The following is a 144179-nucleotide window of genomic DNA, read 5'->3' as shown; positions in this document are numbered from 1 at the left end:
CAACTCCATGCAGCACCCCAACCTCCTGAATCAACTAATTTCTATCAATGGTACCCAAAACATGGTTTACATATGAGAATAACGTTTAGGTGTAGCAAAGCTGTTATCAAGGAATTGGGCAGTCAGAAATATAGAGATCATGAGACCCTCTCAGGACAGAGCTCAGAGGTCAATGAATGAGTGTTCATTCTCTGTTGGTGACATGCTGAAATTTCAGTTTCGAGGGAGTGGAACCCAATACAAATACTCGAAAAAGAGCCAACCAGTCCATGGATTGGAAATTATAGTACTGGCATGACTCACTGTTAGATATTGGAAAGAATTCCTGAATAACGTATTTTTTTATCATTTACCCCCAAATTTTCAAAAGATGATGCCAATTAACAAATTCAGTTCCGTGATACTTGAATCTTAATTTTTTAAAACATAGATGCATTAGACATGTTTATGATGCTTCAGCCCTCTTGAAAGAAATGGACCCACTCACAGACCTTCATTCAGCAGGTGATTCACCCTTCTTTGGACACGTCTGATTGGTGTAGGGATAGCACCAGACCAAAGAACAGCCAATCCCGGAGTCTGGAGGACAACAATGACCTGAAGCTGAGTGCAGAAAGGTGATGGGAGCTGATCACATTCTCTGTCTTCCGAGAGCTAGACGAGGAAACACGGGAGGAACGAGCCCATAGCGACAAGAGTAAAAAGTTTAAGGGTGCCCTAAGGGAGGGTCAGGGACGTGGCAGGCAGAAGCCATGAGCAAGCCAGAGGTAAGAAAGCTGAGAAACGTCTAACAAGCCAAGACAGCCAGTTAGAAAAGAGGAGAACTTAGCAGAAGCGTGAAGAGAAGCAGGAAGCCGTGAGAAAGAGATGGCGAGAGTGGGGGGTCCCTGGAGCTGACCAGTTCCTCAGATCGCCTCAATCTTTGGAGCTATCTCAGTTCCTATAAAAATCCCCTGTTTCAAGCTAACTTACATCAATATTCCTTATAAACAGAACCAAACCTAAACAGTAGGAAAGCAGTGAGATATTTCATTACCAGGAATGCACATTTTATTCCACAAGTCACAAACCAACAGGCCCCTGAGGATTATTTCTTTTCAGTGAGACACAAGGTGCAGGGTTAGATTACCTTAAAGGATGGAGCAAGGTTTTCTCTGAGCACCAGCTGCAGGGAGCCTCTTATTACACACTTCTGAGGGCAGCCACCACAGTCTGACACTTTCAGAACACTTCCATCAGCTTTGAGGACTCAGACTATCCCTGGTAGGCGATGCCAGGGTGACTTGGGAAAGAGAACCCTCTTTTGCTATAAGATATGCAGAACTGTGTTCTGTGATTCGTGATACTGACTAGTCCTGTGACCCCAAGAAAATCACCTCATCTGAGACTCAGCTTTCTTCCTTGTGATAGATGATTGCTAAATTGACTTTTGAAATTAATAATGTATGAATCTTCTAAGTAAATTTCTTCTTTCAGTTAGATCAGGAGAGGAGGCAACCTAGAAGAAAAAGACCGTGGACATCAGGAAACCTGCGTTTCAGCTCTGCCACTCACTGCATGGGCAAGCTGGGACAGCACCTCTCTGGGTATCACTCATAAAAGGAGGGAGTCGGTTTGTGTCTCAGGAAAAGGGCATTTTCACTCCAAATTCAAAATTCTAAGAATTTTGAACATCCCAATCCATGATTCCAGTGACTCCTTCAGTTCAGTTCAGTCGCTGAGTCGTGTCCGACTCTTTGCGACCCCATGAATTGCAGCACGCCAGGCCTCCCTGTCCATCACCAACTCCCGGAGTTCTCTCAGACTCACGTCCATTGAGTCGGTGATGCCATCCAGCCATCTCATCCTCTGTTGTCCCCTTCTCCTCCTGCCCTCAATACCTCCCAGCATCAGTCTTTTCCAATGAGTCAACTCTTCGCATGAGGTGGCCAAAGTACTGGAGCTTCAGCTTCAGCATCATTCCTTCCAAAGAAATCCAAGGGCTGATCTCCTTCAGAATGGACTGGTTGGATCTCCTTGCAGTCCAAGGGACTCTCAAGAGTCTTCTCCAACACCACAGTTCAAAAGCATCAATTCTTCGGCTCTCAGCTTTCTTCACAGTCCAACTCTCACATCCATACATGACCACAGGAAAAACCATAGCCTTGACTAGACGGACCTCAGTCGGCAAAGTAATGTCTCTGCTTTTGAATATACTATCTAGGTTGGTCATAACTTTTCTTCCAAGGAGTAAGCGTCTTTTAATTTCATGGCTGCAGTCACCATCTGCAGTGATTTGGGACACCTGTATTTAAAATTCCTTATCTTGTTGTTCTTTTCCACCCTAGTGATCCAGAAAGCAATCTACCACAATTTCCAGGAGAATTTATCTCTCTCAGTTTGTCTAGCTAGAGACTAGCATGACACCTGTTGGGGACAAGTGTTGCAGTCCAAAGCCAGTTGGAGCAGTCACGTGGACTAATTTGGACTCCTGGTGGCACAAGTTCCCCCGGTTGCTGATAGAGAACTGTGAAGTCTAAATTGGAAGACAGGCATATCCAAAAGAAAATCTATGTCTCTTTCCCAGAATACCATAAAGCCATAAATAGAAAATGACGATGTAGAGCCTAAAGCATTCCTCAAGGCCCTTTTAAGTGTCTCTTTTTAAAATGATGAAATTGAATGGTGGAAATTAGGAGTTTTAGGGTCCATGGATTAAGGAGGTACAGGCCAAGAGAAAAAGGGCAGGAGCAAATATGGCTTGCTACAAAAGAAAATTAATTCTCTAAGTCTTCCCTGTGGCTCAGACGGGAAAGAATCCGCCTGCAATGCGGGAGACCCGAATTCAATCCCTGGGTTGGGAAGATCCCCTAGAGCAGAGAATGGCAACCCACTCCAGCATTCTCCCACGGGAGAATCCCATGGACAGAGGAGCCTGGTGGGCTACAGTCCATAGGGTTGCAAATAGTCGGACACGACTGAGCGACTGAAAGAAAATGGTGCCCTGCGATTTCAGTAAAAACTGAAAGGCACAAATGACTCCAAGGCCCTAAAGGTCACGGATTTTCACTGTTTCACCAACACAGCAAATGCTCCAGGTAAATGAAGTCACAAAAGTCTACAGTAACATGCTTATTAGTCCACAGGGGCAGGTGACTTAAAGTAACCAGAAACAAAAGGCAAAACCAGTAACTGACAGAATAAATACCTATAAGGCAAGGAAGATACGGAAAGGAGTTCAACCTCAATAATAATTAAAATAGAATGTTAAATGAGCTATTTCTTTTTGCCTATCAGGTTGGCAAACAATAAATGAACAGCATTCAGTGCTGCTACAGATGAAGAGAAATAGCCAATCCTGAAAACAGTAGGTCATGCAAAATTTTAAATATGCATGGTCATTGACCTAGCAATATAGCCCTCAGAAATTCTTCCATGGGTATTTCCTAAGTGCTCATTTACGCTCTTAACAGCCAAATCTGGGAACTACTCACACCAATACTGATTTAGTTAAACAAACTTTGTACACCCAAAAAACAGAGTAGTACTCCATAGCTGTTTTTAAAACGATGAGCAATAGCTAAATGTAGTGATGTGGGAAGATTTTCCGGTGAAAAAGCAAGTTTTGGAAGAGAATACATGGTATGATCCAGTTTTGTTAAAGGTGCACAAATGCGTAGGTGTGCATGGGGGCACACACATACACAACACTCAAAATCCGTGCCTGCCTCCACCCCTCACATCTCACCACGCCAGCCTCACATGCTGTGTTTTAGCACCAAACTGAGTCGCCAGTTTCTGTAACATCTATTAAGAACACAGGTCTCAGCCCTGGGCCCGCTACCCAATGTCTGGCTAAACCCTAACCTTCATCCTATGTTAGTACGGAAACCTGGAAGAATATACATCAAAGTGTTAACATGGCTATTTCTGAGACGGAGATGACATGGTGTTTACCATTTCTGTATCAAACTTTTCTGCATTGTTTGCATTTCTAATAATGATAATAATGTTTTACTGTTTTGTAATTAAGAAAAAACAACACTGTAAATGTAAAGAATAAAACTGAAAAAATATAGTGATCAGATTGTATTGCTTGTTCCACAACGACTGCTACACTCTGCTCCCTATGAATTTTTCCAGTTCTAGTTATATATCTCGCATCTGTTCTATAAAAAGCTCCAAACAAAGCATCCCAGGATAGAGGGGGTAAGACAGAAATAAAGGAGACTTCCCAGTGACTTAGAGAGATGGCGCTTACTTCCAAATTTCAGGTTAGGAGACTGAAGGATTTTTAGCCCTATGGAATGAAAGTTGAAGCTTTGGTTTATGTTCAACTTCTCAGAGAACTTAAACCGAGAAATAACTTTAGTAGGAACTAGATATGATGATTTAATTTTGTATTATCAGGCCCCCTAGGCACCCCCCAAAAGTCAAAGAATTGTTAATTGTAAAATCAAACAAAAAAGCACCACCACTTAATAGATCTTATACCAATCAAAGTATATTTGAAAATTCTGAAGTATCAGAGCGTCCGGGTTATAACTTGAGTTGGACAGTGGTGTGTGGTGCTCATATTAGGGCATCCCACTCAAAACCTGGAAAGTTCACGTTTAAGCTCTTTCTTTCCACCGCCTGCTGACTTCCCCGTCCCCCACCAGGGGGGCGCCAAGGCTCTGTCAGCCCCTGGCCCTGGGGCCTCTCCAATCCACCCCTGCCTCCGCTCCGCCCTAGCTCTGCACTCCCCTTCGTCTGGACTGCAGCTGTGAGGCCAGTCTCCTTGGTCCTAGCAGTCTGTTCTCCACACTAGAGCTGGACTGATCTGTTACTGTTCAAATGTGACCACTTCCTTTCTCTGCTTGAACCCCTTTGGTGCCCCCACTGCTCATAAGACAAAGTCCAGACCGAGTCAAGGGAGAGGCTTGAGGCAGCTTTCCTACTAGGCGCTGCCTTGGTTAAAGCAGTGATTCTCAACTCTATGAGACTTGGCCAAAGAAATCTTTAATCCTGATACATTTTGAAAATTCATCCCAGGTGACTCTACCCTCAGTGGTCAGATGCTCGCCCTTAGAGGAACACTGATGAGGGACAGGAGCAAGGACGGTCAGAGGCCCAAACGGGGCTGCAGCCTGGAGTTCAGTATTAACCCAAGGGGGCTTAAGTGCAGGTTAAGCCTCTGTTCTCGAATCTACACCAAAGAAGACTCATTTCATCTCATCCCCTCACCAGGGAGGAAGGTTCTGGTGACATGCTCCAGCCAGGGGCTCTTTAAAAAAACAATATTGAATACTGAATCTTCCTTTAAATATTGAATCTTCCCGTTTATCAATAATGCACCTATTTATTTATAAAAAGCAAATATTTAACAAGCAGGGCAATTTTAATTCGGAATTAAATATTTTTACAAAATCCAGGAGAGAATTCCACAAAGGGAAGGCCAATTCATACAAATACTGACTCTCCTTCACCTTCCCAGACTTTCTGGCGGGCCACGTGCTCAAATACATGTTGGGTCAGGGGCAGGGGCAGGGAGGATGCTCCGTATGCTCGTTTAATCCCACAGTTTATCATTGAGTTTATTATCTCTTTGCCTTCACACAGGACTGAGAAATGACTCCAAGCAGGACCTATCTACTGAATGCTTAAACAAGAACTTGCGGCAAGTGTCTCTTTTAGATAACTGCATTCTAATTTCTAAGTCTTATTACAAGGGCACTTTTATTCTTATTTTTATACCAATTATCTCCTCCTGTTATTGTTATTACCCCTCAAGCTAGCCTAGCCTGGGGTTGAATACCATTGCTCTGAGCTACTAGTTGGCTAACTCTGGTCAGTTCACTTACACTCCTCAAGGGTGTTCTCTGGTTATTCTTCCTTACAGAAAGCATGAAAGATGCCGTACAACAAGGAAGGTGTCCTATGAATGTTAATTGCCCTCCTTTCCCTTCTCCCCCTGCCCCATCACACATCACAGCATTACCTCCAGGTTGCAGTCATGCACTTGAGAATCTCCTTTTAGCCTAGAACTGAAATTTATCTTCTTGCAGTCAGGCGCTCTGTAATAATGTCACTTCAAAGGAAACATTGTTTGGTCTCACGTGGTCCAGCACAGCATCCTCTAAGAAGGCTGCTGGTTGGTTGTCAAGGGAACTTTGAAGGTGGTGTTTATCCTATGGGGATTCACCATGATCCAGGGCCTCATATTCAGCCTTCCAGACATGGGACTTGATTGGTCCAATATGCTGGTGAAGGGAGGGTCTCTCCTCTCTGGGAAGCTGTGTGTTGACCAGGGTCACAGAGACTGGTACATACAAACCAGAATGCTGATTCTTTATTTCACAGTGAAAAATACACCACTGGTGGTAATCGTGGTGGTGGTGAAGGAAAGACAGGTTACTAGAGGAACAAAACAAGAAAAACTCGCTCCATGATGTCACTGACAAGGAGACCCCGGCAGCTCTCTCTCCCTCTTTCAGAGACAGAGCTTGCTAAAGGAACTGCATCCAGCCCCAGCTTCTCACATTCTAGATCCCATTTTCTGTGTTCTAGTCTATGCTTTTCTGCTCACGCATCTTTCTCCAACTAAAGTACCAAATGTCTCAGTCCCACCACCTGGAGTTCTCTTGGGCTGGTGTCCTGGGTGCCCCCAGCTCTGGAGTTGCCCTGTTACACTGCTGTGGCTTCCTCCTGCTAAGTGGGAATCCTTTCCCTCTGGCTGGCATTTCCCTCTGTGACAGAAGACTGATGAAAACAATAGCCTGGACTCCCCCTTTCACTCAGTCTCTCCTTCTTGATTCCCTAGGAAGACAGCGTGGCTTCTCTACTTGCAAATTGGGGGGAAATAAATGGGATGCTCAAGAGCAACTTCTTCCCCCCACTGCCACACTTTGACAGCTGACCTGCTCACAGAGAATGGGATTTCTCTGCTCCCCGAGTCATGTTTCCCATGAGAAAAGGTCCAGCAAGGTCCAGGCTAGGAGGGAAAGGCTACCTTACTCTGGGGTTCAATATCAAGGGAGCCCCTTCAGTAGATAAAAGCCTTGTTCTGATCTATCTGTATCAGTGAAAAGGGTGGCTATTCTGATCCTTATTTGCATTTCCTATTTCATTGCTCATTGTTCAGGAGATGAGTGGGGATAAATAACACCCTTTCTTAGCCCTGGCAAGCTTCCTGCAGCTGGCAGATGCTCACCAAAGCCCTCTCCACTTCTTCTAGCACCACGGGGAGCAGCCACCCTGGTTTGTCTGGGGCTGAGGGGTCTCCTGGAATGCAGTCCCTTCTTGAAGGCAGGGGCCATATCTATCCCTCTGAAAAGCTGTGGTAGAAGCTCAATAAATTCATGTCAATTCAATTGATTAGTTAAGGGGAGTCACAACAGGCCCCAGTCTTAAATAGCCTCCTCTATTTTGTCAGTGGCAACAATCATGGCTGCCTTGTTTCAAAATCATGGAACTATGTAGTCAGTGTAAAATATGTCTTACAATAGCTTCATGCTTAATTTTCTACATTTTAAATCCAAGTTCCCAGAACCAAACAATAATTCTTACCTGTGACTTTGACTAAATTTTCACAAATATATAAATTCCTTTCTTGTTAACAACAAAAGAAATTAAAACTCTGGTTGTTTTAATACTTTGATTTGTGTGAAGACATACAGGAAATCATATTGACCAGGCACAGGAATGGAAGGAGGCATTGATTGACACAGGGAGTTTTAAAATAGGATTAAAATATTTTCTTCACTATTTTTCAGTACAGACGCACCAAGGATCCTGGAACTCCCATTGTTTCAAATAAAGTAATGAAGTCATTGTGAAAAGATTTTATTTGGGAAAGCTGAGTCATGCTTCTGTATTCTGTCTCATCAAAACTTCTCCCTGATCTTTACCTCATCATAAAACTTTTGTAGCACCCCCCACAGTGATGAAAAGTGAACCTTTGCAATACCTTGCCTCAAAGCTGGCTGTCTTCTGTATCCTACTTCCTTTAAGCTGTGGCGAAAGCTTTACTTATGTATTTCAACTGGAAAAGAGTTAACAGGTTAGACTAATGTTGACAAATTGTTCAATAAAATAAAATTGATGATGTTTAGCAAGAACTTTAAGGCAAATTTTGCTAGTGATGACTCATGCTGATAATATGGTAGGAGTTTGTAACCTGTGTTGCCCTAAAGGAAAAAAATTCAAAGACACTAACTAAAGATGGAAAGACAGACTTTCAGGACCAGCATGATAGGGATAGGAGTCACTGTATCAGGTCTTACAGTGGGGAAGAGAGATTGGGCTCAACTCTGAATACAGTGTAGGCACCTGGGAATTTATAGCCAAAGAGCAGAGGGGAGGCCAGAACATGGAAGATTACTTAAGAGGAAACATGAGGAGTAAGGGGTCTTTGACTTAATCAACCAGATAGAATTTTTAACTGAAGACAGGCCAGGGTGATTAGATATCAACTGAGAGCCAATGGAGGATGAAGAGCTTGATTAGATGTTGAGGGTGGTCAGATTTTAAGGGTGGAAAGTTCTAATTAAATTTGACTTAGCAGGGTTCTTGTTAAACAGGATTTTACAGGGACATGAGCCTGCCCAAAGTCTGCAAGGCAGAGAATCTTTGTCAGCTCCCCAGAACTCTGTGGGCTTTGGCAGGTCCCTGAACATTGAGAATGCCAGCTCTAATGGTCCATCTCCACAAGGATTTTTCCACCCACTGAAGGAGGAAGACAATAAATGAGTAAATATAGAGGATAATAAGTATTAAAAGGAACTAACAGGGGGCTTCCCTGGTGGCTCAGTGGTAAAGAACCCACCTGCCAACGCAGCAGACACAGATGTGATCGCTGGCCCAGGAAGGCCGCACATGCTGCAGAGCTGCTAAGCCTGTGCGCCACGACCACTGGGCCTGTGCTCCAGAGCCCGGGAACCCATGTGCCCGCCCAAGCAGCTACGGCAACCCATGTGCCTAGAGCCTGTGCTCTGCGACAAGAGAAGCCCCCGCAATGAGAAGACCATGCACTGCAACCAGAGGAAAGCCTGCATAGGAACAAAGACCCAGCACAGCCAATCAATCAATCAACCGATCAAGAGGACAAAAAGTTCAGCTCCAGCATTGTTGTTCAGTTGCGCATTCGTTGCAACCCCAAGGACTTAAGCCCGCTGGGCTCCTCTATCCATGGGATTCTCCAGGCAAGAATACTGGAGTGGTTGCTAATTCTTCACCAGGGGATCTTCCAGACCCGGGGATCAAGCCCAGGTCTCCTGCATTGCAGGCAGACTCTACCGTCTGAGCCACCTGAGAAGTCCAAAAGAAACTGCTAGGAAGCTGTAAAGGAGAATTGAGAGAGGCCACTTTTGCAAATCAGGGATGGCGCCTGGAGCAGTGCAGAGCGCTCAGGCTGGGTTGGGGGGAGGGCATAGAGGGGGAAGCCTGGTGTGCTCTCAGGAGGAGGCTGGAGTGCTAGGGGACAACGTCCAAGGCCAAGGTGGAGAGGGAGTGGGGCCAGGACATGCAAAGGAGGGTGGGTTTCATCGGATGTACAGTGGTTACATCAGTGAGGGGTTGGAAACCATGGTAGAGTCTGGGCCTGACTTGCATTTTAAAACAACAGTTCTGCACTGTTTGGAGAGAAGGAGTGGGGTGGGGGGGGGGGGGGTGGCCAGAGGGAAGCAGAGAGCGCTGTCAGGAGGTGGTGTGGCAGGCAGAGAGAGATGACAGGGAGGAAAGATGGTGTCAGTCTGAAAATACGTAAGTAGATACATACATAAAGCTATTTCAGAGTTAGTTTTTTAAAATAATGAGTGCTTTAATGCTGATATTGTCCTCCAGAAATGCGCTAACACGATGGAACACATCATCCCCAATCTCCACATAAATGCACAGGATTAACATGGAATTTTCACTGAACTTTTATGCCTAGCAGAAGAAGCTTATATCAGCCATAAAGCATAGGAACTCGGAGACAATGATTGATCCTCCTGCCAAAAAAATCTCTTGCTCTCTGTGATTAGCAGAGGCTGAGTCATACAGGCAATGGGCCTGTTTACGTACAGCTGTCTTCAAATAGCCTGGATGGCAGAATGAGAGAAGGAGGAGGAAATCACACTTGTAAATATTACTGATCTTCTTCGTGGGGCCTTGGGTGCAGGGAGGGATCTACTACCAAAGATGTGTCCTGGGAGGATATTACGAATGAAGAGTGTGTGCACACGTGTGTAACTCACTGTGTTAATCACCCGTGCACTGCTGTAACCAGTTATAAACAAAACAAGTTCATAGGAATTCCATTATCAAAAAGGTTCGGAGAGAAATGACTTCATCTGGTGACATAAGAAAAAATTCCACCAAAATAAACTTCATGTGACGTCTAAATTGGTTGACATGAAATATGACAAGTTTAAAATAAGTAACTCGGTAAAAATCACTCTTTAGAAGCTACAGTCTATGAGGCAGAAACTGGGCCTGTTTGCTGGGTAATGAATTTCTCAAATAAAACTGCATTCTTTGAGTTGAACCCAGGAAGGGAAAGGAAAACTCAGTACCTTTGCTTCACCTCAGCCTCTAGGCCCATTTTCTGTCTCAAGACAACCTTGCTGACTAGGGTGATTGAGATGTTTGAGGTGAGGAACAGTCAGAAGACCATAAGGAGGGACCTAACAGTCAGCTCAGCTCTCACTCTCCACAGGCCAAAACAGTCAAATAATCTGTTCAATTTCTTTTTTTTAGAATGAATGACATTTTGTGAATGGCGATGAGAGCAAAATGCTATTATAATATCATTCATTTCATAAAGTTTTAAACATCAATAAATCCAGGATATAGAAGATGCTCACCCCCAATTATTCAAATTTGGTTTGTTGGAGAAACATTGGTAAAAATTTCAAACACTTCAGAAGTATAGAGGGAAAAACTTAAAATTCTCCTCCTCACTTCCTACACTTTCTCCTCCCCTGATAGCAACCACTGTTACATGTGGTCTGAATCCTTTCACATAGCATAGAACATATCAATAGGTTCTTTAAAAACAGGGATTCTACTAGATGTCTTTTTCTACAAATTGCTTTCCTTACTCTCTAGACACTATACACAGTCACCTCATATTAAAATATAAATGCATCATTATTTTACAAGTACCCTATTGGTGAATACTTAGAAAGTGAATTTCAAAGAAGTTTTTTTCATGTAACTGTAGGATTCTTTCAGAGTAAGGATAGAATGTACCTATGCTGTGAGAGGATTTTTATCCAAATGGTTTAAACCAAGTATGGATATGAACTGAGAGCTATTTGAATTTACAGAAAACTAAGGCCCTGAGACACTGAGGAAATTCTCCAGGGTTGTAAGACCTTGAGCCATCTGCCTGCTTCTCAGCCTGGGGTCCTCCCTTTTGAGTTAGTGAATGTCACTGTCCCCTCGGGACTGGAAGGGTGCTAAGAGGGGGAAGAAGCTCTTAGTGGAGAAAATAATGCAAGGAAAGGAGACAGGAAAATGACACAGCAGGTGAGGGAAGAAGGAAGAACAACGGGAGCTGGCGACCTTGCTGGGGGCCCAGAGGAGAAGAGGGGGGCCAGGGCAGGGACTGAGAGACTGTGTGGAGATCCCTGGAATACAGGAGGTCCTGGAGCCATTTTTTTCCAAAGGATATTTTGATGCCAAAATAAAATGTAAGGGAGAAGCCAGAAACTATTCACATAGGAAGGACATTGTGAAACTTTGATTAAATTCTGGCAGATGACTCAAAGAACACTGCCATGACTCAGACTGGAATAAAAAGCATGGTGCAAACCTTAGGAAGGGAGTGATTTTTCACGTAGTTCTTTTGGGGCTAAGCATGCCAAAGATGAAAGTTAGAGACAAAATTACAAAGGAGATCTGGGTGAATTTCCCCCTTCTCAGCTGTCTTCTACCTTGCAGGGTGTCCCTCCCTCCCTCATGCCCTGAGTCACAGCGGCAGCTCCAGAGTTTCTATAGTGGTGGAACCGAGGGGCAGCAATCTGAGTAGAAGGAGGAGGCAGAGGACTACTCTTGAGGTTGCAACTACAGGGCCAGCAAACCATTATTTGCATAGAGTCTGTGATGAAGCAAAACAAATGGCAAAGTTTCTAAAACATGCTCTTATTCACATTCTTCATAATTATAAGAGAAAGTTAATTATTCACTTTAAACAATGTTTCTCTTATTTCCTATTGGGTGGCTTGGGAGATTGGAGGAAAGGAACCCTTCCCCAGGTCAGACACTCACTCCTTTGTACCGCTGGCCTGTTCTTGTGTTCTCTTTGCTTTCTTCTCATCAACATTTGCTCCCAGGACAGGTGAGGATGAGCTCAAATAAGGCACTTCTGGATCACAGGCTCAACTATCACAATGACTGAGTTATCTGTATGCTGTCGGGAACAAAACCTAAGCCTAAGAATTAGTCTCTTTGGGGTACAGTGTTAGTTGGTGGAATGAGGATTCTGGAGAGGAAATTGCTCCTAAAGTTTTTCTACCTCTCTGCCTGCTCCTAGTTCAGTTCAGTTCAGTTCAGTCCAGTCGCTCAGTCGTGTCCGACTCTTTGCGACCCCATGAGTTGCAGCACGCCAGGCCTCCCTGTCCATCACCAACTCCCGGAGTTCACTCAAACTCATGTCCATCGAGTCGGTGATGCCATCCAGCCATCTCATCTTCGACGTCCCCTTCTCCTCCTGCCCCCAATCCCTCCCAGCATCAGTCTTTTCCAATGAGTCAACTCTTCGCATGAGGTGGCCAAAGTACTGGAGTTTCAGCTTTAGCATCAGTCCTTCCAATGAACACCCAGGACTGATCTCCTTTAGAATGGACTGGTTGGATCTCCTTGCAGTCCAAGGGACTCTCAAGAGTCTTCTCCAACACCACAGTTCAAAAGCATCAATTCTTCGGCACTCAGCTTTCTTCACAGTCCAACTCTCACATCCACACATGACTACTGGAGAAACCATAGCCTTGACTAGACGGACCTTTGTTGGCAAAGTAATGTCTCTGCTTTTCAATATGCTATCTAGGTTGGTCATAACTTTCCTTCCAAGGAGTAAGTGTCTTTTAATTTCATGGCTGCAATCACCATCTGCAGTGATTTTGGAGCCCCAAAAAATAAAGTCTGACACTGTTCCCACTGTTTCTCCATCTATTTCCCATGAAGTGATGGGACCAGATGCCATGATCTCAGTTTTCTGAATCTTGAGCTTTAAGCCAACTTTTTCACTCTCCTCTTTCACTTTCATCAAGAGGCTTTTTAGTTCCTCTTCACTTTCTGCCACAAGGGTGGTGTCATCTGCATATCTGAGGTTGCTGATATTTCTCCCAGCAATCTTGATTCCAGCTTGTGCTTCTTCCAGTCCAGCGTTTCTCATGATGTACTCTGCACAGAAGTTAAATAAGCAGGGTGACAATATACAGCCTTGACGTACTCCTTTTCCTATTTGGAACCAGTCTGTTGTTCCATGTCCAGTTCTAACTGTTGCTTCCTGAACTGCCTGCTCCTAAGGCAAGGCCAAATAAGAGTCAAGAGGTTTAGTTGTTGCCTTCAGGTAGGGGAAAAATTACACTGTTATCAGTCAAATAAATAAAACACTGGATATATCCTTGAGTATAAAAAGACACATAAATGAAGATATTATCTTCATTGTGAATGAAGTGCTAGAGGACTCAGCATTAGGACTGCCCTCAGGAGGTTTATAGGGCTTCCTTCATGGTTCAGCTGGTAAAGAATCTGCCTGCAATGTAGGAGACCTGGGTTCAATCCCTGGGTTGGGAAGATCCCCTGGAGAAGGGAAAGGCCACCCAACTCCAGTATTCCTGCCTGGAGAATTCCATGGACTGTGTAGCCTACGGGGTTGCAAAGAGTTGGACACGACTGAGCGACCTGCACTCCACTTTCACAGGAGGTTTATAAGAGGATTAAAATGGAAGCTTCCACCTGGTTGTTGATGGGCCAGTGAATTCCATTCCCGATTCCCTTCCCAAGGGGAGGGATCAGTCGCAGGAAACAGAAACCACTTGAGATATTTTAATCAGAAGGAGGTTGATTTCAAGGAATTTGGTACTCAGAACATTTTAGAAGGGCTGGAGGAATAGACTTCAGACCAGGCTTACAGAAATGACTCTCAGAACAGGACCACTGAACGGACCCCGGGGGAGATGCCCCTCTGGCACCATCCAGAGGTGAGGAGTCAAGAGGCCAATGCGAACCGCTGGCATCAGCGGAACCATTCTAGAACCACTGGGCTCAAGATCACACCACCAGAGCAGCAACCCAGAGATGAGGAAATCTCTGTCAACACTTCTTAGCTGCAACTACTTCTTAATGTCCATGAAGATAGTGGTTGACCCTGCAGCACAGATACAGATAAGTTCTGTCTCCATCTCCGTGGCCTTGGGGGCAGCGGAAGACCCCTTGCCCCCTTCCCCTTCTCCATTCTGCCTTGCAAATCTTATTCAAGTGTCATCAATTTCAGAATCTAATTTGCCTCCAGAACCATAACCGCAATAGGGTGAGAAAAGAACAGAACAGAACCTGAAAATGATGGCTTTCAACTGTGCAGTAGAAGAAAGCGCAGAAAAAAGACTGGACTTGATGCTAAGGACCAATTCACTATATTGGCTATAGAAGGGAGGACCTGGGGTATGTGTCAGGGGTGGTTTCCCTTTCCTTCAGGTCAAGAGAGAAGGGCTTCAGGGACACAGCTCAGAAGGTGAGAGATGTGTCCTCTGCAGTTTAGGAGGGAGGAGGGGGATGCAATCTCACCCTGCCTGGGGGATCTAAAAATGAGAGATGCCCTGATCGCAGGAGCAAAGGTGATTTGGGGGCTGAACTGTGTCTGGCTATCCTCCCAGAGTTTGGGATTCAAAACAAAGAAAGTAAAAGGAAACATGAGGGTTTCCAATGGACGTAAGGGCCCACACTTGAGAGGGAGCTGGTGTGGAACTGATTCACGTCTGTGCAAGTGGGTCCTCTGAGAGGGAGAAATGGACTTCGGGAGGAAGACGCTGGAAGTCAGCCCTGGAATTCTTAGGGATTGAGGAAACAGCTGTAAGCATGGAGCAGGAGAGTGAGGCAACCATATCAAGAAGGCCTCCTAAGAAGTAAAAATATTCTTCCCAAGAGAAGGAGTCACATGTACACTTTACCAGGCCTGGGGAACATGATGAAGGCTCACACCAGCTTCAGACAAGTATAAACGGTCCTGCTTCCTTAAATCTCCTCTCCCCTCATATTCATGGACCAGAAACTAGGGATGAGAAGGGAAGGAGGAGGACAGGCCAGGTGATGAAAGGACTCCTATGGACTGAACTGTGCCCTTTCCCCCAGTTCATATATTGAAGCGTGAACACCTAGTGTAGCTGAATTTGAGATGGGGTCTTTAAGGAAGTAACTGAGGTTAAACAAGGCCTTAAATGCGGAGCCTGATCCAATCAGATTAGTGCCTTTTAAGAAAAGACACCAGAGAGATCTCTCATTTCACTCTGTGAGGACATAATGAGAAAGTAATGGTCTGTCAGCCAGGAAGACAGTCCTCACCAGGAACTGAATCGACCAGCACCTTGATCATGGACTTCCCAGCCTCCAGAACTGTGAGATACATTTCTGTTGTTCAAACCATCAAGTCTATGGTATACTGTCCTGGTAGCCTGAGCCGACTCACACAGTGAGAAACCAACCCAACCCCTTCTCTGACTCATTATAACTCGCAAGCTGAAGGGAGGGCTGCACCCATTGGCTGACACAAGTTTTCTGGATGACTTGACAATTCACGGTAGTTCATGGGCTCGTGTTTTAGTTTGTGTATATCGGTCCCTATGAGCTTGGTTAATGTGAGTCTGCCTCTGAGAGAGAAGTCCATTCTCAGTGCCCGCCAAACATCAGTCAATCAGGTAAGCTATCGATTGATAAGAATTCTAATTTTAAGACTGACACCCAAGTCCCAGTAAATGATCAAGGGAAATACTTCATTGTGTCTCCTGGCAACTAGCTGTTGGCATCGGAAGCTACACTTCTGGAGACACGCATAATCAGATGCCTTTCCATTTCCAAAAGTGCCAATGGCCTATATGAACACAGGCAGAATTCAAGTTTCTGAGCCCTTCAAGGAATCCATGCAGATCATGGTACTTAAGTTGGAGCTCTTTAATGAATCACAACCCAATTTCCTCCACTGTTCAAAGCTATTTTGTTGTTGCTGAAAATGCTTGCCAAGCAAAGGATCATACAACTTCTTACTTCAACATGTTAAAACATATTTGGTGTATGATGTCTCAGGCAGGCAGCGCAGAGCCCAATTATAATCTATGTGGAAATAACAATTGTGTAAATAATCTGACAAGGAAATGTAACTTCATTCCAGTGACTGGAAGCCAAAGCGAGGAGATTCTGTCTGTTAGCCCCGCCGGTTTGCTTTCTTCAGACACTCTGGCCCTTTTCCCAAGCAGGATAAGTCTGAATAGCACAGCTTTAAAGCAGGCCACTCACATGATATTTGAATGGGATGAGGACACATGGCAAACATTCTTGACCTTCTACCAACAAGAAACCAGAATAGGTTAATGCCCTGTTTGTAGGAAGAAGCCTAATCTAATAGGTAACAGACAACCCAGATTTTGATGACAAATTTGACCTTGATAAAGGCAAAATATGTTGCTTCTTTTTACCACTAGTCTTTAAATTTTTTAATTAACTTAAAATTTAAGTTTAACTTTAATTAACTTTAATTAAACTTTAATTAACTTAAAATTTTTAATTAACTTAGGTCTAAATGTCAGCCTTAATTTTTAATTAACTTAGGTCTAAAAGTCAGCCTTTCAAATGTATCTGTTCATCCAATGTTGGATTTTGAAGATATTGACTAACATTGTCAAAATTTGATAACTCAGGAAAAGAAATCAACATGACTTTAAAGTTTATTGTAGTTTATGTTGTTCAAAGGCCAAGCAAGGGCAAGTAATACCAAGGGGCAGTGTAATGTGTTTGGACCCTCGCTCCTCCATAATGCTAGAGTTTTCTCAGAAATGAAAAATGCCAAGCAAAACAAGGTGGGTTAACAGGTTAAAAAGTCAAGAAAGTTAAGAAACTTAGCAAAGTTTAAATAAAAAACCATTTTCTAATTTATATACCATATACTTTACCTATTATAAATGTTTAAATTATTTCTAAACAATTGGCAGTTATATAATCATAATTACACCCAGTTTTAGAACTTTCCCACTGTTTCAAACAGTGTCTTATGTCTATGTACACTCTATCCTCAGCTTCAGAAACTAATTTCTGACTCGATAGATTTTATATAAATGGAATACAATATGTACCTTTGTGTATATCTGGCTTCTTTCAGTTGGCCTGAATTTGGCTTTTATAAATAACACTGTGATGAACATTCTGTACAGGTGTTTGTGTGGATGTTTGATTTTATGTCTCTTAGCTGAGTACTTCAGAGTGGCATTGTTTGGTGACATAGTAAGTTTATGCTTAACTTTTTAAGAAACTACAAAATTATTTTCCAAAGTGGCTCTACCATTTTACATCCTCATCAGCAATGTATGGCAGTTCCTATTTCTCCACATCCTCTATCTCTTGTTATTGCCTGTCATGAGTTTAGTCATTAAAATGAGTATGAAAAGGTAACTCGTTGTTTTACTTTGCATTTCGCTGATGAGTAATGACACGAACACCTTTTCATATGCTTATTAAAAATCTCTATTTTAATTTTTTCCTCATTTTTCAATTGGGTTATCTTTTTATTATTGAGTTGTGCAGGTTCTTATATATTCTGGATATAAATCTTTCGTTAGATACATGATTTGCAAATATTTTCTCAGTCAAGAGATTTGGTTTTCTTCGTGGGGTCTTTTAAAGCACAAAAGGTTTAACTTTAATCAAGCCCAGTTTATCATATTTTTATTTTATGGGTCATGTTTTGCTGTGACAGCATTTTTTGGAGGGAGGGGGGTGGGTCCACCATAAACTGGTCCATGGGAACGTGTATCTCCTCTGTCCCCTTCGCTGTATCTTCAAAGCTGCCCCAAAGTATCCAAGTGTTCAGCGGAAGCAAACAGCGACAGGGGCAGAGTTTACAGATAGGCATAACCTCTAAGAGACTACTTTGAGAGTGGAGCAAACTGAGCTTGCAATGAATAAAGGTAGAAAGTAGCCTAAAACACAACCTGAAAGTTCCTATTAGAGAAATGTTGCAGTAAACCTAGCATTAAGTTACTGTGAACAGGAGGGCGGAAGAGCAAGAAAGAGCAAGGGGTCAGAAATTAGTGCTATTGATTCTTTCCAGGGATTATAAAAGAAAAAACAGAGGGTTTGGAGGGACTCCGATGCTAGGTGGACCATGGGAGGGATGGTGGTGTTTTCCTCTCTGTGATTCTCTTATCTCTTTTCTGGTTACATGAACTGCTGAGGCGTGAGCAGAGTGTGAAAGAGAGGAGGAAAACAGAGCTCTTAGTCAGCAACACAGAGAAGAGCGCCGTGGAAGTGCTGCAGCCAGCACGCCGAGGTTTGTATCCCTGCTCTGCCCCCAGCCAGCTAAGCTGCCTCAGATGGGACATTTGATCACCATGATTTGCTTCTTCCCCTTTAAAATGGGAGCAGTAATTCTGCTTCACGATTCCACGCTGTGAGGACCAAGTGTGTGTGTGTTGGGTGGAAAGTGATTGTGAAGATGCCCACTGCATGGTAGGAACGCCATCGACTCAACCACAGGATCCAGAAAAGTTCTGGAGCCAAGTGTGTCTAGGCGTGGCAGAAGCGTGCTAGCACCATGTGCCGGAACCTGAAGACCGAAACAACTACTCATAGCAAAAGTCTACATCCCGACCAGAAAACCTCCTAGACACTAAGAGGAGGAATTCCAATGTCAGCAGCAACCTGATTCGGGGAGTGGAATACAGGAAAAGTTCTCTGGGAGAAAGAAACTCCATAGTTTTTATCTTAGGTTATTTGAGATGTAGGAGATCTTAGGGGCATCCCTGGTGGCTCAGCAGTAAAACATCTGCCTGAAATGCAGGAAAGCATCTACAGTGCAGGAGATGCAGGTTCGATCCCTGGGTCAGAAAGATCCTCTCGAGAAGGAAACGGCAACCCACTCCAGTTTTCTTGCCGGGAAAATCTCACAGACAGAGAGACTGGCTGGCTACAGTCCATGGGGTCACGAGAGTCAGACACGACTCAGAGACTAAACCACCACCACCACCAGGAGATCTTTGACCTTGGTTGAAAGATAAATGATAATGGAGAATAAATGAGAGAGGGAGAGATGCGTTGAAATCTAAATGCTGTCATTAAAAAAGGACAAAGCAGGAAGGATTTTTCCTCGTCAGTCAGATGAAGGGGTTGGTGTACATATCCGCAGAGACTGTTGCTTATGATTCTACCACGAGGAAAAGTATTTTGTAGAAGGAAGACTGTACTTGCCAGAGGATGGCTTCCAGAGAGATTTTAATTCGGTTGGTAACAGAGAATGTTGCTCAAAAGCTTCCCTTAAGAGGGAAGGTATTTTAATGAAGTGAGAAGGCAGACATAAACAATTCTTACCTTAAGACATATGCCAGTGCTTAAAAACTGATGCATGGAAAACACTGAGGACATATTTAATTCGGTAGATAGAATCCTCTTTATTTGGGAATTTAGAAAAAGTCAGTATTTTGGAGCAGGATGCTGCGAGTGGTAACTTTCAGATTATAGTATTAGAGTAAGGACAATGGGAAATGCCTGGAGAGTTGCAAACAGATTTTGAGAAGCAAAACGGCAACTGAAACACAGATTAGGTTAAGGGCCTGGACCTACACTGGGGCTTCAAGGAATACTGCAACCTACAAATGTTACAATTAAATAGATTGTCATTTATACTTTTATATATTTCTACTTCTATGTATGTATATAAGCAGAAATACTTTTCAAGAGTATTTCTAGAGACTGGTAGTTTCCTTCTAATTCTCTAGGCCTGCAACCCTGGTTGCCAGCACGCTGAAGCTTAGCTCCACCAGGCAGGTTTATTTGTGGCAGATGGCTGTGAATGGGTTTTAAAATATGTTCTTTGATACCTGGATATGATGTTCTATAAGAGTCTTTCCACTCTTCCCTCTTCCTCCCACTCCCTTCTCCACCTGTCACTGTTTTGTTCTGGGTCCTGAAGGCTGCCCTGTTTGGTTTGCATCAGCAGAGCTCTTTATCCTCTAAATACCTGCTGGGACTCTGGAAAATACCATAGCTAGTGCTAGGTATTAGGAAAAAACCTGATTAAATTTCTCAGTCTCAGGAGAATAGGAGTTTTTTGGGGTGTGAGAGTATGTGCATGTGTGTGTTTCACGACACAGCAACGTGTACTAATTTTGAAAAAATTTTATAAGACCATGTAGAGGAAAAATTAAGAGATATCTTGCCCTTTTGGATCAGAAGTTGATAACAGGACATCAGACTAACTTACATAGCTTTATTTCATAATTATCTGAACTCTCCCTGTGGTCAGCCTTCATAGTGTGATGCTCACAGAACTTGGTCACGTGCCCTCAGCCGGAACGCAAGTACAGGGAAGGCTGACTCTGAACAAAGTTCTCTTCCCAAGGTTCACAGTCTCCCCCTGTCTCTGTTCACCTCTTCTTTTCTATGAATAACACTTTGGTCATGACAATCTTGGTGATTATATTATCAGAGGAGCTTAAATACTTAAGGTAGAAATTCTTTCCCTTTCTGAACAATGTAAAGACATTTTTGAATAAAAGAAATTAGTTTTTGCAGCAAAGCAATACCATATTATCATAAAAACTTTTAAGTGAAAATAGTAAAAATCAAATGTAAAGTTGCCCCATTTCACTCCCAATCATTACCTCAAAACTGTTCCAATTTCACATTTGGGGGTAACCACTGCTTAAATGTATTTTTAAAAAACTGAATAGAATGGTTACTGTTGGTGGGAATGTAAACTTGTACAGCCACTATGGAGAACAGTATGGAAGTTCCTTAAAAACTAAAAATAGAGTTACCATATGATTTAGCAATCCCACTCCTGAGCACATATCTGGAAAAGACAAACTCTCTAATTCAACACTATTTACAATAACAAGAGTCAGACATGACTGAGCAACTAACACTTTTCACTTTTCACTTTTCATATATATACAGTATTGTTGAGTTGCTAAGTCATGTCCTACTCTTGGCAACACCATGGCCTGCAGCCCTCCAGGTTTCTCTGTCCATGGGATTTCCCAGGCAAGAATACTTGAGTGGGTTGCTATTTCCTTCTCCAGGGGATCTTCCCAACCTAGGCATTGAACCCAGGTCTCCTGTATTGGCAGGTGGATTCTTTACTGCTGAACCACCATTACTCAGCCATAAAAAAAAACAATGAAACATTGTCATTTGCAGCAACATGAATGGACTTAGAGACTACCATACTAAGTGAAGTAGGCAGAAGACAAATACCACGTGATGTCACTTAAATGTAGAATCTGAAAAGTAATACAAATATCCATTTGTATTTCCAAATACAAAACAGAAACAGACTCACAGAAAATACACTTAAGGTTACCAAAGGGGAAAGGGAATCAGGAAGGGATAAATTAGGGGTATGGAATTAACGGAGTCACACTACTATATATAAAATAGATTAGCAACGAAGATTCACTATATAGCACAGGAATTATATTCAATAACTTGTAATAACCTGTAGTGGAAAATAATCTGAAAAAATATATATTCAACTGAATCACTTTGATGTATCCCTGAAACATACAGTATTGTAAATCTTACACTTAAAATAAAAAAAAAAAAAAAAGAGGAATGAAATAAACAGAACACATTTTCTTCAGATTCTTTTTAAGGTAAGAAAAAATCTTTTGGAGAAAGAGAATCAGCCTATATTCTGCCTGTTTTTAAATGAGGAGAAAGGGATAACACCAACACAAAACTGATTCAAAGTGAAGAAGAGGCTTACAAAGCAGGCAGCAAAAAGGTAAGAGACAAGGTTAAAAAACCAGCAGAAGTTTTGCGGAGCAGAAGATCTATTTAAACCTCCGATTAAAGATAAAACACCTGAAAAATTGATGGTAATAAAACACAATGGAAATGTTCCAGTGGAAATATGGAAATAAGATCACCTTTTAGAGTAGACTGCTGAAATTAGAGCAATGAGATACCACTACACACTTATCGGAAAGGTCAAATACAAAAATCTGACAAAGCATTTACCGGCAAAGATGAGGGACAATAGGAACTCTCATTTGTTGTTAGCAGGATTACAAAATGGCAGAGTCACTTTGGAAGCAATCTCCTACAGAGCTAAATATTGTCATACCACATGAGCTGACAATTACCCTCCGAGTTAGTTCACCAAATGATTTGATAGCTAATGCCCACATAAAAACATGCACGTGAATTTCATAACAGCTTAATTCATATTCTCTCTCACACACACAAACACACACAAACTGGAAGCAAACAAAGAGTCCTTTAATAGACGTATGGATAAACAAACAATGGTACACCAACATGATGGAATATTATTCAAGAATAAAAAGAAACAAGCTATTAGAAAAAAAGAAACATTCCGAGAGGAAAGTGTACCCCTAGAGAGGAATTCAATTTGTTGGGGGGAAATTAAGAAGAGATTCAATTTTAGCAAGTTTTCAGAATCGAAACTTCCAGAGAGAAGTAGAGATAGAGTGTGGTTCACACACCATGGGAAATGGCTCACTCAGGAGGTTGTGGAGGGCTTCAGCAGAATGGGGACAGTCTCCCAGGGAAACAAAGGAGAGGGCTGGCCACGCCTGATGGTTGGATGCTTAATTTCAAGCCTTCGGGCACAACCCATTTGGCACAAAGGCAAAGGAACGGTGGGATGGACTGAAAACAGTTGGTAATAAGAATATACTAAGCAGACAATAGAAAGCTTGATGTGAGAGAAGAGGAACATTAATGACCCCAATGGTACACTGCTGTTGTGGTTTTTTTAAAACAGTTTAAGATGATGGTTATAATTAGTATGGTTAAGAAAATAAAGACCAAGGATATTTATCAAGTAAGCAGAGGTAAAAATCTTTCTGATTTTGTTGGTGGCTATAACTGTTTGCAGGGCCTATTACTGATTTGTGACCAGACTTCTTGGAATTTATTTTTTTTCTTTCAAAAATAACGACCATATGTTTAGATCATTGCGTTGGGATTAGAGTTTTAAAACCATCTTGCAATGAGAAACCGTTTAGAAAGTAAGATGCTGCACAAGCTTTCATGGGACAAATTATGGGCTTGAGCCCATTTAGGAAAGAGAGAAAAATCTTCCTTAAGGGGAAGTGAGAAGGAAAATGAGGAACAAAACTGTAAGAAAGAGGTAGGTTAGAAATGTTTATGCTCAGTAACTTTGTGTTATCGGTTTCTGAGTGTGGTGTGAAAAAAAGTAATAGACGATGATTGAGTAGGAAGTGGTAAAATGGAGAGAAAAAGAAAATCTTCCAAAATAGGGTTAAGCTATTTTTGTTATTATGGTTGTTAGTTATTAGTCACTGAACTGGGTTTTTTTTTTAAGTATAGGAATTATGAAGTTAAAAGAATTGTTATGGGGAGATATAACACTTGTTATTTTTTCAACCTTCCTTTGTAGCACTTTTCCTACTAGAGTGTGTTGATCATTAAGTTGAAATTTGACTTTGAAAAGTTAGCAACCAGTATTTCCCCTAATTATTCCATTGACGGAAGCTCAGTGTAGAGCCTAAAGATTAGAAGAAGACTTTTGAGTAACCATTTCTTCAAGTGGGCGGACTGAAGCCAGTAAACAGCAGAAACAGTGTTTAATAGAAAGTGGTATAAATAAAGTAGCAAAACCATTTCCACCTCCAGTCTTCATATTCTTTTATACATGCTTACTGGTCATATGCTAAACAAACAAAAACCAAATAACACCTACCTGCATTTTGGTCTATTGAATATCAAGAACCCCTGCCATGGTTAGAATTCCTTTGATTGTAAGAAGCAATGCAGCCCACATGCTAAAGCAGGAAAAAGACACTTGCTGATGCCCCTGGGCATCTGACCGCCAGGCCAGGAACTGGGTCTGCAACTGACGTCCAGAATTTTCTAATGCGAATCGGTACAGGTCTAGCACTAAGTAAAATTGTACTGAAACTGAACACAAAGGACCCTGAGCCAAGTCTTGGACTCCATGACTAAGGAATCCCTGGGCAAAGCAGCAGCACACCTGCAGGACGGCTCAAGATGAGCAGCTCTGTCCACATCCATGAGACAAGGCCCCCTCTGGATACCACAGGACTGAGCCAGTTGGTACTCCTCTTAAAAGCGTCCATTCCCAAATGCAGAAATTCATAGTCTGTAAAGAAAATAATGGCTTGTGATGTATATTTTTGTGATCTTAAGAATATTTCCAGGAGGCAATTATGTGTTCATCCTCTCACCAGGCTCATAAATTCTTGTTCTGGGTCTTAAGCTAGATTGCAGAAATTGGTTTTAATGTTTCTGATTTGATATCATGATCATCTGTGAACACTATAAATTAGCCATGTCTGTGATGTAAAAAATAGTCTATTCGAAAATTACCGGTTCTTCCAAGAGTCCATTAGTACCCACTTAAATCTGGGCTCATGCTCACCTGTAAAAAGAGGGTAAAAAAGTGGGTTTGAACTCTGAAGAATCTCATAGTTCAGCATAGGTAACCCTACTCAAGCTCTTTTCCATAAGCACCAGATCTAATCTCTGAGTTACAGGTATCATATTCCCAGTGGGGCTAACTGTGAATTCTTGGGATATCAACATCAAGAAAAATCATGTTCTGTTTCTAATTGGAGACAGAAGGAGGATAAACTACATTTCTTTGATGAGAAAATGGGATTTTCCTCCAAAAGCTCATGGGGAAATTTTTGGCTTATATGATTTTGCTGCCATAACCACAGAGATAGAATGTCCTTAAGTATAAGAAATCAATTTCTAGTTGTCAGACTCTGTACCAATCCGGGGGTCACTTTCTTTTTTGGCTAGTTTTGCTGTTATTGTTTATTCACTAAGTCACGTCCGATTCCTTTGCGACCCCATAGACTGTAGCCCACCAAGCTCCTCTGTCCATGGAGTCTTCAGGCAAGAATACTGGAGTGGGTTGCCATTTCCTCCTGCAGGGGATCTTCCTGACCCAGGGATTGAACCCGTGTCTCCTGCATTGCAGGTGGATTCCTTACCACTGAACCACATGGGAAACCCTGCCTTTGTCCACAGATAATGTCTCTCTCTTGAGCATCCTTTACTCAAATAAGTAACAGAAAAATCTCCATGATAGCCTGAGGGGCATTCCTTATACTTGAGTACAAGAGGAGTTTCCAAAAAGCAGATGAAGTTCTGGGATGGGAAGGTCAGAGAAAATCAAGTCAATTTTTTTTGTTTGTTTGGCAAGGAGGGGCCAGAAATAATGACTTTATTTGGAAGCCAGAGGATGGAGAAGATGGTGGACTAGTGTCCCAAAGGGCCGCCTTGCCCAGGTTTGGTTGCTAGTTTTTGTTTTCGTTTTTAAATAGAACAGAGAGGGGGAGGTGAGGAGGTCAAGTAAAAAAGATATAAGTTGTTGCAGAAAATCAAGTCAATCTTGATTTAAAATGGCCACTTAAAACAGTGGGGCTCTAATATAGATAACTGCATGGAATTTCACTTCTGTTACAAGAAGCCATGTGGTTGCCTACTAAATATTTTGTTTCATTAAGTTCAACTCTGACTTTTGGTTTCTGGGACATTTTGAACTAGGCAGAAGCTTACAAGGAAATAATTTCCTTTTGCAGTATAAATAACCTAACGGGTGTGTTGGCTTATGGCCATACCCACTTGTAAAGGTCTAAGCCAAGATATGCTCTTTCCTGGATGAAGATTTTTCCAGAACCACATTTAGGAGCAACCGTATCCTTCCCTTATTAAGGCTTGAGCTACAGAAGGAGGAATGGAAAAGGAGGAAGCTTGTCTGTCAACAGGGTCACACAGGCGCTTGGTCAGCCATCCAGGGTTGAAAGGCCGCGGGGCACCTGCATCAGGTGCTTCCTGCCTTACCTTGATGGCACAGGAGCCTCACACTTAGGCAACACTGAATGTGAATTGACCATCCAGCCTTTCAGATTCCCTTGCAAGTCACATATCAGGCATCAGGTGAGGCCAAAAATAGTTTTTCGAGGCAAAAATATTCACCCCCCTTTTCAGTCTCTGGTGCCTAAAATACTATCAGGAAAGATTTTTATCTCTGTGTTGAAGAACTGAGATCATAAATCATAGGTTTGGGATTGTATCATTGTGTTACTGTGGCAAGGCACTTAACCTCTTTGAATCTCATGTCTCATCTATAAAATCTGATAAATATAAGTTTTACATAATTTATCACTGAAAGGACTGAATTTTACAGATGTAAAATTATTTTTAAAGTTTTTCTTTGTCAATATATTAGGAGATTGTTTATTTTCTGTTTTATCATTTTATATAGATGACTGGTTGCTTTAATTTGAACAGATTATCAGATGTTTCTGGTAACATTTGAACATGCTACCAGAAAAAAAATCATGAAAACTCAATTCTGAAGCCCCTGTTTTGATCAGCTCAAGAAAAATCATGAGAAAATATTTACAGATAATCTGTTGTATGTCAGATGTTCTGCTAAGGTAGCTGACTTTATTTAACAGCTTATCAAGAACTTTAAACAATCCTGTTAGGTCTTTTTTCCATTTTTAGAGTAAAGAAAGTTAAGGCTCACAAGAGTCAAATAGGTTTTTAGCAGTGAGTTAATGTCCTTGTTCTTGTAAAATGAAGTGAATAATACATCTCAAAGCTCCACTAAGGATTATTCATTTAATAAAAGTTTTCTTCCAAAACAATCTGATAAAAAAAGTCACCTTGCAAGTTGATGTGAAGATTAATCAGGATATTAGTTGCTTTCCAACTTTGAAAATTATCATTGGTGTTTGTTAAAAATGCAGATTCTCAGAATTCCTTCAGAAGATAATGTGTATTAACTAATTTTGTAAATGTAAAGAGTTGTATAGATATAAATAATCACTCATCATCCTGGGCATTTGTGGAAGGGTTAACACTTCTAGTAGTTAATCTGCCTGTTACACATCAGGAAAGGGAGTGGGGTTAAAGAAATCAACGTTCATTGTGTATCTAATATGGCCTAGGCCTATTAAATATTTTATATTATTTGTTTATATGAGGTAGATATTAGTATTCCCACTTCACAGATGAGGAAATTGAGGCTGAGAAGTGAAGAGTCTGGTTCACCATTAAACAGGGGTGGTATTTAATGGATCTGGGAACCTGCCTTTAGTTCAGTTCAGTTCAGTCGCTCAGTCATGTCCGACTCTTTGCCACCCCATGAATCACAGCACACCAGGCCTCCCTGTCCATCACCAACTCCCGGAGTTCACTGACTCATGTCCATCGAGTCAGTGATGCCATCCAGCCATCTCATCCTCTGTCGTCCCCTTCTCCTCCTGCCCCCAATCCCTCCCAGCAACAGAGTCTTTTCCAATGAGTCAACTCTTCGCATGAGGTGGCCAAAGTACTGGAGTTTCAGCTTCAGCATCATTCCCTCCAAGAACCTGCCTTACTTGCCTCCAAAGACCAAACACTAGACTAGAATCACATTACTGATAGATAAGGATCCTTTCTAAGTGACCGTAAGCAGAGACGAGGCCTGTAGAAGAGGAAAGATACAAATATGAGGTCCTAAAAATGTAGTTTCCAGGTCAGCAGCTTAGCATCACCCTGAGAACTTGCCAGAAGTGCAAACCCCTGGGCCCAGCCCTAGCCTTCTGGATCAGAAACTCTGGAAGTGGGCCCCAGAAACTTGGGTTTAACAGGTCCTGCAGGGATTCTGATGCGCGCTCACGTCTGACCACCTCTTTGGTAGACCCGGGGCACTATGTGTGAGTGTGCATCTGTGTGTGTCGGTATTGTGGGGAAGACACTGGGAGGCTGGAGAGGATGGGTGGCCTGAGGTAGGAGGTGCCCTGAGGAGGGGTAAGGGGACTGAAGCAGAGGCGGGCAGCCTGGTCATCCTCCCCTTCACGCCCAACTTTCTGTCTCACTGTGAAGCCCCAGGTACACCACGTACCCCATGCCTCAGAAGGAAACGGTGTCAGGAGAGTCTTCAATAAATCAAAGGATCTCCTGAAGATCTGAGCAAATCATTCATTCAGTTTACACAGGTGGCTAGAGATTTAGGGAAAGCTCAGCAGGAACATCTTCAGCCGTATATCAGAAGGATCTCATAATGAATGGAAACAGAAAATGTGCATTAAAAACTGTTCCTCTTTTCTTTTTACTTTTGCCTCACCTCCCTTCACCCGCCACCCCCAAAAACACTATCTGGCCATCATTGGAACTGCCTTGCTCCTTTTCAAATTAAAAAAAAAAATTCCCCTCAAAAATTTTGTTGAGGTTTAAAACAGGAGAGAATAGAAATCAATAACTAAATAGCAGAAGGTTTAAAAGAGAATTAGAAAGTAAATATCCTTAAGAATGGAATGACTAAAATGCAGGTTTTAACCGTGTTAGGTCATGGGCGTCGATCAACCATAGGGACATAAAAGACTTTAGAAAGTTACAAAGTGTAGCAGAAATGGGTTCTTTCCATTAATTGCTTAGTATTTTAAAAATTTAATTTTTGAACGAGCAAATATACTCACATGGTTCAAAATTTAAAAGGTTTGAAAGGGCACACAATGCGTCATTCTATTTAACTTTGTCATCTGTCAATGGTTTCTTGCTGTTAAAGACAGACAGGGAAGAGGTGAACTAGTGTTTTTGGTGAATACACGTGGGCTGGGTGGCCTAAGAAGAAGGGCTACCCTGTGCCTTTGCAGGCCCAGAAACAGCCCTTTATTTCACCAGGAGTTGTTTCAGCTCAGCGGGACTCAGATAAAATTTATAAGTGCCCATTTTAAACAAGAAGCAAGTGCCCTTTCTCTAAACAAGAAGCAACAGTTAGAACCAGACATGGAACAATGAACTGGTTCAAAACTGGGAAAGGTGTATGTCAAGGCTGTATATTGTCACCCTGCTTATTTAACTTATATGCAGAGTACATCAAGAGAAATGCCAGGCTGGATGAGGCACAAGCTGGAATCAAGATTGCTGGGAGAAATATTAATAACCTCAGATATGCAGATGATACTACCCTTATGGCAGAAAGTGAAGAGGAACTAAAAAGCCTCTTGATGAAAGTGAAAGAGAGTGAAAAAGTTGGCTTTAAGCTCAACATTCAGAAAACAAAGATCATGGCATTCGGTCCCATCACTTCATGGCAAATAGATGGGGAAACAGTGGAAACAGTGAAAGACTTTTTTGGGGCTCGAAAATCACTGCAGATGGTAACTAAAGTCATGAAATTAAAAGACGCTTGCTCCTTGGAAGAAAAGCTATTACAAACCTAGAGAGCATATTCAAAAGCAGAAATATTACTTTACCAACAAAGGTCTGTATAGTCATAGCTATGGTTTTTCCAGTAGTCATGTATGGGTGTGAGAGTTGGACCATAAAGAAGGCTATGCACTGAAGAACTGATGGCTTTTGAACTGTGAAGGTGTTGGAGAAGACTCTTGAGAGTGCCTTGGACTGCAAGGAGATCAAACCAGTCAATCCTAAAGGAAATCAGCCCTGAATATTCATTGGAAGGACTGATGTTGAAGCAAAAACTCCAATACTTTGGCCACCTGATGTGAAGAACTGACTCATTTGAAAAGACCCTGATGCTGGGAAAGATTGAAGGCAGGAGGAGAAGGGGATGACAGAGGATGAGATGGTTGGATGGCATCACTGACTCAATGGACATGAGTTTGAGCAGCTCCGGGAGTTGGTGATGGACAGGGAAGCTTGGAGTTCTACAGTCCATGGGGTCGCAAAGAGTCAAACACGACAACAACAAATTTTAAACAAAACCTGAAAGAGTCAAGTGGGCTCCTGTTGGCTGATGAATTCCAACTCTTCTCTAGCTAAGTAAGTGGACATATGAAACCAAATCACTATCAGAGGGCTGCTGTTGTTCAGTCACTAAGGCACGTTTGACTCTTTGGGACCCAATGGACCACAGCACCCCAGGCTCCTCTGTCCTCCACTATCTCAAAGAGTTTCCTCAAATTCACGTCCCCTGAGATGGTGATGCTGTCTAACCATTTCATTCTCTGCCGCCCCCTTCTCTTTTTGCCTTCAATCTTCCCCAGCATTAGAGAATACTTGGTAAAAATACAGTGGAAGGCATCAGGTGTTGGTATTATTGATTTCTGTCATTTAGCCACTCAGAGCTAAAAAGCAGAGACATTACTTTGCCAACAAAGGTCCGTCTAGTCAAGACTGAAGTGACTTAGCAGCAGCAGTCAAGGCTATGGTTTTTCCAGTGGTCATGTATGGATGTGAGAGCTGGACTGTGAGGAAGGCTGAGTGCCAAAGAATTGATGCGTTTGAACTGTGGTGTTGCAGAAGACTCTTGAGAGTCCCTTGGACTGCAAGGAGATCCAACCAGTCCATTCTGAAGGAGATCAGTCCTGGGTTTTCTTTGGAAGGAATGATGCTAAAGCCGAAACTCCAGTATTTTGGCCACCTCATGCAAAGAGTTGACTCATTGGAAAAGACTCTGATGCTGGGAGGGATTGGGGGCAGGAGGAGAAGGGGACGACAGAGGATGAGATGGCTGGATGGCATCACCGACTCGATGGACATGAGTCTGAGTGAACTCCGGGAGTTGGTGATGGACAGGGAGGCCTGGCGTGCTGAGATTCATGGGGTGGCAAAGAGTCGGACACGACTGAGCCACTGAACTGAACTGAACTGAACTTCTGGGAGGGAAACTCTTACTTTTATAGTTGTATTTTTGCTGTATAGTTATTACTTATGCTTGTCATGTGCCAAGCGCTTTTCTCCTGTTACCACACTCAACTCTCACACAATGCTGCGTGGTCTTATCCTTATGTGACAGATAAAGAAACTGAGGCTTAGAATGTTAAACTGCTTGCCCAAGGTCACACAAAGCTCCTAAATAGTCCTCTCCACTCGCTTTTTCTGATCTTTGGGCAAATCCTTCAATTAACAGATTCACTCTCCTCACAGGCTAAAGAAACCTGGGGTCACAGTTCTCTTACATCCCAGTCCTAATAACACCCTCTGCTTTTTCAGCACCTGCTCACACATGTATCCAGTATCACTGAATCCTTGACTGGCAGAGACGCAGGTGTGAAGAAGCGGCTCCCACCTGGTGCCCTCGTCTACGGGTGAAAAAGACTGATAAACTAATATCTACAATGCAGGATATTTTCACAGAGACTGGGAGGATCAGACTTAAAGGGTGCAGGAGACGGTTATGATGGTTAACGCTTACTGAGTACTTACCGCATGCCAGGAACTGGCCTAATTTATTTTACACTTATTTAATCATCTCAACAGTCCCCTGAGGGAGGGATGATTATTATGCCATCTTACTGAGGAGAAAACACTCACAGATCGGTTATGCAACTGGCCCCAGTGGCACTCAGTTATAATGGAAGCCAAACATTACCATGATGTGTTTTTTTAGTTCAGTTCAGAGGACAACATACCCAAGTCTTGTGGCACCTTGCCACGATGCTTAAGAGCTAACTTTGCTGTTACAGCTAATGCCTGATGATGTGGTAACTAGCACAGTGTCTGTGAAGAAAGAATAATACATGAAGGTACCCTAAGAAACTGCCTTGATTTTTAACCATGTGGCCAGATAAGCCTTGAGGGAGAGGCTGGGGAGAGGAGACCTGATGTGGTTTAGATCTGTCATTTTTCAAAACTGATATGCTTTCTATTTAGTGTGCCTTGTGCCTGGATTCACTTTTCACTCCCTGCTCTGGCCACCCATCTTTCCACTGGGAAATGCCCTGTTTTGCAGTTGTCCAAAGACTATACCTTCCAATCAGCCAGTTTGCTGTCCAACGCGTAAAGGACAAGGGAAACTAGTATGAATGACTCAGCTTGACCCATAACTGTCACTAGAAAAATAACCCACACCAAGACTCACAGGCTCTGATTTCCTGATGTCTAAAGAGCAGTATCATCTCACTGATCCTAAAGGAATCCCCTCTCGAGAGGGGATTTCACAGAAGCTCCTAGATGTGCAAGATGAACAAAAACTCACATTGCACATGGGTGGGACCTGTGGGGAAAGAGAACCTGGGGCATTTCAGAAGAGGGCTGGTCTGGACTGGAGTGTGGACTAGGAAGGGAAGATAGAAAAGTTCTCTCTTATGAGAAGTTTTATGATCTGTTCTCTGAGGGGGACTGAGGGCAGGGGTTGGGGAAGGGAGTCAGATGAGTAGCAGCGTCTTGAGATGGTTGCCATGCTCTCATTTCCCTCCTGGGAGAACTGACACCTAATCATAGCTGCTGTGGGTGGGCTCCCAGCTGCATCCGAATTCCGTGACTCTGTTCTTGACTACAGTGGATTGGTCCAGGGGACCCCTGACCTCTACGCAGCCAATCAGCTTTGTCTCTAGGAATCTGGGAGTTTGAATTGAGGAGCATGGCTATGAGGATCCACGCTGTTGAGCTAGGGTGGCGGCTGGAGCTGTTGCTCATGTGTATGACTCATCTGCCTTGGACCCGACCACCTTCAAGCTGACTGTTCAACTCCTGCTGGGGTTTTCTGATTCATTCATTCGTTCAACCGATCATTCACTTACGTTTAAGCAGTCTTGGGTTGATTTCTGTGATTTGGGATTGGAAGCACCTTCTGTAAGGCCATCAGAAAGCCAGCAAACACCTCTGCAGGCTTCAGTGTTATCCGAAGGAAACCCATTTCTCCTAAGTAAGAAAGACTGACAAGTTGGTTAGCTGCAAATTAAGGCTCCTTGAAGTCTGAGACTACCTGAGAGTGGAAACCAGAAAAAGTGGTCCCACCCCCCATTGCCAGTCTCTCCCATCCAAGTACTAAGCAGGCCCGACCCTGCTTAGCTTCCGAGATCAGACGAGATCAGGCACGTTCAGGGTGGTATGGCCGTAGACCCACTGCCAGTCTCTTAAATTGTTTAAATTATATCTCAGGAGACAAGATTAAGGTCCAACTGTGCTGACTCCAGCCTGGGGTGACTGAGAAAGCTACCATCTGATGACGGCTAGGATTTCTAGAAGATTCTACTGGCTGCTAAGCCAGATTTATTACATCAGCATAGCTACAGAATATCTAAGATCCAGGAATGTGCATTTTAAATGAGCACTCTTATTAAATTTTCTGTTTTTTTTTTTTTTAGGTAGATTTTACACACACACACACACACACACACACATACACACACACATATCAGTTATCTTGGGTAATTCCAATTTTTTAAAAAATATTTACTAACCATTAGTTTACTATATTAGATTTTTGGGGCTACCTAAACAAGTTATCACAAACTAGGTGGTATAAAATGACAGAAATGTATGCTCTCACTGTTCTGAAAGCTGGAAGTCCAAAGTCCATACATTGGCAGGTCCATGCCTCCACTCAAGACTCCAGGGAAGAATCCTTTCCCTCTCTTCTGGCTTCTGGTGGTGGCCAGCAGCCCTCAGCTTGCAGCTGCATCATCCCAGCCTCTGCCTCCACTGCTACACGACCTTCTCTCTTAAGTGTCTATACCTCTGTTTCCCTTTTCTTAAAAAGACACCAGTCACTGGATTGGGACCCACTGTAACTGAGACTAATCTCAACTTGGTTACATCTGTAAGGACCATATTTCCAAGCATTGTCATGTCTGTAGGCACTGGGAGTTGGAACCTGAATATATCTTCTTGGGGAACACAATTCAACCCACCACACTTCTTGTTGAATATTTATTATATGTTGTTTCTATTTTTTTCCAAATGATAATGCTGCTATGGACTTCTTCCGTGTGAATCTTTGATGTCACCTTCTCTAATGGTTTCTCTATGACAGATAACTAGAAGTGAGTGATGGGTCAGTTAAAGTCTAATCAGGAAAACAAAATCACTCAAGTGTTTCTAGCATTGTGGAATTCATGCAAAACACAGACTACGCAGATTCTAGAAGTGGCTACAGAGCCATCCCGGGATGTGAGGATATCTAGAGTTTAAGCGTGGAGCCACTCTCAGCCTCTGTGAACATCCAGTGGCATCTAGAACCAGGACAGGACTGTTGGGCAGGAGCTGGATCACCAGCAGTGGCTTTTAGAGGTGCTCCTGAAAGTGAGGGGGGACACATTTTCCCGTCTCCTCTCATCCCCCAGCTCCTCCCTCGTGTGTCCATGACCAGGTCACCAGGGAGCTGAAAGTACATAATCCACAGGGATCAGCCCTCTGAAGTCAGACCAGACTCGGGGCAGGCAGAGGAGCTAAGCTGAGAGAGCAGGCAGATCAAGATGGGAACAGACGTGTGGAATTTTAAGTGTTTGATGCATTGCTAAATGCTTTCTAGAAAGCGGCTACCAGTGTACACTCACAGTAATAAATGAGGGCCTGTCTCATAAAGCTTTGGCTAGTTTTGAGTATTTAAATTTAATAAATAATATTTTCTCCTAATTTCCAGGGCAATACATATTCATTGTAAGAAATCTATAAAGTAGGAAAGCAAACAGAAAAACATTAAAATCCCCTCTAGCCTTATCACTCAGTGATAACCACTGTTAAGAAGTGCCTCGTACACACCTCAATAAAACATTCTAGGAACTAAGTGGCCTTATGCATTAATTGCCCTATTACATGCAAAGTGAGAGGATATGTGAGGGGACATTCACATGACCGTCCATTTTTTGGGAAGATTTTTTCTGAACATTTGCTCTCCTGAATTCTTGAGCCTACCTCACTGTTAAAATAGGCAGTATGATGCAACTTAAAAATCTAGCAAGGAATCCCACAGATTCTGGCCTTCTGATCCTTGGCTTAGTGATTCTTCTTGCTGAATAGCAAACATTCAGACCTTTCCTTCTCAACTTCCTATCCCCAAGTCCAGCCCAGTGTGAGGCTCATAGTAGGCCTTCTATTTATAAATGTGTATGTGTGCGTGTTTAAACGATGAGAATGAGAACACCAGTACTTTCTTTAAAATTAACCCCATCAGCACAAACAGCCTTGCTGCTGCTGCTGCTGCTGCTGCTGCTGCTGCTGCTGCTAAGTCACTTTAGTCGTGTCCGACTCTGCGACCCCACAGATGGCAGCCCACCAGGCTCCGCCGTCCCTGGGATTCTCCAGGCAAGAACACTGGAGTGGGTTGCCATTTCCTTCTCCAATGCATGAAAGTGAAAAGCGAGCCTTACACGAACTCAAAAGTAAGATAGGGAATCATTTTCTCACAGAACAACCTAATATGGTTACCACCTCTGGCCACGTTCTCAGAAATGAAGGGGCTCCGTCTGAGGCTATGAAACACCCCACGGGTGCTGGAGTTTACTCTTCCTCGGCTGAGGCAGCTCCCCTAGGTCTGTTTGCTAACCAGATTTCAAATCAAGCAGTCCATCAACACATTCAAGACTGAGACCAAAGACAAGGCAGCCTTAAGTAAACAGAAGCCTATAGGGCCTGCAGAGAGAGAGCAAGCAGTGTGCTTACGTTCAGTCACGACCGCCAAGGCAGAGACTGCGGCCTGCCCCTGGCCCCCAGCCCTCGGCTCACAGCGTCAGAGCCTCAGGCAAATCCAAGGCAGAGCCTGCCTTTAAGTTCTCACTACTGGACTCTGCTTTGTGTTTTATTTCCCTGCATTACTGAAGTGATGACAGAAAGGCCCCACGGGCCCCATACAAGATGGACATTTTGCAACTTTGTTGAGCCCTTGAAATAATTTCCAGATACTTTTTCCCAAAAGAGAGAGGCTTGGTTCACCATGATGCTCTTTCTGTGCGTGTCATGTCAGCCGAGGCTGTGAGTTATGAAGGGAGGTGGGCGAGGGGTGCCTGCTAGTGTGTTAGGTCTAAACCAGATGTCTCGCGGGGGGCCCAGGGGAACACAGCTGGGCAGAGGGAACTAGAATCTAGACACAGGGGTTGTGGAAGTGTAGCGTTCCCAAAGTAGGAGTAGGGAGGAAGGGCCATTGGTGCCTCAGACACCCTTGGCTCTTCTTGTATGGAGTTGTCAGGGGATTGCGCTCGTCTTCCTTAAGTGGTCTAGGGCTAACTGCTGCCCAAAGGTACTTTTTCCTTCCTTCCATTTTTAAGCCAAACCACTCAATGGGAAGCAATAGTGATTGATACCTAGGCTAAGAGGCCCCAACCAGACTGGAAGCTCCGGGACACGTCCCAGCTGTGCTCTGCTGCTGCGGCCCTCTTCACGCCAGCATCTCCAGAGTGGACTCACTCCCGGGGGGAGGGGTTACAGCCCTTCTTCCTTGCTCTGCCTCTCTGAAGCATCATTTCATCCTGCCACCCCAAAGATTTTTAAGAGTTAAGAAAATGTAAGAAGAGTTTGTGTTTTTTTCTTTTTTTACCAATGTAAGTCTTAAACTAGGCAGTTCATTCCTTCCCCAAATACTCATTATTTATCTTATCTAAAACAGATTCCAGTCCCAATATCCCATTTGGAGGAGTCAATATCAGCCCAACGTCAGTATCTCTGTCATGTTCCATAGTCGTACTTTTCCTTGGTTTGCACCTGGACACTGGCTCCTTAGAGGTTTGTCTCCAAAGATGTATGTGATTGTGTGTGTGTAGGGGACAGGAATGGCACCTGGTTATCCGTTTACACCAGTCACCCTCAGCATCACTCCACCTCTTCTGCACACCGCTGTTGCTCACTGGCCACAGTTTCATCAGATCTCCACCTTCATTAGTGGTCTGGGTATAAAGATAGCAGAGTCATTCGGCACTTGGCCTCTGTAGGCACCACACAGGTGGTGCTGGTAGCCCCTGCCCACAAGGAAGCTGAGCCCTACCTTTCTCCTAGTATCCGGGAACCAACGACCCAAATAAGAAACACTCTTCTCTTTTATCTTCAAACCACAAAAGGCTTTCTTCATGCAATTCCTAGGCCTTTGAAAGCAAAAAACCAAAAAACCAAAAAAACTAAACATGAGGCCTCTTTGGGGTTGTCTGGCAGCTTTCCTTCGGGGGGTGTGTGTCCATGTGTACATGTAGCGTCACATATGGAGTATCTGTTAACTACTCCTTGGAGGTTAGAAAAAAGGGCTAACCACTTATCCTTTATTAGTGGGGAGAAGTGGGTAAAATTCCCTTTGTTTCTTTCCAAATGTCTAGAGGAAGGAAGAGAAAAATGACAAAGAGGCAACGATTAATATTATAAGAACTCATCCTGCTACATATTAATTCATCCTAGACTGAAAATCAGGTCACATCTGGATTTCAAAGCTGAAATAAATGTGCGTCAAAAGGAAAGAGTGGAGTGGTTAGGGAGGGGAACGTTTATGTCAATAGAACTGGCCTTCACAAGGGGCCGAGGCAGCGCCTAGAACATGCTCAGCTCTCAAAGATTTAGATGCCTAGATTCTAAACAGTGGAAGCTATCACTGAGATGCAGCTTCTCTCCCCGTTTAAAAATCAATTTTATGATATTCCTTGTAAGTGACGACCTAGTCTCAGACTATCTGTACACAGTAGGAAAGGGCTTTCTTGTTTTGGAAGAGATTGATTTCACCAGTTTCTTCCCTGCCTTAAAACAAAACATTCTCAGTTTCTTCCCTTAGCCTTTGTTTCACTGTTCAGGAGTAATGTGGAAGCAGGCAGCACAGTCTGAACGTCAAAAGTCACTGTCACGCTCGCACCCCTGGCTCCGTGAGCTCCCCAGTTTCCACAGCTGGAACTGCCTACGCCTCACTGCAGGCAGTCAGCGACCCAGGGAGCAGCAGCCTTGAACTTCAACCTCTGCCCTTCCCATCAAGCAGCAAGACGGTTGGCTCTGCTTCACCAATACACCCTAGTTCTAACAACTCACAATAGAAAGCCACGCTTGCAATGCTTAAATATGCCAGAGTCACGGGTCTAAGTGATTTGTGTGTGTGTTTGTGCATTTGTGTAAAAGATTTAATTCTCACAACCACCCTATGAGGTAGGTACTATTTTTACCCTCATTTTATAGATGAGGAAATTGAGATCACACAGCTGGTTACTAGCAGAGCTTGGATTTAAACTCTGGCTTTCTGGCTCTAGAGTTTCCTGCTTAACTGCTAAGCCAGAGGTTCTCAAGTTTGAGCACACGTTAGAACCACAGAGGGCCTACTCAAACATAGATTGCTGGGTGTTTCTAATTCACCAGGCCTGGGGTGAGCGTGAGAATTTACATTTATAACTAGCGTCTGGGTGATGCTGACGCTGCTGGCCTGAGAACCACATTTTGAGAACCACATGTCGGCGCTAACTGACTCCTCTCTTGACCCCCATTCTGATGCCCGCCTGTAATGCCAGCTCTAGCAACAGGACAGCTTCAAGTACCAGAATACGCGGGGTCTCCTCTCTCTGCTGGCAGATGCCCCTGACACTTGCTTTCCTGAACCTCTGCCTGTTGTCATCTGCAAGACGCTCCTGTTTTCCATCCCCCTCCCTGGGCTTACAGGTGCTAGAAACTTCCCCAATCCTAGCCAGTCTGTGGTAGGTTTATCTGGTCTGTGGATTCTCCTCTGACCTCTCCCACTGCTGACTGAGCTGTGACAACTGTCACAGAACCTTTAACTCCTCTCCGACCTAGAACAATTAACCTAGGTCCTTTGCTCATAGTTCAGTTGGTAAAGAATCTGGCTGCAGTGTAGGAGACCCCGATCGGATTCCTGGGTCAGGAAGATCCCCTGGAGAAGGCACAGGCTACCCATTCCGGTATTCTGGCCTGGAGAATTCCATGGACTATACAGTCCATGGGGTTGCAAAGGGTCGGACACGACTGAGCAACTTTCACTTTCACTTTCCTGTGTCTCAAGTGCCTTGTTCTTCAGATCTGTCCCTGCTCAGATGGCCCTCCCCGAGCTTCCTCTAGGCCATCAATGCCCGTCTTCAGCATGTGGAGCTCAGAACAGTGCCCCTATGGGGTCTGACCAGAAGTCACTGGAACCATCACTTCCCTCCCTCAGACTTCTATATCCTATCAATGCTTGAGTGCATTCATCAACCGTTTTGGCACATACAGACTTTGAGCCAAAGACTTCCGAACATTTTCCAAATAAACTGTTCTCAGACCCATAATTTCCCCAATTTATGCTTACATAATTTTTTTTTCCTACCTTAACACAAAGCTGTACAACAGTTATTCTTGTTAACTTTCATCTGGCTTGTTTTTATATTTTTCCAGACAACGGAATTTTTCTTATTGAAATAAGTCTATTTTTCTCATTACAAAATAAATACTTGTTCATTACCAGAAAAGTCAGGAAATACAGATAATCAAAAAATAACATTAAAACTTTTATTGATGCTACTCACTGAGAGTTAATCATTATGAATACCTTGCTGTGTATCTTTCCAGGCTCTTAATAAACATCTTTCCAAATTATCCATGAATATACTTCTGTACATAAATGACTCATAGAGATCATTTTATATTTAGTATTTCTTCTAGCTCTGAGTCAGCCACAAAGTGGCTTTTGTGTTTTGGTACAAGTTATCAAAAAATACTGTATAAGATGGACAAGAAGAGACTGCTGCAGCATAGCCCAAGATCCTGCCTTCCAGAAGGCAGAATTAAAAATCAATTAGATAGTAGTTTTCAACCAGTTAGAAATCCATGTATTAGCACTTTTAATCCAGTTTTCCATCTTATTCTGATGGACCTAAGTTGTAAGAATCACTATATAGTGATGTGATGTGATCTAAGTTTTGTAACCAAATAACCAGGCTTCATATTAAGTTGACTATTTATAGATTCCAAACCCCAATATTATTTTACTATTCCACTCTTTTCAGGCACCTTTTCCATTCTATTTCCAATTTTCAGTCACCTTTTTTATTCTTCTTGATTTTCCCAAAATCACGGGCTATAATTTTGCAGTTACTTTGGTTAGTTCCCTCAGCCCCTTGGGATAGAATTCATTCAGGTCTGGAGACTACAGTCTTTCACAGAGCGACATCTTGCTACCTATCCTGGCCCCTATCTTGGGTGTCAGTGACCTCGTAACCATGTTTATTCCACACTGTCATGTTTCACTGTTATAGGGAAGATGGAAGTAAAGTCATCCACTGGCCTTAGGACATCAGCCTCAGTACACAATCCTGCTCATTTGTGTTCTCGTCATATTCAACAGAAGACCTTTTGATGACTCCAGATTTTTCTGAAAGTTTTCATTCCTTTCTTTCCTTGGCTTCAGCCTTCTGGCTACAATTTTTACTCTTTTACACCAATCTGTCTTTTCCCCTTAGTAATGCACTGTTCTCTGATCTGTGTGTGTTTTCTTTTACAATCTGATTTCATTGAAGCGGCCCATTTGCTTTTCCCTCACACCAAGATAATTTTTTAAAATCCCTTTTTAGATTTATTTTTTTATCGTCTTAAGCCAGTTCCCCCTTAATAGGCTCTAGCTATACCAACACGTCTATCTCTTCTTTGGGTTTCTGAAATATCAGATAGATGCCTCATTCATGCCCTCTGTTTTCCTCTGGGCTATCACAAGTATGACATAGAATATAACACTCCAATAAAGAGTGTAGGGATGTCATACTCAATGTGGTTATTAGATTAGTAGCAACAAAGTCAGACTACGGCTGAGTTAAACAACAGTGAAATTTGTTGGGAAGATTATCAGGAAACTCAGACTAATGAGAAGATTTGGAACCAGGCTCTGAAACTGAAAGAACCAGGATGTCTCCAGAAGTTCACTTAGTGAAAATTATTCTCTCCTTATGTCAATTCACTTAAAATTAAAAGTCTTAGGAGAGACAGTGTATCTGATTGGCCTAGCTAGGTCTGATACGTCCCTTGGCTAGGGCAAGGCAGGAAATGCTGACTGACATGCTCCTCAAAACTGCATGATATGGAGGCAAGGAATCACTCCTCAGGGGGTTGGGGTGCAATTACCTATAGGGGTGGTGGTGAATGGACTGCTGAAGAATAACAAATGTCCACTATCTATTGTTTCCCAAGGGTTACCTCACTTCCACTTTACCAACAGGATCTAGCTTTTTTCTCAAAGTTAAGCACTGATCATCCATCTGCTTCTGAAAAGAGATGCTGTTACCAAGGAGCATTAAGAATTTATGAAATGCTCTGTTTTGAGCAGGGAGAGATTTCCCACAGGTATCTGAATAGTGGAAGGAAGTCCTAGGAATACCAAAATCTCTGCCAATTTTAATAATATCTCTGAGATTCTATTTACCCTGCACTCCCAAAACTTCTAGAAAAGAGGACCAATATACAAACACATTTACCTCATATTAAAATACTGAATTACTGTAACAACCATATTTTGGGATTATTATTAGATATTGGAAAATCTTAAATGTATTTCTTGAATCTTTCCCATTACTTCCTCCTGAAAATTACTAATCGTCCCTTTAATAACCTTAATAAACCCTTTCATGAAGATGCTGCTTACAGATCTCCTGATACTCTGTTTCCTCTTTCTTTCATTCCTGTACCTTTCATAATATTTGATGTTACTTTTTTTTCTTAGACTTTTTTTTCCTTTATCATTGTTTCAGGAACATTATTTATGATCAACCTATTAAATGTGTTCCTTCCAGACTTTATAAGTGGCCCTCAACTTTTGCGAGGAACTTATGCCAGTCATGTGGGACTTCCCTGGTGGCTCAGCAGTGAAGAATCCACCTGCAATGGAGTGCGGGAGACATCGGTTCAATCCCTGGGCTAGGAAGATCCCCTGGAGGAGGGCATGGCAACCCACTCCAGTATTCCTGGAGAATCCCATGGACAGAGGAGCCTGGCAGGCAGTCTGTGGGGCTGCCAAGAGTCAGACACGACTGAAGCCGCTGAGCACATGTGCCTGTCATGTAGCTAGCCATTCATTTCTCATGACCACCTTTCTTTAAAGAAAGAACAGTCAGTGTGAAGGAACAAAAATATTATGATGCCTATTTCTTCCCAGTTTCCTGCCTAAACTCCTATCTAGATAGGCAGATTTCTTCAAAGTTTATCATTTGCTCCAATGTGGCAGGTGACTTACAGCAGGCTTTCCTTTAGAAACACTCTCCAAACAGATGGCTCAGTTCTAGACTGACCAGCACAGGTGAGCTATGGTCATCTCCTTGTCCCTCCCCAAGACATCTTCACCTGGAAAATCATTGAGCACACAGATACTGGAGGAGTTGACAACTCTCAGAATCACTGATTCAGAGAAAAAAATCTTAGAAGATGATGACAGTGGGTGGAAGAATGAGATTAGGGGAGTTAAAGGGGTAACAGAATACAGCAAAGTTTCTGGATAAGTTTTTCTCATATCATCCTGGAGTTCTCCCCTGCATAACGAATCAGAATGACAGTAGAACTGGGGGGTTATTTTTTAAAACGTCATACTTCCAGGGACTGTGCTTGAAACGGAGGCAGGGCATACAAATAGTCTAAATGTCAAATGCAGGTGTCATCAAGCCCAGGAAGGCTTGGACTTTAGAGGAGAAGCTGGTGACCTGAGAAACCACAGCAGCCCCGTCAGGCTGAGAGCCCCGTGAGGATTCTACATTGGAACCTATCATCAGGATGCCCTTTTAGTTTCATAGACACACTAATCTGGAAATTTGAAATTTGTCCGTGACTCGGTTTCCTTTCCTTTTAACCATCTTTAATGAAGTCACAAGATCTGAAAATGGCTGAACAGCCAGCCATGGATGGATTGTAGGCTCTGGCACTTACTAGGCAAGGTAGCTTTCTGGGGGTACTTAGACGTGAAGGAAGTTGAGAGTGAAACACATGTGTCTAAAAGAATGCTAAGCATCAAATGCGGGACGTCAAGTTCATGCTCCAGGGATTCAAGAACTGCACAAGAAGAGAGGAGGAAAAGCAGGAATAAGGAAAGACCATTTTGTTCTGAGTGGGGCTAGGAGACTGGCGCTCTTTTTGTATGACCGACCCTCTGGAGCGTGGGCGGGGCAGCCTGTCTTAAAGGTACTGGGCCGACTCAATAAGAGGCACTGTTTCCAAAGAAAGAAACACCATTCATTTTCTTAATCTGAGAGCAAAGTGAAAATCAAGACACTTTCTCCTAGGATGCTGACCAGTCAGCTGATCCCCTTATCCGCAGAAGCTGAAACATCAAAGGCATGGTCTGTCACACGGTGTAACCAAGCCAGCAGCTGCTCCTGAACAGTGCAGGACAGTCTCAGGACATAAACACTGTTGGGAGAGGGGGCTAGGAGGATTAACTGAAGCTAGACTGAGTTAGATTGCATATTTATTTGGAGTCAGCTCTAAAGTGATGGAAATGAGTGCTGATGGCTATGGAGAGGCCCAGTCCTCAAACCACCTCTCTTTCATAATTAAATTAGCTTGCTCTATAATGATTAAGGCATATGAAAGATGCAGAAAACTGTGGAAAAGATGTTCATGGGGAGCAATGCATGGTAGAGAATAGGACACACAAAGACACTGCATGACCCCATAATTTAACTAACTAATGATTGTAAGGGAATACAGTTTAGATTTTCAGTCTCTATTTCCATTTTCCCTCATGCAAATAGGAACATAATGGAGAAGATGGTGAAGGAAAAAGACATCATAAGAAAGAAACTGTTTCACCATATCAAGGAAAAGGGAGAGGAAGCATTAATGAGCTAGTCAAAAAGGGATGTTGGGTAAATAACGATGTTGGGTAAAGATACTCTCCAAGAGGTCAGCATACACATACTGTGAGCAAACAGGCTGCAGCCACAGCCGGGGGGGTGGACACTGGCCTGGGAGTTGAATTTTTTCCTCAGGAGGTCATTAGAACAGAAGAGATGCTGTTGTTCTAACATGGCTTAGCTGTGGTCCCCACCTCTCACCCGTCCTCACTGCCTCAGGCACTGCAAGCTCAGTCACCTTAACCAAACATACGCAGCCCTGTCACCAGCGTCTGCCTGAAATCCTGACCCACAGGATAACAGTGCTTATTGTGGGTTTGAGCTGCTAAGTTTGGGGGTGATTCATGACACACAGAGAGAAAGGAAAACAACAACAACAACAAAAACGGGAACCTGAGGGGCAGGAGGGAGGGAGCTGGATTCGGGCAGCAGGACAGTTGAGCTGGGAGCGCTTCCGTCACCCCAGCACTTCTCAAGTGTCATGACCCTTTAGAATCACAAGTATTCTTCTTTTAAATATAGCAATTTTATTTTTCCACCCTATTGGAGATCATTCTGTATCAATACATAAACTGCTTGCTAATTCCTTTCCACAGCTATAAAGCCTTTCACTTTCTAGAAGTAGGTATCACCACTTATTTAGGCAATTCCCTATCTGTAGGCATTTAGAGTGTTCTGATATTTCAAAACATCCTTCACAGTACCTACGTACATAGGCCTCCTCCTACACGAGTGCAGACAAGGGCAGAACAAAACCCGTGAACTGGGATTGCGGATACATGTTTCAAACTCACTCTCCAGCCCTGATCTGTAGGGAGCTGTGACCTGGGAACTGCCTAAAGACCCCAGTGTACCCATCACACAAGGGGCTCAAGTGAGCTCAAAGCAAATGCGTGAAAAACTTATGGCTGCCTCTGACAAAGACATTAAAATAGAACTGCCTCAGCAAATCCTCACCTGCGTCCGGCACTGACCTTCGGGTCGATACAAACTTCTCAAACACTTTCTGTGCTAGGACACTGTGAGAGAGCTCAAAGAAGGAAAAGACTTCAGGAAGTGAAGATCAAGTCTGCCCACTCACTGTGGGATCCAGGAGAGCTGAGTCCAGTCAGCTGGGTTTTCTCCGTGAGGGAGACAGCTCCAGTCACCAGGGAAGAGACTGCCCGAAAGGCGCTGAGGATGCGAACACACTCTCTGGGGGGTCTTTCCCTCCCCCTCACCTCCTCTCTCTCTCTCACACACACACGTTTTATGATAAAGTAAAATTACACCATTATGGATAGAAGGATTTGTGCTTCCCGTTCAGTTCAGTTCAGTCGCTCAGTCGTGTCCGACTCTTTGCGACCCCATGAATCTCAGCACGCCAGGCCTCCCTGTCCATCACCAACTCCCGGAGTTCACTCAGACTCACATCCATCGAGTCAGTGATGCCATCCAGCCATCTCATCCTCTGTCATCCCCTTTGCCTCCTGTCCCCAATCCCTCCCAGCATCAGAGTCTTTTCCAATGAGTCAACTCTTTGCATAAGGTGGCCAAAGTACTGGAGTTTCAGGTTTAGCATCAGTCCTTCCAATGGACACCCAGGACTGATCTCCTTTAGAATGGACTGGTTGGATTTCCTTGCAGTCCAAGGGACTCTCAAGAGTCTTCTCCAACACCACAGTTCAAAAGCATCAATTCTTTGGTGCTCAACTTTCTTCACAGTCCAACTCTCACATCCATACATGACTACTGGAAAAACCATAGCCTTGACTAGACGGACCTTTGTTGGCAAATTAATGTCTCTGCTTTTTAATATGCTGTCTAGGTTGGTCATAACTTTCCTTCCAAGGAGTAAGCGTCTTTTAATTTCATGGCTGCTATCACCATCTGCAGTGATTTTGGAGCCCCAAAAGATAAAGTCTGACACTGTTTCCACTGTTTCCCCATCTATTTCCCATGAAGTGATGGGACCAGATGCCATGATCTTCGTTTTCTGAATGTTGAGCTTTAAGCCAACTTTTTCACTCTCCTCTTTCACTTTCATCAAGAGGCTTTTTAGCTCCTCTTCACTTTCTACCATAAGGATGGTGTCATCTGCATTTCTGAGGTTATTGATATTTCTCCCAGCAATCTTGATTCCAGCTTGTGCTTCTTCCAGCCCAGCGTTTCTCATGATGTACTCTGCATAGAAGTTAAGTAAGCAGGGTGACAATATGCAGCCTTGACGGACTCCTTTACCTGCATATAATTCTTCATTCTGGAGTGGGTGTTCCCTTTTGTTTCCATAAAATGCACAAATGTATTTCTGTACATCTAGTATTTCAGTGACTTTCAGACTACTTTGACGATGACCAACAGTAACAAAAACATTTATGATGCAATCTATCCACCTGTGTGTATCTTAGAAAAGGGTCACCCAAAGCATTTTGCTTTATTGTGCGTAAAACTCTTGGATATTTTCTATTCTAGTCTATTCCATTTTGTAAAAATGCTGGTCTCAACCCACTTGATTTTATGGCTCACTCATGGGTCAAGGTCTGTAGTTGGAAAAACACAGCATACCATAGGTCTAGGGTAAAATCCAGGTGTCTGTCTTGTGTAACAAGAACCTGAAAGTCCTGTGCTATCTGCTTGCTAAACTGTTCTTCCTTTAAAAGGTAGGAGTCATCCCCGTTAAATGTACCGGAAGCAACATGAACCTGACTTTCTCAGGAGCTGGCATTAAGGCGCTGTAATTTGGCGCTGGTGCTGGGAATATCAGTGAGTGCGCCTGGCTCTGTCCTTCTGCTTGACGGTCTGTCACAGTTGGGGAGGCACTTTCCCTCTTGGATGCCTTTGATGCAGCTCAAATGAAGAGAATGCAAATACTAGTCAGCCTGGGCCAAGAATCTGTCTCCCTGTAGCTGACTGCGCTCCATGGCAGAAAGAGGGGTGTGTGTGTGTGTGTGTGTGTCTCTGAAACTCACAAGACTGATTTCTTATAGGGGAAGCAAGGGGAGTGGAGTAAAATGAGAAGCAAGGAAAGGGGTGCAGGTGTGGGAGAGTTCTCGCTAACCTCATGCCGTCACCCCTGAAGCAGTATCAGTGATGCCACATTTGTGTTCAGGTCTGTTCAGGAGGAGCGGGAGAGATACCCACATGGTTTGTAAGTCACCTGTGGGTCAGGTCCTGTTCCGGCACATCCCCTCATGCTCACTGGGGTAAGTGTAACAGGAGTTACCCTGTACTGTGAAAATGAGTGAAAGTGAAAGTCGCTTTCAGTCGTGTTCGACTCTTTGCAACCCCATGGACTATACAGTCCTTGGAGTTCTCCAGGCCGGAATACTGGAGTGGGTAGCCTTTCCCTTCTCCAGGGGATCTTCCCAACCCAGGGATCGAACCCAGGTCTCCCACATTGCAGGTGGATTCTTTACCAGCTGAGCCATGAGGGAAGCCCAAGAATACTGGAGAGGGTAGCCTATCCTGAGTGCTTGTTAAACCTGTACTGAGTGCTTATTAAATCTCATGATTCTATGAGATTCTTAACTTTGCAGATGAGAAAACTGAGGCGCAAAGAGGGAAAATCACTTCCTCCAGGTTACATCACTGGTGTAAGATGGAACCAGGACCAGATCCTAGGTCTGTTCAAGCCCAGAGCCTGTGCTTATCACCACCAATATGCAACATTTCTATTTAGCCGATAGGAAACTGGCTCAGAAAGGTTAAGTAGTCTGTCCAAGGTCACACAGCTGACAGGTGGCTCAGCCAGACTATGCCTTGATACCATGTTCTTTTTCTAAAACCACTCAGCACTACTGCATCCAAAGCCCACAGTGACCTGGAATAGTCTAAGGGGAAATACAGCTCCTCCCGGAATGTAAGTGTGAATATGGCTCGGTGGGACAATTCCCGGGCTGCTACTGAGAAACGCAGACTCCTCTGTTGATTCTCCATAAGATGGCTGGGGAGGGGGGCGGGGAGGGGGGCGGGGAGGGGGGCAGGGGAGGGGCAAGTCTCAGATGAGTCTTCAGACAAACAACAGGGCAAGTTTGTGGGCATTTCTGAGCTCCCCAAGTGTCAAACCTAAAGTTGTGAGGGCTTTGACATTTTCTCAATTCAATCTAAAGCCTTGACTTAAAACTCCTTCTTAAACCAGGCACCTTATGAGAGGCCAAGAGAAATGTTATACTTCATTGCTTAAATAAACAGAAGCAGATCACTGGAGGGCAGGAACCATGCTGCATGGTTCTTAGAATACTTAGCACTCAAGTCTTTCTTCACAGTTGGCTTCTAAAGCCCCAGAAAAGAAATCTCTAATGCCAGGGAAGACACTTAAACTGCGGGGGAGGGAGAGGTGTCCAGACAGACCACCTCTACCAATTCCACTGAAGGCATCTGAGCAGCTGTTGCTAGTATTATACATAGCTAACGTACATGAGGGCTTCCCAGATGACTCAGCAGTGAAGAATCCGCCTGCCAATGCAGGAGATGCAAGAGACTCGGGTTCGATACCTGGATTGGGCAGATCCCCTGGAGCAGGAAATGGCAACCTACTCCAGTGTTCTTGCCTGGAAAATTCCACGGACAAAGGAACCTGGTGGGCTATAGTCCAGGGTCACAACGAGTCAGACACAACTGAGCAAATGAGCACACACACAGCACACAATTTACATGAGTAGAATTACAGAATCATCACCTCAATAGGAACTTAATTCTGCTTATAATCTGAGAACTTTCTATACACCCATTGATTGTTGCTTATTAGAACATGCATATCAGTGGCCTTTTTATATAATGGCCTCTTGAGGTCATTGTGTGATGCTTATTCTGTATCTCCAGACCCTCCTAGTACAGGGCCTGTCATATATCAGATGCTCAATAAACTTTCATTAAACAAGTAAATAAAGTTGCTGATGCCCTTTTTTAAAATTTCAAATGGGAAAATAATGGTTGGCTATACTACTGACAGATTTTTCATTTTAAGAGTAAGCATCAGGGTTTTGATGAATGGATATTGTTCCCTCGTTTTAGAAACTAAATATAGACTTCGATCACTAGATAACTCATAATTGTACTAAACTAGCCGCCCATGTTCTTTCTCTCTAAACAAAGTCTCATAGAATGTTTTCGTTAATTTTTTTTTTTTAAGTTTTTAGCTTAAAATTGTAAGCTTGGACAAGGAGACAGTTCCCAGCAATTTGGATCCTGATTGGATATGTATTCTGCTGCTTCCAGCTGTGTGCACGCCGCTGTCCTCCATGCGTGTGTGCATGCGTGCATGCTAAATCACTTCAGTCGTGTCCAACTCTGTGCGACCCCATGGACTGTAGCCCACCAGGCTCCTCTGTCCATGAGATTCTCTAGGCAAGCCCCACCCAAATGGAAGGGGCAGCTCTACCCACTAGCTACAGACAAGTCCCAGCAAAGACTAACCCCAATCTTTCTGGTACAAGTTTTACAAGGGCCAACCTGAGTTACAGCCAGTTTGCTATAGTTATTAGCTCATCTGGTAATTCAGGGTCAAGGGAAAATATGATCAGGGAACAAAAAAAAAAAAGATGGACTAGTAAGACAGACTAGAGTAACTGAGAGAGACTTCTTTTCAAAACCCAAGTAGTGTCTTTGTCCTTTGAAGGACAGGAGATACCCCCAAACAGCAAGACAACAGGAATAAACCCCACATAAATCACTGGGGCATCTACTTTCTTTTTACAAGAAAAAGCTCTAGTCCATATTTTCTATTTTTATATTCATGAGAAAGAACAAGTAGATTATAAGATAAAATATGGATCTCAGCATTAACAGATGAACAGATAAAGGAATCTAAACATTTTAACTATAAAAATATGATCACAATGAGATACCATTTCACCCCCATTAGGTTGCTGCTGCTGCTGCTGCTAAGTCCCTTCAGTCGTGTCCAACTCTTAGTGACCCCATGGACTGTAGCCTACCAGGCTCCTCTGTCCATGGGATTCTCCAGGCAAGAGTACTGGAGTGGGTTGTCATTTTTGCTTTTAATCCAAAAACTGGAAAATTAGAAGTGTTGGAGAGAAACGAACCTTTGTGCACTGCTTATGGGAATGTAAAATGGTCCAGCCACTGTGGAAAAGACCTGGGCACTTCTTTCAAAAGCTATACATAGAATTAGCATATGACCCAGCAATTCCACTGTTAGGTATACATCAAAACAAATTAAAAGTAAGGACTGATATAGTTATTCCTACACTAGTGTTCCCAGCAGCATTATTCTCAACAGCCAAAAAGTGGCAACAACCCCAAGTTCATTACAAATGAGTGGATGAACAAAACATTTATCATTCAATTCAATCTTAGAAGGGAATGAAAATTTGATATGTGCTACAACATGAATGAACTTTGAAAACATTAAATAAAATAAGGCAAACACAAAGGACAAATATAAATATGATTACACTTACATGGAGTTATCTAGAGGAGTGAAATTTGTAGAGCCAGAAAAAAGAATATTGGTTACCAGAGGTGAAGGAGAGGGGACAGTTATTTTTTAGTGGGTACAAAGTTTCTGTTTGGAATGATGTAAAGGTTCTGGAAGTGAATAGTGGTGAGGTTGTGCAACATTACGAACGTACTTAATACCAATAAATTGCATACTTTAAATGGTTTAACTGGCCATTTTTAGGCTACATATATCTTACCACAATAAAAAAGAATATATTGTGTGCCCCGTGACTATATTAATTATCTTCACCTTATTACACAAACGTCACCACTAAGATGCTGCCACCTCCCTCAGAATAGGCATCTCATAGCACAGAGACAGGGAGATGGGATCTGCTGATGCTCACTGGCTGCTTGGCTGGCCTAGAATAGTTTTCCCACCCCAGGAACTGGGGAGAAATCGAAGCTGCCCCTTGGTGTCTACAACCACTGCAACAGCTCTTGCACAGCACAGGCTGTGGAGAGGAGGAGAGACTGTGCTCATGGCCCCTCCACCCACCTCCTCCCTAGAGGGCAAAGGTTTGGGTGGGGACATTGGCTCTACTGCCCGGCCACCCACCAAGGTTAGGTCTTCTGCCCGGAGCTGGGTAGATGGGAACTGCCACTTAGCTCTCAAGCCCATGGCGACAACATGGATCTCAGCAGGGGTAGGTGCAGCCATGCCTTCCACTGTTCCTACTGAGTTTCTGTAGATTTTGTTGAATAGACATTTCTTTTCTCTCTCTCTCTTTTAAAAAATGTTTTGGCTGCACCGTGCGGCGTGTGGGATCTTAGTTCCCTGACCAGGATTGAATTTGCATCCTCTGCAGGGGAAGCTCGGGGTCTTAACCACTGGACTGCTAGTGAAGTCTATGATTTCTTAAATTGTAAGGTTTTTGGTTAATTTCCAGAGTTTTTTGAATGGTTATTTTTGCTAATTTTTACCAGTTGAATAAATGTCTCTCTAGGAGTGAGGTTTCACTGGGATCCTTACACTGCTCTCCTGGGAACCCCTTCCTACTCCACAGAGTTTTAGAGCATAATGGAAAGATGCATGTTTTTGAATAGTAGCATTTTGTACAGATCCTCTTGAAGGATCTTCCTGGTAAGTTCAGGTGCCAATTTTATACCCTTCTTACAGTAGTCCAAGGAGAAGCAGAGATGGTGGCCACAGGCAGTCTCGAGTCTGTCTAAAAACCTGCTGGAGGTGGTGCAGGGGTGGCCAAGCCCTTGGCTCAGAGAGCAAACAGCCTGAATAAGGAGAGTGTTTGATTAGATAAGCCTGAGATCAAAGGTATAGTGTCCCTGCAGGAAGGTAAAAGGATTAGCATCACAGAGGCACACACAGCTTTTGGAAATACAAGTCCTTTGAAATCCACAAAATCACCTGTGTTCTTCCGATAGGCACTCAGAGTGACTTCTTGCTTGTAGTGCTCGCTTCCCAGATGCATCGTCATATTTGGTGAACGTTTATCGAATGTCCCTGGGAGGGTGACATTGTCAATTAAGGCTCCGAATAATCTTGTTTTGCTTTTTCTTCCTGTAAAGATGTGGTTATTGCTGGGGATTTCATATTTCTTTAATTTTCAGGTGGTTTTTAATGAGTGAGAAGAGGTAGTTGACTCAAGCTTCAGTATATCCAGTTTTGCAAAACCACCACTGAGGATACTAAATATTACTCTGACTTGGATAATCTGCCACTCTAAGTGACGCTGTTTTCCTCACGAGGCTTGCTACAGGTTGGAAGGGAAAACTGCCCTTCAACAATGCAATGTTCAGCCATTGTGTCTGCAAGTCCAGAATGACTGGTAAGTTTTACCTCATCTAGTCCCTCATCTGACACAGGCTGGAGACCAGTTTCATTATGACTACTTTCTAGAAGAAGAAACAAAATCGTTTGGCAGCATGCTCGAAGTGATGAATTGTGAAAATGAATGAAATATCCTTGTAACGTCTTTGGATGGCTCTTAATGTATCTCTCCATTTTTCTTCCAAAGGCCATTCGTTTGCTAAGATCTTCCCAGGGAAGAGACTTGCAATGCATACTTCAAACATCAGTTTGAAATGATTCTTCAGGTGCGATGCCAGCAACTTTCATACGCCCCCTTCACACGGCCTCTGTGATCTCTGGCATGTCCTCTTTTTCCCCTCCCTGCCCACGTGCATTCTGAATAACAAGGACTTCTGGCTGGACTTACTGTTTGGGTCAAGTTCAGAGAGTGTTCCTGTGTTTTTTTCATCATCTAATAGAGATGGGAGGCGGAGGTCAGGGAAAGCACGTCTTGGAGATGAAGGGCAAACTGAGATCTTTGACTCGAACAGTGTGGCTCCATCACTGTCTCTTGCACAGAAACTGTGCCCATCCCACACTTCCTACTGCAGATCACTCTGGTACGACGTGACAATGCAGCAGGCACACAAGGACGTTTCCCACATCGCACTGCAAACACAGACACCCTCTCTGGGGAACCGAAGAGAAACTCTCGGGCTTCCACTTCCCCTCCATTTGTTTGAAGGATCAAGAGAACACAGTTCCATTTTCAACAAAAATGAAAAAGGAAAATCATGAAAAGAGCCAACCTCCTTTTTTTTCTCTCTTAATATATTGTTGCATCCAGGGAAGCGGAAACAGTGAGCGCCACTGATACTGGGTCCCCGGGGACCCTATAAGGGTCACTCCCCAGCCCTCAAATGAGCTCGTCTTCCTCCGCTTGCACAGCAAGCTCATAATGGGACTGGAAGTTACTCTTGGCTCAGGTCTGCTATGCAGAAAATGAAGGACCCTGGAGCTCCAGGGAACCAGGCTGTCCTCCCACCTGGGCTTTTACAGGGAGGACAGTTTTTAGCTTTGAAGCTTTGGAGGTTTGGAGCAAGGAGATTTGAACGGCCCTGAGCTTTGTTCCTGCCAGCCTCCACAGGCCTGTAAGCACTGTGTGCTCCTTAAGGGCAGGGGCAGCCTCCTGCTACATGCTCTTGTTGTTTATTTCTTCTTTAGGTGCTTTCTGTGGTGCCATGGACCAATTCACTTTGGGACTTAAAATGTGACAACATCTTATTTATTCTGTACTGTTGCAAAGTAATGTGTGCACTGGAGAAGAATTTCCAGACAACGGGACTGTCACCCTTTGAGAATTGAATAGTTTAAAATGAAAATGTATTTGGAGTGCATTTAGTTAATAAATATGGTAGAGATGATGAACTGTTCTTTGACCATCCAAGTCCATTATCAGGAACATGCGCTATTTTATTGGCTGGATCAGAGACAGCCCCAGGGCCTGTGGAGATGAGAACCCCTTGAGCCTCCCCTTGGGGTCCTGGGGCTCCATCTCATGCCCTCAGTTTGCTAGGTTCTAACTCTGTGCCCCTTTGTCTTCACTGGTACCGTTTCTTCCCAGGGTCTGTGTCTGAGAAGCTTCACTCGGTCTTCACTATTTCCTTCTTCACTGATCATAACCCAGAATAAAATTGAGAGAAACCAGATGGACTTACTTTTACATATACTATTTGGCAAGTAGGTTCTCTTGCTAATCAAGTAAAGAGCGTGGGTTTTATGATAGCTATGAAAATCTAATTCACCCTTTCCATCATTATGTGAGGAGATGAACTTTATATCAAGTGGCATTTTATTTTTTACTTGGAAAAATGTATGTTTACCTATTAAAACTAAAATTTGCTTTCAGTAGAACACGCCAACTGGACCTCCAAACAGATATGTGTGTGTGTTAGTCAATCAGTCGTGTCCGACTCTTTGCAGCCCATGGACTGCAGCCCGCCAGGCTCCTCTGTCCGTGGGGCTTCTCCAGGCAAGAATACTGCAGTGGGTTGCCATATCTTCCTCCAGGGGATCTTCCTGACTCAGGGATCGAACCTGAGTCTCTCATGTCTCCTACCCTGGCAGGCAGGGTCTTTACCACTGGCACCACCTGGGAAGGCCCCAGACAGACTTAGAACCATCCATTCCTAACTTCCTCTTTGCTATCTTTTAATCCAGGCCAGTATTATCTTCCACAGACTATTAAAACCGCCCTTTCATAGTCTCCCAGCATCATCCTGGCTTCCTTCCAACCTACTTGCCACACAATAGTCAGAATGAGCTTTAGAAAATGCAGATCTCATTATTTCATCCCCACGCTCAGAGGCCCTCCGCACCAGCCTCACCTCGCATCACGCTCCCTCTCCTGCTGTGCCCTCCACGCCGTCCTTTCCTTGGCCATGTTCCCTTCCGTCAAAGACCTTTGCACACGCTGTCTGCTCTGCCTGAAATGCTCTTCCCCTGTCTTTTCCACGGCTGGCCCCTTCTACCCTTCAGTTCTCAAATTAGATGTCACTCTCTGACCACTCTAATTAAAGTAGATAGTCACTATTATTGTCTATTAGAGCAGAGTTGAGTGGACAGATACGTGGGAGTGAACACAGAGTATGAGAGTCTGTGTATCACATGCTAACGCCCATCAGATAGCATTCACCATGAAAGGACATTAAAGTCAGGCAGAGATTAAGTCAGGCAGACAAGCGAGACAAGACAAGGCAGACCTTGCTAGCTGACTTCAACCCTCTGTCAACAGCTAGCCCAGTGCTACAACAAAGCACACACGGAGTGGCCACAGTGGCACAGACGGGAGCTACACACGAGTGCAACAGCGGGAACTCCATCTACCAAGGCGTACCTATTGCTGAATATCCAGCATACCAGCCACAGAGAATGGTGCCGAGCTTCCCACATGGCAGCATTACTCAAGAAGCACACTTGGTGAGAAGCTGACTATATTGAGTCCCTTTTGATTTGAAAGGACTTTTTCACAGGAATAGACACATACTTCATATGTAGGTCTGCCCTTCCTGCTGGTAGGACCTCAGCCAGCATGCTTATGCAAGTGGTATGGTTATGGAGTGTCTATTTTATGGACACAGAATCTTAGATAGTGTAACATCAGACCATAGCATTCACATTACAGCAAATGAGGTGAGGGATGGGCCCGTGGCCATAGGATCTACAGGTTGTATCACACACACACCACCCAGAAGGGGCCAGCTGCCTAGAGCTCTTCTTGGAGGAAATACTCCACAAGGATGGAGTGTCATCCTCCAGCATATGCACTGAATCAAAGACTTTTATATGATCCTACACTCTCAACAGGAAGAATGCATGGATCCGGGACCAAGGGTAGAAGCAGGAGAGGCCCTACTTGTTTTCACTTGTAGTGACATGGTGGGGGACTCAGTATTTCTCACCGCTCTGACTCTGGGCTCTGGAGGGTTAAAGTGCTCCTACTCAAAGAGAGTACACTTCCACCTGTGGCATAGCAAGAGGACCATTTAATGATAAGCCATGAGAAGGCAATGGCACCCCACTCCAGTACTCTTGCCTGGAAAATCCCATGGGTGGAGGAGCCTGGTGGGCTGCAGTCCATGGGGCCCCTAGGAGTCGGACATGACTGAGCGACTTCACTTTCACTTTTCACTTTCATGCATTGGAGAAGGAAATGGCAACCCACTGCAGTGTTCTTGCCTGGAGAATCCCAGGGACAGCGGAGCCTGGTGGGCAGCCATCTGTTGGGTCGCACAGAGTCGGACACGACTGAAGCGACTTAGCAGCAGCAGCAGCAGCGTGTCTATCACCTGGGCACACTTTTTATTCTGTGTCTCCAGGGACCTGCAGACAAGCAGAGGAGTCACCATCTTGGCAGAGGGGAAAGACCTGATAATCAGGAGAGAGAAGAGCTGTCATCACGTAAGGGGTCAGGAAGGAATATGCGTGGAACTCACCTGGGGTTCTCTTGGTGTTTCCTTCCCCACCCATGACTATAAATGGACCACACGGTAACCCCATTCTGAGAAGAGCATCTATCTTAGTCCACTTGGGCTGCTATAACGAAATATCACAGACCGATGGACTAACACAGCAAACATTGATTTCTCACAGTTCTGAAGGTTGGGAAGTCCAAGATCATGTGCCCGCAGCTCCTGCGTCTGGTGAGGACCCTCGTCCTGGTTTGCAGACAGCCGCTTCCTTGCTGCATCCTTGCAGCGCAGAGAGAGAGAAGACTCTGGTCTTAGCACTAGTCTCATCATGCAGTTCTATCCTCATGCCCTTATCTAAACCCAATTATCTCCCAAGGGTCCTACCTCCAAATAGCATCACACTAGGGTTAAGGTTCCAACATATAAATTTGAAGGGGAGACCAAAGCACTCAGTCTGCAGCAACACGAAGACCACGGTCAGGCCCTTTGGAGATGAGCGTCTGGGCCACGCTACATGGAAAGCCCCTGACCGGGCAGAGGTGGTATCTGATAGTGAGATGGATCTAGACAGGTAATGGAGGAAGGAGGAAAAGAGCATCAGTGTGTCTGAGAGTGACTGCCGCAGCGGGGCTGAAGTTTATTCCACGAATCTCCCTTTTCTTAGTTGTCCCTCAGGCAGAGAGGCCCGCTGGAATCCTGGAGGTGGTGTTCTGTGATTGCACATGAGGAAGTGGATTGGAGTGATCCAAGTGGTAGGCTGTGGCAGACGCAGAGTCACCCAGTCTCTCTTCAAAGAGGGCCTCGCGCTGAGGTGTGGAGTGGAGGCAGCAGACGCCTCTAGCCACCAGCTCCCTGACTCTCTCAGGGTCTGCCCCTGGGCAGTCACACCTTCCTGAGGTCAGGCTCCTCCTGGGAGCACGGCTTCTGTTGACAGGGCAAGGGGTGGGGGTGGCACCGAGGCCTGAATGCCTCTGCCCAGCGTGGCACCACTCAGATGAGTGGACCTTGCCCCCTCGCCATGTCGGATGAGAGCAGCACAGCCCTGCTTCTCCCTTCCTCGGTGCTCTTTCCTCGTGCTTCTTTTAACTGGTGCTCACCCCTAACAAACACCTTGCACCCTAATCTGTCTTAGCATGTGCTTCCAGATAGCCTGCTACAGGCCGTACGCTTGGCGGGCAAAGCAAGAACTTGCTGATGAAGCTGTTCAGAGCAAGCTGCTTCCTTCTCCTGAACCTCCATTTCCTCATCAGTAAAGTGGAGACGACCACCTCTGCCTCTCAGGGTTGTGTGAGGTTTAAACGAGGTTGAGCGTGCAAAGCACCTGGCACATCGCTTGGCTCATAACAGCATGTAATGTTTAAAAGGGAAGCTTCCTCGGAAATGGACAGCTTCCCACGCTGACATAGCTCTGGGGTGCTCTGCTGAAGAGGGGGAGCTGAGTGTCCCATTTCCTGCCCGCTTCACTGATGTGAATAGTAACAGCTAAGTCTTACGAGGCGTATACTGCGAGCCATGCACACGAGCGTCTTCATGTATTACCTCGTTTAACCCACAAAATGACCTGGTGAGGAAGGTGCTGTTCCCGGTCCCATTTTACAGATGAGGAGACTAAAGTACAGAGAGAAGTTCACAAACTGGCCTCAGGACCCAAAGACTAGAAGTGGGAGAGCTGGGCGCGGAACCCAGGAACCTGGCACCAGAGTCTGCGCTCTTGCCCACTACAGCATATACTGTACAAAGGACTTGACACAGAACAACCTCGTGCCGCCTCTAACCTTCCACTTTCCCACGACACCCTTCCAGAACTAGTTCTTCTGAATAGGAGAGAAGAGGATGCAGAATATGCCACCTGCCTGCCGACGGGCTGAGGTTCATTCATCTGTTTTTGAAGGCTTGGAGTGAGAATCCATCACCCACGTCTCCCTGGGGCTGAGACGCACCCCGGTGGGAACCGCTCTGCCGGGGGGTCTCAGGGCAGGAGTGAGACACTGAGAAAGGCAGCTTCCTTGTAGAATTTCAGGTGTTCACAAATGATTAACTCAGTTTTTTTCCAACATGTCTTTATTTGCTTAAATTAACAAAATATAGGTTACATGCTATTTTCAGGTAAACTGCTTTTTCACTGAAGCAGAAAGCAATATTCACAACTTGGGTTGTTACATACTTCAAGTTTTAGTTTTAAATAGCAGGCCAGAATTCTGTACAAAATCAACATTTGGTGTAATATTGTCCAAATATGTGGAGGATTTTAAATGTTAGCTCTGTTACATTTTGTTCCAGCAAAGCAAAGATCATAATTCAAAACACGATGTTAATATTTTATTAAATGCCTTCAGGGCTTAATAAATACAGTGTGCACACTGGGCTGTCTCACGCAACTACTCATATACACATATACCAGATACCCTTGTGAGATCATGGAAGGTCAGCCTCAGTCTCATGGCCAGTGGGAAGGCAAATTTTTAAAAAGAGAGAAAGAGTTGAAAGGCAACAAAAGGGGGTAATCATAGGCTGGAATAAATAGGTTAACAGAAAATATGCCACTTGGAAGGGTCAGCTGGTCAGTTCAAAGACAGCGGTCAAAAGCCTGGAAAGCATCTGGTAGTGACCTATTTTCATAGTGTCCCAACGTGGTAAATGTCATGCTACCCTGGCCAAGGGAGTGCTGATGACCTTGGATGGTCTCATCCCTTAGTTCTCTGAGAAAGGCCTCATGGCTTCTCTTTCAGGCTTGCGTTCTGGCTCATTATTAACAGCTGTAGGCAAGGTTGGCCACCCCTTCCCGTAGCTCTGTACTCTGTACGTATGCGTAGGGGGCCCATATAATTCATCACCCAAACTGGAACATTTTTGAGAGTTAAGGTGACACCCTTAGTGACTACGTGAGAACAAGAGGTATAAACCTGAGTTGTCCTAGGCAAATCAGGATGTTGGTCACACACAAAACCAAGGTTTTAGGCTTGGTTTAGACAGGGCGTATTAATCAGCAGGTGATAGCTAATTATATCTAAGTCTCTCATAGCCACAGTCAAGAACGAAAAACAGGCTTTAGAATACATTTCACAACGATTTTTTAAATTACTTTTCCTAGACCCTTTTTTCTTCCTCCAAATGAAATTTTACTTGGAAATCTAACAAATAAAACAGATGGAACTGGAGCTGCTCTGAGTGAAGTGGGGATGAAGGCTGAAAATTTCTCCTCCTCTAGCAGCTCTAGAAGGCCTAAGAGGACCTCTTGCTTCTCAACACAATGTGGAAACCACCATTCTGGACCATGCTCTTTCCATCTCAACATTAACTTGTTCCTCAAACACTCCCACCTGACTCATTTTGGGTAGAAAAGTCTATAAACTTGCTATTCAAGATCTCCTAGTTCCTATTCCAGTTTGGCACACCCAGAACAAACTGAAATCTGCAGCCTTTATGGCAGGTGCTTAACACCTGGCTGCTGAAAGAATGAATATGTAACAGGCCCCTGAGAGTTCAAGGCTTCAGAGACCACTCTGCCAGCCTCCGAGTGACGTCACTGGAGGCACTGGTGAGCTATATTAAAAATGATGAATGGAAAGCAAATGGCCCCTCGGAAGGACAGGTTTGGATCCTTTGGGTCCTATCCTTTGGGTAGGTACTTGACTCAGAGTTCTTCTGGTAACTGCAGAAACCCACAATTCTCCCTTTACCATCCCCTTTGCAGGTGCCCTGACCCTGAGACAAGCAAGGATGGCTGCAGGGAACTCAAGCGGCTTTGGCAAGCTGTGGTGGTAATGCTGGAGGAAGGAACCTTAAGCAAAGTGGCAGGAGGAGTTGCATCAGGGGCTGACAAAGTGCATGCGTGGCTGATGAGGACTGAGTGAGGCTGATGGGGAAGCACCTTGACCAAGAGGAAAAAAACGGCATCCCACAGTCAGAGATGGGTCAGACTGCCTAATGAAATGTACTGGGAATTTTGGGAGGAGAAGAAGCAAAAAATAAACAGTACCTAGCTCTACAAATAAGAGTTGAAACTACCAAGAAGCAGTTTTTACATAAACACAGACACAGTACCAGAGGGTCACTGCTTACGGGCAGTCACGTGGATGTGACATCTTGTCAGCACTGCTTTATCTGTCAGAATCCAGTGCCTACGGAAAGCCCATCTGCTGGGCTCAAACCACACTTCACAGTCACCACCACTCACTGGAATCATGATTCACAAATCTAGGAAGAAATGATTAGCCACTGTAGGCTGACTATGTATTTTTAAACCTATTAAGTGATCATAAACATCAGAGGCATCATCTCCTATTAAAAGAAAACTGTGTGTTTATACAGTGTGTGTGTGTGTGTGTGTGTGTGTGTGTGTGTCTCCTCTCGTGAGGCTCTGACAGAACAGGTAAGAAGGCCTAAGTCAGCAGAGTGATCTCAAGGTGTCCTGCTTTCTATCTTAATGAGTAAAGCCAGAAGCAGAAATATTGATGGAATCCTTGTGAGGGGGGTCTTGGGAGCCACTGTTTTATCCTAGTCGATCTTTCTCAACTCTCGATACCCGTAAGAGTCATCTGGGGCAATTTGGAAAATAACCAATGCCAGAGCTCCACTCTAGACCAATTAAATCAGGGCCTCAGGGGTTCAGACCCCAGCACTAGTATTTTTTTTAAAGGCTCCCTGAGATGATTCTGGGACTTCCCTATAGCTCAGATGGTAAAGAATACGCCTGCAATGCAGGAGACCCGGGTTTGATTCCTGAGTCGGGAAAATCCTCTGGAGAAGAAAATGGCAACCCACTCCAGTATTCTTGCCTGGGGAATCCCAGGGACAGAGGAGCTTGGCTGGCTACAGTCCGTGGGGTTGCAAAGAGCTGGACACGACTGAGCAGGTAACACTACTACTCCTGAGATGATTCTAATGTGCAGGCAGCACTGAGAACACAGCCCCGCAACTGCTTTCCTAGCAATGGTTATTCCAATACTCTAAATAAGTTACAGCTGAAATGTCAGGGAGAATTCTTCCCCCAACCCTGTAGCTCCAGCACTGATGAGAAATCCACTGCTCACAGGGTGCCAGCTCTTCCTGCAGCTGCTTTACAAGGAGTGAGGCCCTGGAGCAAGGTCTCCAGGAGGGAGCCCTGCTCAGGACTCAGGGTTAGCCTGCAGACGCTGAGCACTGCTGGGCCATCAGAAAATACGCTCCTATGCCACATCTGATGAAGGCAGCGGGAGCTGAACAAGGCAGACCCAGGCAGGAATCTAAGCACTGCTGGTTTTCCCTTAATGAAAATTAATCACATTCTCTTGAAATTTTATCTTATATCTGCAGCAACTACTCCAGAACATCCTCTTTAAAAACTCACCCTCCTGTCATTTCTGATATTTTTTTTATTATTTAATAAAATGATTTTAAAAATATATACCACTACTACTATTTTCATCTATCTGGAAAAATATAACTTTCACAAATTCAACTAAAGAGTTATTAATAAAGTAACATGTCAAGCACCATATTTTTGCAACTAGAAAGAAATTTACCATGTTAGTCAATGAAAAATAGAATTTCTAAAAGCACCTCAGCATCAGCTTACAATTAGATGTCTAGAACAGTATGTACAGTTAATTGTACTGGAGATCCATGAAACAACATTGAAGAAGGCCCTCCATGTGTGTTAAAAATCAAGGGCCCAAATGCAAGATCTGAGAAGCATTTGCTTCTCTGCTCATCTAAGTCTGCGCCCTTTGTCAAGATTCATGCCCTTCTCGTCTCCAGCAAATGAGAGCTCATGCGGAAAGCATCTGCACTGCCTAGCTCTCATTTTCCAAGTGTAATTCTTAAACCGTCCACTTAGATCCCCAAAAGCACTGCTTGTTTTTCCATTTTCCTCTCCAGTAATTCTTTTAAACGCTCATCTCTGTGCTTGAAGTACAAGTAATCAGAAAAGGCTGGGCCCCTCCGGGTGCTCGGCAGGACCCGGAGGCCAGGCCGCTCGTCTCTGCGGGCGAACTCTCGCTCGGGGCCGCCCTCGGGCCCCAGGCTGTCGCGGCTCTTCAGCGGGCGGACCCCTGGAGGCGAGGCCTCCTCGGCGGGCGCCTCCTCCCCAGGGCCCGGCTCCGGCTTGGCAGACAGGTCCTGCGGCGCGCAGAGCGGCGGGCCGCGGGGCCCGGGGCCCGGGCTGTCTGGCTCCACCTCGTAGCAGTTGTCTTCGTCCTCCTCCTCGTGGCAGGAGCTGCCCCGGGCGCTCTCGCCGTCCGACTGGAAGGCTGGCCCCTTGGCCTGGCGCTTCTGGGACAGATCGAAGGGCTCCTCCTGCTCCAGGCTCCGCAGGGCCCCCGCGGTCGGCACCAGCGCAATTCTCCCCCTTCCAAAACCTGCCAGGAGCAAAGGCACGTTCAGGCCGCCGAAGGGGTCGTTGGGTGGAACCCAGGGCTAGTTAGCATAACTTGATTTTGCATTTTAAAACTAGATAAATCCCCAGAAGGCTGTAGAGAGACGGGCCTTGTCACAGCTGGAATCTATATCCGTGTGACTCCTTTCAGGGGACTGTGGCAACGTGCACGAAAAACTTTAAAAATAAGCACACCTTTAACTTAGCCAATCACAGGACTGAAAACTTAAACTATGAAAATAGTCTGGCAGATGCAAAAACTGTATAAGGATGGGTGAAAACAACGTATCCATTTAAGGACAGAGGTGTGTTTACATAAATAGTAGTATCTCCATGGGGCTTCCCTGGTGTCTCAGACCATAAAGAACAGTCAAGGTATTATGTGTTAGAAGGTATTTCTATGTGTATAATATGTCGATACCTCTTAGTGCTCATAAAAGGTATTCTCTATATACTTTAAGTAAAAAATATATATATTTATTGTATAGACTCTATTTTATCTATCGAAAAATGTCTGGAAGGATATATGTCAAAATCTCAAAAATGGGTAACTATGAGGTGATTTTTACATTTTTCTTTTCACTTCGAATATATTTCTTTTTACTTTTAACAGTGAACACATATTTTACCATAAGGAAAAAATAACAAAAATATTTTCATTGTGGAAAAAAAAAACAACAGATATTGCATTTGGGTCCAGGGCTCCCCAAGCACAGACAGAGCTGGAAGGGCAGAGGAAGGTGCACCGCGGTGTTCGAAGCCCCCTGCCCAACCACAAGTGTCCCTGCTACTGGACACGGGGAGGTGGGCGGGCCTCACTTTCAGGGATGGGCTTTCAGCAGCCAGCAGACACTTGGGAGGCGCGACCCGTCCGTGGTGGGCCAGCGGCCAGGCCTGGAGGGACAGGTGGGGATGACTGAGGAGGAGGACAGCAGGGAGGGCCTGGGGGTGGCCAGACCCTGGTGCCCAGGGAGAAGCAGGCTGCTGAGGTGGGGACACACCAAGGAGGCCGATCTCCAGTGCTGCCTACCTTACCGTGTTGTCAGGCGATGAAGCTATCTGTAGCTTTAATCTTGTCAGGGACAGAGGGAGGATCTTTTTAATCTGGGTCATGATTCTTGAGCTATTTCAAAAACTAGAGTGAAGAAATGCCAAAACCTTTTGTAGATGAAAGCATTAACACTGTCGGAAGTCTGTTACAAACTTTCAAAGCAACTCTCTGATAATATAGTGATGCTCTTGATTTTTCCAGAAGAATGACAGTCTTTAGGTGCCTGTTAGGATATGAGCATCCACGTGGGGTAAGTTCTGGTGACCGAGTTAGATTGTCAGATGGAGCACTGTCTCCTCATTGCCTTCTATGTCTCCAGCTGTGGTGGCTGAGCAAACTTCACCTAATTCTGGAAAAATCCAGAATAGCTGGATGCAAAGAATAATTCAGGAAAAGAACATCCTCAAGGGAAAAAAATGCTTTTGTTTTTAACGAGCATTTTTTCAGGGCTTTTATACAAACTCCAGGCCTTGTTTTAGGATGATCAATTTCCTGTCACCCAGGAGTCATCATAAACTCAGTGGGCGTCTCAGAAATCTGAAAGCTACAATCATTTTGCTTCATGCTGCGTGTGCATGCGTGCATTCGACTTATGAATATGGGTGCCTAGCTGACCACATCTTTTGTAAAGAGTGGGGAGAAGCAGCAAATATGAACAAACCACCCATGTTTTTACCCAGTGCAGTAAGCACTGGCTTGAGCCAGAAATTCCCGAGTTAGAATCTCAATTCTGCGTTCAACTTGCTGTTTGACCTTGAGCAGTTTCTATAAGACCTCCTGGCCATGGTCTCCTCTTACATAAAATGAGAATAACACAGTCTACTTTGTGGGATATTGGGGACAAGCAATAACATCTAAGTGCACTGCCCTGTGCTTGGATCATCAGCCCAGCTAACATGCTACTGCAAGTTACATACATGTGTGTCTTCTCTCCGCACACAGACCTCCCAGAGGGCGAACGAAGGCGATTCAGTTCCCCTTGCATCTGCCAGGGCATGGAGCATACCACACTGGACAGAGAGCATTTACAGCCCGTTTACTGAAGGACAACCTACTGAATTCAGTACTTCTGGAAATTAACTCTTTCCTGCAAAGAAAGGGACTGAGAAGATAACAGGAGGCAGGAACTTTCCATCAGTTCAGTTAAGACTCAGTGGGGGAGACAGAAGCCCCTGCTCAGCCTGTGGCCAACCAGCCCTTCCAAGCAGGAAAACTGTCCTCGTGAGTTTCTGATTGTGAGCAGGTGGATGAGACCTAGCCTGCCATCCTGCTAGACCTAGACCTAGACTAGACACACTTCAGCCATCAGCAGAACTTGCAGGCCTGCCCCTTAACAGCAGTGCGATAAAGAGGATACAGTATGGCTTTAGAGTCAGAAAGGTCTGCGTCCAAATTCTCAGTCAGCCACTTTTCAGCTGAGTCAGGTAAGATTTCAGAACCTCACCTTCCCCATCTGTAATATGGGGATAACAGAAGTTCCTCCAGCCTGGAGTTACTATAAATATTCAGAGAGACAGAGCTCTTGCTGCAGGGCCCGGGACACAGCCTGCAGAGCGGTGCCAACCCACACCGTTATGATGCTCTAACCTCCGTCACTTTCGCTCACAACCTCCAAATACTCACTCTGTGTTTGCTATAGTTATGTTGCCAGCTTGCTCCTGCTACTCTGATGTGGTCTTGAAGACGATGCTCCCTTTTTTGAATGTAGGAATAACCCCCCAGAGTAGAGCTCCCTAAAGACAAGCTCAGCTCCCGTTTCATTGCTCGCTGGGCCCGGCCCCCGTGGGGTTCCTGGAAGGGCGGTTACCTTGAGAATGGAGGCCCCGCTCCAGGACCCCGTGCTTCACTTTCATGTGGCGTGTCAGGTTCCCCTTCAGGGTGAACTTGCTGGGGCAGTAGAGGCACTTGAAGGGTTTGCTGTCAGAGTGCAGATGCATGTGGCCCATGAGGTTGTGCATCCGGTTGAACTCCTTCCCGCAGAGCTGTCGAGACAGTGACGAGGAGAACACAGCTTACTCGCGGGTGGGACCCTTGCCCAGTTGACCACACTCAGGCCTGGGTGAGGATGGGCGAGCTGCTACTTTGTTTGAATCTTGGCATTTTTAAACTGCCTCCAAATAAAGTGTCCCCAAGAAAGTCAGGGAGTGGCTGCCTTGAGCCCAGGCTCAGAGGTGGAGCAGGGAGGGATGGATTCATGAGATTTTATTCCTGTTGTACAGGGATTTTTAAACTCAAGGTAAAAACTGCAAAGCTAGGAAGCTTCTTTTGAAGCTTCTTTTGAACACAGCCTTTCGAAAAGGAGAAAATCTTCACTGAAAAGCAATTGCTCAAAGTATGCTTCATTGTAATGATAAGGATATGATGACTTGGTTAGTATTTATGGAGTATTTACAATATGGAAAGTGCTATCCCAAGTCTGCCACGGACTATTTGGATGGACAAACTGAGGGGTTAAGATGAAAGGTTGGCCAAGGCACACACAGCTTATGGGTGCTGGAGGTAGGATAATGAACTCAGGTCCTTGGACAGTGACCATATCATCAGTCACCATGTATCACAGTTTCCCCCAACACAACTCCTCTTCCGTTAGACTGTATCAACAATGCTTCTCTAATTTTTTTAATTTGCTAACTGTAGCAAGTTAAAAGGAACAGTGTATAAAGGAGGGACTGTGTCCTTTCTCTGGGTAGAGATTTGAAGTACTGAAAATATCATCCTAGGTATACAAAAGCGAACCTATTTTAGTCACTTCTTTTCTTCTCATTCCTATTTCCATCAAACTGCAAACACATGATGGACCACACCACTGGTTCCCTAGCTCCCATGGGAACAGCAGAACTGCCTGTTTGAAGGCAGGACGTGCAGATGCTGAGGGTGGGAGACAGAAGCGGCTGTTGTGCGTGCTCTCCTTGCTTCTCTTGTCCCCAGGCTTCACCAGAGTGGGGTTTGGAAGCTCAGCCCTTGCTTGGCTGTGCTGTGAGGAATGCCAAGAAGGACTCTGTGTCTGTGCTGGGACTCCAGGTTCATGGGAGGAACACTCTCCTTCCCTCCTCCCTTCCCACCCTGCGAGGCCCACATCAGAGGGTAGAGAAACAGAGTGAGCGGGGCCTGCAGAGAGGGCGTGGAGTGCGGTGTCCGCTGAAGCAGGCGCCAGTTTTCCTTTCTCACTGAGATATGGTGCTGGCGCCAGTGAGGAGACTCTGGGTGGAACTTTATTAATGCAGACCATATTGTCTTCAGGTGGCCGTGGCAGTGAGAGCCGAGCTGGCCATCAGCTGTGACCTTGGGCACTCAGACTAACAGAATGCTGGGCAGTAAGAGGAAGCCATCCTGGGACTGCTGGTTTTTCACAGATAATCTATGCATGGGCAATGAATGGCTGGTTCTATATTTTTAAATGATTCACATTTGGGGGTTTTAAGTGCTTTTCCCCTTTTCACTTCCTTACTAGCAAGAATGAATGCAGCATGCTGGTGCCCCACGCCAGCATCCTCACCACATTCGTCTGGAAAAGGTGACCCAAGAGGGGAGATGCTGAGAGAGTGGGTCTAATTTAAGGAAAAGTATGCATACTTTCTTTCTTTTTATCCTCAACAGAGACAGTTCATAAAGATATATCAGCCTGTGGCTCAATTTTGCTCACATGTGAAAGTTCTGATAGAGTTCTCTTTATAAGCTTATTCACTTCTCTGCCCTGGCTAAGAAGAAAAATGTATCTACAGATTCTACACTAGGTATTTCCAGTCATGGGTCATTTTAGAAAAGATGTCTCTCATTTGGTTCACGGGATAGTTCCTGACTATTTGGAACAATGCTGCTGTTGAAGTTGCTGAGCTGAACAGCCCTTCATGAGACAGAGGCATCTCGAAAGGCTTTGCCTGCCTTTTTGTTATAATCCCTACCTAGCACCAGGCTTGACACGTGGTAGGTCCTTAGTAAGCCTCTGCTGAGTGAGCGAAGGGGTGAGGCGCATTAGGCAGATCTGAAGAGAGCAAGAGTCATGGGGAGATGAGCACAAAAGAAGCACAGGAGAGGGGCTAGGGTCTGGAAGATCAGTTAAGCTACTGCACTTGTCCAAGCCAGGGCGGGTCTGGTGGTGTTATACGCAAGACAGAGAAAGAGAACTGAAGGGATAAATGGGTGCCTTCTTCCTTCAATGGCTTCATGGACGCTGATATTCCACTTTTAGCTGAGGTATCAGAAGCCGGAACGGTCTGAAAAGGTTTTATAAAGGAGACAAAATTTGAACCTAACCTTGAAGAATGTGTGGAGTGCCTTTTGTTTCTGTTGTGGCACAAGAACGGTCTCTTCATTATCTTCAGACATTTCACCCACCTTAACACTACAGACAAGGGAGCCACTACTATTGTGATGGTGACCCACAGCTTATTGCCACTGCAGCTGCTGTGACTCTGGCAATTCACCTGCCTGCGGCCACGGCCCCTTTGCCCCTCATGTGAGAGCCCACCTCCACCCAACACACACAGGTGTGCGCACAGCATGAGGGCTACCGCCAGGGATTTTCCAGATTCTTCCTCAGTTTTGGACAAGCAACCTTTTATGATCATCATAGCTGAGGGCATATTTTCTATTCTCATGTTTTTCTAGATCAATTCATTCAGTTCTGAACTTTCTGGGTCATTTTAGTGGTACATGGGGACAATAGGATGTTTCATTCATATTGTCTCCGATCATCAAAAAAGCAAGAGAGTTCCAGAAAAACATCTATTTCTGCTTTATTGACTATGCCAAAGCCTTTGACTGTGTGGATCACAATAAACCATGGAAAATTCTGAAAGAGATGGGAATACCAGACCACCTGACCTGCCTCTTGAGAAACCTATATGCAGGTCAGGAAGCAACAGTTAGAACTGGACATGGAACAACAGACTGGTTCCAAATAGGAAAAGGAGGACGTCAAGGCTGTATATTGTCACCCTGCTTATTTAACTTCTATGCAGAGTACATCATGAGAAATGCTGGGATGGATGAAGCACAAGCTGGAATCAAGATTGCCGGGAGAAACATCAGTAACCTCAGATATGCAGATGACACCACCCTTATGGCAGAAAGTGAAGAAGAACTAAAGAGCCTCTTGAAGAAAGTGAAAGAGGAGAGTGAAAATGTTGGCTTAAACCTCAGCATTCAGAAAACTAAGATCATGGCATCCAGTCCCATCACTTCATGGGAAATAGATGGAGAAACAGTGGGAACAGTGTCAGACTTTATTTTGGGGGGGCTCCAAAATCACTGCAGATGGTGACTGCAGCCATGAAATTAAAAGATGCTTACTCCTTGGAAGGAAAGTTATGACCAACCTAGATAGCATATTCAAAAGCAGAGACATTACTTTGTCAACAAAGGTCCGTCTAGTCAAGGCTATGATTTTTCCAGTGGTCATGTATGGATGTGAGAGTTGGACTGTGAAGAAAGCTGAGCGCTGAAGAATTGATGCTTTTGAACTGTGGTATTGGAGAAGACTCTTGAGAGTCCCTTGGATTGCAAGGAGATCCAACCAGTCTATCCTAAAGATCAGTCCTTGGTGTTCACTGGAAGGACTGATGTTGAAGCTGAAACTCCAATACTTTGTGAACAGCTGAGTCATTTGAAAAGACCCTGATTCTGGGAAAGATTGAGGGCAGGAGGAGAAGGGGACGACAGAAGATAAGATGGTTGGATGGCATCACCAACTCAATGGACATGAGTTTGGGTAAACTCCACGAGTTGGTGATGGACAGAGAGGCCTGGCGTGCTGCAGTTCACGGGGGTTACAAAGAGTTGAACATGACTGAGTGACTGAACTGAACTGACTGTCTTCTGAAGTCAAGGTTTATAGCCTCAGGGAAGAAGATCCACTGTGGGACGTGAGTGATCAGGTATACATTCTTATGTGTGATTAGTAAAGGAGACTAATTTTGTTGTTGTTGATAAAACTTAATTTTTATACACCATGGTTTATAAAATTTTTATATTTTTAATATACCATTTTTTATGGTTTATGACAGCCCATTGGTAGCCAATGGAGAGCTTTCCCAGGGATAAGAAATAATGTGTTAGCCCTGAAAATTCTGAGGACACTAAAAGTGTCCCAGGTAGTATTCAGAAATGTAGCCACCTTCTTCTCTGTGTGGCCAACACCAGTATTCAGCACAAGGCTACATATATAATAACATTTAATGAATGTCTAAGTGTATGGTTAGGAAATAAACAACCAAGTCAGGGAAAATATGACTTCCTCATGCAAAAGTTCCACAAAGCAGCCATCACCAACTCTTTCCCACTAGAGCTATTCACACTAGTTTGCAAACCAAAATCCTCAGTGGCAGAAAGATAGAAGCAATTAACTCAGGACCTGAAGTACCCGCACACCATTCACATCTCAGTGGTAGGTACTCAGCTTCTTCCTCTCAGCCTCTGGCCCTTCCACAGAGCCCTTGGGTTCTTATCCAGAACACCTGGCCTTGTCATCCTTCTTAGAGGATCGTCCTCACATGACAACACACAAATGTATGGAGATTTTCTCTGTGAAAGTTGGAGAGGCCTTTCAGTCACCATTAGCGAAGAGAGGCCAGAGAAAAAGGATAGGGGCAATTAAAGATGGTGCCTTCAGGTGGGGTTTGGTGTGAGCTCTAAGCAGAATCACTGTAGTGGAGGAGAGGAGCTGGGTGGAAAGGGAGAAGGGCTGTGGGGGAGCATCAAAACTCTAGCTTCTCCTGGGAAAGGAGTCATCTACGCAGCCCCCTTAAATCACGAGACATGAGGTGCAGAGCCTGCCCAAGTCAACACTTGCTGAATCGCCTCCTGCTAAGGTCTGTGGAAATTAAAGCCAGGATAGGTGTTGATGCAGAAGCTGCTGGAGTGATGAGGAGTCATATTTCATCTCGCAGGTGGTCATCTCGACCAGTCCAGCCCTCCTTAACTCTCCGTTGCTCTAATGAGCAGTATTAGTGTGCCTCTGACATTAAATATCAGCTTTTCCACCTATACCCACCTTTAAACCTACTTTTAAAAAGGGAAGTGGATATCAAAGTGTAATTGACAGTTGGACAAATGTCTTGAACTGTCCTTTAAAAATGGGTTGCATGGATCATTAGACTTTGAGATGGCAGAGCAGAGAGACAATGGTGAAACCCCAGAGCAATACAGAACTTGCTTCATTTCTTCTTCTGTAAAATGCCCACGGTAATCACAGTTTCCCATGCGAGTTTCTGGTCCAGGTAAAGGGCTGAGCAAGCTGTAAGTGCTCGATAAATAGGTCATTACTGCCACTATCACGCACATGTCACATTCCAGAAATGGGTAAGTTCTTTGAGGATGAGGGTGCTGCCTTTTTAAACCAAATTATGCGGAAGGCACGCTAAGGAAGAACAAGCGAAGAATCCTTCGAGTAAACACCTGCCAGTTACTTGAGGCATCACAGAAATGGAAGCCGGTGTGGCTCACGCAGCCCTGGGAAAATGTGGATGGAGAGAGAAGATTCACCCTAGATTGCAGGCTCTGGGGAGCCTATCACCTGGCTCTCTGACCCTCCCTCAGCCCTTTCAACAGCGGGCAGGTGCCCTGTTCCCTCTTTGCATAGAAGCTCCTAACTCCGCCTCCTGGCGCCCAGTCGCTCCTTGGTCCAGGCAACTTCCTTCGAGTCCCAGTGACAGTGCTGACAGCCGGAGTCCCAGAGAAGCCACTGCGCACAGCGGCAGGGCGATGGCAGCGGGCAGCTACTGGGCTGGTCGCCAGAGGCCCACCAGACACGCAGAGGCACACAGCTGAGACTGCGATGCTCCAGGAAGCCTGTTTCCCTGCTCTGAGAGGAAAGGTCAAAGAGCCGCAGCCTGCAGCCCCGGAGAATGGCCTCCGTTAAGCTGCCCTTCCCTTAAATCCTTCTCTCTCTCTCTCTTTTAATAAGAAGGGTGTTCCTTTCCTCAAAGGGAGAGAGAGGGAGGGAGGGAGAGAGAGACTGTAAACTGTCCAAAAGGACCGTGAGAAAACAGGAAGCTTTGAAAAGTACAAGAGAAAGCAAGATGAAATCTATTTGCAGGCGGGCCCCTGGGGATATGCGAGGCATTGTTAAGCAGGCAGTTCATACAGCTATATCCTTCCTTCTGCTGAGGAGGGCTTTGCTGCCAAAAGGCTGCTATCTGGTCACTGCCTTAACTCCCTCAATGCCAGCCTGAGAACCCTGATCCCAATCACCAGGTGCCTGCAAATCCCCACTGGGTTGGAGCATCTGAGAGCTTGAGGGGGAGATGGAGACAAGTTGGCAGAGGCAGTAGGGACGCTTCTCAGGGAGACCTCATCCTTTTCTATCAGTTCTTCCCTCAGCCTTCAGCCCTCTGCTTCAGGCAGGCTGCAGATGACCTGGTGATTCATAACATAGGCAGCTCCCGGCTTCACCCATCTCAAAGGAGAATTTGTCCCGGAAATTCTGGATGACTGCTTTTCCTGGACAGGTTTCCCAAAGACGGCAGCTGGTTCTTTGCTATTATGGAGCGTGGCCGCTATAAGGACAGCATCCAAATCAAGCCCTTCGTGCTTACGCAGAATCTGGGAAGCATATTTCTGAAACATGGCTTAAGTCTACAGGCGCAGGTCTCTGGAGAAGCTCCAGCTGGCTCCAAGAAGCAAGGAGTCCAGAAGTTGAGCCAACAGCAAAAGAACCCAGAAGGGCAGTAACTTTTCATAAGAAGAAAAAAAAAGAAACTAAATGGAAACCTTTCCTCTCCTCCAATTTTCCATCCTATTGTTAATGCTTAATCCTGCACTAAACGAATGTTTCTGCTTGCTGTGGACAGCTGTTTCCACTGAGCCAGAGCCAGGGAGAATCAGTTCATGTGACCACAGTAGGAGGGATTGATGTTAGGAAGGATTTTTATTGGTAAGAATCCCAGGAAATAAGAATCTGTTACTTAAAGACTCTTCCCTGCACCTTTTTTTTGCAAGTTTTGGGGTAAAGGAGATGGAGTCAGGGCTTTCCCAGGTGGCTCAGTGGTAAAGAATCCTCCTTCCAAAGCAGGAGATATAGGTTCGATCCCTGGGTCGGGAAGATCCCCTGGAGGAGAGCATGGCAACCCACTCCAGCATTCTCGCCTGGGAAATCCCATGGACAGAGGAGCCTGGTGGGCTACAGTCTATGGGGTCGCAGAGTCAGACATGACTGAGCGACTGAGCAACAACAGGTAAGAGCCAACTCTTGGAGTATGGCTGGGGCAAGGTCTGCCTCTTTTCTTCCAGCCATGTCAGCCACATAAAGGGAAATACCCTTCCCCATGATAAAGGTCAGGTTTAGTTGTCCAGGCCTGTTCTCCAGCATCACCATGCAGCCAGCCAGCCGCTCCTCTCTGAGGGGTGTGACTTGCATGGCAATGAGCAAATGGCTCTCTGTTCCTCTCCCAACTCCCAGACCTGAACAAACCCCACCCAGGACCAGCTTTCCAAGAATCCAGCATGACATGAATAAGAAGCAAAGTCACAGGACACCATCTGGAGATGGCCTATCCCATAGTGATGTCTGGAACCAGTTTATAAACACACAGACATGCCCTCATTACATAATCTGTACATTCTGACATGCTCTGAAATTCCTTTGAAATGAAAAACAGTGAAGGTTTGAAGACACCAAGCGCTTGGCAGGGAGGCACGGACAGAGAGAGGGAGAGGCTGGCAGTGCGTCTGCCCTTGTCGGGAGATGCGTGCTCTAGATGAGGCGACTGACACCTGATCTTGCATCAGAAATGTCTAAGAACAGAGAAGGGCCACCGAAGTTGGACAAACATACACTGACATCCAGGCCTTTCTGCTTGAATGACTGACGCTCCCTTCCAGGCAGCCTCCAACCTCCTGTGATCTCCTTGGAGGACCTGCTCACCAGGAAGAAGTGACCTTTGCAGATGGCCAAGCCCACCTCCCACTGGAAAGTTCTACTGTCTCATATAGGAGCTGGCACTTCACACTTCAAGCCCCTCTCTTATGGGATTTTATCATGTAGATGTCTGGAGCCTTATCCACCGTCAAGGAGAGGTCCGATTGGGTTTCTGCAGTTGACCAGCTGGTACCCTGTGAAGCATGTGTAGCGCTCTACTATCAGGGTGAGTGGAGGCCTGGCTCACTGCATCACTGGCCCCATTGAGTCCAGTCTTCTGTGCCCTGGTACCAGGGAGAACCCTCTGAATTCTCAGGGACTCTTGGTCCAAGATCCTCTGCACCCTTGAGGCACAGAAACAGAACTGCCTCTGTGCCCCCAAATCACACATAGCCTGCAAGCCCTTTTCCTGAATTGGCTCTGCTTTATCATATCCCTCCATGTCAGAGACGTTTGCTACCTGGTTTAACCGCTACAGCTGGCCCTGAATTGGTAAAGCGGGAGGGGGTTGGGCTGGATGAACATGGATTTTTAGGGGACTGCAAAGCATGCAATATTTCAACAACTTCGTGTGCTCTGCCACCAGCAGATACAAATACAAGCTTGTCCTTGAAGCTCAAGAGTAAACTCAACACAAGGAATGAAGAGGGGCAATGAGCCCCTCATGGCACACCTCTTCTGTAGCAGACAGTAAGCCCCAGGAGGGTGGGAACAGCTCTGGGAAAAGTGAAGGGTTTGGGAGTTCCCTGGTGGTCCAGTGGTTAAGACTCCACACTTCTAATGCAGGGACTAGGGGTTCCATCCCTGATCAGGGAACTAAAACCCCACATACTACATGGCATGAGCAGAGAAAAAAAATTTTTAATCTAAAAAATAATGAAGGGTTCAAGAGTCTCAGTGAGGTGGGAAGGAAACCCAAGGCATGTCTACAGGGAGACAGAAGAGCTGGTCTGTGGCATCCATAGGCTCGTGCAGCTGGGCCTGGCTTCATGTGCGTGCCCCGTGTGATCACGCAGGGCCCTGAATTCAGAAGGGTCCCGGGTCTGGTGTAATGCTCTGCTTTCGTCATCTTGAAATTGTGAATAACATCTGAACTAGGGGCCCCCATCTTCACTTTGCACCAGGCCCTGCAAATTATGTACATCGTCCTGCATACAGCTTCCTCCCCCTTCAGCTCAGATCACTCCAGATGGACATAAACTGACTTTCAAACCACTGAGAACTTGAAGGAGAGCAGGGGAAACACAAGTGGGTGGCAGGAAAAGGGCTGGGGGGACACCCCTCCTTCCCCTACCTCCGGAGAATGCCCACCAGGTCTAGGGAAGCTCTGGCTCCTGACCCCTCTCACCCCGTCCAGGAGGGGCCAGCACAGGAAAGAAGTCAGCTTCACAGGGGGTTCCTTCAAGTGGGAGGACATACTACGGAGGGATGAAGGCAGCAACAGCCCCTGGAAGCAGGGAACCCTACTCCAGAAACAGGGATCAACAGAGAATGTCACTGGACTCTGTCAGACGCGCAGCACAGACAGAAGGAACAGCCGCTTCAAACAGAAAGGCTCTAATGATATCTGAACTTGGCGATTTCCCTCTGCTGCCCTCTCAACCCTCCCTTCATGGCTATGGGGTCACTTGTCGGTAGCTTCCTTGAGCTAAACTATCTGACCCTAAGCGAGATTTCTCCTCCTGAGGAGTGGGAAGAGCATGGGGAGAGGGGGCAGCCTGGACACCCCGAGCGCTCTGAGCAGCACCCGCCAGTGCCTTAGACTTGACAGCCTCCAGCCCACACTTCATCTCAGCGCAGGAAATAAAACCCCACCAAGCCAATGCAACACAGCGACGGTAACAAAGATGCCCCACGGTACTCAGGAATAAACAGAAGCGCTTCAGCTGCTCCCCTGCCCAAGCAAGCATTTCCGAAGTCACGGGAGGGGTTAACCTTTAAATCTCTTTCGACCCCTCCGGGAGACCTGCCCTCAAATTACACTGCTCAGTCCAAGTGTCAGGAGGCCGGGAGCGGGTAGCGTGGGGGAAGGGAAGCAGACAGGGCGGGAAGCTTCTCTGACTTCTCTGTGTTGTCTCTGGCTTGTCAGGGGAAGAGGGCTGCACCTGGTTGCTGCCTTCTAGAACAGGAGCCCTCCACATCACCTTCATCCTGTAAAGACCTCAATCTCCAAATGGTCCTTCCACCCTCAGCTCTCCCGGGACTGTCTGCCTCCAGGCCCTGCACACTGACCGATTCCACAGGGAGACAAGCAGGGCAACTCCTGGGGCACAGCTGAGCACAGCTGTGGTGGAGACACAGCAGATGGCCTGGGTCTGGCCGCAGACGTACGCTGAGCCGCAGAGGCCCTTCTGAGGAGACTTCCCCCCGCATCTGCAGAGCCCTCTGAGCTCTCCTAGGATTGCCAGGTGGCTCAGGGGTAAAGAATCCGCCTGCCAATGCAGGAGACTCAGGAGATGTAGGTGTGATCCCTGGGTCAGGAAGATACCCTGGAGTAGGAAATGGCAACCTGCTCCAGTATTCTTGCCTGAAAAATTCCACGGACAGAGGAGCCTGACGGGCTACAGGGCACAGGGTCACAAAGAGCCGAACAGCACTGACCACGCACACGCGCTGAGCCCTTCGTCTCCGCATCCCTCAGGCCCACCGCTCACCTTGCATTTGAAGGGCTTCACGTCCGAGTGGACAATCATGTGTGCCTTGAGGGTCTGTTTCTGCACAAAGCTCTTGTAGCAGAGGTGACACTGGTAGGCACGGATGTTGGTGTGGATCAGCACGTGTCTCTTCATGTTGGCCAGCAGCGTGAACTCCCGCCCGCAGATCCCACATTTGTGCTCCTTCACGCCCTGGAAGCAGCCAAGATTCAAAAGAACCACGGTGAGCAGGTATAGACTGCCGTCGGGACAGCAGTCTTTGCTTTTCTCTCTGACACATAAATCCACCAAGAACTTGGTGACAGATGTTGAGTTCCAAACAGTATGGCTGTAGCCTTGTCAAATAACTATTTTCTTTAAAAGTGTTGATTACATAATCTTCATCAACTAGCCAGATGGTTAGAGGAAAAGACAGCTATTGCTTCTGTTGTTCCTGCTGCCTGCTTGGGGTTAATTCTGCAGTAACAGCTCTCACGGATTAATAGGATTTGGGTGAGAGCACTGCGGAATGTTAGCTAAAATGAGTTTCTAACCCAGCTTTCATGATCATGAAAAACAAAACCTCCTGAACTTATACCATTTCCCGTATGAAAACCAAAGTTCTCTTGAGTTCTCATTAATGGACTTGAAAATTCAAACACAATCAGATCCACACTTCAAAAAAAAATCACAGCTTGATAATCACCTCTTAAGACGGTACCCTGGGTTCCCACAGGCCATGGTGGCCTCAGCGTGATTTGACTATGAAGCTCCTCCAAGCCAGCTTCTGTCCGACAGAGAAATTTGGCAGAGGATAGCTTTCTCGATTAGAAAACAGGAAAGAAGATTTTCTAGTTTCCATGCTGTTTGTGGAGAAGTGTTTGAATACTTAAGCGTCGACGCCCTCAACTGAAAGCATGTCTAGGGACTCACTCACGGCGTGAGTAGAACATTACCTAATCCTGGCCAACCAGAGCTTCCCTTAAACAGCTGCTGAAGAAATTTTGACCCAGAATGACTTTTGGGAAGGAAAATGTAGAGATCCACGGTAATAAAACTAGGGTTATTACAGGTTTAGACAAGTCTTTAGCTAACAACTGTACCTTATAAAACCCATATGGCCTGTTATTCATTCATAGGGACTAGGGCGGGGCATTGTTGAAAGGTTCTCTCTGCCTATATTTCCATTTCTTTCATTTGGGACATAGTACAAGAAAGTACGTTCAATACATGGTACATTCAGAAAACGAAGATCATGGCATCTGGTCCCATCACTTCATGGGAAATAGATGCGGAAACAGTGGAAACAGTGTCAGACTTTATTTTGGGGGCTCCAAAATCACTGCAGATGGTGACTGCAGCCATGAAATCAAAAGACGCTTACTCCTTGGAAGAAAAGTTATGACCAACCTAGATAGTATATTCAAAAGCAGAGACCTTACTTTGCCAACAAAGGTCCGTCTAGTCAAGGCTATGATTTTTCCAGTGGTCTTGTATGGATGTGAGAGTTGGACTGTGAAGAAGGCTGAGTGCCGAAGAATTGATGCTTTTGAACTGTGGTATTGGAGAAGACTCTTGAGAGTCCCTTGGATTGCAAGGAAATCCAACCAGTCCATTCTAAAGGAGATCAGCCCTGGGTGTTCTTTGGAAGGAATGATGTTAAAGCTGAAACTCCAATACTTTGGCCACCTCATGTGAAGAGATGACTCATTGGAAAAGACTCTGATGCTGGGAAGGATTGGGGGCAGGAGGAGAAGGTGCGACAAAGGATGAGATGGCTGGATGGCGTCACCGACTCGTTGGACATGAGTTTGAGTGAACTCTGGGAGTTGGTGATGGACAGGGAGGCCTGGCATGCTGCAATTCATGGGGTCACAAAGAGTCGGACACGACTGAGCGAGTGAACTGAACTGCACAAGAAAGTACCACTCCTCAATTCTGGTGAGCCCCTGGCACTAAAGGGTGGGAGTTAGGGTCCCTGCCTAGCCATTTACTGACTGCATAATCTTGGTTGGGTCCCTCAGCCTTTCTAGATGAAGCACTCAAATGGAGTGCTGGGCTCTTCCTAACTGGAATACTGTCTAGTCTAGGTGACTGCAGATGAGAAAGGATTTATGCTAATGGAGAGATCTAAATTTTAATGTTCTCCTAAGAAGATGAATTTTTAAAATGTGTTGCATACTCAGTGATTTTAAAATTATTAACAAAAACTATTTTCTTACTGAGTTTTAAAATTTACTTCAGTATCTCTATTCTCAAGATTTCTATACTTGGTTGTGATTGAAATGATAATGGGATATCATCTATATGATGTCATCTATGATATCTATATATAGATCTGCTTTATCATATATCATATATGATATACATAGATCATATATTCAAGTACAGGAACAATCTTACATAAGTTTTATACGTTCTACAATGTATCTGATTCCTTTTCCACACATATAGGAATCCCTGAAATCAGCACACAGTCCCTCTGGCCACTGCCTCTCAGTTCAGGCTCTTTGTTGATGGCTCCTGCACTAGGTAGGCATCTCCTCTCTGGGGGTTTCTAAGGAGCGTTTTGCAGGGCAGCTGTTTGTGCAGAGCCAAGGCAGCTACACATTTTGTCTTGTTTGGTCTTAACCGATCAGATGAAACCCGCAAAGCCAGAGCAGAAATATTATCTTGGCTGGGCAAAGTCCTCCACTGACCTTTCAGAATGAAAGAATGTTTTAGCGACTCTGGCTCCCTAGAAGTCTCTCCTGCCAAGAAAACCACTTGAAGTCAAGGGTGACAGAGTAGAGGTCAGTGGGGCAAACGTCCCCTCTTGGAAGCTTAAAGCTGACCTAAGTTAGCTTAGCTGGGTAAGATTTCAGGGACACGCTGGGGACTTGTTTTAGTTCATCCTGAGTGACTCTAGGGCTTTGGTTGCAAACTAGGCTGAAGGCAGACATGTGGGCCTATATTTCTCCTTCAAGATCTGAGACAGAGGAAGAGAAAACAAACCCAGAAGAGAAGAATGCACTCATGCCTCCTATAATGCAAACCACAGAGCACTACAACCAAGAGGCAGAAGCTCAGTGGGGGAAGCACGGACCTGCTGGACCCAGGCCAAGACTCTGCTCCCCTCAGAGTCTCCTGTAAATGAAGCAGTTGAAAGGAGAAACTAAGCCAAAAGGTAGCCACAGATTCAGCAGAAAAAGACCAAGAGAACTTTCCAGAATTTTCTAGAAGGCTCTGACTAGTGTATCCCAGGTGCAAAGCTGGTCTTGGGTAGTTGAGACTAATGACACACTCATGCTAGTGCCCTGGATGAAGTTTCCAGAAATGAAATCTTAGGAAATCTGGGAGGCTAAGAAGCAACAGCACAAGGACCCGCTGTGATGTGTCCTTCATCTTTCCTCACCCTCCTCTCCAAACCACCTTATTTCCTTTTCGGCCCACCTGAGACTCTAGAAGTCTAGATGGGAAAAGGCTTGATGGCTGGGCTCCTCATTCTCTCCCATTTCAAGGTGAGGAAGAACATTAGGGCTCTACACGTGTTAGGGGTGGGGAGCCACGCAGGGCTCCTGGATCCTCTCCTCCACAGACCGGCCGGCCCAGCCCCGCCCCTGGCCAGGAGCCCCGCCCCTGGCAGGGAGCCCCTCAGTACCTTGTGGGTGAGGGAGTGCTGCTTGAGGTGGTGGGGCTGCACGAACTCCATGCCACACTCGGAGCAGATGTAGGGCCGGATGTCCTTGTGCTTCATCATGTGGTTCTGCAGCTGGCTGGGGTACTGGAAGGTCTTGTCGCATTCGGAGCAGTTGTACTGGATGGGGCCCCGGTGCGTGGTGAGGTGCCTCTTGAGCTGCGCCAGCGTAGGGAAGTCGAGGCCGCACTCCACGCAGATGTTTTCCCGCCCGCTGGCGTGCTTGGCCTCGTGAGCCTTGAGCTCGCTGGGGTAGGCGAAGCCGCGGCCGCACACGCGGCAGCTGTGCGGCTTCACCTCGCTGTGCTGCATCATGTGACGCTTCAGGTGGCTGGTCTGCGTGAAGGCCTTGTGGCACACCTGGCACTTGTGAGGCCGGGTGCCCTGGTGCGTCAGCATGTGGGTGTGCAGGTGGCTCAGCTGCTTGAAGAGCTTCCCGCAGCGGCTGCACGCGTGCGGCTTGATGCCGCTGTGGCCCAGGATGTGGGTCACCAGGTTGTACTTGGAGGTGTAGGACTTCTCGCAGGTGGGGCACTGCCAGCGCTTCTGCGCGCCGCCCACGTCCACATAGTAGCTGTCGTCGATCTGCACGTTCACGTCCACCCGCTCCGCCTTCTGCTTGGTCTCCTCGCTCTCGGGCGGCTCGGCTTTGCGGGGCAGCGGCGGCTCGGGTGGCCGCTTGGGCAGGAAGGTGTGCCGGCTGAAGGGGAAGGGTGAGGCCGAGGGCACGAAGAAGGGGAACACGAGGCCAGGGGCCACCTTGGGGTAGTAGGGGTAGGGCGCGGGCAGGAACGGAGGGGCCGCGGGCGCAGGCCACACGGCGCTGGGCTTCACGGGCTCCTGCTTGACGGCCTTGCCACCCAAGTGCTCCAGGCTGCGGTAGAACTGGAAGCCCACGTTACACAGGTCGATCATCCGCGAGTCGTACTTGGGCCGCGGTGGCGGCGGCGGCGGGAAGAGCAGGGGGAGGTCCGGGGCCCCCGGGTTCTTGTTCTCCTCGGGGTGCAGGGCGAGAGCCCCTTCTTCCGCGGGGTGGTTATAGGGCATCTTGGTGGGCATGCTCTTGCGTTTGCGAGACCCTCCTCCTTCAAAGACCCCTGGGAATCCGTCTAGCTCTCCTGGAGGAGGCTCGTACCGGAACTGGGAAAACGGCCCCCGGAGAGCTTCCGGGAAAGGGTGTCCTGGGGGAGCCTTCCCTCGGGAAACCACGGGCTGCAGGCCGTGGGGAAAGGAGGGTGCCCTCTTCACACCCAAACTGAAATGCACATCTTCGTCTTTGACCATCTTCAGTTCCTTCTGCATCCTTAGCAATTTTCCTTTAAAGAGAAAGAAATTTATTGTTTTTTTTAAAAAAAAAAATCCCTTTTTTCCATTAACATTTTTGGCTAGATGTCAGTACCAATTTATAGAGAGTAATGTTTGTTTAATAGCCATCCCCGTTTATCCTAAGGCTGTTTAAAATATCATTTTTCCCCCTTGCAAACTTGGTTACTAATGTAGAAAGCACTGGCCTCTTGGAGTGGGACCCTAGGGCTTCAGTGAAAATCCACAGTCACAAAACCATAGCTGGGGCTGGGGTGGGGGCAGGGTATGAGAACGGGCTGGATTGAGAAGAAACCTGAGAATTCATCGGGCATTTTCCCCATCTAAGATGAGAGTACCAAGGCCCAGAGAGATGAAATAACGTGCTGAAATCCCACTTATACTCAGTTCAGGAGTCAGAACTAGGACACCTTCTTTCAGCTTGAAATGCAATTGCATCCGCCAAATGGCGATTTAAATGTCTTTTAGGATCATTTCTCTAAGTGAATTGATCTCCATTGCCTCTCCCTGTCTAAGGGCCTTTGCTGCTGGGGGATGGGGATACTGAAGGCCACACAGGAGAGGAGACTTTACTGTTTACAGATCTCAGACTATCTGGATATCCACCCCCAGCAAGGTTGCTGGGGTATATTGAGCAGACAAGATCAATGTGATTAAGAAAAGCATATACTTCAGTGTTAACAGAGTCATTCTGGCAATCTGTGCATTCTACCCTTCCACGTGAAGCAATATCAGGGAAAAAAATCCCAAGATTGTGAGTCTCTCAGACTGCACTTGTGTCTCTTCCTTCGCACAGGCGTCATCATAGAGCTTGGTCTTTGGTGTTGGTGACTCCTGTGGTACCTGTGATTTCCCTGGCATGTCTGGGAGAGCCTCTGGGGCCAGAATCTCAGCCAGGGGCCGTGCTTCCTCACACATGTCTCCTTGCCAATCTTGTAGCCTCCTTGCTTGGGTACAGGTGGAAAGAACCAGATGGCTGACTTCACATTTCCAGCAAAGTCCCTTTCTACCTAGATCTTCTGGGCCTGAATGGGATTCAGGATGAATGGGAATCCCTGAATGGGATGCTGTTACAGAACCAGTCAGCCTGGTTAGGAGTCAGGTCTGGCCTCAAGCCACTGAAGACAGGGCTGGGATAGGTTCTGGATTCACACAGGGCTCTGGCCCCTGGGAATGACCACTTGCTGAGCAGTGCAGTGTGAAAGTTCCAGGACCAGTGATTTTCTGTAGTCCTTGGTGAGGCAAATGCAATTTTATTGTGTCACCACTGACCTACTAAAGTGAAGAAACATTATTGAACAGAGATGATGTGATTTTTAACATGAACGCAGAATTATGTCTGCAAATTCAGAGATTTTACATACGCACATTTTAATTTTCTCCCTATTTTAATATGGCAAGAATCCCCCTCCCCCAGTTTCTGACTTGTGCGTATATATACACCACCTCTAAAATAGTAGTCTGCCCTCTCTAGAATAAAATTATAACTCAAGAGGTTTCAAAAAGCATTGAGATTCATCCATGGACATTTCTCCAGACTTGTAAGGCAGAAGCCTCTTCCTGCATACAGATCTTAAGGAGCCCTGCCGATCCCTACAGAGGTCAAGGAGAACTAGATCTTCTTCCTCCTGACCTTCTTGAGACAGAAGTCAGCTGTAACTGCTGCTAGTTATTAATTACCCCTGTCTTTTTAATCTAAGGTGACAAAGAGGGCCCTGGGTGCGGGGGTGGGGGGGGGAGATGGTAAAAGAATTACACCCCGAAACCAAGTCCATATCAGAGATGGGGAGTGTTGAAGGGGAGAGCAGAGAACAGATGTCTCCTCAGGAGGCCTTTTATCAGTCAACTTAAAACCCTGAATGGCCTCTGCAGAAATATTAACAGACTCGGAAAGACCTAAAAGTTTGCAGCCTACACATTCTCCTCTATCTCTGAAATAGTTCCACTGGCATCCTTGAAAGATGTGGTATTCCCATGCAAGAGGCAAGAGAGGCGTGGGTCAGCACAGGGGGTGGGGAACTGCAGGCCCTCCTCTGGCTGATAGTCTGTGGCGGCTCCCAGCAAAACAGCAGGTTAGAAGCCAGTTCTCTGCCAGGATGTGCTGAAATAATGTGCAAAAATAAAGAACTGAAATCGTCAAAGTAGACAGCTATGGGAGAATGCAAAGAGCATTGGTTTGAAGCCTGAGGATCTGGCTTTGAGCGCTGGCTTTTTGTTAGTAGCTGTGGGAAAATGAGGAAGTTAATTTGGAGGTTTGATTTTCTCATCCGTGAAATAGGGGTTGGCATATCCCCATGGGGTTGTTGGATACTTAAAATAGGGTGTGTTTGTGAAAGCTTATTAACACTGGACAGTTTAATACTGTACTCTCGCATGGTAAGAAAGGATAGACAGGAAAGGAGGCCTGAGGTGGTAATCAGGGATTAAAGCCAACTGACCTCATCTCTGTTTTCCAAGCTGAGTTTCCAAGCTCTGTTTTCTTGGTCAACAGTGACTGGCATTTTGGGCCTCCTCAAACCGAGGCTATACCTATTTGCCTCGAATTGGTCTTGTCCCAGCAGGCACTGTGAACCACACTCAAAAAAGCCAATGGGAAAGACCAGGATGAGTTTATTTACTTAGTATGGAGATCAACCTTCTAGTGTAAGGATACTCTCATCCCTTCCCTATGGCTCTTCACTATTATGGACATATCTTCAAGTCTTATATTCATAACAGATGACTTTGGTTACAAAAGGGTTTTGGGATTGGGTTGGGACAAAGAGGACGGGGTGGTCTCATGAGCTATTTTAGCCAGTCTGTGGGAAGCTGAGGAATTGTCCCTGCCTAATATAAGAGGTCACTTTCCCAGAGACAGAGGACCTGTGTGGCAAACTCAAAGTCTCAGACACTGGGGCAGTGCTGGGCAACACTGGCAAACCAGCTCTTGCAGCTCCTGCTGGACTGTGAGGGCAGAGACTGGGTCTGTTGGATGTGCTGCTGGTTTCCAGTCCCCAACATCATGCCTGGCACAAGGCAGGTGCTCAATAAACCACTGTGGGATGAGAGAAGAAATGAATGGGCCTTACTTTTATTCTTAAAGTCTCCATATGGAAACTTTTATGTTGAATTTTATTATATCTTACATTTATATAGACTGCAGGTGACTTTTGGAGGATGTCCCTAATCAGATCATGAGGACACATAAATTCTCAGGCAGTCACTGTGGGAAGAACCCAATATATACACCTTGCGTGTGCTTTTGTTTGGCTCAGTTCCCAAGGATATCGCTCTCTGAATTGACTCTCAGATTCAGGGTAAGCCCTAAATCCTGGCTGTACTAATGCTAGAGGACAAGATTCTGCAACTAAGTCAGGAAAGAGGTGCCTGAAAAGTCCGAAAGGCGGCAGTTAGAAAGACCCCTGGATTGAAACTATGAAGCATGAACCAGGAGTGGGCGATTACTCTCACTCTTCCACCCCAAGGAAATGTCTGGGAAGTTAGTGGCAGTCTATCCTTTGTACTAATGTGAGGGTGGAGAGGGAGTGGCCTTAGAATAATCATGCATTTTCATTGCTGTAGTCAGAGAATGTTCTAAGGTCCCTGGCTTTCTTCTAAGTATACTCAGCCACCAAACCCAATAGGCTGTAAGTCACGAAGCACATGGTTTGAGGAGGAGAATATTGGGTTGATCTATTCTAGAGGAAAATGGGGTTCAGGATGTCTTCTCTAACAGATGTTACCCATGAGAGTTAGTTAATGAGGAAATGGGGAATGAATGGATTTTAAAAACAAAAACAAAATCTCCTCTTTGAACTGTAAAGACCAATTAGAAATACAAGGCTTAACCAAGAAGAAACTACATTTAGTTTGGGGGAAAAAAATTTCTTCTAATAATGCCCTTTAATTGGGAATTCACCTACTGCACCAAAATATAAATATCCCCCAGATAAAATTACTGGTATTTTGTGGTTCTCATTGGAATGGAAGTTCAGCCCAGTAAATGCTATTTGAAGAGTCACTCTGAGTCAGCATCCCAGGGGCAGATCTGTTTATCCTCATTCCACAACAATGATTTCTATTCATTCTGAAATTGGTGAAAGAATATATTCTCTGATATTCTTTATTCCTTGAAGGTTTCCAGTGTTTCCTTGGAAAACATTACATTTTACTATTGGAGATGCTGGCTTCCCTTTCAGTTTGAGAGAGTGGCATTGTATTTACATGGTCAGCCCTGGAGCTCTGACCTCAGCAAAGATGGCAGCAGGGAGGAGGTGCAAGTGGAGAAGTTGAAGCATAAGAAGCAGCAGTGAGAGCAGCAAAGGGTGGGCAGTCGTGGGAGGATAACAGGAAGGCGGGAGGGGAAACACGTGGATTGACTGCCAACCTCTCTCTATTCATACAGAGGGATATTATTATAAGGCTCCTCCAAAATGGGATTTTATTGGATCACCTGGTTCTTTCTGAATTGGTGGTAACAGAAAAAGACTTTGAATCTTAGAATTAAATATTCTGATGATTCAACATAATTGTCTTAACTATATATGTGGTTGTACTGCTGAGTTCCTCATCTGCAGGTGTAAGTTTGGCAAGTAATGTTTCAGTCTTGAGTTCCCGATATTGGCAGGAACAGAAGGATCTCTGTATGCATCTGGCAGGTAGAGCATTGTGTTCTCAAGAAATAAATGGTCTGCCTTGTCACTCCCTGGGTTAGATGGAGACTCCAGAAAAGGGAACCAGATGCCTGGTAGCCAGACCCCAGGGCCCTTCTGGATGCTCCTGTGTCCCCTGTTTAGTTTGTAAACCTGAATTCCTTTCATTTTGTTATAAAAAGTAATCTATCCACCCATAGCATGAGCTGAGTTTCCTAGGTTGGTCAGAAAATATTAATTGGTGATGAGACCTATTCACATGTGCAATAGTTAATTGAAGTCACATAACGTTTTTTTTTTTAAGTTCCTAAATACCACCAAGACTAACATAAAGTCAAATTTAGTTTTCCATTGTTTAAATTGTCCATAAAGCACATGCATACATACTATTTGCATATAGATATAGATATGCTTTTAAAGAGTCCTTCTTAAAACAAGAAATTCAGCTACTAACTTGCGTAGGTTAAATGAATGTGGGTTTCATTTAGGAAAATGCTTAATGCCTAGATCTCGTTTCTGAAAAGCACTAGTTACTTGAACACTGAAACAGCTGCTAGCATGTAGGGTTATCACTGTCCTCGTGACCCATTTAAAGGAAGGAAATGAATTGGAGATAATGACTTAGCAGTTCTCTCTCCCAGCTCTCAGAGCTAATATATCACTCAGGGATGGAGCTCCAGCTGGAATGTTAGAATTTTTCTCCTAATTTCTTTGGAGTATCCTTAGAGTATATCTCAATTTTATTATTTCATGTTCATAAGTTAAGTAAACTTGATATACCCACTCTAGCTAAGCCAATAAATACATGCATGTTTAAAAGCTGAATTTAGTCTGTCTCTGAAAATGACAGCATATTTGGTCTGTTGGACCTTAGAATCGGTAGATAATACCAGAAAATGTGACCTTCTGGCAAGCAAAAGTATTAAGAATCAACACATAATAGATGAAGTTAGCCATGTGTGGAAGGAACCTATTTTAAAAGTGTCACTCAAGGCAATAGTTTTGTGGAAAGGGGAGCAAAAATCTGTTTTGTGTCATAATTGTCATATTTGTCAAAACTCATGGAACAAAAGAAATGAATTGTACTGTGCATAAATTCAAAATAAGTTTAAAAATATAAAAGAAATGTACAAATGCCCCTCTGTACATTATAAAAGACATAATTGAGGATATTTGAGAAATACCCAGCAGTAGTTAAGATGACCAGACTCTATACTCTAATCAGTTCATATCTTTGGAAAGCATCCAATAACACACATATGGTTTATAAAGAGGGGTATTTGTTTTTAAGAATTTGATGATCTAAATTTCTGCTCTAGCCAAAGGAAAGATGTTCTATGTGGCCGATGGCAGGTTTTTTTGTTTTTGTATGTATTCTATTCAGCAAGAACTTTGTGAGGCAGGGATTATGCATTAAACTATATCCTTCCAGGTCTTCTAATCTTTGGCCTTGCTTGCATGTTCAACAAATAGTCTTCTCTAATTGCTCCAACATTCTTTGGAATGTAAGTTACTCTGCCATTAGTGGGTAAGATCATTCTGGTGACTAGAAAATATGCTCCTACCCCGTGTCAATTAATAGGTTGATATTGACATTTAGGTTCATAGATCACTCTTGTAAATGAATCATTTCCCCCAAGACTGATTAATGGAAATCTCTTACAAAATGGAGCTGGTGAATCTGCAAGCCTGCTAACCAAACCCTGAGTCATGGCAGTCCCACCAGGAGCCGATACTCTGTGAAGCCTACCTGTGTAGCCAGCTTTCTTCTTTCTCTGATACCTTTCATTGAAGATATTAACCAGAGGGTCCCAAGTTTCTACAGGGCTGGAGGTGGAAAGAACCTAACCTATTGGAGGCTTTATGGAGACTGAGAGGTGAAACTTGCCTTTCCACCAGAGTTGGAGGAACGTTCCTCACTTTTCTGATGTCTGTTATGTTTGTCCCACTCATTGACTGGGTCCTGTGCTGCTAGTCACCTTTCTGTGTGGGTGGGTAGCTTGTATTTCTAACAGAATCTGGTAGAAAGTCAGAAACATGCCTGTTGCCTCATATATTGTTGGGATTCAGTAATTGCTTGGGAATTTACTTGGCAGATGCCATGTTCTAGCTTGCCCTTGCTCTATGATCCCAACCACAATTTTGCCATTACATGAAAGAAGAAATAACTGCTTTACTTGGCCTGTTCCAATTCATCCTGAGCCAACTTCACATCAGTGAACTGCCAAGAACATCTCCAGTGAGGAAGGGGCTTTAGGGAAAGTGTGGCAATGATTAGGATTGTGCTTTCCAGAAAACATGGTCCCCTCTGCTTTATCCTGGCTTAGAATCTTTGGCCAGTATGTGCCCTATTCCACTGACCTGGAAGATGGAATGTCCTGTAACACTGAAATGAATGAATGTGGGAGGGCTCTGGAAATGCACAAGGGGACAGTGACCACATGCCTGAGGGAGGCCTCTGAGGGAGTGTGTTGCCATTCTAGCAAACAATATTCCAAGAGGGCAGGCTGCCACCATTTCTCTTGCTTACTCAACACCACCAAGTGCCCCGTAATCTCCAGGCAAATATTCATTAGCTTTGTGGAAATACCCATCCTAATGGGCAGATGGATCTGTGACCTCATCCTTTCTTTTTATTTTTACATGGGTTGGGTTCCTGCTCTTTTTCTGCCTTCTGATGAATAATCATTCCTTTTTCCCTTATGCTTTTTAATTCAAGACTTTTTCATTGACCTGCTTCATTGCTGATTCTTGTATTCACTAAAACCATTCTTGGAAAATATATATATTTATAAAATATATAGACTCATCTCCTCATGTACTTGTACACATAGCCTATTTTTGGAAAGAACTACAGGAATCTTGCAGTATTAGTTGCCTTGCCAGAGAAAGACTGTATGGCTGGAGGAAGAAGGCTTGAAAGTCTAGCTGCTAGTCTGAGAGAGCAGTTCCATCAGAGTCTGTAGGAAGATGCTGCTCAGTTGCACAACTCCCTGCACAGAGAGGAGACTTTTAGTTACATAAAATCGTATACTGTGAGTAACTTAGTTATTCAAATACTTGCATTTAAAATATAAAAATGCATGTTGTCTTTCAAACAGCAAATATTCAGACAAAATTAGTATTGAAAATACTAATCAGCTTCCTTTTGAAAGCTGAACAATTCTCTTTATACGTTTCTCTGGACTCTTTTTCTGCCCAACATCTTTTGATGCCTGGGCAGCAGAATAATTAGAATTCTGGCGCCCACATTTCTACCTCTGACCTTGGACAAGTCACTGAACCTCTGAACCTTCCTTTGCTTACCTGTCGGCAGAGTTTACCCTGGTTTATACTTTGGGTATGCAGCTTTATGACCCAGGCTTATATCATCAAGGAAATAAGTATAAGCAACCACAAAGACCACATTAAGAAAGTCACAAATAAACTACATTCAACTACAGGTAAACTACCTCCAATCTTAAAAGTTCAGGTTTGGAAGAAAGGCTATGACTAACCTAGACAGCATATTAAAAAGCAGAGCCTTAAAAAAAAAATAAAAATAAAAAGCAGAGCCTTTACTTTGCCAACAAAGGTCCGTCTAGTCAAAGCTATGGTTTTTCCAATAGTCATGTATGGATGTGAGAGTTGGACCATAAAGAAGACCGAGCATCAAAGAATTGATGCTTTTGAACTATGGTGTTGGAGAAGACTCTTGAGAGTCCCTTGGACTTCAAGGAGGTCCAATCAATCAATCCTAAAGGAGATCAGTCCTGAATATTCACTGGAAAGACTGATGCTGAAGCTGAAGCTCCAATACTTTGGCCACCTGATTCAAAGAGCCGACTCATTGGAGAAGACTCGGACGCTGGGAAAGATTGAAGGCTGGAGGAGTAGAGAACAAAAGAGGAGGAGATGGTTGGATGGCATCACCGTCTTGATGGACATGTGTTTGAGCAAGCTCCGGGAGTTGGTGATGGACAGGGAAGCCAGTTGTGCAGCGGTCCATGGGGTCGCAAAAAGTTGGACATGACTGAGCAACTGAACTGACTGTCTCATTTCTCCAAAAAGATAATCTGACTTCAGGATTCACAGTGATTTCAGAATCACACTCAAATATGACGAATCCAGTTTCTGCATTCTGCCCAGCCCTGAGTTTTTCCTCGGCTCTTTCCCCAGGACTGAGAAGGAACTCCAAGATGCTAAGGATGAGACTGCTGGATGTGGGGTAATGTCAGGTCCTCCCCACCCCAGAACCTTGAGGTAGTTACTTAAAAGCTCCTTTCAGACCAGAAGTATGATTCTATTTATGCCACTGCAAAATCATAAAGTGTCAAAGCACAAAGCGGGCTCCAGCCTCAGATAGAGTTAGTCCCTCTTTCCTTTCAGTCCCCAAGTCTGTACCCACACCCTTGATGTAGCTTCCTCCCAGAGTATTGCAGCAATCTGCCTCCCCACCGCACTGTGACCCCCTTGAGGTCAGGACCAGTTCCCAAACTTTCCTGTGCCTTCTCTGACTTGTACAATGACTGGCACTCACTAACATTTTTAAGTGGTTCATTTTCAAATTGCAATAATTTTCTAGTCTTAAAATGATTTTAGTCTGTTTTTATCTGTAATAATATATAATGTAATATAGTTTAGGATTTGTTATTGCTTCAGCATGTCTCTTTTTCTTTGTCAATTTCTCCTTTCTAATAAGTTCTCTCTCATCCACCCCAAATGTTAACTTTCTGCATAGAAAAAAGGGCCGAGAAGTTAATTTGCCAGCACCTAACCGCCTTGACCATTCATTCTTGGGCGGCTTTTACAACATTTCGTCCATTATTCCTTTGATGTGACTATTAGCACCTCATTTTCTTTCCATTCCCATACCTAGGTCTCTAGTTCAAGCGCCCACCACATTACTCCAGGATTACTTTCAACAGTGTCCATCCACTTTTCCAGATCTTACTTCTCCTTTCTTCCAAATCTTTTTAATACCAGTGCCAGTTCCATCTTCTGAAAATTCATCACCCTAATTTTGCTTGTGGTGGTGATGTGCCTGGCAAGAACACTCCCCTTCCTAGACACCCTTTCAGTTAGGAGTTGCCTTGTGCCACAATCTTGGCCAATGAGATGTAAGCAAAGGCTGCTAGGAACTTCTGAGAAAGCTTTTGCACTCCTAATGCAGAAACCACCCGCTTTATCCTTTCCTGTCTCTTTTTTCTGCTTGAAACATGGGTACGAGGCTGGAGACAGAGCAGTCATATTGGAACAGTGCAGTGATAAGGTTAATGACAATGCCTTCCACAAAATATGGCTGAAGGCAAGAGGAAAAGCATCACTGTGGAACTCCTGCACCCACTTGGTGCTGCATTTCTTCTTATTTAAGAAAATAAATCCTTTACTTGCTTAAGAAAATGTATTCAGAGTTCTGTGGCTTATAGCTAAATATATTCCCCATCTGATACACAGAGCAAATCAAGTGTAAATCTCTCTCTCTGACCTTCAAAGTCCTTCATAAGCAGGTCCAATTCAATTCCCTTTGTCTCTATAATCCCCTCAACCCAGTGGAGACCACTCTTTCACTGTTTTCTACATGGGGCAAAGTAACTCTTACCTCTTTGCCCTTGATTAGACTGGTTGGGCATCCAGGAATATTCTTTCTGTTGACCCACCTCATCTTCCAGACTGAACTTAAATTCAGCTTCTTCCTGTAACTTCTTTTGCTACTCTTATACCCAGTTATCTCTCCCAAGAAGATAAATTCTATTCCATGATCTTAAGGAGGTATGAATTAAATACAGTGTTTTTCCTTGTATTAAACTAATTATTTCATGGTTAGGTTTTGTTTTTCCAATCCATATGTAAGCTGTCTTCAGCCCAGGATTCATCCTCTTCTCTCTCCCATCATGCCCTGCATGACACAGATTGCCACGTAGGTACCCAACACAGAGGTGCTGCTGGGCTTGGATTCTCCTACTATCCACTGCTATATTTGCTTTTAAAACAGATTTGTCTGTGGCTCTAAGAGCACATGTGAATTTAGGTTGTGTTTTCTTCTGATAAAATTAATATTACCATTAGTTGCCAGTTCATAATCAGTATGAATTAATTTGCCATGTGGAAATATTTTGCAGTAGCAAACATCACTGATTCTTTACTGTTGTGAGCATTACATTGGATTCATATGTTGTTGGTAGCACATCTATTGGTACTGGAGATCAACCTCCAGTCTCTTAAATCTGAGTTTTTGGCATGAAGAGGATGTGAGATTAAACAAGGAGAAATGGCTCCCATTTCTCCTTGTCTCAGAAACAGCTACAGTGGCCAGTTAAAAGGCTTGACTTGGGGGAGAAACACACATCTACTCTCAGGCTCCTGCTCTCAAGCTCCTGTTCTGAGCTAGAGCCAGGTGGCTGCAGGGGACAGAACTGCCCAGAAGCCTCCTTGGAAGGCAGAGTTCCCCTGCTGAAGGCAAAGGAGGAAAAGAGAGAAGAGGGGAAAATGCCATGGTGGATTAGACCTTCGAGGGTTTAATTACTCGTCTAGGAAATTGAAATAATAACAAGACTCATATCTTGGACAATTTTGTGTCCTTCCTTAGGCATTTCAACTGGGAAAATCTAAAAGGAAATTAGTGTAGGGAGGAGTTGTCCAAATTCAGATATGAAGGTTATTGGAACTTCTCAGTTTTTCTCATTTTTTCTTCAATGAGATATTACCACATTTATGATCTCACTTTCTTCCTCTCTGTCTCAAACACACACACATACATGTACACATACTCACAGGCATTGCTATATTCTGTGGGTGTCTTGTATTAACAAAATAAAAGTACAGCCAGCATGGAGATTCCATAAGAAATTAAAAATAGAACTACTATACAATTCAGCAACTTCACTGCTGGGTACATATCCAAAGAAAACAAAGCTGTTATCTCAAAGAGATATCTGCACTCCCGCGTTCGTTGCAGCATTACTCACAATAGCCAGGGTATGAAAACAACTTAAGTCAACCTAAAGTTATGCAATCTAAAGTTTGTAAAAGTAAAGGCTTCCCTGGTGGCTCAGATGGTAAAGAATCCTCCTGCAATGCAGGAGACCTGGGTTTGATCCCTGGGTCAGGAAGATCCCCTGGAGAAGGGAACAATCACCAATTCCAGCATTCTTGCTGGAGAATTCCATGGACAGAGAAACCTGAAGGGCTACAGTCCATGGGGTCACAGATAATTGGACGCAACTGAGCAACTAAGCACACACAATCTAAAGTTAACAACCCCCTCATCTGCCAGCTCTCTCCTACTCAGCCCCAGCTTTATTTTGCTGGTGAGTACTACCTGGAAAATAATGAGTTAGAAAATATCTCGGCCATTCATCTATTTATTTTCCACCTTCTCCACTGGACCGTAAGCTTCATGAGACCAGATACCTTGCCTATGCTCGTCACTGTTCAACCCACCTAGAAGACTGCCTGACACATGGTAGGTCAACACATTTGGATTATTTGGGAGGTTTTGAATATGTAGCACTCCCCCGACACACACCTAAAAAAAGGAATGCCTAGTACCCTCCCTAGACCTATGTTATATCAGGATCTCTGGGGGTGGGGCCCCACGTTAAGCACTGACGCTTTTGAAGAACTATGTAGGTGATTGTCATGGGCATTCAAGCTTAAGAACTGCTTTAAGGAGTTGCCTGAATACAGAGCCTATACAACGAGGGTAGCATGAGTGGACATGGGAGTGGGGTGGAGGAGGGATTCTGATGAAAGGACCCCTGTGACTCGCAGTCATCCCTGCCTTTCCACCACCCACTCAGGCTCCTAGATTTGGGCTGTGGGGGCGAGGAGAAGATTCTTCTCCATGCTAAGGCTGAGTTGATGAAATACAGCCCATAGCAGTGGCCATTCTAGGGTGCAGGTAATCCACAAAAGAAAGCATCCTGGATAGGTCATGCTGTACCTGGTGAGAGAGTGGGCAGACCCTCCTAATCCCTTTTCCTCCTAGGCCTAACCACCTTGCAAGAAGCTGGGCTGGAGAATTGCACCCATCCCCAACCCCCCACCACAGGGATGGGTCCTCTTGGCTCTTTTAACCTGCAAAGGTTGACAATGAGGAAGAGGGTACAAGAGTTTCTCCCTGCATGACTATGATACTTCTGAAAGGTTGAGTTGCGGGATTTTTTTTTTTTTTCACTTCTCTCTTGGAAATCACCTCCATATGCTGATTGGACAGAGGACAAGACTTCTTCTTTACACTGAGAAGGCATTTTCCACTATATTTAGGAGACAAGTGGGACTACTATTTTCTCAGCTTCCTAAATGGATTTCAATGCCATTTGTCAAGGTTGGTTTTCTTTAAAAATCTTTTTTAAATTTTCTAACAACAAACAACTAGATGTAAAATCTTCCAATGTACTTTGATTGATTTTGGAATATCTAGCTCATAATTTTAGAAGGAAGCAGCTGGTGCTCTTGACATTTAATTCCAACAAAATGCCTCATTCAATTCCCCCTCTCCCAGATAGGGTACACAGACTATTGGAAAATATTCAGTAATACTGATCCAAATGTCCACATTAAGTGTGGAGGAAAGGTAGCGTAAGCTTTTAACATCCTGGAAGCTGAGCTAATGGCATTGAAATGGCTGTTCTTAAGAAAACATGACTGTGGCAAGAAAAGGTTGCTATTCATATCTGCATGGGGGACCTTTGAAACTAGGGTAAATACATAGGTTTTTGTTCCTGGGGCAGGTGACGATTTTACCCAAGGGACTTTGCTGTAAATCAATGGCATAAATATTGATAATGACAGCTATTGTTAACTGAGGACTCACTGTATGCAAGGCTTTTACATGGATTCTCTTGTTCATTCACTACTATTATTATCCCTATTTTATAGATAAGGTACTTGAGGTATAATGAGTATAAATAATTGTCTAAGGTCACATCTTGAAAGCGGTAGTTCACAAATCACTTGTTGGCACACCTTTACTATAAAGGGTCAAAGAGTAAATTTTTTTGGCTCTGTGACACCTACAGAGGCCATTGCAACTAGTCAACTCTGCTATTGGGGCAAAAGCAGCTATCGTTGCCATGTGACAAAATGGGAGTGTCTGTGTTCCAATAAAACTTTATTGGTGATATGTATATAAATGGAAGAGAGAGAGAAAGGACTATATCGCAATAAAATTGGACAAAAATATTAATTAATTAATTAAACATCACTAAATTACATTAACTTTAAAGGCTCCCATATTGTACGGTTGAAAAAACCTTTTATTTACAAGAGCAGGTGGGAGGCCGGACTTGGTCCTGGGGCAGTAGTTTGCTAACTCTTGCTCTTCCTCAGTGATGATAAGCTCTCTCCTGAGGCCTTTTCCTGGACTCTTTTACTTCAATAATCTTCTTTCAGGATCATTTACATTTATGTATGAGCCATTGAGCCTACTTATACAATGACCTACTGAGCAAATAATTGTTATTTTTTAGTAAGTTGTATTCTCTTTAATGGCAGCAACATTCTAAATATTATGATAGGAAAGGGCTTCTGGAGGGGTAGGATTATAAGCCAACAAGGACCCCTCAGAGGAAAACCTCTGGGAGCATTTTAGCTCTCAGGGGCTTGTAAGCTGGCATGACGGAAGCTGCTGCTGCTGCTAAGTTGCTTCAGTCATGTCCAACTCTGTGCGACCCCATAGACGGCAGCCCACCAGGCTCCCCTGTCCCTGGGATTCTCCAGGCAAGAATACTGGAGTGTGTTGCCATTTCCTTCTCCAATGCATGAAAGTGAAAAGTGAAAGTGAAGTCGCTCAGTCGTGTCCTACTCTGTGCAACCCCATGGACAGCAGCCCACCAGGCTCCTCTGTCCATGGGACTCTCCAGGCAAGAATACTGGAGTGGGTTGCCATTTCCTTCTGCACGTGATGGAAGAGGAGCTGGGCTTTCCAGCATCTGCTCTGTGCAGAGGCTCTTCATGCTCTCTATGTCTCCGGAGTGTCTAAGGACAGCTCCTTCCATATGTCTTCAAGGAGGACCTCAAAAACAAGCAAACCAGTAAGATAAAAGACCTGAAGAAGATGGAATCCTATATCACCTAATCCCCACATCAATCCTGTAAGACAGTCACCATTATTCCATTTTATAGATAAGAAATAGAAGCTCAGAAGGTAAGTTACTTGCCTGAGGCCAGACAGTAAGTAAGTGGCTGGGCTGGCATTTCATGGCAGACGTGCCCAGTTTCTTTGCCTGTGTACCTTCTAGTTGGCCACACTGCCCCTTCGTAGTGGCCTGCACAAGTCACCTTACTTCATAACTCAATCACTGAGTGAGTTTGGAAAGTCAGTTCAATTTGAAATTGTTTGCATCTACTCTGTAAAAATGAGGGTAGGAAACCTTGGTGTATCCTACTCATTAGACATAGTTGCAAAGATAGTCAAGCAAGATAGAACATGTGAAATATTCTAGCAAAGTGTGAAACTCTGCGAAGGTACCCTGGTGGCATGTGTCAGAGGACTGGTCAGAGCTGTGGGAAGGCAGCAACTTTCACCTCTTGCCACACTGCTAGCCACTGAAAGGGTTTCCTTGCCCCCAGGGAGCCCCGGGCCACTAAATCATTCAGGTTGCCCAAGTCTGGGCAGGAATTAGCCCCCCAAAATCCCCTGAAATCAGCCCAAAGCTCAGGAACTTTGAAAAGGTTATAGAATAGTCATCCAATTTCTGTTCACATAAATTACTCTTATAAAGGCGCTGGTGGCATCCCTACCCCTCCTCACGTTGCCTTCCTCCTACTTCCATTCCTCTAGTTTCAAAAGGGGTACTTTTTGAAAGAATACATGTAAATCCAATCCTTTCTCCAAGATCTAACCCCTGCTCTGTTATTTCAATGATGTGATAGGGAACGTGGTATAAGATGACTTTATGGGTCTCTGCCTCAAACCTGTGACCTTTCAAAACGCTTGGCTAAAAGTTAGACAGGATGAGATGGTTGGATGGCATCATTAACTCAATGGACATGAGTTTGAGCAAGTTCCAGGAGATGGTGAAGGACATGGAAGCCTGCTGTGCTGCAGTCCATGGGGTCGCAAAGAGTGGGGCACGACTGAACATCTGAACACTAACAACAAAAAGTTAGGAACTAGAAAAGTGGAATAGCTTGATTATATTAGGAAAAAATTTCCATATGTCAAAAGTCACATAACATTCAACAGGAAATGGCAAACTGGAAAAATATCTAAGATCTTCTACAAATCAATCAGGAAAGTAACTACTTAGAGTGGAAAACTGGGCAAAAACCATCAAAAAACAATGCACAAGCCAATTCAAGAGACAAATAAAAAAAGATTTTGGCTAGTTTCAAGTAACTCCAGATATGCAATTCTTATGGAATCATCACAGTAGAAATGTTTAGATAAAACATACAAGATTATATCTGTTATATCTGGCATATGTAAATTGTGTGTGTGTATGTGTGCACACTCACATGGGCATATGTAATCTCTCTATAAATACCTGTACCTGTCTGAGACAGTTTGGTTGACTGGAGAGAATGCTGTTGGAGACAAGGATTGAACTGAATGTCAGATTTAAAACTTATGAAAACCACATATACAAACGTAGCCAAGATTTCAACTCTGAGGATTTGGACAGAGGGAGAAAGGAGATATATTTGAAGAGGAAGCAGTCTCCAAATCTCTTGTTTTGCAAAAATGTCTGGAATGAAGTTTACAGAGCCTGAGGCTCCATCAAAGACAAAATCATAAGGGAGAAAAATCCATTCATGAAACTAACTCATCCTAATGCAAATGACATTTTATGATTAGAGAGAGAAACTGGTGTGAAGGACATTTTCTAAATCAATGTAAAAGTGTGCAGAAATAACTGGATCTAAGTTGACTAAGAATTGTGTCACAAATTGATGAGGTGGTGAGGAAAAGTCAATTAAGATACTGATGGGCCTATTATGAGAATCTGAATGCTACAAGGCTGAATCTAGAAGATTCTGGGTAAAGACTATTTCCTTGGAAGGGTTAGTAAAAGAAAGAGTTCTTTTAAGTGCTTTTCCATGGCCTATTTTCTGTCCTTTGGAGATTTTTCACTTTGAGTGGTTGGGATAGGCTGACTCCCCCTGCCCCCTCCAATAACAGGTTGATTCTATTAGATTATTGATCTTCTCTGGCTTTCTTACAAAAAGGGTACATTTGATAACATCATTTAATGGGCACTTGAGAAATGGCCCCTTTCAAGTGCTCATCTGCATTTGTCCTGATTGAAGAACTGGTGAGACTAACAAGATAGAACTAAACACCTTTCCACTGAGGGTCTCGCCTGGTAAGAGGTGACTCATTTGGGTCCATTTAATAATAACAAAAAATGTGAGCAAAGCCAATCTAGAGTTTAGGGCATTGCCTATCATTTCAAAACCTTTGAGTTTCAGCAACTCTATAGGGATTGACGAAAAATTCAACGAAAGTGGAGAATGATCCTTAGAACTTCTGAGGGAGAATTAAGCAAGCCATAATATAAGTGACCCTTGGTATAGCTTATTCTAGAAGATATGAGTTCTGTGCCAACCCATGTTTTTTGAACTTCATGTGAAGAGTGTGTGGGATATTCAAAGAAGGAGAGAGCACCATATGTAGATACCTTAAAACTGACAGGTGACTCAGCTCTCTCAGCGCTATCTAGGCTGCTGGCAAATGACAAGCATAATACAAAGCCCACGCAGTGTGGTGGTTAGCAGAAAAACTGGAAGAAAGTCATGAAATCTGTTTAGGTTAGCTGGCTATTGATCAAGACGGATTACAAGATAAAATGAATTGCGACCAAAATTAGATTAACGTGAGCAACTCTACACAATTTATTTTTAATGACCTTTAAATAATATAATTCATTACCATTTAAAAATTTAATACTGCAATGTTTAAAGAAGAAAATGAAAATGATCAATAATACCACCACCCAGAGTAACTGTGTTAATATTTTTGGTCTGTTTCTTTCTAGTCTTTTACTATGCACGAATACATTTTCTTTTATAATATTGATTATATACTATATATCTCTATGCAATATATAATTAACTCTGTGATAGACTACTTCATACAGAATCTTGGTTGAGTTTCTATTGTTTCCTTAAATTAAATTCTCTAGAAATAGAATTACCTAGTCAAAAGATATGAATTTTCAGATCTCAACACATATCGCAAAATTGGTTTCTTGGAAGGTCAACCTAATTTATTCTTAAATTATCCACTTCTTTAAACGTATCTTTTTACCTTCTATGGAACCTTTCATTTTTCACTTGAAATTAAATAGGCTCTTAAACAGGGCTCAACATTGTAATAGGAATACAAAACAAATCTTGGTCTACTGAGAGAATTGTAACGTTGTGGTGACATACTGAGATAATTCTCAACTTTCTCAAAAACTTTCATATCCATTATTACATTTAGTCCCCACAAAAAAAGCCCTGAGGTGAAAATTAATTTTAGAATGTTTTAAGCGTGAGAGAATGTTTCAGGCATTATCTTGTTCAGATTTTATTAATTCATCCATCTGACAGAGGCATAGGGAGGATATGAGAGTTTTGAAGTTCTAGAGTCTGTTTGGAATCTCAGTCCATATATTACCTTTCCACTGGATGAGGGAAATCTGTGCTGGTCCCTTTAAGTCTTTGTGTCACTCCCAATTTCCTCCTCCCTCTGCATTGTTTTATCAGTGTTATTGGGAACTGCACCATTCAGTCTCTCCTTGTTACAGGGATATGGAAGTCTGGACTGAGACTCATCAGTAGAGACAGAGCAATCTGTAAAGAAGCACTTTATCAATGCTGTGGATGATGGCCTAGAAAAGTACCCCCAGGAGTATGTAGATGACAGTGAGCCAACAGACATGAGAAAGTCAGGTCTGAGCTTGCGGTGAACTTGATAAACCAAAGCAGTTAAGGGAAATAGTGAAAACAAGTTTAGAACTCCAGCCTCAATACATTTTAGTACCAGACTGTTCTGACCATGAGGACTGCCGAATGCTGGAGTATGCTAAAACTCAGGGGCAATTGTTTTCACTAGTAATTCTCACCTGTTCAATGAACTAGGTAGAATAGGTAAATTCTGTCAACAGACAGGATGAATCCTCGAGAACTGTCAAGCCTCCATCCACCCCAAAGACTGGACATTCTCTGCAGATTATCATCTGCTCAATGCACTATGGATTACAGTATGTTGCATAGAAGTGACACCAGCACTGTGCTGATGTCTGATGGTCTATCACAGCCTCCGGTTGGTTGTTGCTTCATTTTCTCCCAGGGCTTTCCTGGTGGCTCAGCTGGTAAAGAATCCGCCTGCAATCTGGGTTTGATCCCTGGGTTGGGAAGATCCCCTGGAGAAGGGAACTAGAGTTACCTACTCCAGAATTCTGGCCAGGAGAATTCTATGGACTATATAATCCATGAGGTTGCAGAGTCAGACACAACTGAGAAACTTTCACTTTCTTTCACTTTTCTCCCAGGGGTCAAATTTATTTTATTCTAAAACATCTCCATAGCATTTCCATTTATTTTGTATGTGTATGTAATTTTAAATTTTGAGAAACCACTTCTTAAAATGCCTGACATTTAAGAAAATCTGGCCCTGTATTGCCAAGTATCACATGTGTAGAAAGTAGCACAGTTCAGCCTGTTGAATGTGCCAGATTTTCCTTAAAATTAACATTCATGCCATATGTTGGTACCCTAAAATCAATACTACTTTGACTGATAAAAATGCAAAAAGAAAACATTCTCAGACTGAATTCTGTTCTCTTTCTTTGTAGACACTGTTTCATGTAGGCGTTAGCAATGGTATTCTTTGGGAGTGAAAATGAGTGCCTGCTCTGTAATCCTTGGTGGGAGGTCAAACACCCAAAGGTGTGGAAGCCAGAAGAGCCAGCTTGTAAGGCCATGGAACCTAAAGTATTGGCCCTACAAGATGGTCCTGTGTTCTCAATCTACTACTCAGCTCCACACAATGCCTTGGAGGAAACTTGGAGGTAGCTTCCTCATTCTCCTCATCCACCATCATGATGTTCAAAAGGGCAAGGTGGAGAGGAGGGGGCTGGAAATCCCTCACTGAACTTAGATAGGGCATTACCAGAAATTTAGACAGTGCCCTGGCAACCCAGGGTGACAAGTGACCTATATGCACACGTTGCCTGTGGGTCCCAGCTGCAGGGCCTCGTGACCTTTGAGGTCACATTCCCTCTGAGTTGCTCCTCTGACCCTACCTCCCCCTGCAGCAGATAGTCTCCATGATGCCAGCCAGAAGGAAATCTTGATGCCTATGGGTTGAGCATCTGCAAGGCTGTAGGTTTACAATGTACTTTGTCCATGTGTTTATATCACTGCGCTCCCTGGGGCCCTCTGTGGCTCGGGCAGAGTGTGGGGCTCTTCCTGACACACAGAGAGCACAAGCTTTGCTTATAAATATTGACCCTAAACCTGTCCCAAAGGGACAGACAAGAGTGCAAGGTTATATTACCACTAAAACCACCAGACATATTTAAACTATGATGGGAATTTTGTGCCTGGGGCTTTGTTCTGCTACAGTATTAAATAAGAATGGTGCATTCTTGAAGTAGGAATATACATTTGTACCATAAAGGATACACAGTATTTAAGGGGGACATTTGAAAATCCTACCAGTAGGAGAACCTAAAAATGTCTGGAAATCTTTTAAAAAAAATTTTATTATGGAAATACTCAAACTATAAGAATAGTAAAATTAATCTCCATGTCTCACACCAAGTTTCATTTATGACGAAGCTTATTTCATCTATACCCACCCACTCCCCTACCTCACAACTTGGATGATTTTGAAGTATATCCATGACAACTTATTGTTCCATCTATACCTATTTTAGGACATATCTCAAACATAAGCATTTTTCTCTTTAAATTTAGTTATAATACTATATGTAATATCTGTAAAAATCAAGTTTCCTTAATCATTAAATATGCAGTCAATATTCAAGTTTCTCTAGAAAATCCAACTTTTTGGCTTTGGAGTAAAAGACAGATGTCATAAAAGAGTTTGGAAGGTTGAAAGGAAAGATCTCTTTGGGAGCTCTGATAATTAATATAAACAGAAGAAAAACCTATTTGGACTTCCTTAACCTGAAGTCAGTGATTGTTAATGCTGAAGAGGTTGTTACACATTATCCAGCCCCACCACACTTCCTTATGTAAACTGAGGCACAGAGGAGTAAACCGCCTTCCTCAAATTCACACCACCAATTAATGACGACATACTCAATTTTAAAATCTCTGAGGCTCTATTTAGGATACTACTTATTTTGTTTTTTAAAATTGCCGTAGAAGGACCTCTATATCTAGGTCTTTGTGTGTGGATTTAAGGTCTGTGTGGCTACTCTGATGGTTTAGAGCTGTGCTGTCCAATTAAGTGCTCATCAGCTACATGTGGCTTTTGAACACATGAAATATAACTGGTCTGATTTGGGACTTGCTGTACATACAAAATACACACTGGGTTTCAAAAATTCAATGAATAAAAGGTAAAATATCTCATTAATAATTATTCTGTTGATTAATGTTGAAATAACATTTTTTATTTATTGAGTTATAAAAAATATTGTTCAAATTAAGTTCATCTGTTTCTTTTTACTTTCTTATCATGGCTACTAGAAAATATAAATTACTTTTCGGCTCACATTCTATTATATTTCTATTGGACAACACTAGTTCAGATATTATCTCTTCAATGCAGGATTTCATCAGTTCATTATACAGCCAGGCCCTGCGGCTGGAGAGACCCGGAGAGGTCATCTATCCCACTGGTCTCTTAGCACTAAGGCTGGAAGCTAACCAAACCATCCAACAAAAAATCTTATTTTTAAATATTTGTAGAACAATAAATCTCTTAACTTCCCATGGCTTGGTCTAACACAAGTGAGTCCTACAAGTAAGAGTCTTACATCTACTTGTACGAGTATTGTAAACAAAGCACTAGAATTATTCTTGAACTATCCCTCCATCAACCTTCATGACTGATCTAAAAGCAAGTTCTGCTTTCCAAATACCTCTCAGATCTCTACATTTATCCTCATCGTGACCTCCACAAGCAACTGCCTGGTCCAGGCAACCACAATCTCACCTAAGCCACTGTGTTTATCTCATTGTTGGTCTTCCACACCGTTCTTACTCCACCTTGGAAATCCATTCTCCACGTAGCAGTGCAGAAAGCTTCTCAGTGAGCACAGACGACCATGTCATTCCCCTCCTCAAAGGCCTCCAGTGCTTCCCATTTATTTCAGGATAAAATTCAAAATCTGAACGTGACCTTCAAGCTCAGCACGGTCTGATCCATTTCTTCAGCAGCACCTTGCCCATGTTCCGCAAGCTCTCTGCATTTCACTCATATTGGTCTTCTCTCAGTTCCTCATCCCTGCCATACTCCCCTCCCTTCAGAACCTCTGTACATGCAGTTCCCCTCGCCTGTAACACTGTTGCTCTCCCTCCACCCACTGTCGTCTGATCGATATCCATTTATTCAGATCCAGCTCAAAGCGTCCCTTCCTCAGCACTTCTTGACCAGCGCAGGTATACTAATGTCAACACGCAGCACAGATCAGAGTGGTCATTTTCATTTGTTTGTGTGATTATTCACTTAATGTCCAACTCCCTTTGTAAACTCTTTGCTCCATAATGGTGGTGAGCCCATTAGCTCACACTCACTACTGTATCCCACTATAGTGCCTGGCACATAACAGGCCCTTAATTAATGGGAAGGATAAAGGAAGAAAGGTGAGGTGGTTGTACCAATAAGAACCAACCCTGTCTCTTCTTTCTTTACTAGAGTGGAAAGGGAACACCCCTCATCACTCTTCCTTCACAGTTCATTAACATGCTCCTGGACAGACCACCTGAGTACCCTAGCTAAGGGTTAAGTCACTTCAGTCATGTCCACCTCTTTGCGACCCCATGGACTGCAGCTTGCCAGGCTCCTCTGTCTATGGGATTCTCCAGGCAAGAATAGTAGAGTGGGTTGCCATTTCCTTTTCCAGGGGATCTTCCTGACCCAGGGATCGAACCCATATCTCTTATGTCTCCTACCTTGGCAGGCAGGTTCTTTACCACTAGCACCCCCTGGGAAGCCACCCCCAGCTATGGATTAGCAAATTCTATGAGCTCTATTTTCAGTGTCCATCCAGAATGCAACCACTTTTCACCACCTCTACTACCTGTACTATGGTCCCAGCCACAAGCTTCTTCCAAGGTCTTTGACCTTTACTTTGAAACAGATGAAAATTACCTTTTAATAGAACCACTCTTAACTCTCCTCCTTCACCCTTGGCTCCTCAAGGCCTACTCAACACGATAGTCAAATTGATTCTATTAAAATGGAAGTCAGATCTTTTCACTCCCTTGCCTAAAACTCTCCTGCAATCTTTGGTTTTAAAGTCTGAGCTCATCCTATAGCCTGCAAGTTCTCCATGATGTCGTTACCCCCTCTGACCTCATGCCCCACCGCGCTCTCCCTTTCTTACTCCACTCTAAGCCTAACGGCTTCTGGTTGTTTCTTGCACACACCAGGCATTCTCCCACCTCAAAGCCTTTGCACCTGCTGCCCTTTTTGCCTAGAAGCTCTTCCTCTGGATACCTACATGATTCTCTCTTTGCTTCTTTCCAGTTTTTGTTCGATATGAACAAAAACCACCTTTTCAATGAGGCCACCCTAATTCTGATCCCTCCACTCCACATTCCCTATTCTCTCTCCTTCCCTGATTTATTTTTCTCCATATCTTCTAACAAATTATATAACTTATCTTATTCATTGTCCAATTCTCTCTACTAGAATGCAGACTCCATGAGGGCAGGAATGTTTGTTTTTTGTTTCCTGTTATACCTCCAGTGCCTAAAACCGTGTTTGTCAGGAGGTTGTCGCCAAATAAGTGTCTGTTGACTCAAAGACTAAGGTTCAGCCCACGAACCTGAAAAACAGGTGGACTTGCAACCAGCCATCCAGCGTGACCACGCAGAGCTGGCCCGTTGTGTTAGGAGGGCCAGCTTGGCTCCACTTTGGAGCTATTTCAGGAGACTTGGAGGTTCCCTAAGCCCAGGTCAGCTGCTCACTGTCCCAGCTCAGTTCTGGTAACTGTCTGTGAGGCCAAGGAAGCAATCTGGCTCCAGGGAACATCTAAATAGCTCCTCCCCATATTCTCCCACCTCCCCCTCCTCCATCCCCACCGCACACAAATACACCACACAGCCCTCTCCCTTTCCAAGGACACAACTCAGGCTATTTCTAAAACGGAGATTCTGATCCAAAACAGTAGCCAACACATAGTGTATCTCCATGTGCACAGGAAAAGACAGGAGACCTCTGAGCAATTTCCTGGCCCCATATTTTTCCATGCCAGTAAACGAAGCCTTCTTTAGCTCGGGGAATCTCTCTCTGAACCAAGCCAATGCCTTAATGGTGCATTCCATTCCTTACTGCCTGGGCTTGTTTCTTTGTTCTTTTATTTTCCATTTTAAGTGATGGATGCCTGGATCCCTTCTGTCATCAAAATTTTGACAACCAGCTCTCCCGGCTGTTAACTACTAGTTAGAGTACACATAATGCTAATGGAGAGTTTCTTTCCTAAACAGGCATTTATTTAATAATACATAATACTTAAATTGCGCTGTCTGCCTTCAAAGAGTTTTGCAAACTTTACACTTCATTAAGCTGAGCAGCATTTGAGTTCCTGTTTTATGGCTGAGAACCAAGCAAAGTTAAACAATTTGCCTAAGGCTACAACTAGCTGTGCTTTGGACAAAGGACTTTGTCTTTTTTTAATGGATAAGGAGAATATAACCAATTTAAAAATGTAGTTATTTAACAACTGGTATGATCAGTAAAATAGTCTTGAGTTCTTTCTGTGTGTTTTTTTAAGACCATATTTGGGGTTCTTCCTTGGCTGTACTCACGCCTCCTTGTCTCCAGACGCCACTTCATGTTCCTCTTCTCCTTCCTCCCCGACTCCTACCCTTCCTCCTCTTCCCCGCTTTTATTCTCTCCTGGCTCTTGGATAATTTAGCTTTTAGGAGGAACCAGCTCTACCCCCAATCCTTATCCCTGTTCCCCTGGGACCTACTCTCAGGTGATAAGCAAATTGTTGTTAGTGGATTAAGAAGGGTTTAAGTCAAGTTTCTATGGATGGAGAAAACCAAATAATAAATTGTATAATATCTTCTTGGCTTATCAGTTTTAGTGGTGCATAATTTAAAACATTTTAAATGCAAACAAATATGGATAGGTTATGGAGTAGAATGCAAAACCTAGGACAGGTTAAAGTCTGAAATTCTACCTATGGCAAATCATTTAGGATTTCTTTTCCAGATTTTTCTCTCCCATTAGCAGTACTTGGATTAGAAAACTCTGAGAAGAATTTATATAACATGGCACTTCCTCTGAGCTCTCTGGAGATGAAATATCAGGATTGATTTTCTAAGGGCTAGTAGAATCAGTCTTGTTATCTTATTGTTCCTTTGAGCAAGTAATTTTTTTTTTAAGACTGTCTTGAAGGTAATGAAGATAAGTTGGGGCATCTTTTCCTCTGAATCTTGAATATCCACCAGGCAGCATCTTTATTAAGCTAAGGGCAGAGTGGCCTTTTTCTCATCGTTCAACAGATAAAAGCAGTAAGCAAAGAAACCTATGATACTTGAGACTATGATTAAAAGAAAAATCTGGGACATGTGTTCAAAGATAAATTTCTATTACATAGTAATTTCACACTGAACATGTTGAAGACCTTTAAAGAGAATAAAAGTACATGAAATAAAGGCTAAGCCACAATGACTTGGGTTTGGCTTTAACATGTCCACACCAGGGTGAATGTGCCCTCAAGCCCCAAGGATACTTAAGCTCATGGCAGCATTGGGAGAAAAGGTACAGCAGCCTGTATGTAAAAAGAGTAAAGAGCTAAGGACACAGAACCCCAGCTCCCTCACCTACTAACTTTCCTAGGCCTCTCTTTTCTCAGCTATAACAACAGGATAATCACTCTTCATTTATCAAATATTTCTAGCTCTTCTCCTGAGCACATAGTCAGATTGCACTTCCCTACTCCCCTTACATGTAGGCACGGCCATGTGACTAGCTTTGGTCAACAAAATGTGAGCACAAGTGACGTGTGTCATTTCCTTGTGGAATCTTTGAGAATCAGTCCACGATTTCCATAATTTTCTTTTCCTCTACCATAGCAACCTGAAACATTTCCAGTATAGCTGTTCTGTCAGCTCAGGTCCTAAAGTTAACATGACATAGGTCAAAGCCATTGTTGATTCTCGTAATGAATATGTAATGGAAGGGTGAGATAAATCCTTGTTTTCTTCCCTTCTTTATTTTTTTAAGCCATGGCGATTTAGAGTTTGCTTGTCATTGAAGCATTACCTAGTCTATCCAGACTAATACACTACTTCATTGATCTGGGGAAAGATTAAAACCAGACACCTAATAGTAATATTCATGGCACACAGCAAGTGCTAAATAAAAGTTAGTTCTTTCCTTTCTTATTAAATTTCTCTGCTTTGTGATCCTTCTCAGCTCTTCCTTAGCAGCCCTGAGATGGCTGTTTCCAGTTTGAGAAGAATGAAAATAAACTTTAAGACTTCTTAAAGCATTCCCTCATACCCTTTAAGAAAACGAGAGAGCCCTTGAGAGGTGCAGAGTTGGAAATTCCCATGATGAGAAGAGACGCTCCTCTCTGAAATTTATAAATGAGAAAGGAGCTGTGTGTCTTATCAAGGAAATCAGCCATAAAGTAAAACCAATGAACTCTGAAAACTTCCCACCGCAGAGAATGCTTTACCTGACAGCAACATGCTGATGCGAAGGAGTTGGCATCAAGGGCACAGAGCTTTTGTAGGGATTTGGTTCTGACTCTTGATAGTAACAGGCTATCTCTACTAGAGCAAGGTCAGGGCCTTGATCTACTTAGTACCTGCTTTTCTAACATTTTGGGGAGAATGATGAAGATGGTCAGACCTCAAACTTTTAGCTTTTTCCTCACTGGCTTCTTAAGAGGTCTTTCCCTTCCTTTGCCTGATCCAGGCTGTGACTTCATGGGTCTGAGAGGAGAAACCAATGGGCCACTGCTGCTCGCTTAGTCAAATTGGTTCAGTTCCGTTGCTCAGCCCTGTCTGACTCTTTGTGACCCCATGGACTGCAGCACGCCAGGTTTCCCTGTTCATCACCAACTCCCAGAGCTTGCTCAAACTCACTTAGACTTAATCATTAACAACTCATTGAATTACGTCATCAACCTTGTACTTTTTTAGGGCGTTTGACTCCACACTGGAAGAGAACAGTTTAAATTTGCTCTAGTAAATTTAGTCTTTGAGACCTATTCAGAGGGTAAATCTAATTGATCCATTTAGAAGGCATTCATTAGGGCTGTGGTTCTCTAAACTGTTGAATTCTTGAGAATAGAAGGAAAGAGGAAGGGAGTCTATATGAGACAGAGCTGAATAAGACCTCCACCTCTGCAGTCTCTTCCAGAAATTAGAGGCAAGCAAGATACCTCTATTTCAGAACCTTCAGTGAGAGATGAGATATGCATAAAAATAGGAAATGTGACGAAGGGGAACATTGCTTCAGAAGATTTGTATTAAATATCTGTGGAAGGAGAGGCACTGTGCTGGGCACAGTCACAGTCCGGACTTTCTCAAGGGGATCTGTTCTGTGAGGCTTCCCTGCAGAACTCTAACATCCCTGTCCTCCCCCAACTACTGGGTGCCAGTCGTACCCCTGGTCATTGTGATAACCAAAAGGTACCCTCCCTGCTTCCAGATGCCTGGGGGTAGGGGTGGTAGTGGAATGCACTGTCCCTAGTTGAGCACTACTGAGCCTGAGTCAGATAGCTGCTGGCAGCGCTGCATTAGAAGCCTCTCCAAGGGGCATAAAGGGCCCCAGTGAGGCAGAAGGATCCGAAGAGAAGCCCGCCCGAGGCCTCCCACCTCCCCTGAGGTGATGCTCTCTGTCTACATCTTACCTTGTTTTATGGACCCAAAGGTCCAAATGAAGCAGGACTGGCTTTGAGGTGCTGGTAGTTCTGAAGAGACTTTCAGTTTAACTGGAGTTTGGGGAATGAATAGAATTATTAGAAGAAAGATGAAGAAGCTATAAAAGGTGCAAACTGGTTAGCAAGAAGCCCTAGACATGGCTTGATACTAAACCAGTTGGCTATTGGATGTTGATGGGGCCCTTTGAGCTTGCCCACAGCCCCATGGGACAGCTGAGAGGGCTGAAGGCACCTCACGTTGGGGTTCATGTTGCATGGCCACCTCAGAGGTCTGGCATATACTTATGTCAGCTCACAACCCTCTTCCTCATTTTTAGGTTGCATTCATTGGAGGAAGGGGGAGGATGAAGAGAGAAAGGGAAACTAACATTTACTGAGCATGTAGTATGGTCAGATAGAATGCTAGGAATGTTCCAACCTTCTAGGTCACAGAGAGGCTGAGTGAGTTAGAAGGAGCATAAACAAGGAAGATAGGCAGCCAAGGGTTTGAATTCTGGGTCTTTCATTTACCAACTGTGAGCAGCTTATCTCTGAGCCTCAGGTTTCTCATATGGAAGCAAAACAAACAAGGAAGAAAACCACCTCACAAGGTTAGTTCTGAGATTTCATAAAATAAGAGATAGAAACACCTGACCGAAAGCAAAAACAAAACAAAACATAACAAAAACACTCAATAAATAATACTATACTAATGTGTTTTGGTTTCCTAACAACACTGGTGAGAAGAGATTCCCATGGTCATAAAGAGGAAGGAGAACGACCAGCAACAAGATTAGGGCTGAAGTTTAGAAAAATGATAACACAAATCAATAATTCTAAGTTCTCTGTTTTTCACTCCAGCCCTTTTCATCTGGACCTTCTGAGGGAGATTTTCAGCAATTGCTCTGGACCTGAAATGGGCCTCAGAGAGCCCTGGTTGTGCACTGGCCAAACCACTGGGATGGTGGGGAGGGGTTTCTGGGTGAAATGTTGCAGACCGAGACACAGTGGGGAGCATGCAGAGGAGCGTGGCCTGCTGGAGGGGAGACAGAAAACCCTGCTTCCTGAGGTGGCTGAGACCAGGGTCTCAAAAAGGAGGTGTGTGGAGGTCTGGGGATTTGAGGTCTTCTACTTGAATGCTTTGAAGAACTGACACATGGAAGGACTGGATTTGTTTTGTGTAGTCCCAGTGAGTAGAAATAGGGTCAATGGATGGAGGTGAATATGGAAAGCTCAAACTGAGTTTTACTCATGTAGTGTCCATAGCACCAGCACAGAGCCTTGCCCACATGGGACAGCCAAGGGGAGTAGCCGCTAGGACTATTATTGCCCGGCCTTGGAACAAGCACCCAATTCGGACAACCCGATTGTGTCTGCGCTGGCCCATATGCCTGACACTTTTGTTAGAAAAAACTATGTCAGCCAGCAGTGACACTCAGGGTGGCCCATTTTCAAAAGTCTAGTGAGGGCTTCTTTTCTCCTGCCATCAACACCTCATTTTGCAAACACTGAAAAAAAGAAAAACAGAAAAACTTTCTATCTGGCTCAAAGGTTGTTTATGGAATAAAGCTAAATAACTATCCATGGGATGATCTGGAAGTGAAATTTTAAGCTAGATAAACATTGAGCCTGCTATGAAAGGTCATTCTAACTTCCTTTGACCCTCTCATAACTGTGATCCTCAGCATTTTGGTTTGTGGCAAGAAAGCAATGCTTTTCTCCTCCCATTTAGACGGTCTACTGGTCTTGTTTCCTCTTATAGTTTTTGGTGAGGAATAAAGCCTGTACTTGACATGAGCTCCAGACTTTTCCTGCCTGATCCATTAAATGCATATTTTGATGAATCTAATGCATAAAATTGATAGATTTGTAAAGGCTACTGGACCAGAAGATATAGAAACCTCATCTCACTATCTCGAGCTCACTGAAGCAAATACTCCCAAATGCAGCATCTGCATAAAAACCCTGCCTGTAACTAAAGAGATGTAGAGGAGAAGTTATATGGATCTGGATTGTCCTTGCTGCCTGTGCCACGTTTTCACTTTTCATTAACTCATCCCAAAAAAGGTCCATCAGGCTCCAACTCTGTGACAAGAACAGTGCCAAGTGGTGCTACAGCAACAACCACACTTGCTGAATGTTTCTTATGGAGCAAGAATGTGTAAGTTATCATGTGTATTAACTCATGGGACCTCACAGCATCCTATGAGGTAGGCTCTACACTTTCCCCCACTTTGCCAGTAAGGAAACTGGTACACAAATAGGTTAAGCAGATTGCTCAAGGTCACACAGGTTACAAAGGAAGGAACCAGGAGTCTTTGGGGAGATAGTCGTTAGACAAAGGAAGAGATTAAACAGTAATGACTACTTCCAGACACTTTCTATCTAGACTTCTATCAAATGTACAAACTTGCTATAGGTAGCAGTTTTAGAGTGGAAAATTTCAGTTATACCAGAAGACCTAGATTATTCAAAGCACCTCCATATAATTTATTGGAAAACCCCAGCAGTGGTTTCCAGGCTTCTCAGCATGATTCCCTTTGTAAATTTCATAAATTCCATAACTAACTAAACTCATTTTGCAAATCCCCAGTAAAAATACAAAATAACCAAAAGCTATTTTTAATTCAGTAATTAAAAATTTTGCATTCATTTTACATTTTACATTAATTTATGTCTTATTAATTACCATGATATAAAGAACCATATTTGAAAGCAGAGGTACGTATACTTTCAAAACATTAGTCCGTGTACAAACGGTAGGCACTTGACATCCAAGTAGAGACCCCTTGACTCCTTGCAATAACTCCACAGACCCTGCAGATTCACAGAGCTGCATGACTTCTGTGGAATCATCCATCATCTCTCAGTTTTAGTCTGCTCATCTTTAAAGTGGGGATAATAAGAGCTTTTACAAAGAATCTCAGAGAGAATTAAGATGAGACCAACAAGAATTTGGAGGGTTCTTGTCTGAGGGAGTACAAAAATGGTCAAAAAACAGTCTCTGACAAATATGGTTCCAATGTAGTTAGGGAGAACAGACACACATGAAAGAATTAGTAAACAGGGCAACCCATTAAGTTAAACTATGTCTTCTGGAAGCTTCTAGAATGTGATCTAATAACATATAAGGCATACAAAGGAAGATACTTTGAAGAATGCAGGTCTTCTGGCGGCAATGAGTTTTCTACTCTTAAACTGCTACCTATAGCAAGTTTGTACATCTGATAGAAGTCTAGATAGAAAGTGTCTGGAAGTAGTCATTACTGTTTAATCTCTTCCTGTGTCTCTTTCCTTATATATATGTAAGATGTATATAAAGAGGGTTCACTATCACCTTACACACAGAAGGGAAATTCAGTTCCTGTAAAAGCCATCAGATATCTTTTATTGTTTTTGCCGGAGGTCTGCTATCTCTGGCTGGGATCCTTGAAGTCACAGGGACGCACAGACGGGCTGGGTTTAGCTTCATCCCTCGCTGTGCTGCCTTGAGACTAGAGCTGGGAAATAAGGGCATACGCACATCACAGTGACGGAAGGTTTGGGTCTGGTTTGGTTTGGTTTGAAACTGCAACTCATTTATTAAATGACTACCATGGGGAGGAAGTTATACTATGGCCCTAATATTAATATTTAATGATAGTTTGATCCAAATGTAATTTAAGGCACATTTTTCATGCAAATTGAAACTTGCTGCTTAACTGGCTCAACTCCCAGCATAATGTTACATACAATCTTGCAGTTTTACGGCCTGCATTCATCATATTTTCAGGATATAACTGACTCCAGGGCATAGAATTTTGGAAGAAGTTTCCCTCAATGATACTAACTTGGGGGCAGCAGAAATTACTCCAGTCTCTCCCTTTATTCTTGTTGGATTGGAAAAAAAAAAAACAAAAACCCTTCAATCATCCCAGCATTCCAAGTTCATGATGCTAATGAGTACATAATTTGCTAACTTAGATGCCTCTCTTCCCTCCTCCCCCAAGAGAGTTTCAGGTCCCGTGGGCAGGAGGGAAAGTTCAGATTAATAATTAAAAGAGCTAACATTTCTTGAATATTACTATGAGGCAGGCACTGTGAGTAAGCAGTTGCATGAATTATCACTCTTAATCCTCACAACAAACCCTAAGAGGGTGGTGTGATTTTGTACCTGTCATGCAGATGAAAAAATTAAACTATGCATGATCACACCACTGGCAAGTGAGAGGATGGGGACTTGATCTCAAGTATCTGCCCCTAGAGCAGGCCTCTATACTGCCTTGCCACTCCCCCTCATACCTGGCTTCCAGGACTGTTTTCTCACCCTGGTTGACACTCATATTTCACATGTTGCCAAGGGAATAGGGACCCTATAAATTGAGAGGCAACTGAAGGAGAAGGAACATAGCCTTTGGCTGTGGCTTTATATATGGCATTCAGTGACATGCTGGCAGGGAAAGGACAAGAGGAATGTAGATGGATGTGAAGTGATCATCCTTAAGGAAATTATCAGAACATGAAACTTAAAATCAGAAGCATTTTCATTGTATATGGATATATACTTAATTGATCCAATCACTTATTGATGAACAATTATGCTATACTAATCTTATTTTTTAACCTTGCATTGTAGGTATATCTTTTTACATCATCTAAGTATATTTGTAAGATAATTTCTAAGAAGAGTCACTTTTACATTTTTATAGACACTCACAAATTGCTCTCTACAGTGAAGTTTTACTAATTCTCCATTCCACCATCTATGTATGACAGTACTCTCCAAATCCACAGAAACAAATATCCAAACAAGTGCCTCAACTTTTGTTTCATCAAGTAGGTAAAAAATGGTATCTCATAGTTTTAATTTGCATTTATTTATTATGAAGTAAAAGATTCTTGAGAGTCCCTTGGACAGCAAGATCAAATCAGTCAACCCTAAAGAAAATCAACCCTGAATATTCATTGGAAGAACTGATGCTGAAGCTGAAGCTCCAAGACCTTGGTCACCTGATGCAATAACTGACTCATTGGAAAAGACCCTGATGCTGGGAAAGATTGAAGGCAGGAGGAGAAGGGGACGACAGAAGATGAGATGGTTGGATGGCATCACTGACTCAGTAGACATGAATTTGAGCAAACTGTGGGAGATAGTGAAGGACAGAGAAGCCTGGTGTGCTGCAGTCCATGGGGGTACAAAGAGTTGGACACGACTGAGCAACTGAACAGCAACAACAACATATTATCTTTTATTTTTCTCATGTCTAAGAACTAGTTATATTTCATTCAATAATAAATGTGTTTCATGTCATCTGCCCATTTTCTGGTCATATTAAGTTCTTTGCGATATACATGTTTAGAATGTTTCCCCTAGTGTTTAATTTGCTATTTTGATCTTGCTTATTGAATTTGGGCCCTATAGAAGCTTTTTAATTTTAATGTATAACAGATGCTAAGGCTTTTAGATAAAACTAGAAAGACTTTTCCTACTTTGAGATTTAAAAAAAATCTGCCATTTTCCTATTATTTTTATGTTTTTATTTTTAACATTTTAAATCTTTGATCTATCTTGAATTTTATGAAACAAAGAACAGATATGTTTGTTTTCTCCCTAGGTGTCCCAATCATTAGTTACATAATCTAACTTTCCTCTCTGATATGCAATGCTATTTTTGTCATATGTTAAATTTCCATATGCTTTTAGGTTCACTCCCTTGCCTTCTGTCCATGTGTCAATGAGCACACTCAAGCCTCTATCACTAACTCAGAGTTTAGCTTTCTCTCTTGCATTAACATTCTCAAATCAACACACAATAAGTTAATGGAACACTTTATGAATTTCTTGCAATAACACAAGTCCTCTCTTCTCCTCCACTGCCACTAACTAACAAAATTCAGGGATTTTTTTTTTATCATCAGTACGAAAATTTTAATTACAATAGTAAACCTATATGAAAGTAAAAGGGACTGAGAATTAGATACTACATTCTTGGTCAAATAAACAATTTGGGGTTAATCCATAGTTTCCTTTGATAAGAGCCAGTGATTTTGGATAGTCTCCATGTATGTGTGTTTATACACGTGTGTAAAGCACATGTGCCATAAACAAAAGAGATAACACTTTATTAAGTAAACCATTACCGTCTTCCAAAAAATCCACATTGGTTGAAGGCAAATACACTTGGCACTTTCTATCCTGATCCTTCTGGGGTAGGATCTGCTCACAGCTGAACGTCCTTCCTAACTGTAGGCACCAAGTATGTGATACCACAATTCCTTTCCTAGGAGGCTCAGAAAGAGCAAGAGGAGCTAGTGTAAAGTGGGAGACATCTGAGCACTTAAAGGTTGTGCAGACACACCAAAACGGTGTATTACTGAGCTGCACCTTCTTTTCCAAAACCTAGGCTCTTCTCCTTCTCCAACATCCTCATTAAGACTCACGGCCTAGGCTACAGCCAGCAGATAAGAATTCTCCATCCCTGGGGGGGTTGTGTAGACAACACTGGCAGCAGAGGAGCTGTGGGCATGTGGGAGGAGACACCAGCTTGCTTGCTGCATTGTGTGCTGGCCATCTCCTAAGTGTTGAGAAAGACCATGATTGCCCTACTCTCTTAAAAAATCCAGTAGGGGCTAGGATTCTGGATATACCTAGAGTAACCTTGTAGAGCTTTTTGCTTGTTCTTCACCCTAAGAGTTTAAGTTCTAAAAGTTCAGGAGCCCCACCTTGATGGATAAAGTATGGTGCTCCTTATAGCAGCTTCAAAGTTTTCAATACATACGTTTTTCAGGATAAGAAAGACCCCTCTTTGTACATTTTTTTTAACTGAAAAAGCTAATAGGTGTGGAGGGAAGGAGAGGAAACTCCACTATGCTATGGGGAAGAAAACCACCTGAATTAGAAAAACAGCAAGAACCAAGTAGTGGCTTTTGTGGTGGGTGTTCCATAAAACAGCACTGAAAACTCAAAGTTCTTTCTCTCCCTACACTTCCTGTGGAAGAGGGCCAGAGGGGCTCAATTAAGGGGGAGAAGCCACTACCTCCATCCAGGCAGAGGCGTTTTGTCCGGGCCCAAGCCAACCAGAGGCTATTCCGGTCCTCTCCCTCACTCTCTTCCGGCCGGCTTCCTTTCCCCACCCCTCCAACAATAGCCCCCTCTTGATTTCTGTTCTAAGCCAGAACGGTGAGTCCCCAGTGCAGAGGAAGCTCTAAGGATTCTTTCGAGAGTGAGGGGTGTGTGCTGGCGTCTGCTCCTGGGCGGTGATGCTGGGGACCAGCCCCTCTTTTCCCAGAGGCGGGTAGCAGGGGGTCTCTTGACCCCATCCTCCAGCTTTCAAATGAGGAAGCTGGCAGAATACCTCTTCTTCCTGGAAGAAGATAATCTGAGATACTCTATCTTGTACTATTTGCATTTAAATATTTTTTCAAGCTGCTGAAAAAGCTGGACACCTTATTGGAATGACGTTCCCCAAACTTGTCACTGCCCCTGCTGGGTCTTCCATAAGCCACAAGATGATACCACGAGGAAGATGTTCCCCTCTGAGGCCCCTCCCCAGATTCATCAGAGCTGGAGAAGTGTCTAGGAATCTATCCCAGTGACTGTGATGTTCGGCTCTCAGAACACACTTGAAAAACAATACCCCAGACCTTTACTCTCTGAGATTATCAGGGTCCATTTGTGTGGTGTCACATTGCTAGGTGAGACCATCAAAGTCATGCCTAATGTTGCTCAGAGCTGAGAGACTTGAGGTTTGTCTAGTAACACCGTTATCCAAGAGGGAGTAATGCTGTCTTGGACAAGTTCAGAATTTATGAAAGGGCTTTGTAGCTCCATAGGAGAGGGACCTATGTCAGTCTGTATATACAACAGATCAAAACCCTAAGGCAGTGCTGCTCAAACACGAATGTGCACCTGAATCATATGGAGATCGTGTTAAAACGCCAATTCTGATTCAGGGGGTCTGGGATACAGCCCGAGATTCTGCTTTTCTAACAAATTCCCAGGTAATACCATACTATTGGTTATTTGACTACATTTGAGGAACGCTGCCATAAGGGATGGGCTTCACCGATGGATCGGCAGTAAAGAATCTGCCTGTAATGCAGGAGATGTGGGTTTGACCCCTAGGTTGGGAAAATTCCCTAGAGGAGGAAATGGCAACCCACTCCAGCATTCTTGCCTGGAGAATCCCATGGACAGAGGAGCCTGGTGGGCTACAGTCTGTGTGGGGGGTGCTGGGAAGGTCACAAAGCAACACGACTAAGGCTGCACACACACCTTAAGGGATACTTAATTAAAAAAAAAAAAGTTATTAGCTGCTTCCTCTTTAATGAGAAGGCTGAAAACAAGCAACATCAATTCAGTGACCTTGAGCAAATCATTTACTTTTTCTAGCTTATCTGTTAAACAAGGTAGGTGCCTTTCCTCATCTCTAAAGCGCCTACTTCTTAGAATGGGAGGGTTAAGTGAAATAATGTACGTAAATTCTTGGCAGGCCCCAATCTTGCTAAAAACTCTTCCATAAATACTGCGGGTGGTGGTGGTGCTCTTGTGGTTATTTCATTCCCCATTAATACCAGTGGCCATCACAGAATGAGGTCAAAGTGCAGCCGTAACAGATCATAGGAAAAGAGAAGGGGGAAGAATTCCTTTGTGTGGTCCTGGTATTTGGCAATAAAGAGATAGGCTTTATCAATGAGAGGTCTTAACAACTAAGACAGCAAAGTTGTTATCATATTCATACATATATTTACCACGTTTACATTTGCCATGTAAATGCAAAACTGCCGCAGTCCGGTATTTGCTTGTTTTGGCTGTCTCCAGTGCCTAATTATATGAAGGAAATGGTATTGTGCACCGCGAGGATATCACGTTTCCCTCCCTGAATTCACTCCTTCATGTTTGTGTAAACTCAACCAAAGTGGCGTCCCTTTAACTTGGATTTACAGCCCTGCCTGTAAAAACCAGAGAGCACTGAGCATTTCCCACAAGGCTAAACCCTGGCTTACGACTGCCTCAGTCAAGGGAAAACAAATGACCCCTCTCTCTCTCGCCAAAAACAATGTGCTAACCCATCATCTGCCCAGAAAAGAAATGGAAAACAAAATGCAACCAACAGTCTTTTCTGTGCATCTGATAAATGTTTATCACCCAGGAACAAGTGGGCAGGGTCCTCACCAAGATGACACATTAATACACATGTAGCAGCCCCAGGCACGTGATGGAGGAGTAAGCCATTCAGTCAGTTCAGGTGGGAAATAAACACGTCAAGCCGGCCGTTTGGCGTTGTCCAGAATCCCACAGAGTTTGACTGATCTTTAACTTCCTAACTGCTGTGTTTAGTATTAACTAGAAATGGCATGCTTCACTCTACAGCCCACTTATTTGTCATCCGTTCAACAAATATTTTTACATCTATTATGTGTTCTAGGCTGTACGCTTATAGCAGTGAACAAAAGAAGGCCCTGTCCTCATGGTGCTTACTTTCTAGTGAATTTATGTATTATACATAACTTCTGATGAAGACAAGCTCTTATTCTTTTATCTAAATGTATTTGATATTTGAATAATTAAAAAGAATAGCCATCATTAGGCTAGCTGTTTCTGACAGTGCACATCAAAGTATCTGCTGTCTCTCTGTCACGTGGAGAACTCTTCTTTTGATAGCAGGTTTAACATGAGTTGTGGGTGCTGGTTTTTCAAACACCGTTATTAATCTTTCGCCTTTCCATGTCAGTATCAACTTAGGGACAAGGGTCTAACTTCTAATAAAGGCTCAGCACAGCACACATTGTAAAAAGGCGAAAATAAAACCAAAAAACTTATATTGAATCTACATTCTTTAAAGTGAATATAAAAACAGTATCTGTGTTTTCTTTGATTAAAGAAAGAATGCGTGTTCACTCTAAGAGACAAATAATATATAAATGCATAAATCAAAAAGTGCTATTCATCTAGAATTCTAATATTTATAATTGTAAGTAATTGCTGTTTATAATATATGTCATTATAGAATATTGATCAGATTGGTGGCATATTCCTCACTCCATAAAACTAACAGCTTCTAGAATAACAACTGATATATTTGAAACTAATTTCTAAAGAGAACATCCAATGCTGAATAGGAATTATGCTTGAAAGTATGGTTCTTAGAACAAAAATGTAAAAATACATTTTAATGTCAATGCAATCCTGAAGAAGATAGAACAAAACAGTGATCAGCCATTTTAGAAAATCACAGGATGTCAGCATGGGAGTCTCATAGAGCATCTAGTACAGTGGGCAGAGGAGTGTGAACAAGCCCCAGATGAATTCTGATACACACTCACACACACAGACGCCCTTGAGGGTCACCGGTTTCATCCAACTGCATCATTTTACAGAGAAAACTGAGGTCCAAGCAAGTGCAGACCTCTCAGGTCATAGGTGGAGAGGGCGGCAGAGGCTGGCAGAAGCGCTCGGACTCCCAGTCTGGTCTTTGCTCTCTTATTCCAAGCCACCTGAGAAGACGTTTGTTTTGCACTCTAGGGTAGAACAACACAGCTTCAACCTGCTCTCCAAAGGCTAGGTTGTCCAGGCAAGTCTCTGTTGTATCAGGGCCTCTGACTCTAACAAAGGAACCTCAACGGTTTGGGATATTGGTGGTCGATTTCCGGTCGTTTTTGTGGCTGTGTTTTGCTCTGGTAAAGTGGAGAGGGAAGTTTAACTAAGTTAAAGTATCATTATTACTTGATAGGCTAATTAGCACGTAGGTTTTAAAGTTTAGAGTGAGAGAAAAATAGCAGTTGGAGCTCTCTCTCTCTCACACACACACACACACACACACACGCACACGCACACACACAGGCACACAGTAGTGGTACCAGTGTCCTGTTTATTGGTGATAGGTGGCTTGCCGCTAAAATGTTTGAGGAGGGGGTCACTGAGTGTCCTTAGTCTTTACTGTGAGGAGAACATGTCACTTCAAATCTGTTTGTCTCTGGCTGAGTCACGAACGGCCACAATGGTCTCCAAAAAAAAAAAAAAAAAAAAGCCTCTAGCCCTCCACTGCCAGGGAAAAGGTCATCAGCAACCCAGAGCTCACCATCTTGGGGAAGTGGGTGAAAGGGAGAATGAAACGTCCACAACATCATGTAGTTTCTTCATGATGAAAATTGAAGACTTTCATCCCAAGACAAACTCTCCCCTACTCTCTCCTCTGCTGAACACAGCTGGCATTTTAATGAGGCTAAATCTGGCTGTTTCTGCCATCAGCAGAGATAAACATCAAAACGTTAAACTCTGCTTTCCTTTGTTTTGCAAGATTTTGGGATTCAGGATAGCTTCACTCAATGTGTGCCCAACTTCAAAGCTATGAGGGATGATTTTTTTTTTTTGGCAGACTCTTGGTATGGTATTGATCAAGGATCATGATACAAATTATAGTGTGTATATTCCACTCTCTGCATTCAAAAGACAGTACCTTTTAGTATTAGTATAAGACTTAAAAATTACATCGGACATGGGTTGACTCCTACTACTTACCATACTATGTATTAATTGTGTTACATAAATAATCTTGTTTAATCCTCACTACAACTCGATTAAATAGATGCAATTTTATGTTAGGGGAAACTGCAGCTTAGAGGAGTTAATTACCTGGCCAAATTAAGTGTCACACAGTAAGCGACAAAGCTGGAATTCAAACCCAGATTTGGATAACAACAAAGCCTGTGCTTTGGTGTTCTGCTTGCTCACATTTAATTCACATATCAGCCCACAGGACACATCCTAACATGATTTAACATTTACACAGCAAATTTATGGTTTAGTTATATGTACAACTTTGGCACGCATTAATTAATGCAACTTTCTGTGTGTCGAATTCTGGCTCATTTCAAGCTGGAGTTTCCTTAATGATATCACAGAAGAGCCTCTGATGACTCCGAGTAAGAATCACACACTGGAAGTTTCCACAAATGCCGACTCACTCCTTGGAATTGAGTGAAGACAGATTAGTAGCAAATAGGTTAAGCTTGTCAATGACTTTCTTCTTTAGGGAGCTGCATTTTTTTCCCCCAGTGTCCAAAACTCTCATGGCAATGACTTAACAACTCAAATGGAAATACTGAATATATATTTTTTCTTTTCTTTTTTTTTAAGTTTTTTATTTTTTAAATTTTAAAATCTTTAATTCTTACATGCGTTCCCAAACATGAACCCCCCTCCCACCTCCCTCCCAATAACATCTCTCTAAGAACCTATCTTGAGCGCCTTAGTCTTGGGCCACATTGGAGACACAGGCGCAGGAGGGGCTGTTTTCTGTGCCATAGGCAGGCCCACCTTTTGTCTTACTTGTCGGTGGGACTCTGCTGTCATTTTTTGCATATTGTGTTGCATCTGATGCTTTTATTCAGTAACCCAAATGAGATAGTATCCTCTGATGTTATTCTAACTGAGCATAAAATTAAATATATTATCAAGGAAAAATGAAACTGAAAGAAGCACGAAAAATTGCAGCCCTGAATTTTCTACTGAGTCACATTTGCTGATAAAAAATGGAAAAAAAAAAAAAGCCCAAGCTGATCAGTCCCGGCTACCTTTTGACCTGAAGATCTATGAAATGGGGTGAATAAGGGTAGGTGGTAGGGGAGCTAGACACCACTTTCAATTATTATTAGTGTAATTTTGCCTCCACGAGCAGGAAAACGCTATCATATCTCTTTCCCATTGCTCATTTTATAGTGCTCCTAAGGAAAGTCTGTTGAAAGAAAAGGAGAAGAAAAAAGAAGTCTGACTAATGGAACAAAACCCATATAATAGTCCAATTTTATATTTTCTTACTCTTATTAAGATGGCTCAGTTTTAAACAAAGATTAATTACTTGAGCGTGGTTAATGCGTAGTCTGGCCAAATTAATTTATAAATGAGAGAACAGCTAATTTTATTACATTCTTCACATCCCAGATGACTTCAATCAGTAAATTTCATAGAAATGAATATAAGAAGAACCTCTGCCTGTCCTTTGTCTTTCAGCCATTCAACACCTCTCTGGGTTGAATGATTAATATTAGTAAATATACACAGTCTTTCAGAGCAACCTTGCTGGTCTATTTTTGACAATGTGATCTTGACTCCCTTGTGGCTTGCCATGATGAGTTTCTTGTAACATTATACATCCTGATGAATCTAAATGAAGCAAGATAGACTTTTAAAAATTAATTGCGTGTATAATCTTGACTGGTTTGCTGTATTCTATTTGATGCTTAAAAAACCAGGCACTGGATAAACATTCTTCAATGTTTTGCTGGGTTTTTCACTCCTACTGACGCAAGTGATCGATCTCAAACTTCCTATCCTAGAAGTATGTTGTTTTCCAAAATTAAAGCTGCTTGCCCCTAAATCTTTGCCCTCTTTTGTGTGGCAGATGACATCTTCAATTGACAGTGGATAATAAATTTACACTCAACCCACATGTGGAGCCTGAACACATAAGCATACCCCACCCCCCCTTACAGTACAAATCAAAGTGACATTCTCTTCTTTTTCTTCCTCCTGCCTCAGTGAGGCAGAATAACAGTCACAAATTAACAGTCCTCTTTGAGGCAGGAGATGTTGAATGAAAAGGAAAGAACAGGAGCAGGCACCTCCATCAAGACAATGGGTAACAAAATCCCCAGAGCAAACCACAGTTCTTAACAGACACCCTGAGAAGGCTCCCAGGACCCAGCACTGAGGAAGAGCAAATTCTCAGTGAGACACAGCACTCCAGTGGCTCTTGGTTAACCCACCAGCTTATCTGTGCCCAAATTCAGATTTAACACAATGTCCTTCTTAGCCTAGAGCAATTCTATGTCCAGTTCTGCCAGGCTCAACCCTGCAGAACATCAGTAGTCTCTCTCAAAAAAAAAGACATACAAGCTTCAATTCTGGGCCATCCTTCAGTCACACCCTTTGATTAAGGATTACACCCAGTAAGGCATTTTCTGTGGAAGATGCCCACAGCAACATCCATCGCAAGGACATTGAAATGGAAGTAGAAAGGATTGCGTGGGTAACTTACCAGCTCCTGAGTCTGAGTGGCTGCAGCCGCCCCCGAGGTTTACCTGATCCCTTGTCTCTCTGTCTTTCTCCCTCTCTTTCTCCCTTCTTGTGTACAGATTGCAGGGAACTTAAAGAACTCGCAGGGACAGTGTTTCGAATGACTTAAGAAAGAGAACAGGAACAATACTTCGTTCTCTTTTTCTCAGATGAGTACCTTCGGGAAGAAGGAAGGAAGGGAGGGGAGAGGGAGGAAGTCAACAACCCTTTGCTTTCCTGAAAAAAAATAAGGAAACAGAAGATAGACATCTCATTTTCTCTTAAACAAAATGTTGGAAGGGGCAAAAAAAAAAACTTTGAAAAAAGGAATTCCTCAAATATGCTCTCTGCCCTGGGAGCTTTAAAGAGATGAAAAGCCTTACTGGCCTGCCCTGTCCAAACAAATGGTGTTCCAGAAAGGCAGACTCTCCTGAGCTTGCAGCCTGACATCTAGTTTGCAGAAAAGACACAACGAAAGGGGAACAAATCCATCTCATCCACTCTGATGGAGGGAAAGTTCGGTCTGTCATGCTAACCAAGGCAAACCTGCAGCCTGTGCGGCCAGGCGTGCACAGGTCAGCCCGAATGTGTGGCTCTCCCTGGGCTCTGTGAAACACCAGCATTGCTGCAAGTTTTCAGCCTGACTCTAGAGCTTTCCATTCTTCCAGGACCAAACAACAGATGTATGCGTTGGTCACTGAGCCTCATGCAGAGGACCAAGATTTCATCTTTGTTGATGGATGAAAAACAACAGCAGCAACTCACCACGCTGCTGCTGGACATAGTTATCTCAGAACTGCTGTTCAGATTGTCATGCCCTTTATATTCCTAGTGCTTTTTGGATTTAGTCACCTCTGGAAAAACCAGAAGGTGATTTCTAGTTTGTTTTCAGAATATTGCACAGGTCTTAGGTAAGTCATCCACAAAGTCTGAAAAGGAATAGGAGGTTGACTACAAGGAGCTAGATAATTGTGGGACTATTCTTTACCCAGTTAGGGGGTCCCAGGAGTGTAAAGGGCAAGCACAAGCTCTGGTTAGGGTATGTTTCACTCAGGAATAAGCCTGGTTTACAGTTCTGATTTGTGTTGTGTGTCCCATGCCCTTCATTCATCTGGTTAAGATCGTTTTTTGCCACAAGCAGGAACCAGCTGCAGATCATTGTGGCGGCAAAACAACAACAAAAAAAAACAGCTTTAAGTGCTTCCTTATTTCAACCAATGGTGAAAAACTGGGGTGGAGCGTCACACCTGAACACAAGGAACAAGTCAAGTAAATTCAGGGAAAGGATGAATCTGGTTCATTTTCTCTGCAATTGGATTCAGTGGACTATAAGATCCTTCATTTATCCAGTTTTCTGCCCCCAGTAATTATCTATCAATTTATCTCTCTATCTGAATATGTGTGTGTGTCATCAAGAATGTGACATTACTCAGTAAGTTTGTAAAAGCCAGGACATTTCCAGCCTCCTGGCACCAATACTGGCACAACACGTGGCATTGGGTTTCTGCCATGGGGGGGACCCAGCTCCGTCTACAGACGACACCCCTGGTGCCCAGACAAGAATCTGTACTCTTTGCCCAAAGTCATCCACATCAGGGACCAAACCCAAACAGCTCATCTGCCTCCTGATTCAGCTCTGGTGCTCTTTGCCCTCTGCTGCCCTTCCTCTCTCTCCTGCCTTTGTAGACATGGGAAGGAACACAAGCGGGAGAATCTGAGAAAGCGAGAGAAGAGCATGAGAGAATGGGAGGGATAGGAATTGATTCCTGTAGAGCAGTAACAATACTGGGGAACAAACTCTGGGTAACTGTGAGGTTTAAGAAGCGCTCTGCTCTACAATAAAATGTGGAAGTAAGCAGGAGGGAGTGAGGAGCGGGTGAGTGAGGAGAAAGAGGGAAAGGCTGGGCTGGGTTTCTGAGGCCCCAGTCAGCGGAGGCCACAGGGGATGAGAAGAACAAAGGCGTTCAGGCTGCAGCTCTCTCTGGTCCGTGTCATCTCTGGAAAAACTTGCAAGTGATTTCTAGTGTTTCCAAAGTACCGTGAAGCAGTGTCTGTCTTAGGCAAGTCAGCCTCGGTTTTCCAAGAGGGGTTCTCAGCCCTGCCTGTGCCAAGCTGTTCCATTCAGATAGCTTGTTGGCGCCTCCTGTGAGATTCATAGAATGGACCTCTGTCTCTTTCCCTGCTCTGTCAATCGTATGAAGATGACCCTCTAATACTCGTAACGTCACCTACTGGGTGTCTAGAAGCTGAAACTCCCAAGTCCCTCCCCTCAGGTTTCACGGGAGAGATTTCTCATCTGGTCACTCAGGCTGGTGAAGCTTCCTCTCCAGCCACCTCAGGATTTATTCAGACTCAGAAGGGGAGTGAAGGGAATGGGTGTTTGTATTGCAGACCCCTGAGGAAAGGCATGTGTAGAAGCAGACCATGGGCCAGCCTCTGACCCAGCGGGTGAGCTCACATTGCATTAGCTATTACAGAGATCATTCGATTCAGTTCAGTTCAGTTCAGTCGCTCAGTCGTGTCCGACTCTTTGCGACCCCATGAATCGCAGCACGCCAGGCCTCCCTGTCCATCACCAACTCCCGGAGTTCACTCAGACTCACGTCCATCGAGTCAGTGATGCCATCCAGCCATCTCATCCTCTGTCGTCCCCTTCTCCTCCTGCCCCCAATCTCTCCCAGCATAACTTCAGGGGACAAGCATAAACACCAAGGTTAAAATTCAGTGAGACAAAAGCAGTGACCCCAAGACTCAGAACCAGCGCTGCAGAAATACAAGCTCTACTCAGAATGGCTTCCCGCTTCTGAAGCATCCTAACTGGTACTTTCCCAGCCGCTGGTTATTGAGAGCTCTAGAGCTATCTATTTACCCCAAGACTCATTCAACCCCTGGCCATGGAGGGTGGGAAAATGAAGAATGATTTGAAGTATAAGATAAGTTCAGAATGGGCTTTCCCAATGACTCATTAGGTAAAGAATCTGCCTGCAACATAGGAGGCCCAGGAGACATGGGTTCGATCCTTGGGTTGGGAAGACCCCCTGGAGCAGGGCATGGCGACCCACTCCAGTATTCTTGCCTGGGAAATTCCATGGACAGAGGAGCCTGGCAAAGAGTCACAAAAAGTCCATGGGGTCACAAAGAGTAGGACACAACTCAAGGGACTGAGCTCATACACGTATATTCAGAAGAGTATGCAAAAAAGTAAGTGTACACATCAGTGAAATTTTATAAAACAAACACATCTGATTAAGAGAAACCTAACAAGAGATCCCTGTGAACCTCCATCCCTCTACTTCTCCTCAAGGGTCTTCAGTCCTCAAACCTGACATAGATACATATCACATGGTTTACATAACAAATGGCATTGAACTGTGTTTTCTGTTTTGTATTACATTTGTGAGATTTGCCCCTGTTGTTGAGTGTGGCTCAGTCCCTGTCTTGCTGGAGAGTATTGCACTCTGCGACTGCACCACATTTTATATATCCACTCTACTGAAGATGACATTTGGGTTGTTTCTATTTCGGGGCCATTACCAGCAGGCTGCCAGGAATATTCCTGCCCCTGCCAGATGTCTTTTTAAAGCCTGGTGCAGGACTCCCCTCTCTCCAGGAAGAATGTCCACTCCAGTGATTCACGGCCCTTTGTTTGGCTTCTTTATGTCCACTTCCTCTCACATGGGTTGTATGGCATGGCTTTTTCTCTTGAATTCAAGTGGACTCAGTTTGAGGACACAGTGATGTCTTTGGAGATGCTGGCAGAGTTCCTGCGGAGCTTCGGAACAGGTTGGGAGTCACGGTTCTCACTTCCTGCTACAACCTGGAGATGCTGGTTCCTGTTGCTCTGAGTCATGCTCCATGTTCTCGCCATCCCCCTTCCAGATTCTATGGCAACTGAGTCTGCCCTCCCTCGTGCAGGCTTCTCACGTGTTAGACTAACGTGCAAAAGAGGGAGCCAAGTCCCGCGCCTGAAGCTGCTTTGAAATTTCCTTTGTTCCTTTGATTTATTTTCTTGGTCTTGCCAAGCCCTAATATCCTCCAAGCCCCAACTCCCCAAACTTGAGAACATTCGTTTCTTTCTTTCTTTTTAGTTTCTTTGTAGCATGAAATGATGCTATGAAGGACTATAAACAAGTTGCTAAAAAAAAGTCTGTTTTATGGATTTAGTGTCTTCATTTAAGGAGTGGGGACACTAACATAACACCCATTTTTCATAGTCTTAGGAGTGAAGAAGAGGAGCTAAAATCTTTCCAGTGCATGCCACGTGCCAAGTCTTTTCTAAGCAAGTATGTGTCACAACTTATTTACTCATCACAACAGCCCACTGAAGTCACTGCTATTTTGCCCTTTATCTCCTCCCCTTTTTAACAGATGAGGAAACTGAAGCATGGAGACATTACACAACTTTCCAGTATCACTTAATTAGCAAGATTTCAAACCCAGGGAATTCTGGCTCAGAGCCCTATTTCAACAAAAGGTAACTTACCCTGCCCTCTAAATAAACACTGCCTGTCACATAGTAAAACCTGGTCTCTAGAACTGGAGAACATGCTGTATAGTAGAAAAGGCAAAAATGTATGGCACAAAGGTGCATTCTCCAACTATTTAGTGAGCCTGTCTTATGAACCAGAAGGCCCCATGCCAGGTATGGGCAATGTACATGTGAATTTTACTTTCTGGCAGAGGAGAGACACTTTCAATTTAGTAAAACACGCTTGGATATCTAAACAATTAAAATTGCAGTCCACGCTCTGAAGAGGAAATCTAAGAGCTAGGAGAGCTTGTAGTCAGGTACCAAATCTGGACAAAAGGTCAGGGAAAGTTTCCCTAAGAAAATGAAAGATACATGGAGGCCTGAAGAAGGAGCAGGTGTGCGTCAGGCAAAGCTGGGGAGGCAACAGTCTTACAAGGGGCAGCCAGAGGATCCGAGTTCAGATTCTTTACTAGATCCTCAGAGGGATGGGAAGCATGAAATATTTCACACAGGAGAAGGACATACTCAGATTGCATTTCAGAAAGCCTATGCGGGTCACTGTGCAAAGACTGGTTCATGGAGGGCAAGAGAGGAAGCAGGTGGAGAGTTGTAAACTCTAGTCTAAATGTGGTTGGGACAGAAGGGCTGTCAGGAGCTGCAGGAGGCTGTGTCTAAAGAGGTTTGAGAGCCACACTGATATGCTGGGTGACAAGAGTTTATTGGGGAGTGAATTCAGGCACTGCCTGGCATACAAACAGCTGGCTTATGAGAGATTCACACTTGTGAAGAGCAGCATCCTCTCCCGTGCCCCACTCCACCCCTTATCTCCAGAGTCTCTGTTGCTGAGTACCTACCTGCCTTTGTTCCACCTCGGCCTCCTGTCTGCTTGCCTTGGCGTCACTGTCCTCATGTGTAGCCCATGCCTGCATTTCTTAATATTCGCCCGACAGAGTTTCCTTTCCTCTAGCACAGAGGTCTTTAACCCTAGGCCGTGGACCAGTAGAGGTCTGCTGCCTATTAGGAACCAGGCCCCCAAGCAGGAGGCGAGTGGAGGGTGGGTGAGCGAAGCTTCACCTGCTGCTCCCAAGATCACTCCCCATCACTTGCATTACCGCCTGAACCACCCACCCACCTCCCCCTCCACCCTGCCATCCATAGAAAAATAATTTCCTACAAAACCGGTCCCTGGTGCCAAAAATGTTGGCGACAGGTACGCTAGCACACCCAGTGCTGCTACTGAAAAACTAGGGGCATTCTCAAAGCCGGCCCAGGAGGGGTGACTCCTGGAGCAGAACTCAGCGTTTGAGCTACCAGGGCTGGGGAAAACGCACTCTAGGTGTTCTGCATTAGGACTCAGGCTGAAATTCCCTAAGTAAAGTCTGTGAAGCGGGGTAGATGGGTTGTGTTATGAGTTAGTTACAGGACTAACTCTTAAGAGCTGGCCTGTGGACTTAATCACCAAGGAACACATTGTTTCTGCAGAAAAATGAGTTCTGAGCTCCCAATGTTTGATATCAGCAAATGAGCATTTTTAAGTTGGGGCTTCCCAGGTGACTCAGTGATATCCCCCTGCCAATGCAGGAGACAAGAGACAGGGGTTCCATCCCTGGTTCAGAAAGATCCCCTGGTGTAGAAAATGGTAACCCACTCCATATTCTTGCCTGGAGAATCCCATGGTCAGAGGAGCCTGGTGGGCTACAATCCGTGGGGTCGCAACAGTCGGACACGACTGTGCGTGCATACACATAGTCATTTTTAAGTTGGGGAGTGGCAGTAGTTGTGTTAAAAAGCACCTGTGGTTTCCTGTCAGGCCGGAGGTAAGCAAGCACCCTCCTCCAATACTCACTTCCATTGTTCAGTAGGGCTCATTTTCCCACAATCTTCCTCCAGAGTGGTCGTATAGGTCTATTCTTCTACTGACAGGCTCTCTCCAAGCACCTTGAGATCCTATGTTTCAGCAGCACACAAGAGACAAGAAACAACTTCATTTTTACACGTTACATTAAGCATGATTAGAGTTCCCCTTCCTTGATAAAGTTGGCTAAAGTTCTGTGTCATTATTTTCCATGGTCCTCACACCCTTCCTTTGGTTGTACCAGACCCAGGACTTTCACAGCCCTAAGAAAAGAGCTCTAAGCCTTGGTGCGTGTTGGCTGACTCGCAGTCCCCTCAGAGGTGCCTGGTTCTGCTGGTGCCCCGACACCCTCAGTGCCAAGTGCTGTCAAAGGAAAGCCCACCCGGTCTTTTAACACATACTAACCAGATCTCTATGGTCATCCTTGTCATCTCTACAGCACTACATAGGTGAGACCCAAGGTTTCTGTAGCCTGTCTTCTTTCTTAATCTTCAGGGGTCCAACTCATGCCAAAGCTCAGGCTTCTCCCTTCTGCAACCCCATTGCCACACCTTTCAGCCTCCTTGGACCAGACCAGGGATAAACCCAAATATTCAATGAACCAAGCAAGTTCATTTAACCAGTACCCCATGTGTAACATAATAGGGCGTGCCGGGAATCATGGAAAAATAGTCCATGACACATCGAAAGTGGCTTGTGACTATGTAAGAACACAAGCCTAATGTGACCAGATCATCTAATTTTAAAAAAAAAACAAAAAGCTGAAAATATGAATTTTTAATGTGAAATTTCTTGATTTAAATGTTTTAGAATTGAAAACAGACTATTTTTAAAAGATATTAAAGAGTTATCAATCTTTGGGGTGTGACAATGGTGCAGTGGTTTGCTTTTAAAATATATAGTGAAATGTGATTTATTTAAGAGTCTACATGAAAAAGTAAAATTTAAATGTGAAGGGACCTAGGCAAAGGGTCATCCAGCCCAGTCAAGCCTTCAGAAGACTGAAGCCTCTAGCCTGGCAACCTCATGAGAGATCCTGAGTCAAGCCATCCAGCTAATCTGTCCCTAAACTCCTGACACCATACAAATTGTGAGGTGACATTTGCTTTTTTAAGCCACTAAATTTTGGGGTGGCTGCCCTGGTGGAACTGCAGGAGATACAGGTTTGATCCCTGGGTCAGGAAGATCCCCTGGAGAAGGAAAGGACAACCCACTCCCAATATTCTTGTCTGGGAAATCCCATGGACAGAGGAGCCTGCTGGGCTACAGTCCAAGGGGTTGCAAAAGAGTCAGACATGACTTAGCAATTAAACAGCAACAGGCTTTGGGGTAATTTGTTATACCGCAAAAGATAATTAATATTACACCAGCAGGGAAGGCTGCTGTTTAATTTAGGCCTTAACTTTTCAAACCAAAATTCCCACATGGGAATATTTGCTGGTGGCTATCCCAGTTTGAAACTCATCAAAGCTGTTAACTGATTGCTACACTCACCTCCACCCACCACCAAACAAAGGGGGCAGCATTAAAAGATCACATGCCTATCGTATGCTACATGAAATTCCTGAGAAGTGAATATACACATGACCCATGGTAGTCATACAATGGATTATTAGTGTTCGGCTCACCATCCATATCATCAATTTGTATCTTTATTTCTCTCCCACTTTCATCAGTGAGTGATACTCCCTGGGCCAGTTCTCTTTTTAGGAGAGTTTTCTTGGAAGATTTTAAATTGTTAGAGGCTGGAAGATCAGCAGCTAATTTGTTTTATGTAGTGGCACAATCTCTACTTAATGTTGTGAGTGTCAGATGAGTCCAGTTAATGCTTCAAAAGCTAGATATTGGAAAGATTTTATTCTATTTGAAAGAAAAAAAAAGGATAGAATCCTTTGACTGAAAAGTAATCTTACTTAGAGACTAACACAGAAAACAAACTCTAAATTTCGTAAGAACCTAGACTTTGCTGGTTCCTTGCTGTATCTCCAGTGTCTGGAAGTCACTGGCACATGGAAGCTGCTCACTAGACACTAGCTGAATGAGTGAATGAGTGAATGAGCACAATGAGCAGAGACTCCATTGAGGAGGAGGGTGGGATTCCATCCACTAAGCATTCTCCTCCCTTCCTTCCTCCCATCTCAAACGTCACCATCGCTGAGGCACTTTGGAGGCAGGCTGACTCCTTGAGAAACACAGTTTTAAGCACAAAGACTGGGAAGAGCCCCACGGGTCTACACACGAGCAGACCCGCCCCTCGTCCTTCCACTTAACTGGCCACAAGGCCTGGCAGTGGTTTCCCCAGCTCTCCTCTTCGGTCCTGATTTTTTCTGAAAAATGAGATAGAATCTCCCAGCCTTAATTCCAGCGGTGTCATGAGTCTGTACAGGCTTCCCCTTCTTTTAACATCCAGCCCAAAGGAGGCAAATCACCACATGTGAGGCACTTTGAAGCTGTCAAACTGGAGGGCTCAGAGCCATGTGACCAGAGGCTCACAGCTTGGCAGTTGACCTGATGTGACTGATGTTCAAAGCAACTGCCGGGGAATAGAAGGCGCCCTGCACCAAAGAGCCAGCCAAAAATAATGAGGGAGGTGAAGAGAGAAATAATAAAAGAAAGAAAGAAGAAACATGCAGGGCAGGGTTTGGGGTCACTTGGGTTTCCTCTGGCCTCATGTCTCCTCTCTCCTCCTCCACCCAGTCCTCAAACAACCCTCTTCTCTCTCCTCCAAAAGAAAAGTTAAAAGCTTTCTTTTGGGAAAAGAGCCGTTTGCTTAGACCGCTGCTGTTTACCTTTGGTAGGATAGCCATTGGTGGTGAGTTTAAACACAGGAAAAGGCCTCTTGGTTACAGGAAGAGCTGCAGACAGGTCTGGAAGACTTGCCGCGATGCAGTAGAGATGCACCTTCCCCTCCATGAGCAGCCCTGGGACCAACCCTGGGTCCTTGCCTCCGCGTCAGGCAACCAACCGTCAACTATTTCTTGGACTTCATCGGCTCTTCCATTCCTCAAGGATGTTGTTTCCTAAAACACAAAGATGTTGAGGGATGGCTGGTAGGACTAAGAAAGGGAAACAAAAGGAGAAAAAGAGGCTTACATCACAAACAAAAGATCATGACGTTGTTTCCAATCTAGTACGGAAAATGCTAGCAGCAAATAACAAGCTGCAAGCCTTGGGTTAACTTTTGGTGGTCTCATTTATTTTCAGTCATTAAAATCATCCTTCAGTAACTAAAGAGGCCACATTTGCTAAAATGGGGCCACACTTTTGCCCTGAAAATGGAATTCTCTATAGCTACCTCCAGAACTGTGTGATTTGTTTATGAAAGGGGAAAAGAAAGAATTAGCCTTCATATTTTTCCAAGCGCTTTCTCATGAGACCTACCCACCCCAAGAAAGGTTAGACTAAATTGTGAGAGAAAGGAAGAAAATAATGCTAAGGAAATAAGTGTTGTCAAATAATCAAAATCTTCTGGGTCTTTCCCATTTCCCCCAAATTTCTTTCCTCTAATTCCACTTCAAAAATCCCCCTGGCTTCAAGAAGCACTAGACTTTTTGGTCAGACCATTCTCAAGTTTACCATGAGGATCTCACTTCTCTTTCCCTGATTTCAGAGTCATTGGGTCAAAATCTTTATGTGTTCCAGAGAGCCTGTAGCATACTTCTCCCTCCAGAAGACTTTGCCCAACCATGACTGGAATGAAGGGTTGCTAATCTTTCCACCCACCAGCCTCCATCTATCTAACCCTCACTGTCAATGAGCTTCTCACATAAAGGATGTGCTGTAGAGAACAGCAGCACTTTCTTCTCCACTGGAAAGTTTCCCCCAGTGCTCCAAGTCCACTAAAATTTAACTCAAGTATTTTACCTGGGGTGGAATGAGTGAGTCTATAACAAAATCATTTGGGTTCTTTCAAGAATTTTCTCCTTAACTTTGTTTTTTAGCCATTTAACTCTGATATGTCTGGGCATATGTGTGTGTGTTTTAAAATCTTTTCTGTGAGGGGTTTGCTCTCCTTTCTAAGTCTGTAGGTTCATCTCTTTCTCCATACTTGTAAATTTTCAATCTATTTTTTTTTTCAAATATTCTTTGCTGCACCATTTTCCCCTCTTCTCCCTAGTGACTTCAATTGCATGTATACTAGACCTTTTGATAATGTCTACAAGTCCCTACAGATCTGCTCTTTTTTTTCTTTTGTTTTAACCTCTCTTCTCTCTGTTCTTCATATTGGATCATTTCTACTGAACTATTTTAAAGTTCACTAATTTCTTTTTTTTTTTTTCCTATTCTTTCATTACTGTAAAGCCCAACCAGTATTTTTTTTTTTTGACATGGCAATTTTCAGTTCTAGAATTCTCTCCTTTTTTGTTATTAAAATAGTTTTTTATTTTTTAGAATCACTTTCTAATCTATCACTACACTCATCTGTGAAACATACATATGATGAATGGTGAAATAATTCTCTTGGTCTGATTTTCACATCTAGAAGAATAAAAGCTTGAGAGGTTAAGCAGATTTATCAAGACTGGAAGGGTAGGGATGAATATAGGCAGGATATATAACACATAGTGTGTAAGATAGTGGACGATGACAGAGACAAGAAGAGGATAGCAGGAGATTAAGAAGTATGGGACCAGAAACTATCAAACTCCTAGAGGAGAACATAGGCAAAACACTCTCCGCATAAATCACAGCAGGATCCTGTATGACCCACCTCCCAGAATACTGGAAATAAAAGCAAAAATAAACAAATGGGACCCAATTAAAATTAAAAGCTTCTGCACAACAAAGGAAACTATAAGCAAGGTGAAAAGACAGCCTTCGGAATGGGAGAAAATAATCGCAAATGAAGCAACTGACAACCAACTAATCTCAAAAATATACAAGCAACTTATGCAGCTCAGTTCCAGAAAAATAAAGGACCCAATCAAAAAATGGGCCAAAGAACTAAACAGACATTTCTCCAAAGAAGACATACGGATGGCTAACAAACACATGACAAGATGCTCAACATAACTCATTATCAGAGAAATGCAAATTAAAACCACAATGAGGTACCATTTCACACCAGTCAGAATGGCTGCGATCCAAAAGTCTACAAGCAATAGATGCTGGAGAGGGTGTGGAGAAAAGGGAACCCTCTTACACTGTTGGTGGGAATGCAAAGTAGTACAGCCACTATGGAGAACAGTGTGGAGATTCCTTAAAAAATTGGAAATAGAACTGCCTTATGACCCAGCAATCCCACTGCTGGGCATACACACTGAGGAAACCAGAATTGAAAGAGACACATGTACCCCAATGTTCATCACAGCACTGTTTATAATAGCCAGGACATGGAAGCAACCTAGATGTCCATCAGCAGATGAATGGATAAGAAAGCTGTGGTACATATACACAATGGAGTATTATGCAGCCATTAAGAAGAATACATTTGAATCAGTTCTAATGAGGTGGATGAAACTGGAGCCGATTATACAGAGTGAAGTAAGCCAGAAAGAAAAACACCAATACAGTATACTAACACATATATATGGAATTTAGAAAGATGGTAATGATGACCCTGTATGCGAGACAGCAAAAGAGACACAGATGTATAGAACAGACTTTTGGAGTCTGTGGGAAAGGGAGAGGGTGGGATGATTTGGGAGAATGGCATTGAAACATGTATAATATCATATAAGAAATGAATCGCCAGTCCAGGTTCAATGCAGGGTACAGGATGCTTGGGGCTGGTGCACTGGGATGACCCAGAGGGATGGTACAGGGAGGGAGGAGGGAGGGGGTTCAGAAAGGGGAACACGTGTATACCTGTGGTGGATTCATGTTGATGTATGGCAAAATCAATACAATATTGTAAACTAATTAGTCTCCAATTAAAATAAATAAATTTAAATTTTTAAAAGGTATGGGAATAAGGGGGAGTTTGCAATTTCAAATAGGATCTTTAGGGAAGGCCTCATTGAGATGGTGAAGATAGACGAAACATCTGAAAGGGACAAGAAAAGAGGGAAAGGCTTTCAGTCAGTGGGAAAAGAAATTGCCCTTAATAAATTTATGATATTTTGTATGTATATTATATGTAGATGACTGGATCTTCCATTATTTTGAGTTGATGGGGCAAGTTTATCAGACTGAATTTCAAAGACCAGAAGACATCATGACTTCAAATTGTCTTATGGACCATTTCATATCATATCATATTGGGTTCTTTGAAAGGATGAGTACTACAAAGTAGTTTTGGTTCTATAGGATATAGTACATCTTTGGCATGTATAAAGTGCTTTATAGGAACTAACAAACTGATAAGTGTGAATTAGAAATAGAAAACTGAAAATTTTTCTTTCCTCTGATGAATAAAAAAAATATAACTTTTACTCCCCATAACTGATGACCAGGGAATTTGGGTCAACCCTCCCACTAAAGAAACCTTAAAAACTGTATGAAATATAAAAACATTTTCTTAAAAGCATCAAAATGTTGACAAAATAGTGAGGAGTTTAAAGTCAAAATCGAGAAGAAAAGAACCCAGAGAACAAGACTTATATTCAAATCTGATTTTTCTCTCAGAGTATTTGCAAGTACTAAAGAAATAGCTGCAAAACTGAGCTGCACTTTTGACAAATCTCTGGGGCCAGGGAGCAAAACGTGAGACCTGCAACATACCAAGGGTAGAAATTCTAATAAACTGCCTCCACTTTAAACTAGGGTCCCAAAGAACTGCAGCTTCAGGTAAGGTGAATCATGAGTAAACCAATCTCTGCACTGAATTTCCTTCTGCCTGTATGTTATCTGGGTGGGCCCTGGAACCTCAAGCCTTGAACTTGGTTTGAGATGGATCCAGACTGGTAGGACATCAGGTGTCTGGCAGAGGCAGATGAAAATCCTCTTTGGAAGAAGATGCTATCATGCTAAGCCTCAAATTATTCTTACAAATAGTTTTTGAAATATAATGTCCAACACACTGTCAAAAATCACCAGTCATACAGGGAAACAAAACACATTGAGCGTGACCCAGCAAAAACAACAGAAAATTTTAAAAAGGCTCATGAGCACTGGAGTTAATATCCGTTGAGATCATTAGCCATGAACAATAAAACCACCTTGCTATGTTTGAAGAAGAAGGCAAGAGAGAGACTCTTGTTTGAGTAAGATTTTATTTTTGAGGAAGAGAGAGAGCCAAAGGTAATAGTTTTTTAAGATATAATAGCTGAGAATATTCAGAACTAATGAAAGACATCAGTCCATAGATTCAAGAAGCCTAATTGTTTCTATACAGTATATGCACTCAGCACTCCCAGATACATAAAATCATAGTAAGTCAAAGAAACAGAACTGTATATATACTATATATTAAGAGCAACCATAGAGAAAAGGGCATAGTACCAAATATATAAAGTTAAGTTGATAGTTGACTTCTAAAAATCAATAATGGAAATCACAAGACAGTAAAATGGTATTATCAACATGCAGAAGGAAAGCAACTGCCTGCTTAGAATTCTATTTCTAGTATGTGTGTGAATATATACAGAGAGAGAGAGCTTGCTCAATAATAAAAATGAATGAATACTTTTTTAAACAAAAGAGTTTGGGAGATTCTAAAAGATGTATGTCAAAATTAAGTAAAATAATCTAGATGGAAAGTTTGGGATAAAGGAAAATATGAAAAGCAAAAAACCAAAGTATCTATGGAATTTTAAAATTATATAGAATTTAAAATTTTGACAATAGCAAATGAATTGAGATGTGGTTGTTGCTGCTGCTGCTGCTAAGTCACTTCAGTCGTGTCTGACTCTGTGTGACCCCATAGACGGCAGCCCACCAGGCTCCCCCGTCCCTGGGATTCTCCAGGCAAAAACACTGGAGTGGGTTGCCATTTCCTTCTCCAATGCATGAAAGTGAAAAGTGAAAGTGAAGTCACTCGGTCGTGTCTGACTGTTTGTAACCCCATGGACTGCAGCCTACCAGGCTCCCCCGTCCATGGGATTTTCCAAGTAAGAGTACTGGAGTGGGGTGCCCTTGCCTTCTCCAGAGATGTGGTTAAATGAGATTAAAGTGTTCTTATATTTCTGAATTGCATAGGCCAATGGCAAAGATCAATATATATATATATAAATTTATACTAGACTTACAGAAGTTAATCCAAAGTTAAAAACAAAGTAATAAATATTAAGAAAATAGTTCTTAATCTAACACTGGAAGAAGAGACAGGAGAAAATAATAATAATAATAAACAAATCTTAATCCAAAGGAAGTCAGAAAACAAAGAATCACAGAAGGTGGACTTCCCCGGTGGTCCAATGGTTAGGAATCTGCCTGCCAATGCAGGGGACATGGGTTTGATCCCTGATCCAGGAAAATCCCACATGCTTCGGGGCACCTGGGCCCATATGCCACAGCTACGGAACCTGAGCTCTAGAGCCTGTGCTCAGCAGAAAGAGAAGCTACTGCAATGAGAAGCCTGTACACCCCAATGAAGAGTAGCCCCCAGTCGCAGCAACTAGAGAAAGCTGGCTCACAACTAGAAGACCAAGTGCAGCCAAAAAGTTTAAAAATTTAAAAAGAAGACTCATAGAAGAGGTTGGACATACTGAAATCATGAAATAAGATGATAGATTAAAACTCAACTATATCAATAATCACATTATGTAAAAATGGGCTAGTGTTACTATTGCTTAACAAGCACACATCAGAGGGCTGTGAGGAATATTCGAGAGTGTACTGGACAGAGAGTGGCAGGCCTGAATTCAGGTGTGGGTTTAGTCATCAGCCAGGCATGTAGTTCTGAGCAGTTCTCTGGACTTCAGTCCCCGCAGGAAATGAATAATGAGTGAACTTCATTCAGCCCTTACAGATACAGAGACTGCGCTCCTGGCCTCTTTTCATAGGTCCCAGGTCTTAACACAGCCTCTTGTTGCTAAGGGCTTGCTACATTCCTAGCAGGAAGGGACGCCCTCTACTGAGACAAAATTGAATTCCCTTAAGCCTTTGTCAGCTACTGGGCAAGAAGATACCTGAGATGGCATATAGAAATGGTATATTTATAGGTGGAAAGGACTTAGTTAAACATCACGTGAACACCAACTCAAAGGACATAAGTTTCAGCAAACTCTGGGAGATAGTGAAGGACAGGAAAGCCTGGTGTGCTGTAGTTCATGGGGTTGCAAAGTGTCGGAACTGAACAACAACAGCCTTTAAACAACCATTTATACTCTCACCAGAATCTCCAACTTGAATTAGCAAATGAGAAAGTGCAAGCCATTGGTCTCTAAAGAAGGCTGGGCAGAACTTTCAAAGATATTTGTATTTATCCTTTTCCATAAGAAATTTATATTTATCAACATTGAATATACCTAATGCCACTGGTGCTCTTACCTGGTCCATATATAAGATGGTCATACATCACAGAGCTGAAATTATCCTCAGGGAAAATTGGGAATTCCACAATGGGAAGGGGTTCACCCTTACACCATCCTGCCTTCATTTTCTTTCAGTGCATTATAACATTGTACAGCTTGTATGCTGCCAACTAACAATTTGAACAATTGGCTTAAAAATATTCCTGCCAAAAAACTACAAATTAAATAGAATATTAATAGTGCAAGCCTAAGCAAAGAACAAGAAGATGGAAGAGCTGACATTTTTCCTACATTTTCATCCATATTACAAAGTAAAAACAAAATAATCAGATCTGCAAAGAAATCTGCCAAAAATACTAAAAGACTGAATCTGTATTTTTGAAATACAGATTTATATGCTATGTCATCAATGAAAGTGAAGTCAAGTGGGCCTTAGGAAGCATCACTACAAACAAAGCTAATGAAAGTGATGGAATTCCAGTTGAGCTATTTCAAATCCTAAAAGATGATGCTATGAAAGTGCTGCACTCAATATGCCAGCGAATTTGGAAAACTCAGCAGTGGCCACAGGACTGGAAAAGGTCAGTTTTCATTCCAATCCCAAAGAAAGGCAATGCCAAAGAATGCTCAAACTACCACACAATTGCACTCATCTCACATGCTAGTAAAGTAATGCTCAAAATTCTCCAAGCCAGGCTTCAGCAATACATGAACTGTGAACTTCCAGACATTCAAGCTGGTTTTAGAAAAGGCAGAGGAACCAGAGATCAAATTGCCAACATCCGCTGGATCATGAAAAAAGCAAGAGAGTTCCAGAAGAACATCTATTTCTGCTTTCTTGACTATGCCAAAGCCTTTGAGTGTGTGGATCACAAGAAACTGTGGAAAATTCTGAAAGAGATGGGAATACCAGACCACCTGACCTGCCTCTTGAGAAACCTGTATGCAGGTCAGGAAGCAACAGTTAGAACTGGACATGGAACAACAGACTGGTTCCAAATAGGGAAAGGAGTACATCAAGGCTGTATATTGTTACCCTGCTTATTTAACTTATATGCAGAGTACATCATGAGAAATGCTGGGCTGGATGAAGCATAAGCTGGAATCAAGATTGCTGGGAGAAATATCAATAGTCTCAGATATGCAGATGACACCACCCTTATGGTAGAAAATGAAGACGAACTAAAGAGCCTCTTGATGAAAGTGAAAGAGGAGAGTGAAAAAGTTGGCTTAAAACTCAACTTTCAGAAAACAAAGATCATGGCATCCAGTCCCATCAACTCATGGCAAATAGATGGAGAAATAGTGGAAACAGTGGCTGACTTTATTTTGGGGGGCTCCAAAATCATGGCAGATGGTGACTGCAGCCATGAAATTAAAAGATGCTCAATCCTTGGAAGGAAAGATATGACCAACCTAGATAGCATATTAAAAAGCAGAGACATTATTTGTCAATAATGGTTCATCTAGTCAAGGCTATGGTTTTCCAGTAGTCATGTATGGATGTGAGAGTTGGACTGTGAAGAAAGCTGAGCACTGATGAATTGATGCTTTTGAACTGTGGTGATGGAGAAGACTCTTGAGAGTCCCTTGGACTGCAAGGAGATCCAACCAGTCCATCCAAAAGGAAATCAGTCCTGAATATTCATTGGAAGGACTGATGTTGAAGCTGAAACTCCAATATTTTGGCCATCTGATGCCAAGAACTGACTCATTTGAAAAGACCCTGATGCTGGGAAAGATTGAAGGCAGGAGGAGAAGGGGAGGACAGAGGCTGAGATGGTTGGATGGCATCACCAACTCAATGGACATGAGTTTGAGTAAACTCCAGGAGTTGGTGATGGACAGGGAGGCCTGGCGTGCTGCAGTCCATGGGGTTGCAAAGAGTCAGACATGACTGAGTAACTGAACTGAACTGAACATCGATGAAAACCCAATTAATATCAGCTGATGTCCACTCATGATCAAATAGGGTCATTATATTAGCACGAAACCTTAAAGCATGGCTTATTACATTTTTCCCTATCCTTAAAAAATTTCATTTGCATATGTTTTATAGTGAACTGATGTGATTGCTTGCTTGTATTATTAGACAGACATTTTGGAGATATATGCTCAAATGGTGGGGTGGGTGTAGAGAGTGGGCACTACACAAAAAAATATGGAGACCCTAGGCATACTTAAAGCCCCAGATCCCTGGGGCTGACTTTGAGAATGACATGAATCCTAGGACTACCTGGGACCTGAATAGCCACAGGTCGTTTAATCAGAATGGTTGAGCATTACCATGTAGTGACCCTTACCTTAGACGGACTCCAGTTCCAGTCTGTGCCCCTCTGGGCAAGTGGAACCTGTCTGGCCATTGCTGAGTGGTCAGCTGAGTTATTTCAGTCCCAGTTCCCTTGTGGAGGTACTGCCTCAGCCCCCTGCTTAACTCAGAAAACCTGGTCCACCATGACGCACAGTTCACTTAGCCCCATTTACAAAGGAACTTTGACAGAATCTACTTTCCACATGCCCCATGACTTCAACTTTCCAAACATTTGCTATTTTTAATTTTAGAAAGAGATTTTTCCTTTAGTTTCTGAGTATCAGTGATACTGTGCTTTTTAATAAGAAATACGTATATTTGGTTGTCCACCACTGTTTCTGACACAGAGCTCCTAAAACCATTGGAATTTCGGAAGTGATGTGAGTGAAAAGGAGTCTTTTGTAAAGATTTGACTTTAGAGGCACCTAAGGCTGGGGGCTGGTTGCCAGTGAAGCCAACCGTGTGATTAGAGGGCTGGAAATTTCAGTGCCACTCTCTAACCCACCCTCGTCCCCCAGAGGAGGGGAGACAAGGGAGGTTGAATCAAGAGACTAGCATTGACATATACACACTAGTATGTGTAAACCAGATAGTGGTAACCTGCGATATAACGCAGGGAGCTCCACTGGCTGCTCTGTGAGGACCTAGAGGGGGATGTGGGGCCGGGGGATGGAGGTCCAAGGGCAGGGGGGTTTAGGCATGCCTGTAGCTGGTTCACATTGTTGTATAGCAGAAACTAACACAGTACTGTAAAGCAATTGCATGCATGCTAAATCACTTCAGTTGTCTCTGACTCTTTGCAACCCCATCAACAGTAGCCCTCCAGGCTCTTCTATCCATGGGATTCTCCAGGCAAGAATACAGGCTGCTACTGCTGCTAAGTCGCTTCAGTCGTGTCCGACTCTGTGTGACCCCATAGACGGCAGCCCACCAGCCTCCCCCGTCCCTGGAATTCTCCAGGCAACAACACTGGACTGGGTTGCCATTTCCTTCTCCAGTGCATGAAAGTGAAAAGTGAAAGTGAAGTCGCTCAGTAGTGTCCGACTTTTAGTGACCCCATGCACTGCAGCCTACCAGGCTCCTCCGTCCATGGGATTTTCCAGGCAAGAATACTGGAGTGGGGTGCTATTTCCTTCTCCTTTGTAAAGTAATTATCCTCCAATTTAAAAAAACTGTCTTTGTTTTTTCCTCAAAAAAATAAAATAAATAAATAAATAAATAAAAAGCCAATGGCCAATGACTTAAACAATCCTACCTAGGTAATAAAGTCTCCATAAAACCCCAGAAGGCTGGGGTTCAGAGAACTCCTAGATTGAGGAACACAAGGAGATTCAGGGAAGGTCCTCAGCATTTCCCCATACCTTTGCCCTTTGTATCTCTTCAATCTGGCTGTTTCTGAGATTTATTTCATTATTTTGTTTTATTTTTGCCATATCAAGCAGCATGTGGGATCTTAGTTCCCCAACCAGGGATGGAACCCATGCCCTATGCAATGGGAGCTCAGAGTCTTAACCACTGGGCCACCAGGGAAGTCCCAGATCCTTTTACAATAAACCAGTAACCTAGGAAGCAAACTGGTTTCCTCCTGAATTCTGTGAGTCACTCTAGCAAATCAACTGAACCTGAATAGGGGATCATGGGAACCTCTGAGCCTTAAGCAGCAGCTTCTGAGCCAGACGCACAGGTGACAACTTGGACTTTCAGTTGTTATCTGACACCAGTGTGGGGGGCAGTCTTCTGGGACTGAGCCTGAGCCCTTGACTGGTGGGATCTGACACTATCTTCTAGTTCAGAGTGTCAGAATTAAGTTGCAGGACACTAAGCTGGTGTTGCTAAAATTGCTGCGTGGTGTGTGGAAACCACCCTCCACCCCATTTCCCCCTCCATATTAAAATATCCTGAACCCTTTGGTATGACATTTTTTTAAAATGTTTTGTTTTCCATTCATAGGGCTTCCCTGATAGCTCAGTTGGTAAAGAATCCACCTGCAATGCAGGAGACCCTGGTTTGATTCCTGGGTCAGGAAGATCCACTGGAGAAGGGAAAGGCTAGGCTACCCACTCTAGTATTCTTGGGCTTCCCTTGTGGCTTAGCTGGTAAAAGAATCTGCCTGCCATGCAGGAGACCTAGGTTCAATCCCAGGGTTGGGAAGCTCCTCTGGAGAAGGGAAAGGCTACCCACTTCAGTATTCTGGCCTGGAGAATTCCATGGACTGTATAGTCCATGGAGTTGCAAAGAGTTGGACACGACTGAGTGACTTTCCCTCGATGAAGATACAGTGCTCTCTCCATGTCACCACATTGAGCTATGAGATTTTATTTGCTTTGTTGGACTATTTATGTAAACATACTTATTAAACTTCAGTAGCCTGAGGATACAAATAAAACAGCAGCTCTATCATGTTTCAAACTAAATCAGCTCCGCTGGAATAGCAGAATGTATAAAGACCCTTGTGAGAAATGTGCCCTCTCTCTGAATTGTCCAAGAATGTCAGGGCTTATTATTTAGTCCAAAATAGCCATTCTTCCTGTCCTGGTCCTGGTTCTCTTTCCAACAGATGTCTCACCCCACATTACTTCAAGCCATGAGGTATCCAGTTACTTAGCTGGTGAGTGGCTCAGCATGAACTATGTTACCCAATTCTGGTCCATCAGACATAAGAGCGTGGCAGAGGCGGGAAGGGAGAGCACGTCTGGAGAAGACTTCCTCACGCCTAAGAAGAGAGATAAGACAAGTCACCACTCCCTCCCCTTTACTTCCTCTGGACATTAAAAATGTGTGCATGTGACTTTGGGGACCCCCACAGATACATATTCTCCTTTAGCTGAGCCAGACCAGAGTAAAGTGGAAAAGTGAGAAGCCCCTAGTCCTATGATGCTGCTGAACCACTGTGTTAACAACGCCAGCACTGCCTAGCCTCAGTCTGTTTTCTCATTATTATTTACACCACTTGAGTTGAGGTTTCATAAGAACACTGAAGCATCCTAGCTGATAGTCCTTGCTTCCAAACGGCTCCAGACTTAAGAATGGGAATAGAGATGCAACACAATGCCACAACGCCACATCTGCTGAGCCTGGTATGTTCTAGGGGCCCACAAGCCGCAACCCTGAGCCCACAGGCTGCAGCTACTGAAGTCCACGGGCCTAGAGCCTGCAACAAGAGAAGCCGCCGCAGTGAGAAGCCCACTCAGCGCAACTAGAGAAAGCCCACAGGCAGCAACAAAGAACCCAAAGCCACCCAAAGCAATTAATAACTAAATTTAAAAAATTTTTTAAAAGAAATACAATGCAAGCAAAAAGTATGGGCCATGTATGTCACTGAACATTTTTTAGTGGCCACATTAGGAAGAAATTAATTTCAATAATGTATTTTTAGGCCTTCCCTAGTAGCTCAGTGGTGAAGAATACAGCTGCCAATGTGGGAGACGTGGGTTTGATCCCGGATCCAGGAAGATCCCACATGACTCAGAGCAACTCAGCCCATGCAGCACAACTACTGGGCCTGTGCTCTAGAGTCTGGCAGCCACAACCCCTGAGCCCACATGCCACAACTGCTGAAGCCCAAGGGCCCGAGAGCCTGTGCTCCTCAACAAGAGAAGCCATCACAGCGAAAAGTCCGTGTACTGCAACTAGAGAGCGGGCCCCTACTGTGAAACTAGAGAAAGGCCCATGTAGCGATGAAGACCCAGCACACCCAAAATAAAAAAGAAATAAACAGATACAGTTGTGACAATAGTGGCTCAGATCATGAACTCCTTATTGCCAAATTCAGACTTAAATTGAAGAAAGTAGGGAAAACCACTAGACCATTCAGGTCTGACCTAAATCAAATCCCTTATGAT

At 43.8% G+C, this 144179-nt stretch overlaps 1 protein-coding gene across 2 annotated transcripts; it reads right to left on the bottom strand.

The window, feature by feature from the left end:
- Positions 1-57899: 57899 nt before the first annotated feature.
- ZNF366 (zinc finger protein 366) lies at positions 57900-122414 on the bottom strand. Of its 2 annotated transcripts, none has more exons than XM_069556378.1 (5): positions 122328-122414; positions 79320-80671; positions 75701-75892; positions 64998-65172; positions 57900-62122 (listed from the first exon to the last, which is right to left on the bottom strand). In XM_069556378.1, the coding sequence occupies exons 2-5, from the start codon at positions 80655-80657 to the stop codon at positions 61599-61601; spliced, it is 2229 nt and encodes a 742-aa protein (XP_069412479.1). In that variant the 5' UTR covers positions 80658-80671; positions 122328-122414; the 3' UTR covers positions 57900-61598. The 2 variants fall into 2 exon arrangements, with proteins under 2 accessions (XP_069412479.1, XP_069412480.1); XM_069556379.1 differs by lacking the exon at positions 122328-122414 and adding an exon at positions 102414-102656.
- Positions 122415-144179: the final 21765 nt, after the last annotated feature.

The sequence above is a fragment of the Ovis canadensis genome, chromosome 16, assembly GCF_042477335.2.
Source record: "Ovis canadensis isolate MfBH-ARS-UI-01 breed Bighorn chromosome 16, ARS-UI_OviCan_v2, whole genome shotgun sequence".
NCBI classification, from domain to species: Eukaryota; Metazoa; Chordata; class Mammalia; order Artiodactyla; family Bovidae; genus Ovis; species Ovis canadensis.
The sequence above is the reverse complement of the archived record's forward strand: the minus strand, read 5'-3'. Positions and strand labels throughout refer to the sequence as shown.

What these genes read in the sequence shown, in the direction of transcription:
- ZNF366 (XM_069556378.1), bottom strand. Translation starts at nt 80,657, where the DNA reads ATGCAGAAGGAACTGAAGATGGTCAAAGACGAAGATGTGCATTTCAGT. An exon ending in AGCACTCCCTCACCCACAAG is followed by an intron (nt 75,893 to 79,319) that starts GTACTGAGGGGC and finishes GGCTGCTTCCAG; the next exon opens with GGCGTGAAGGAGCACAAATG. An exon ending in GCGGGGCCTCCATTCTCAAG is followed by an intron (nt 62,123 to 64,997) that starts GTAACCGCCCTT and finishes TGCTCCTGGCAG; the next exon opens with GTTTTGGAAGGGGGAGAATT.